The 144,179-nt window shown below is 46.0% G+C and overlaps 4 protein-coding genes across 8 annotated transcripts in view; 2 read left to right on the top strand and 2 right to left on the bottom strand.

The window, feature by feature from the left end:
* LOC126540727 (uncharacterized) overlaps positions 1-8,521 on the top strand; it is a 175,787-nt gene extending 167,266 nt beyond the window's left edge. For all 3 annotated transcript variants that reach the window (XM_072286545.1, XM_055076244.2, XM_050187573.3), the window contains 2 exons: positions 1-13; positions 2,838-8,521. The exon at positions 1-13 is cut by the window's left edge and continues 310 nt beyond it. In XM_072286545.1, the coding sequence (XP_072142646.1) occupies positions 1-13; positions 2,838-3,260 (436 nt within the window). In that variant the 3' untranslated portion in view covers positions 3,261-8,521. The remainder of the gene's footprint in view (positions 14-2,837) is intronic.
* Positions 8,522-30,156: 21,635 nt separating this feature from the next.
* On the top strand, positions 30,157-68,188 carry LOC126540734 (sugar transporter SWEET1-like). Of its 2 annotated transcripts, XM_072286543.1 has the most exons (7): positions 30,157-30,413; positions 30,612-30,689; positions 30,766-30,889; positions 35,522-35,683; positions 35,758-35,877; positions 51,905-52,012; positions 67,904-68,188. In XM_072286543.1, the coding sequence occupies exons 1-6, from the start codon at positions 30,334-30,336 to the stop codon at positions 51,983-51,985; spliced, it is 645 nt and encodes a 214-aa protein (XP_072142644.1). In that variant the 5' UTR covers positions 30,157-30,333; the 3' UTR covers positions 51,986-52,012; positions 67,904-68,188. The 2 variants fall into 2 exon arrangements, with proteins under 2 accessions (XP_072142644.1, XP_050043538.1); XM_050187581.3 differs by lacking the exon at positions 67,904-68,188 and having other exon boundaries at positions 51,905-52,040.
* On the bottom strand, positions 52,010-121,181 carry LOC126540717 (uncharacterized). 2 transcript variants are annotated; one of them, XM_050187562.3, is made up of 13 exons: positions 121,133-121,166; positions 120,768-121,011; positions 117,259-117,312; positions 117,113-117,187; positions 114,059-114,147; positions 112,460-112,569; positions 102,836-102,878; positions 95,688-95,742; positions 89,095-92,753; positions 78,913-78,960; positions 78,734-78,816; positions 72,771-72,921; positions 52,010-52,575 (listed from the first exon to the last, which is right to left on the bottom strand). In XM_050187562.3, the coding sequence occupies exons 2-13, from the start codon at positions 120,836-120,838 to the stop codon at positions 52,448-52,450; spliced, it is 4,566 nt and encodes a 1,521-aa protein (XP_050043519.2). In that variant the 5' UTR covers positions 120,839-121,011; positions 121,133-121,166; the 3' UTR covers positions 52,010-52,447. The 2 variants fall into 2 exon arrangements, with proteins under 2 accessions (XP_050043519.2, XP_054932220.2); XM_055076245.2 differs by lacking the exon at positions 120,768-121,011 and having other exon boundaries at positions 121,133-121,181.
* Positions 121,182-123,361: 2,180 nt separating this feature from the next.
* On the bottom strand, positions 123,362-126,610 carry LOC140215846 (uncharacterized). The gene is made up of 3 exons (XM_072286164.1): positions 125,986-126,610; positions 124,780-124,902; positions 123,362-123,780 (listed from the first exon to the last, which is right to left on the bottom strand). Exons 1-3 carry the CDS (start codon positions 126,608-126,610, stop codon positions 123,362-123,364), a joined length of 1,167 nt encoding a protein of 388 aa, XP_072142265.1.
* Between the last annotated feature and the right edge of the window lie 17,569 nt (positions 126,611-144,179).

The following is a 144,179-nucleotide window of genomic DNA, read 5'->3' as shown; positions in this document are numbered from 1 at the left end:
CCTTTTGCCCCAGGTGCGCATCGTAAGCGACACTATAGAGCCCCGCAGCTGCTGAACATGTCCTTGTTTTTGTCCATTCCTCCAGCACGAAAACATCATTGTATTATGCGGAAGCTGCCTTTCATTCATTGTGTGGGCGAACAGAGAGATGCTCTCATTTCCATCACGTCCTTCGATATATTTTGCTACGATGTTGTTGCCTGTCTGATCGTACGAGTGCGTATTGAAGGCGCAGAGAAATGGAACGCAGATATCTATGTTTAACACGAAGCATTCTTTGTCCCATTCTTGACACTTTGCGGCAGGTAGGTGAGTTCTTGTCTAGCCTCGCTTTAATAAAAAGAAAGTGTGACGATGTAGGAATCGAACCTCCGCTGTCAAGCACAGTAGCCGGGTGCTCTAACGATTAGACCACAATCACATATTTTTCTTCTGTTTCTGTATGTAACGAAACATACATTTACAAATATAACGTAAACAATTCATCCACCAGCCTGTGTAAGGCTAGTTGCGTTTATTTATGAACTTTCAACTGTGTAAGGACATCGAATATATGAAACTCTTCCTCTTCAGCGCCTTGGTGTTTAGCACATGTGTGAGTTTTGTGACATTCTCAACAAAAAGAGCATTAACTGATCGTGCATGGGGTCAGCGTTTTGGATATCCATAAGTGACCTAGAAGAACTTTCTGCGGGCCTAGTTGGTACATACTTGACAAAATTTTCAAGGGACCTCACTATGCTATAATAGTTCGGAAGCATAAACACGTCATGAGGGGCACTATACCTTGAACACGTACAAATCTTATGCCATGCGCACCTGCTGGAAGGTCTTTCTGCAGTGTCCGTTGAAGGACATCCCAATAGAAGACAGCGTGCCAACAGTGAATGAAAACATGTTATATTGTTTCTTGTTTCCTGCATAAAAGGCAATTTACTATATACGCCACAAACATATCTCGTCATTCAAGCCGCCTTTTTACTTGGAGTGTGTCTGCGCGAAGTTTAAAGAAAAACGTTTTGACCCCTGCAGGCACAAACATGTTTTTGGGCACGTTTCAGAACGCCGTTTCCTAATTTTGTCTGATAAATCGATCTATATAGAGGGACTGGAAAGACTTTTTCTGCCAGACCCCTTAAGGAGCGCTTCCTGGGCATTTTACTTGAGTACTCAATAGAAAACCTGCGGTTGAGAAACTTATACGAGGCTACAACCTCGCATAGGTAATGGGATATCCTACATGGGTGGTTTTCTATTGTGAAAACTACAAATTCTGGTATGGCTTCGGTCAGCGATACTTGAATGTATGTACGGATAAAAAGCATCTTGCTGGTTTCTTAAGAACAAGGACCTACTTCCTCGTAGCAGCTTACGCTACGTACGAACTGCGTGACGTTGTACAAACTTCATGATCGCCCAATTTAATCGTTTTAACATTTCTTCGCCTAAGTACAAATGTCATCGTCGTTTTAACCTACACCACAGAAAATAGCCATATATACGCACGATTGTACAACAGCTAGTCGCTCATGGCGTCGCAATCTGTGCTTCTCCCGCTTATACGCTTGCCCACCACCTACGTAGAACCCAGAAATCAACATGTCGTAGGCTCACGTCAAATAATCGGCGTAGAAATCATGTCATTGCCGTCATACGATTGGGTAATACTTGGTTGCTGTCGTGCTGCTTTCGTCGCACACACCTATTCTCGTGACCCACAAACACAACTATTCAAATTACTGGAACATGTTCGTACATTTGGTGTCGTTTTGCGGAACCCCAAACAATCCTTGATAGCCATCTGCAAAACGCTTCGGATAGCATAGATTTCCACAGTGCTTAGGATCTGCACACTTTTGTTCTTTTGTTTTCTGTGCTTTGTTCACTACGATATCTGCCACCTCGTACATACGCTTGTTGGAAGCCAATCATTGGTCAGGCATGTGAATAAATAGTTGCGCTTTAGCAGATGCTAAGATGTGGAATTTGGACAAAGGGCTTCCGTTCGGCTTGATAAAATAGACTTCCAATAATTGAAATTTTCTTGGACCCCATGTGTATTCGCATCATACGAAAATTCGAATTCCAGAGAACACTCATGTGGGTTCCAGTCGGAAAAACCAATATGGTAAAAGATTATTCCCGAGCCCTCCACAACGTGGCGTCATTCACAGCATACTTGTTTCCTCAGTGCGTTAAAGCACACAAGTGAATCAAATCGAAGACAGAATGCCGAAGAAAAAAGAAGCGTGTGAACTTTCCTTATTTGCTTCTTAAGCATAAATTAGCCCTTGACCCCAGAACATATTTATCCCCTCCGTACTCTGGACACACATGAAATCGTCGAGCCCATTTTCTAAATCAATATTTTGCTAAAACTAACGCTTTTCAGTTTTCATTTCTTTCCACGCACAATATATTAGTGGAACCGTCAAGCTCAGCCTTGTAGATTAGAGTCCTCTTGACTGTGTCATGTACATTGCATTAACGTAGTGCTTACAATCGCGTTTTGTACTCATTATCTTTACTTTTTATTGCGCGTGCCTTGACCAGCTTGGATGGCAATGCGGTACGCAGTATGTATTAAATAAATAAATGAAATAAAATCTAATAAATAATCAATGCGAAGAATTGTTTATCACGCATCAACGCATTCTGAGACTTCTAAACACGGTGGAATCGAAGGCCGGATTGAAGGATCCTACCTTCAGTCGCGTAATTATTCCAGTTGATCAAGTAATTAGACTTCCGTCTAATTGCCGGTAGTCTACTGTACCCATGTAACTCGGCGTGCACTGGCCTGCCGTATGTACGGGCGTCTTCTTCCGCCGTCGCAGGTGATCGCCTACGACGCCCTGGTGCACTGCTACAACCGCGAGAAGGCGGTCACCTACACCGTGTACGACACGGACGGCTTCGCTCGCGCCGTGGTCCGGCGGCGGCCCGACGGCAGCGAGGTCGTGTGCGGCTTCGGCAAGATCGGCACCAACATCCTGGGCGGCGCCATGATGGGGCCCATGTACGCCGAGGACCGCCAGGCGGCCGACGTGCTGCTGCGCGCGCTGGTGGACGGGAACCCGCTGACGCGCGTCAGCCTCACCATGATGGTGGTCGACTGCAACCCGGACGGCGTCGCCTTGGCCGAGGAGCTCGGCCTCAAGTCGGGCATGCGCGTGCCCCGGTGCTACCGCAAGGCCATCGTGCCGGCCCGCTTCGAGCATATATTCGCGCAGCACGACCTCAACTTCTCGGCCTTCTAAGAGGAAGCCGCGCGTCCCGAATGCACCTCGTTCGGCTAGGGCGGCGAGTGACGCAACGACGTTGAGCCCGGTGTATACAACTTCGCCGGGAGCACATTGCCTCTCGGCGTCCTCGCCGCTCTGTCAGCGCGCGGGAGGTCTGAACATGACTTGGGCTCCGTAAAACATGTCTGTCGCACCCTCGCGGCGCTGGCGGAGAATGGGCAAGCGAACAAGCATTCGACGTATTCGACAGGAGGCGATCGAGAGCCAATTCGTGTCGGCCCCTGTTCTAAAATTTCGTAGGCGCATAGCTCGGGTTTTGTGCGAATGGGAGTCCACAGCAGTTTTGTGTTGGACGAGTGCGCGCATGAAACATGTGCAAATAAATCCAGTCGCTTCGCTTGAAGAGATAACTGCCCCAGCCACGTAAATTATGACAGAGAATGGTATTACATCACCGCGTTTCCCTTTGTCTCGCCGACATTTTTTTTCTTAAATTCCCACTGTAGGAGTTGTCTGTTGCCTACACAGAATAGAGCGATGCATTGACGTAGGGGAGTACGAAAATCCTCCATTATTATAATTCACAGATGCGACATTGCCGGGAGCTTTTAATACAGTTGTAGCTGTGTCAATTCAGAATGTGGGCTTGCCGCTACCTGGCACGAGAATGCGAGCCATTGCACTCCGTACCCATTACGTGAAAGTGGCTCCTTTTTCGGCAATAAGTGTCAGACAAGGCACAGAAAAGTTGGAATTCACCAGCTCATTGTTGATTTCCTCCCGTAATAGACAGCACTATTTTCGGGTACTGCTTACAAGCAAGAAGATGCCGTGCTAAGGGACCTGTGCAAGATCTAGTCAGTCGTTCATACGCGGTGTCGTCTAATAGGCGCCAAAATGAAAAGAAACAAAAGTAATTCCTACTTACTATGTCCTCCCCCTGCTTCCCCCCTAAAAAAGTTAGATGTTATTCGAGCAGGTTTAATTATGCAAACTGCATGTATTATATGTAAGCGTAAAGCTCTAGGAGGATTCACCGCTTAGTGATAACTGCATGCCACTATTGTTAGCTGACGACATATAACATTTGCTGTATATAAGGCAGAAAGCCGGATTAGATTGTTTGAATTCGCTGTATATAAGGCAGAAAGCCGGGTTAATTTGTTTGAATAATATGACATACGTTTTAACAGCGTTAAAGAACAGGACACACAGCAATATGAAGACAGAACGTCTTCAGCGCACTTCTAGCTATGTGTCTGTTTTTCTAATATGTCAGAAGACGTTTGTGGCACCTTGGAGCAGAGTTATGCATTTCTAGAGTCAAGACAGTGATCACGTGGCATGGTGCCCGAGTGGCAAGTCTATAGATCCTCTAGATATAGAGCCGGATCCTTCACTTTTATTTTACCGACATCTTCGCGTCTTTTTAACTCAACGCTGCTCGCTTGTACGCGCTGTTGTCGTTGTCGCCTCAAGACATGACTCGTACCAACGAGGGGGATTGGCCACACTGTATTTGAAAAGTAAACACGAAGAAATACCGAAAGGGGTAAAGACAAACAATCCATACGAAGCATTAGGCAAGTAAATGATCACAAAAATTTTGCGAGGGCCTATACACAAACTTAGGAGGAAAACTTAAAATATAGTAAAGCGTCCCACGCTCGTTACCCTAGCAGCGTAACCTTCCGGACACTTGAATGAGCTTGCGCAGAGCAGTAATCATCGACCCATGGCGTGTTCCTAATTGACAGGCACCAAAGGACAAAATGTATGGTGCTGTGATTGCTCTGGTTTCGTTCCGATAACGTCACTTCTTTCTCCACACTCGGCTGCTTTTGACGCTGACTTTTTCACAACTCTCTAGCCGACATCTTCAATTTTTTTCGTTGCCTACTCCTTCATTTCTTGCCTCGAAATCTGATTGCCTATTCTGGATAATTGGTCAAGAATGGTTATGTACCCAGGGTTACATGCCCAGTTGAAGATAACCCAAGTTGTCTATTTGGGCACGTACCCAAGGACATAGCCCAGTTCCACGTATCCAGTGGCCCAAGTTGTCTATTCGCACACAAACCCAGCGGCATGGTTACTCGATACCTCAAGCTGGAATGAAAGAGTTTAGATACGCATGGACAAAAGGAGAAGTGCATGAAGCTCCGAAAATGAAAAAGGCAAACAGTCCAAGAAGTATGATGACGTTTTGATGACGCGTTTCTTATGTTCCTTGTCAACATGGCCTTAAGCACGGTTCATATGACAGTTGAAAGTGCTTAACACGTCACAATCTATACGCGAGTCCCGACAGTCAAGCATTCTGCAAAGGCATTTTTCGCAAGAACTTGAAACATTGCACGTTTACATTAGCAGCAGTAGGCGCGTCAAGGATGACGATATAACTGCGTCCAAATGCTGGTTCACGCACGATTCATGCATGTTGCATTATGTTGATTAAGGTGCTATAGCAGTAGTTATTAGAGTTTACAACACGTCTGCGAACAACCCTCTGTAAGAATGTAAGAAGAGACAGTCTTGAACTAAGCGCTGTTAGACGATTTTCCTATATGGAAGAACGTGAATTATTGTTTGTTAGTTTGTTTGCTTGTTTGTTTACATAATTAGTACAAGTCACCCCCAGTGAATGCGGGGGAAATAATGTTACTTAATCTGTTTACATAGAGGTAACGGCCATTCATTGTCTTTTTCGGTGCCAAGGACTCCTGTGGGACATGCATCTCTCGTTGCAAATACACGCAACCTCTGATTAAAATATTAGAGCCTTCCGCTAACGAAAGAGACTTGAAAACATCTAGGTCATCTTCGCCTAAATATATTGAAGCGACGACGTCAGTGTGTCCTTGCCTTTAAGAGAAAGTGAGTCAGTAGAACGGCGACGCGTAAGAAACGAGGGTGCGTTGCGAAGCACAGATTGCACGGACGTGTTTTGTCTCGTCATCCTGGCGTTGTTAACGTAGTCCACAATGCTATTAACGTAGTACACAAACTCGCCCAGCTTTCAGTAAGAGAAAACATCTAATCAGCATCAGATGCTGTGTTGATCTTTGCTGGCCGTTAGGCAAGCAACATGGGAACAATTATCAAAGACTATATTGGGAAAACCTTTTCTTTATCAAGTGCGTTAATGGTAAATGCTGTTGAATTAATTCGCAATTTTTTTTTGTTCTTGCGTTCTCGTCCCCAATTTTGCTCTTGCCTTCTCCTGTGAGGGCACTATAGCGAGCCACGTGATCGTGTTTCATAAACACGCACACCACCTGTTCCATGAGCCGCCAAGGCTTTATGCCGAAGTACGACGAATCCATCTGGCGCGGTCTAAAATGTAGGCGCTCTTCCTGCCGCAGACACGCGTTTCAGGCGGCAAATTCGATGACGTGTAAGCTTCTCTAGCAGTGTTTCGCGGTTCCGTTGTACCAGAATAAAAACGTTGGCGAAACCCACAAAATTCTTCGCTGGCTGTTCGCTGTTCACTGATCAATGACCGTTAGAACTATCTGCGGTATAGTACATCGCGTTTTCTCCCAGAGAAAAAAACAAGGGTGCTGGTCCAGACACTTGTAGCTTAGTAAACAAGTACAGCATTTGATCGACGCCTCTGACTTGGAAGTGAATTCAACACGAAAGCTTGTCCCACGGAGACACACTTATATTGCCAATGTAAAGCTGAGAATGAAAGCTTAATTTAGCACGTTCGAAAACATCGCAGGAAACGGGACCGGGTGTCCGCCTCTGCATAATTTTTTTAAAAATCATGCAGCATCTGACTGCGGCATTCTGCTTCTTTTTTAAAATCTCCACCACTTACTTTATTGTGTGGTAATTCAGTCTATGAGTCGTGGTATGCACAATTACTATCCGAATCGGGGACCGAATTCACATACCTTTTCCTTCTTAAACGCTTTTTTTTTTGCTATTGGCTGGCAGCCTTCGCTAATGATATGTCCGGCGTCCTGATTGGCCGTAATTTTCTCTTACGAACAATTCTAGCGTAAGAGCTTCTTGCGAATGCGCACCCCGATTCGCGCCGAATAGCACAAAGTTGTCGAGGCTTCGCGTACCTCGACGCTCACATATCCAGTGCTCACTGCACCGCAAACAGCCCCAAGATTACTGTGATCCTTGCAAATGTTGGCGCTATAAGTACACGGGTAGACCATAGCATTTATGTGCACTATTATACTCGCGTATTATAGTACACCCCCTGTGCCAAACCGGCGAGGCTTGCAATGGACAGCGTTCGCGCCAGGAATGTGAGCGAGAATTTGCTGCTTCTCGCAGGTTAAGCTAAAGTTACTGGAGATTTGTACAGCATTGCTTGATTGAAGACATGTTTTGTTTTCGAAGGGACAATATGGCTATTTGGGTCTATAACAAGAGATAGGGGAAATGTGAGAAAGTGTGTTGGAAGTAGAATTGGAGCACGCTGCGGGGAGCGGGATCTACAGCCGGCGTACCGTAGCTCGGATTTCCTGGCAGAAGCCAGGAGAGACTCCGCGATGGTCATCTAGGCGCCCACCCACCGGTCGGATCCTCGTAGTTCGGCACTTCTTTCGGATATTTTTTTTTTTTCGGCACCGCATCTTCAGCCGGGCAGTCCCAGTTCAAGTGTTCGGCTAAAAGGTTGTGTACGTGTATGCGCTCAAGACTTGCATGTGTGTGTATTCACCAGAAAAAAAAAGAACAATATTAAAGAGCGTTTGTGACCCTGTATAACCGCCGTATACCGTGCAGTTTAAAACAGGTGCTGTCGTTGATAAAGTGACCAAAATCGTTGTTCCGTGCACAGTGTGTATAGATATCTACATGTTCCTGCTGTTACGAAAGTGTTACTTGTGAATGTACGGAAATATTTATTTTTGGGTTGACGAGTATTTAAGAAAAAGTTCGTGGAATGGTTGAAGTGTTTGCGCATTGTATTTTGCTCGTGCCTAAAACGTACTGCTCGCTTTGTCAGATTTTATTGCTCGCAAGCTTGGCGGTTACATTGTTTTTTTTTTTTCAATGATGTCCTGAAGGAGGCGGACGGCCGGTTGCGAGATGCAGATATTTAGGTTTTTATAAGGTAACCCTACTAAACTCTCGTGGTTCGTCTTGGCACAGTTTCACGGAACTATGTCGACTGCAAGTGGTGTGTTCACGTCAAGCGGGAACTCCTTCGAGCGTACGTGGTCCTATCCAATATGATGGTAACAGCCTGTGTACACGTCAAATATGGGGTTACGAAATAACTGAAAATAAATTATTACAACAATTTATGTGCTATTCTTTTTGTTTGCACACATTTTGCTGCGTTGTTTATCATGGCTTGCGGTAAGTGGCTGTCAGATTTGCCAATCCAAGGACGTTAAGCTGGACGTGCTACGCGCTGCTCTTTAGGGAGCTTTCTTTTTTTCTATTTCTACTAGCACGTTTCACTCATGAGCTCTTTTACAAGTAATGTTATTATTCTGCGCATTGTGATCTTTTCGGCATCTGTCGCCGTTCAAAAGGTTTCTTCAAGAAAGCTTCGCTACTTCATCTGAAAGGCACACCGTTTAACAGTGCATGCTTTGCTGTCCGAGAGTACTTAGCTGGCTGACAGAGAGGAAACCCCGGCTGGAGCAAAAGCGAACAGGTATAGGAGAGGAATTGTGCCCGTGACTAAGAAGCATGTGCAAAAGTAGAGGATTTTCCCGCGTACTGTGTGAACGAGTGCAGAGAACTGGGAAAGGGAAGTCTCCGCCGAGTATATGGCGGGACTGACACAACGACAAGTAATATACAAAAAAAAGTCTGCGCTTAGGCTGGGGTTTAAAAACAGCGACGCCTCTGATACTTCGGGATACGCGAAGGCATGGAGAACTATATACTTGCATGTAGGCTTCCTGCGCGAAGAAATTGACACAGCGCTCCTATTGACCCCTACGATATTATAGACAGGGCGAGGGTGTACGGTCAGCCCAAACGGCGGAACGGGCACTGATCTCGGCGCCAGGGTCGACACCGAACTTGACGCGGCTAATGGTGTAGGCGAGGTAAAACAGGTCACCCTGGCTGCCGGCTGTCCCTGCAACGCTGTTCTTGCTTGCCTGCGGGGTGTCAGGGTGTGTGTAACGTTCCGCGGTGGCGCACGTTAACACCGTTTATTGCACCAGCAAGAGCCACTGGAGGGTTTTGTAGTTTGTTGTGTCCATGTCTTGGCGTATACGTAAGCGTAATCCCCAAAACTGAATATGCAGAAGAGGATATAGGCATTGTAGCCGAGCAGCCGGAGAAGTGTGCATCGATTAAAAGCTATCAAGAACCAAACATTCCCGGCCAATACGCCGAGTCTCAGAGGTGATGGGCCGATACTGCGAGGGAAACAGCTAAGGGAATGGATTCACAGAGAGTTCGCATGCCAAGGCTGCCAAGCCAACTGGTAGCAGCGGTGGTGAAATCGTAAAGCGTCTGGCTGGTATGAGAGGGGTACTGGGTCCGAATCCCAGTGTGGCCAGAATCCCATCCGTATTTATTTTTCCTCTAATGGGTAGAGGTACCACGATCTGGCGTTCGGTTGTATATATGCGCGGATTTTTCATCTCAAAAGGGGGCTATATAGAGACTTGCGAAGGTCTCTGGACGCCCCTCCTCCCGCAACAGCTTCGGTGAAATAGGCGAGCATGCGCCGCTGCTGTGAGGGACCGACGAGTGCGACTGCCGGTCACCTACTGGTCAAGTAGGTACAAACGCACTCCCGGCCTGGTTCTCGAAGCTACGGGGGCTCCATAGACTTGAAATGACGCCCACCTACCTGTAGTTGGCGGCATAGGACGACCAGACTCCTTTTACTGGGCTCGGTCGTTTGGTCGTAGCCACAGGGGTCGACGTGATTTGCAGGGCGCAGGCTCCTTTTCCTGGATGATTCACCTCTAAAGAAAGCCCAGTGTCGGGCAGGGGGTCGCCTGAGACCATTTGAATGACCAATGAGTCACCGTTGACCCCGTGATTTTGAGCCCACGACGTCCCGCAGCCGAGGCGTACACTCAACAACGAGGCGCCACGGCTGACTGCGTGGCCTCACGCTCCCCCCCCCCCCCCCCCATTTCCTGCCTTCATGGTGAGTTCTAACCAGGGTCCCCCCAGCATATGCACGCGCGCCACGTAATATTTATAAGCCACGTGTACAGTCGCAGGAGTGGTACGCGAATGGCTGTCAACCTCACCACTGTTCTTCCCGTGCTGCACGTTGCATAGCAACAAGTTGTTTATGAGAGAGCACCGGGTTCCCCTATATTGTATCACCTTCAGGATCGACCCAGATCAAGACGGAGCACATAGTAATAATGTCTTTTTGCCGGAGTACAATAAATCAGTCGTCATGCCATCGACGTCATATATACTATCACACACACACGCGCGCACTGTTGCTTACCTTCAATACAAACATGTTGGTTTACCTCGTAATGCTTTGTAGAATTCCAGATCAACGTGTTCCAGGCAATGCTGCATAGCTAGGTACCTCAAAATGTTTCGCACAATATCGATTCCCACAGTGCTTGGGATCTGCGTTCCTTTAGCGAAGCTTTTTCTGCTTCTTCCTTCGACTTTTCCACGGCTGCTGCTGCTGCTACTGTCTTGCACGCCGCGTCGGGTGATGGTTCACAACATTCGCAACAAGGCATGAGCAAGCAGAGAGAAAAGGCGACGCGAGAAATTCGTTTGGACTTTTACATCGCGTCGCCACAATGCCCACTGGAGCTCCCTAGGCGTTGCCACAATACCCTCTCGTCTGCGGCAATCGACTGTGACCCCCTGCAAAAGCATTGGGGAAACTTCAGCGCTTATCTTCGTACTAACGTGCGCCAGTCCAGAGGGGAGGTAGACTGCATGGTAGAGAGGAGGCAGATAATGAGTAGAACCGAAGCAGTCACGAAACGAGTGAATATCACTCTGTACCAGTCTGCGCTAGCAGGTGCAATGTATGGGGGCGGGGGGTGGGTGTTAGGTGAGAGGGCAAAGGCGACGTAAGAAGGCAAGGAAACGCATGGAAGGTGACAAACGGGATAAATAAACCTACGGCACGGTACGTTTCTGCTATTTTTAAAAAATAAACACCATGCAAATTTATCAAGTGGACAACTGACGCAGGACGTGCAGATGCAAAGCCGCACTCAAGCACCGTAGCGTCTAGTCAACTCTACGGAAGCAACCGCCCGTCAAATCAACACTTCTGTACATATCGCGGTAGCGTTGCGGCTATGGCGTTACTCGAAGTCGCGGGTTCGATCCCGACCGCAGCAGTCGAATTTCGATGGAATGGAATGGAAACCTTTATTGAGGCCTATCGGAACGTGCACTAGCACGTAGCGGGCCGCTCCCACGTCGGGACAGAAAGGTCTAGCCTCTCGGCTACGTCGTGGGCCCGTAGTTGAAGCCCATAGTTGGGCTTCAAAATCGGGACTGCGTAGGGCAGCCTCCCACTTGGACGACGTAACGTCTTTATCGCCCAGTAACGCGGGGCACCGCCAGAGCATGTGTTCTAAGTTGGCAAAGTCTGAGCAAAGCGCGCAAGTGTTTCACGTTTGAATTTAGGGATAGATCCGGTGTAAGAGTGCGGGGATGGGTATGCTATGACTTGCAAGTCTGCGTGTCAATGCCTGAGGTCTGGTCACATTACTGTGCGGCGGCGGATACTTCCGCCTCCCCAGATAAAAGTACTTTGTGAGTTCGTTGTATGAGACAGGGAGATCCCTATTGTCCGGAACCTCAGTGCCGTGCCACCCTGTAGCTGCGCGGTCGACGACTTCTCGCGCAGCTCTGTGGGCCGATTCGTTGAGGTTGAACGGGGTGCCCTTGATCTGTCCCATGTGAGCGGGGAACCAGATGATCGTGTGCTGCTTGATTTCCTTGTCCCGTAGGATCCGCAAGACCGGCTTCGTGACGGTGCCCTTGGCGAATGCTCGGACGAAATACAAAAACGCTCGTGCACTTAGATTTAAGTGCCTGTTAAAGAACCGCAGGGATTGAAAACCGCTACGGCATGCCTCATAATTGTGGGTTTGGTCCGTATCTCCTCGTAAATCAATTGAAGTTTCACGCTTCTGCCACGGTGCGTTTTGCCGTATGAGGCAATGACAACGCTAACCTTCTCGGAGGTTACGATCAATGGCGCACGACAACGCCTCAAGCAAACACGTCTCGCTGTGTGTTCTGTGTACTATACATACAAATCGCAGCGGTGCATGCGAGGTATCCGTTTAACATCGGCTCACCACTCTCGTGTTGTACTAAACGCTGAAGAAATTACACATTAGCCGTCAACGTCACCGCTAATTATCGTCAATCAAAGGAAACAATGCAAGAAGCTTCGCTTACATCGATTCCCATAGTGCTTGGGATCCACATATTCTTTTTATTCTTTCTTTTTTTAATGTGAAGCATTCTTTACCTCATGCCAACCTCCTTGCCTCATACCAGGCACACTAAAGTTGGTGGACGGCAGGCTCCAGTCTCGGACGGAGGCTCCAGGTGGCCAACACGGGCGTCTTAACGTTGTCGTTCGGCGATGTACGTGCCCCGAAACTCTTTTGCACGAGAGCGCGCGTTCTATGCATTGGCGCCTTCGTGTGGGCGGTGAAAGTCCAACAACCACGAACCTCCGACCTTCGACCACCACGAAAACAGGCGAAAGCTCCAGAGAAACCTATCCGAAAAAATAGAATGTTTGATCAACTGGTTGATCCGGCGGAAATCCGTTAGCGCTTAATAGGAAGCGTTAGCTCGGGCACGGCCGGGCCCAACTCTGATGCCGCCTATTAGTATACATGCAAAAAGCAGAAGCGGTTTTCGAAGTTGACCGCTTGGCCGATTTTAATTAAATTTGTTGCATTCGAAAGAGAAAGTTAAATTCTAGTGACTGTTGGAAGCGGATTATTATTTTAACGCCTGAATTATTTAAACCCAATTTTCGTAAATTGATAAGTTTGAAGGGAAAAAATAGATGCACAAAGTTTACAAATCCGTAGCTATGCACCAACAATAGATATCGCACTTCTGTCAACTGCATCAGATATAAATAGAAAGTGGAGAAAATTGATATACCAATTTATATCTTACGTGAGTTTGTTACATTGTTTACAAAGGTTTTGCAAAAGCACTATTCACATAATAGCGGTGTATTTGAGAACCATGTATAATACGTACATCATTTTTGTCCACATTGGATGTGCTATTAGATGCAATTTACATAATTATGTTATCTTTTTTCATTACTGAGTTACAGAGTTGTAAACTTGATGTGCGTCGCGTCGTTTTATGAAAACTTGTATTTCTAACAATTCTTAGTAAAAAATACCCCCTAAATTAAAGATTCGCTGCCAACAGTCACTAGATATGTAACGTTTTCATTTAAGTGCAACAAACCTCATCAAATTTGGTGCAGTGGTTACCGAGAAAACTATTTTTCCTTTTTCATGTATTTGGATATAGCAGCCACCTAGGTAAAGCTTCCTCTTAACCCCTCGCAAGCCCGCTTCGCTTAAGCTTACTCTGCTAACCGATGTTGCCGTTCCTCCTCCGACTCTGCAGCAAGTTTTCGGTGCTTTGCTTCGACTGCTGCAGCCAAGTGAGCCTTGCGAGCTTCCTCTATTTCGTTCTGTCGTCGCCGTCGCATCGCTTCGGCCTTCTTTCAGAGACATTCCTCAACATGAATTTCCATACTTCTCGTTGACGGCACTACGCCCATATTTAACTGCACTCAAGGGCACGCGCCTTCACAAGACATGTCTGAACCTGTCAAAGCCCACAGGCAATTTGCCAAGTTTGACCCAGCGCACCACAGTGCGATTCCCTCCTCGCCCATGGTGATTTGGTGGCCTGCCAGCCTCCTAGATAGCAGGCACGTGCCCACTCGGAAGCATCCACATTAGCTTTTATGGCAGTCAGGCAAGGTAGCATGACGTCATGGATCGAAGTGCACCGACCTTGTGCTATCTAGAAGGCGTTGGCTGTGAGCGCCGAAGAGCTACGTCGCGCACCACCTGTAGCCCCATTGGCTCCTAACGTGGGACGTTACACCATCTTCTCCTACCTCCGCACATCTTCATTCCTCCTCTCTACTTGTGACGTCGCGCACTTCCTTCCTCCTCTTCACTCTTTCCTCGTCTCCCACGCCACGATGTAACCCTACGGACTCCACCGGGTTTTCGTTCTCATGAGCGTTCTAAAGCTGATGCATCAAAAAAGAAAGAATTACGATCCAGACGGCAAGATCGAACGCGGGTTGCTTTTCCCGATGCCACAGTTTTCTTTCTTCAGTAACTCACTTCAACCAAATAAGTGTCCAACTGAAGGATGTAAAGGATCAAACTGAATTTAGTAGAGAGTGGTATTTTACATTGGTCAAGTATCCCTACAACCATTTTAGTGTTACCTGGAAAGCTTGAGGCTTGCATGACACCATGTCCCAAACATGTGCAGCAACTTTTATGGGGCTCCTTGCACAGCAGTGTTCACACTCTCCCTCTTTCCCTCTTTCTATTCTCCATTTCCTTTACCCCCCAATGTATGCGGTAGCAAGCTGAGCGCTCGTTTGCTCTCTCCTTGTTTGCTCTCTCGCTTTTTATGGGGCCCTTTGTAAGTGTCTGTGGCAACGTGCAAGTGGAGCCCACTTATTAGCTCGTTTATCTCTTTATGGTATACTCTAAAGTGCCATTTGTGCCGTGCACTGAATACCACGAAGTACAATAAAATTAGTCCACAGACGCATGCATGCTGCTCACTTGGAATTCTGTTTGGCTGTTTCGTTCTGACATTTATACATATATGCTGCCGACACGCAGCGAAACCAATCTAGGTGTCTCGCTTCTGCGGCCGTTAGATGCGCGCGCGACGGTATTTCAAATATATTTTCTCATACAATCGTGTTGCGAAATTTGGACGAAAACAAAGCACCAGCACGTTCAAAATTTTCTTTTTACAGAGCAAAAACAGCGGCGACTGTATATATTCACATTCAGTGGATGTACAGTCAAGTCCGCCTATGAAACCGCTCTGTGCGTTAAAAAGAGCTCGATACATCAAGATATTTTATATATCCGAACCAGAGTACAACAAATATTTACTATGAATATCTACCATAAAAAAAAGCACGCGCAATACTTACTTATGACGCAAGAAATTTATTTATAGCGGGGCAAATCCAAGCGGCAGTAATTTTGGCTATATAGCTTCCCAATGTCTTTGTGAAAAGCATTGTCGATGGGACAATGATGGATGCGTTGAAGGCCATTTCCTTCATTATTCTGTGAGGACACGCTGTCAAGCATGCTCAGATACATGGCTGGTGAACAAAACACAAAGCATGCTCTGAAAAGCATGTCTGAAAAGAAAATAACTGAAAACAGAAAAGCAGCAATGCCACGGGAGGTTTTACAGTGCAGGTTGTAGGCGCTCAGAGTCTGTTATATGCCGATATCGAGTTCATTGCAAGATATTTATTTTGCGAGAATATCGCAAGGAAAAGAGCAAGGAAGTTTTGCGTTTTCATTATGCAGTATAGCTGCACTGTACTTGGGTTCATTAAAAATTTGGTCTGACTGTATACCTACTGAAGGAGGAGATGAACAGGAACTGTTTCCTGAGAAACGTGGTTGAGGCACATCCGCTACAATGTACAGAGCTGCGCTGTTTGCGAGGACGTGGGCGAGAGAGAGAGAGAAGTTTAATGATACGAAATGCTGAGAGGTCGGCCTGAGGTATATTCCTCTAGCCAGCTACTCGGCATTGGCGGAAGGGGAAGAGGGAAAGAAAAAGGGAAGAGGTGCATGATGGGTGACGATGACGATAGAAGGAAGATGTAGAACATATCGCAAGTAATTTGGCATGCTCAAAGTCTGCAATCCAGGCCCGTAGTTTTTAAAAAGTTCAGTAATGCCTGAATGGCCTTGAAACTCGATTGAGCATCTGGCCAAGGGCCTAAAATAACGTCCTCCGACAACGGTGCGCTGTCGAGACGCGTAAGGTCGTTGTCGAACCTTTCACGCTCTTCCACGTACTTAGGGCAGTCACAAAGCACATGACCTATAGTCTCAGTCACATTGCACACCTCACAGTGTGGAGACTCGGTGCGTCGCATGAGGTGCACGTATCCGCGCGTAAACGCTACCCCCAGCCTTAGTCTGTGCAGAAGACTGGCACAGCTTTGTTGAATTTTCGGTGGTAGCCTAAAATTCATGGCAGGGTCCAATCTCTGGAGTCGTCTGTGGCGATTATCCGGATTGTCCCAGTGCTTTGCTGTCAATTTTCGGATGACACTGGAGAGGAGACAGTTGGCGTCCGCTCTTGAAAAAGGAATTGAAAGCAGTGACTCTCGTTCTTCGAGTGCTTTCTTCGCTTCGGCGTCGGCCAGTTCCCTGTATACCACAGTGACTGGGAATCCACTGAAATGTGATGTGGTGGCCGTTTTCTTGCGCTAAAGTGTAGAGCTCGGCCGTTTGAAGAGCCAACACTCTGTAAGCGCTTTCTTTCAACACCACCCTAAGTAGTTGAAGAGCCGATTTTGCGTCGCTGAAGACTGTCCATATTTGAGGAGGCTGTCGCGAAATATATTGAACGGCCTCTCTGATTGCCACTAGTTCCGTAGATGTTGAAGTCGTCTTGTTATGCAGACGAAACCGTCGAATGACTTGATGCGCAGGCACGACGAAAGCCAGGACGTGGGAGGTTGTCCAGAGACTATATGTGAGCGAGCCAAGACGCTTGTGTCGAATGGTTGCCTGTGAAAGCCCAACATACGAGAATGTGCCATCCCTTATTCGTTTTCTCTGTTCTTATTCCGATATATATATATATATATATATATATAAACCTTCTTGGCTGATAGAACAATTCCGCCTATTCATGCGTTTCACGCACGAACTACATGCGCGAAAAATCACCATGCGAAGTAAGTATAGGTAACGTGCTGAATTCCACTAGCTAAACTGTAATTACTTAATCCAGGGTAGAAATGTGGGCCTCGAAGTGCTGAATCATGTCCTTTTAGCAGAAATCTCAAGACCAAACTGTCCGAGGTGCAAGAAACCAAGGTTGTCGCAACTACGGAATACGAGCCGACGTCTTTCACCTGGTGTGGAAGAGCACAGTTTTGAGCCAGCACGGACGCGCGATTAGAAACCTGCAGGCTACCCTCAGTTCTACGGTCCAGCGAGTTTGCTACAGCGGATGAGGTCAAGACTGAGGGAAGGCACAGCACAGAAAGAGAAACCTGAACTCTCTCGGCCTCGTGTAAAGGGCACCAGGCTGTACTCGCAAACGTGGCCTTCCTTCACCTTCTAGGAAGTTCAGCTTCGAACCTCAAATCGAAACGGCAACAGCCCCGCGAGAGCTCAGCGTTAGACTGTCCCATTACGAGGAAGCTTTAGCTCGGAGGCTCCTATCTAAATACATGAAAAAGGAGAAACCGTTTTTCTCGGCAACCACTGCACCAAATTTGGTGAGGTTTGTTGCATTAAACAAGAAAAAGTTAAAATCCAGCGACTGCTGGTAGCGAAGTTTTGATTCAGGTCATAAATGATTTTTAATAAAGCTTGTTGAAAACCGCAAATCTTCCGAAAACGAAACCATGATGTTTACAACTCTGTAACTAAGCAATGAAAAGCGATATCACAATTTTGTAAATTGCATCTACAGTTGAAACTCGATATAACGAAATGATGGCCACGCTTGAATTATTTTCTTAAGGGATTTTTCGGTCCTTCGAAATCTAAAATTGTAATGTAGCGACTCCCGAGAAGTACCGCGGCATTGTATTTGCCGCTAACCCACGCCTGCGAGTGTAATCCACGCCTAACCCACCTAACGTCACCTAACCTAACCCATGCCTGCGAGTGTAAAAAGTCTGCGAGGGCGACGCAACAACCGCCGCCCCTATAGCGCCGTCTGGTACAAAAGAATGCTAGCGACTGCCGAGTTCGTTGTTCCGTGCATAGGCGCGGCGTGCAGTCTCGTCAAAATAAAGCTAGGGCCGTGACTAGGCTGTGACAACGTTAGAGCGTACGCTCGAAGAAAAGCCCGTCTGCGTCGAAATTAGAAAGAAATCACAGCTTTTCTTACTCATTTATTTCCGGGAAAAGCTTCGTTAAACCAAGTGTAATGCAAGCTAGTTTCGTTAATTAGGGTTGATGACAACATTGTACCTTATGGGTAACTGCCTGGGAATGGAAATTTCTTCGTTAAATCGGTAACTTCGTAAAATTGGGTTTCGTTAGCTCGAGTTTTAACTGTATATAATAGTATATCTAAAACGAGAAAAATTGCTACTTTATACATGGCTCTCAAATAGACCACTAATCTGTGAATAGGACTTTTTCAAAACATTTTTGTACAATGTAACAAATTCATGCAAGATAAAAATTGACGTATCAAATTTGCTGGCTTTGGGTAATCTAACTGATTCAGTTTACAGAACTGCGGTATCTCTTGTTAGCGCAGAGCTACACATTTGTAAACTTCGTGCTTCTATTTTCTTCATACTTACCAATTTTTCAAAGTTTCTTTTAAGAAATTCGGGTCGTAAATCAATATTTCGCTTCCAACAACCACTATGACTTAACTTTCTCTCTCAGATGCAACATATTTCGTTAAAATCGGCTGAGAAAAGCGTTTCTGCGTTTTACATGTATTTGAAGAGGCGACATCGGAGTTGGACACGAGCTGAAGCATCGTCTTTAGACGATGCTAAGCCAAATTATTAGCGCCTTGCATCAGCTACTTTCTGCTTTGAACAGCCTGTGACACAGAACTGCATAGCACGCGCAAGAAAATCTCGGTTGCGAAGACACCGCTGTCGGCTCTCCATCAGCCCTAAAAACATTTGTGATATCATGAAATTGTTTCGTAATATTCACCCCTTGGCATCATCCGCTTTTTCTGTCCTCATCGTTCACCTTTCCCTTTGCCTTCTTGTGGAGCAGCAAGTCAAAATCGGCTTCTTCAGACTGACCTCTCCACCCTTCCAACATTAAAGTGGCTTTCTCCGCGGAATCTCTTGGAATACATTCGGGAAACGGCTCAGTCTGCTCCGTTTTACCTAGCCTCCCACAAGTTTCCCATCCTTCCGCCCTTTCTCAACAGATGGTATAGCCACCAAGTGGGGACGTCGCACCCGCTTGTGCTAAAGAAAATGTAATAATCGTCATCATTATCAGACTGCGACACAAGAGTGAGTCACGAAATGCATTGGCACTTCTGCTGTTGCTATTGCACCTTTCTAAAGAGACTCTCTCGGACACCATGGGACAAAGCTACGTGGAAAATATATTTTGCATTTCTCATTTTGGGGCATTGATAGCGTCGGAAAAGTGTCCGTAATGGGTATTCCAACATTGTTTAAATTTATTATTGCGATAGCAACTATATGAACATTACAGGCGCATTTTTGCCGTCGGCGTCGCCGCGATGTTCCGTGTAACGTCCAAGGGCGATAACACCGTCGCCGCGCGTCGTATGCTTTATGTGCGAGTGGAAGCACGCGAGGGAAGACGACGATCGCGGCTTCCCTCGCGTGCTTCCACTCGCACGTACAGCATGAACACACGGCAGAATACGACGTGAAAGAAAATGGTAGACACGGAACAAGCGCTTGTTGTGTGTATGCCACTTTCCATCGTGTCGTATTTGTGTGTGTGTGCGCGCGCTTTTTTTTTGCTATTTTTTCGTTCTTAAATCATGCATACATGTAGCCCCGCCGTTACACATGACTGAGTCAGGAAGAAACTTGCGGAAACAAGAAAGAAGAACAAGAAACCTTCGTTATCGCTTTTCATGTCTTCATATCGTTTCATATCATTTTCATATCTCGTACTTCACAAAGCGCTTGCGCTGTTCGACAGCCAGAACTGTTGTCGCTCCTGAATTCTAGCGACCCACAGTTGATCAAACTGCTATTGGAGGTTTGCAAAACGCGCATCATGCGATATAGTATTGGGAATGTGTTACAAGGGTGTCACACGGCGCACTTTTGATCACGATTAAGCCCGATCCGGATCGAATTACTCGGTCGCGATTGCTTCCTTGGCGCAAGCTGCTCGAAGGAGCCAATCGCGGTCGAGAATTTCGATCCGGATCGGGCATGATCGTGATCTAAAGTGGTCGTGTGACACCGGTATGAGACTGCAGCAACTCTTTCCATTGTTACGGCTCAACAGGGCCAAGGGCAATAATTATACGTTTGCCAGGAAGCAACCCCAGCCGTCCATCAGCGCTTACCTATAGAAGTCGACGCAGAGTTGACACCGAAAGCTGATGGGTCCACAAAAGGCACCTGACAGCCTGAACTAATTATGAAAAGAACCAACATCAAATGCTACCGAAGAACGGCACCGACCTTGGATTCCCAGGTTGCTATCGTGTCAATATTACATACCCTCGGAGGTAAGGGTGCTGCTAAGGTAGGAGTGCTGCTAGGCAAGAGTGCATCGGAGGGGGGAGTGCTGCGGAACGATGTAATATCATGAGCGGGGTACTACAAGTGATTCGACGACTGTGAGTGGCCGCGATACAGTCTTCAGATTCCCTAGTCGAGTCGCCTAGGGAAGACGACGGTATTAAAAGCGGAGACCTTTCATGCAGTGGGGCCAACGTGTCCTGATGTGAACACGAACGTTCAACATGCTCATGTATGGACTGGGCTTCCGTAACTGGAACCGTGTAACTAATGCCAAATAAACCCTCTTCCCTTCATTTCTACTACTGGACGTATTCGTCGATGGGCTTGGTGGATGTATTCCTTGCCCCAACGCCCCCTCCCCGCCCCTCGAAACGCAGCACAAAGCCCCTTCCTCATAACTTTTTTCTTCTTTTATCCGTTGTTAGATACGGGACCTTTTCCTGAGCCTACTTAGAGTTCACCAGACCACATCGAATCGCGTCACAGCTAAGTAAGGAGCGCAGAAGCACATCTACCGCGTTCTCGAGGCTCCGCACGTCCAAACAAGTTGGCGTCCCCCACCTCGTGCGCCGCAGGTGGAGCTATTCACTGCTTGACTCTTCCCGAAAGTGTAGCGGGAGCCTGGCACGGTTCCAGGTAACGTGGGTTCCAAGGCAAGACGGATGTAATGCACCGTGAAGCCCTGGCAGCAATCGCCCCATCCGCCTTTGTGAAGGCAGTTGCAAGCCAGGAAGGCAATACCGCAGAGAGAAGTAAGCCCTCGGACAAATGGGGCCCAAGGAGCGACCCTCTGCGCCGGCTGTGACACAATCGCACGGGCGCCTACCATTGGCCGAAAATGACGCCACCTGAGCGGGCTCGCCGACTGGCCAAAAATGACGCCACCTGAGCGGGCTCGCCGATTGGCCGAACGTGACGTGACTTCGCGACACCGAAAGGGTTAAAAGCCAGAGACCGGGAGCAGCAAGGCAGCATTCCTTCATTCATCTCTTTCGAGCTTCTTGCCACGGGCCGCAGCGTCCGAGTTGCTGCCAGCCCGTAATGACTTTATGTCTGTTACTTTCTTTGTACTCTCTCAAGCAGTCATGTTAGACTGACGTACTTTCTCTCGCAGTCATGCTAGACTGATGAACTGCATGTAAATACTGTAAATAAACCTCCAGTTTTCATCTCAAAGTCCTCCTCAACCCCCAAATCGTCGCACACCAAGTCTAACCTCCTCAACCTCGGCCAACTCCCGCACCCAACGGCAAGGTCCAAATATCTGGGGGACAGCAATTGGGATTGTCCTCCAGATCCAACACCGTGAAGACAAAGCAACAGAACCAATGTGCGCCTCGTGAGTACTACTACTACTACTACTACTACTACTACTACTACTACTACTACTACTACTACTAATAATAATAATAATAATAATAATAATAATACAAGGAAATAAGATTGAGACGGTCTGCTTAGTCCACCATTTTAATGAACTTTCTCTTATTCTGTTCTCGCACCCCAAGTCTCGGTCGTCGTCTTTATCTTCACGGAGGTTCAGCTTTAGACACTTCACACTCTTCGCAGCTTTGATTGTCTCCCCTCCTGGGGTAATATGGAGTCACGTTGCCAATGGCGCTGGATTCAGTCTTCTCCCCTGGTGCTTTGTAATGAATGGCCTTGAGAACGCCTAGTTGCTTCACTGTTTTGATCACCATGTAGGGGCCGGTGAATGGAGACTTCGAGCCGTTCAGTCCTTTGCGTACAAGGACTAAGTGCCATGGTTCGATGTCTGGAATTTTATACCAATGTTTGGAGTCGTAACATTTCTTAATTGATAGCTTGTACTGATTCTTTTGTTCTTTTGTCTTGGCACATTCTTGTAGAATTACCTTGCCCGCTACTCCCAGGAGATGATCCGCCGGTAACCATGGGCTGGTTCCACAGATAGCAAAATGAGGTGTGTACCCAAGGCCAGCCGTATAGGAGCGGTTGTGATGCTGGACAGCAGCTTCTAGAGAAGCATTTCCAACCTCCAGGGAAGTTTGGATATAATGTTATGTATGCCTTCAAATCGCGCATCAATCGTTCGGCCAGAACGTTACCCTCAGGATGGTATGGTGTAGTGAATCGCAGGGTGATCCTCTTCGGCCCAAGCTCTTAGCCTTTCGCTTCTGAAATGCTGGGCCGTTGTCGGTGACAATGACTTTAGTATTCTTAAACATTTCCCGTTGCATGAGTGAAATGACAGCGTTGGTGTCTTCGTTTCCTAGTTTCGCAGCTGCCAACCGTGTACACTGGTAAATAGTTACCAGAAAAGCTTCGCACGCGAAGGTTGTGGGTTCGGTTCCCACCTGCGGCAAGTTATTTTTTCATCCACTTTAATTTCCATTAATTTATCATTCCTTTATTTCATTTATTAAGCACAAGTAATTTCCCCTATGTTGTCCTTGGTGTCAGTGTTTGTTGGCTCCTTATGATATGACTAATAATAATCGGGCCCCTCGGTTAACCCCCTTTCTTCTCGTTTGTTTCCAGTTGGGAGTTTTGCACGAAAATAGCTCTGCAATGAGGGATAAACCAGACGAGTTAACGGGTGACAGTCAGACCGCCTATGAGTTTAAGGGTTATTGCATGGTCTTATGATGGAAGCTGTCTAGCATTATTTTATTTTCCGCCTTATCTAACCCATATCCGGGTCATGTGGTTCCGAGGATCTGTCAGCACCGTGGCGAACCGTTACTCGAGGAAATAATGAAGCAAAGGGAAAAGTTAAACGAAATTGGCGTTTTTCTGGCCGCAACTTGTTCCACGTGCATGCAGACTAGCTGACCACGAACCAAATCCCTTTCCTTGTCCCTGGATTAGTCTGAACAAAGAAGGTCGAACTAACGAAGCAACAGCGATGCGCGTGACCATCGAAAAGACGGTGACAACTGAATGCATCTCGAGTTACTCCCGTGGGCACCGAATCGATGAGTAAACTGGCAGGAAGATGCCGATTACTACCGCGGTCCAAAAGGAGTGAAAAATGCAACAAAATGCTGACCGCCGAGTAGCTGTCAAGTTTCAACATTGATGTGGCGGCGCTGTAGGAATGTGTGTGAGAAGTGGTGGCGTGGGCGGGGAGGCGACAGCGGTATGCGTCTTAAATTAGGAGCCCCCCCCCCCCCCCCCCCTGGGTACGTGCCTGGTTTATGGATACATGTAAAAGACTCAGCATCAAGCGCAAGTGAATGGTCCTAGAGGCCCACAGTCGATCATGCAAATAGATTCGCTGCACACATTTGTGGCCAGACAAGATATGTAACATGAAATGGCATGCAAGGAAGTTTTGAAAATATTGCACAGTTAATAAAACGCCTACGCTATTAATATGTTGGTTCATGCACTTGATTTCGTCCGTATTAGGCACTCACCTGTTAATTGCCTCCTGGCACAGAAATACTCGGCACAACATCAGGCTTCAATGTCTTTCTGCTGTGGCCTTTGCAGAAGCATGATTGTTCAAAGTGCAATAATTAAACAGATTCTATGACTTGCTTGTAGATTCGCCAGTGCAATTCCGGTTGCGCTGATCCAACTATCCAGCAGTTCCTTATTACTGAAGGGAAACCTGCAAAAAATGAAAACACTGCTCCGCATGTTCACTGTCTTCTTTCTTATAGATTTGCAGACAGAGCGATAGGTAAAAAAAGAATGCTCTACTGTGACGCTTCTCAAACGATTGTGATGCATCACGAGAGCTGTCTACTCGAGTGATGTTTTGAACAAGAAGATATATTCGGTCACTCGCATGTAAAGGTAAATGTCAGAGCGCTTCGGGGCTTGAGGGTGGCACAAAAGGCAAGAAGGTGCCATAGCGTCCGATGTCGTCGCACGATCGCATGCGTACTGTACGAAACTAGTACGCATCCACGAACACAGATTCGAAACCGACATTCGCGCCATGCTTTACTGAATGAATGCGTACATCGTGATTTACATAAATAACGCACTTAGCAAGCGCTTTCTGTAAGCTTATTAGGCACACATCACCTTCATAAAACCATCAGGTATGCGTTTTTTTTAATGACGAAGCATAAGGTTATCTGTACTTGTTTTCAGCTCTATCAATAGTAATTGCGCTGGCCACATTCACAAGTAGCAACAGGGCGACGCGCTAGCAGTTCCCCCTTTTTCGGCCCAGCTTTTTCTCCAGAGTTGGTTATATTAACTCTATGATTCTGGCACCCCAAGTCTCGGTCGTCGTCTTTATCTTCATGGAGGTTCCGCGTCAGGCACTTCACAAATAATAATAATAATAATAATAATAATAATAATAATAATAATAATAATAATAATAATAATAATAATAATAATAATAAACACCGAATTGAAAACATAGCTCTCTTCATTTACGGTAAAATGTACTTTGAAAAAGGAAGAGTCAGTATACTTAATTTAAGAGGACAACCTCATGAAAGCATTTCACGCCTTGCTCATCAGCCACATAACCTACGCCGCCCCCTTCTTTAACTGGAAGAAGACGGAGCTGAACAAAATCGACACACTAATCATAACAGGATTAAAAAAGGTCCGAAGCCTCCCTAGAAACACTAGCACGGAACGACTCCTTCAACTGGGGCTACACAACATGGCAACCGAACTTTTTGAGCCACAGCGAAACGCCCAAATTAGTCGGCTCTCACTCACAAAGGCGGGCTCCGAGATCTTACTAGAAGCAGGCATACAGCCCCTCTTCATGCCACCAGAGAAGTAGCAACTATGCACAAACGCCAAGAGGGTAATAACAGTTGATCCAATCCCAAGAAACATACACCCGACCCACAACGAAGGGTGGAGAAAAGCGAAAGCCAAGGCAACCCTCGACAACATCAAACGTAACGAAACGCAAGACCTCTTCGTTGACGCGCCAGATATTGGAATCGAGGCGCCTACGCGGTCTCTGTGGTGGACGCCCATGGCTCACTCGTCAACGCAGCCACGGTAGTTACCAACTTCACTCATGAGGCAGAAGAAATGGCCATTGCGATGGCCCTTCGAAGCTTCAAAGGAGCCTCCGTCATTTACTCGCTTTCACGAACAGCCATTAGAACCTTCTCAGCGGCCCTCGTCTCTTGGAAAGCAGTTACGGTTGTCAACAAAATCCTCTTCCAAGAAACGGGAGATTACAACCACATGTCCCCACATATAACATGGTTCCCGGCCCACATTTCCGGACGTCCTGACTGTAATCCGAACGAGCGGGCACACCAACTGGCGCAGGAACTCGCGTTCCGCGTCTGCGGTCTGCCCCCTAGCTTCGACCCAGCCTGGAGGGACCTAGACAACAAAGACCCGCTCGTGTCATACCACGAAATCCCTTCAAATCATACGTTAGGACGAAAAATTTTTCCTCCTCCTCACCCAAAGCTCAAAAATGCACAGGCCGTCACTTACAGACAGTTACAGACTTAACTCTGCTAACGATTAGGCTGTTGACGAGTTTGAGGGTATCTTCTTCTTTCATCCCGTACCTTCTCTGGGAGACTCTACTGATCATTCTGCCAACCTGCTCCGCGGCTCTTCTCAGCAGGCTGATGGTATGGCTGCATTTTCGGCTGCTCTGCAGCCACATGCCTAGGATTCGTACCATGTTCTGCTCTGGGATCAAGTGCCCCTCTAGAACTACTTCCAGAGAGGCTTTGGTAGGATTTCTTCCGATCCTGATGATTTCCGACTTCTCCGTCGAACATCTGAGGCCTCTCTCCCTGACGTAGGTCTCTACGCAGGTCGCAGCTTCTTGTAGTCTGTCCTGCTTCTCCCCTAACGATCCTTGGGTGACCCACACCGTGATGTCGTCGGCGTACATCGCGTGTTGGATCCCCGGGATTTCCTTGAGGCGTCTTGCTAGCCCGATCATCGCCATATTGAACAGGACGGGCGATATCACGGAGCCTTGGGGTGTTCCTTTGCAAGGCGTGGTGAAGACGTCGCTTCTCAGCTCGCCTAGTCCCACGGTCGCTGTTCTGTCGCTCAGGAAGGCCCTGATGTAGTCGTGGGTTCTTCCCCCGCAGTTGGTGTTGTTGATGCCTTCCATGATGGCGGCGTGGCTCACGTTGTCGAAGGCTCCCTTTATGTCGAGGGCCATGACAACGTTTTCGCCACTTCTCGGCATTTGCTCGAGTACTTCCTCCTTGAGTTGGAGTAGTACGTCCTGCGTAGACAGGTGGGCTCTGAACCCGTACATGCTGTCTGGGTACAGTTGGTTCCTCTCTAGGTGCGACTGGATCCTTCTTGTGATTACTTTCTCGTACATCTTGCCCAGGCACGACGTGAGGGAGATCGGCCTGAGGTTCTCGACCTGGAGTTTCTTGCCTGGCTTCGGGATCATTACCACTACCGCGTGTTTCCACTCGGCCGGCACTTTTCCTTCGTGCCAGAGCTTGTTGAAGTAGGCTGTGAGCTGATCTATGGCGCCATCGCTGAGGTTTCTTATGAGCGAGTTCTTGATTCTGTCCGCCCCCGCTGCTGTGTTTTTTGTTGCCGACCTGATCGCCTCGACGACTTCCTCTCTCGTTATGGGCCGATCCATGGTGGGATTCTCTTCGCCCTGGTACTCTTCTTGGTAGCTTTCGACCTGGTCTCTGCCGTAGCATTTGACCCGGACTTCCTCGAGTAGCTGTTCGTCCGTGCCCGTGTACTGGTGCACCAGCCTCTGAATCGATTTGCCGCTTTCTGATTTGTTCTTGCTCGGGTCCATGAGGGACTTGAGGATCTGCCACGTCCTGGCCGTGCTGAGGGTGCCGTTCAGCGCGTTGCTGAATTGCTGCCATCCTTGCCTAGCCAGCTGCGTTGCATACTCCTCCGCTTGTTTAGTTATTTCGGCTATTTTAATCTTTAGCTTCCTATTGAACTTCTGTCTTTTCCAATGCTTGGTGAGGCCGCGTCTCGCCTCCCATAGCTTGAGGAGCCGCTTGTCCACCTCCGGAGTTTGTTCGGTTCTATCCACCTCTTTAGTATAGAGTTCTTGGATCTGTCTGAGTTGCTGGCTCCACTCCTCCGCAGATACAATGTCGCCCTTGATCTGCTTGCAGTGTGCTCTGAAGGCGTCCCAGTCCGTTAGGCGGACCTTGCCTATTTTCCGCTTGATATTGGTTGCGGTTGTGCTGATCCTTATTATGTGGTGGTCGCTTCCAAGGTTCTCGAGCAGGTTCTCCCATTCTGCTTGTCTGGCGCCCCTTACGAAGGTTAAGTCAGGGCACGTGTCTGAACTGACGCTGTTCCCCTGTCTAGTTGGGTGGTGTTCGTCGGTTAGCAATTCGCACTCTGCCTGTTCTGCTGCAGCGCAAATGCCACGTCCCTTCTTGTCGTCTTTATTGTAGCCCCACCTCGGGCTCTTGGCGTTGAAATCACCTGCTATTACTAGGGTGTTGTTCCCCGCGAACTTTTTCGCCTCCGTAAAGAGCCTAATAAAGTCCCAACAATAATAATAATAATAAATATATAATAAATAATAATAATAAATAAATATAATAAATAAATAATAACAATAATAAAGTCCAACAACAAAGGCGGAGCGAGAGCAAGCCGACTGTATTCTCAGGAAGGCATACAAGATTGCTCTACACCTGCCCAGAAACGCATCAAACGAGAAGCTACTCCAACTCGGAATCAGCAATACCTTCGATGAGCTTGCCGAGGCTCAATTGGGGGCACAACTCATCAGACTCAGAGGCTCCTCTACGGGAAGGGCGCTCCTGAGAAGGTTGGGTCGGAACACGTGCGGACTGGTCGACAGATACGCGGACGTACCGGACGACCTTAGAAAGACCTTTAATGTAGGACCCCTGCCTAAAAACATGGATCCTAACCTACACGAGGACAGACGAACAGCAAGGGCCGAGCAGCTAGAAAGGAGGCTAGGCCGGTCAGAGAACACAGTCTATACGGACGCCTCCATGTACGTACATGCAGGGAAGCGCTTAGCCGCTACGGTGGTAGTTAATAGCACAGGAGACATGGCCACATGCGCCTCAGTGGAGGTCGTGGGCATAACGGAGGCCGAGGAAATTGCCGTCGCGCTGGCGGTAGCAGAAGGCTATAGGAAAGGCCGATCCCTAAACATCTTAACAGACTCGAAAGACACGTGTAAAAACTATACGAAGGGCAGAATTAGCGGCATGGCCCTCAGGATAATCAGTGGGGCAGCAGCCTCTGCTGAGCAGACACCCATACAACACATAATCTGGGTCCCAGGCCACGCAGGAGTAGCGGGGAACGAAAGAGCAGACAGCCTAGCTCGAGGGCTTACATACCGAGCAGGCATGTCAGATGTTCTGGAGCTTCAGCTACTAGCATGCGAGGGGGGATACACAGAGACATTACAACTATACAGGGGGACTAGATTCAAGTACCCACCACCACACAAAGCCCTCACTAGGGAGGAAGCAGTCGGGTGGCGTAGGCTACAAACAAACTCCTTCCCCAACTTGTACATCTATAACAAGATGTCACCAACACAATACAGAGCAAACTGCCCCTGGTGCGGCAACACACCCACACTATACCACATCACTTGGGAGTGCGAACGAAATAAAGCATTCCACCAACACGAATTCCCGAGTGCGGAGCAATGGGAGAGCCGGCTCACCAGCAGCGAGCTCGCGGCCCAAAGGGCCTTAGTGCGGCACGCTGCTGATGCAGCGCGACTCAGTGGAGCCCTGGACTAGGGGCCCAACCTTGCTGAAGAGAAGCCTCAAGTCGCCGGCGCCAAGAAGACGACGGAGGCTTCGAATCCGCGAATCTCTTAAACGATCTCATTAAAAGTTTTCTACTACTACTACTACTACTACAGACTTAACATACATCACACCAACGAGTGAGCAGGATCAATCCAGACCTTTCTACTGAATGCCCACACTGCGGCCTCGAATAAAACAACTTCGAACACATGCTCTGGCTGTGCCCTGCCAACGCGGGCACGGACTTACCTGACCAGTCCTCTTGGGACTCGGCGCTCAAAAGCACAGAGCTCATCGCTCAGCTCAAGGCTGTCCAGAGGGCCCGGGCCGTCGCCGAAGGACTGTCTACCGGCCCCGACCTGGGTGGAGCCGTTGGATTGATTTAATTCTTTCTCCTCAGGACCTTAATAAATTTCGCACTCACTCACTCACTTGTTTAGCTTACATCTCTGAGTTTTGTTACATGTATGGGATTGCCACAAGCTCAGTTAATCGATTTCGTAAGCTTCAAATCTGGCGCTCTGCGTTAAGTCTCTTGAATTTCGCGCGCCTAGTCCACGCCTGAGAATAATGCACTATTTCAATTTTACCTCTTTTATATTGAAGTAAAAAAGATTAAATAAATCCACCTCTGTCATTCACTTTCACCAATGCATTGCTTTCACACAATGAAGCGTTTTGAACCCGTGCGGTGCTTGGGTGCTTCCCACTTGGCTGGCAACAGTGATCTACGTCACTCGCTTCCTTTTGATTGTTCGGTCGCACGGAGGAAGGTCGTTTTCGAATAGCCTCTTCGATGGCTGTTGGTTTCGCCGGAGGTGGAAGTGTCTGCTTTCTGCTGCTCCGTCTCCGAGATGTTGCTTGCGTGTTCGCCGAGAGGACATGACTTATGACTGTTTGCTCAGCACATCATCGAGAGACGTGAATCGTCATAGCATTTTGCTGCAGCATGTATTCGACGGAAACGGCCAAAACGATCGTAGGCGACCTGGCGCTCGTCTTTACCATTGTCAACTACGCAAGCGGAGTGTGAGTGACTCTATTTATTGGCTCATAAATTCCCGTTATCATGTCAACCGAAGAAACGTGCCTCATGCGGCGTTTTGCGACCGCGCAAGTGCGCAGCGTAAACACGTATGCAGAACGAGGGAAGTAATGCCTTGGAAGGCACTCACTAAATGATGTTGCGATCGCCGAAACTGTGAACATCTGCTGTTTTCATTGCAGACAAATATGCAGAAAAGTGAGGGAGAAAGGTGGAACACATGACTTGTCCCCGTTGCCGTTCTTGGCGGGAATGCTTGCGTAAGTGTTGTTAGACGTGGCAGTTCGAAGCGTAACCTTTCGACATTTAATACATTTTCTTTCGTACCTTCTCTAGTACATTCCTATGGTTCGAGTACGGTGTTATGAAAGAAGATGGAATATTGGTGTGGGTGAATTCTATTGGTTTCCTACTGCAGTTGAGTTTCCTGGGCTATTTCTATTCATACACGAAAGTAAAAGTGAGTATCAAGTTTACATAATTCCCTTTCGTTTCTTTTTTACCAGTCGGTAGTAATGTTGCACCTCTGGCTGACAACTATGAGGAGGATCGCGTTTTCTTTCTGTATTTCTAATTTCGTATCAGATATAGCATGCTGGTGAATACATTTGAATACATTAAACAAATTTCAACTCGTATAGTTTGTGTGAGAGACGTTACAGAAGATTCCAGTACGAAAACATCTGTTGTATTTAATTGTGCACCTGTTCTCTCGTGCATATGATCACGGGCTACACCAGAAGATAATTGACGCTGCTGTGTCCCTGTCTACACTTACTTCCTCACCAAAGAAATACTCGTCACTTGCTTCTACTGCATCAACACATATTAACATGGAACTGAGCCAAAATTTCGTGTGAACGTGCAAGGGTGGCATTGCGCTACTTTGCTCCCTAGAAGTATAGTATCCACACCAAAGTTATAAGTGGACAAGAAGAGAAGCTAGGGCATATATGGTGAGTAGAGTTGTGTTTTCAGTGGGAGTCGTAATGCTCTATTAAGCCTGGAGACAATTATGATGTATGGTTTGCAGTGCAGTTGCTGTATTACCTTCCTATGTTGCCGGAAATGCCACCAGTTGCATGTTCACAGTGATTTAGTAAAATCAAAACAAGCATCAACAACTGAGTTATCTACACACTGACTCTGAAATAGTCGGAGAAATAAGAAATGCTCCCCATACCGCTTTCTGTTTCCAAAAGTGTGAATGTTTACGTTCGAACTTTTAGGAAGTCTGAGCTGGAATAATCTGAAATCTAGCTATAGACGTCTTCCTCCTTTGCATATATTTAAAAAATGAGAGGTCACTAATCGTATGTTCAACTGGTTGCTTTCAAGCACTCTAGAGCACTCTTGCAGTGTAGTTTACATTTGGCTGGTCAAAACTCAGTACTCTGAACACATTCACCTGGTTCATTCAGAGGACTTGGAGCCATTCCCAGATTCAACATGGTAGCTCAACCGAGATCTGACAGGAGCTAAATTATGTGGTTACTTTGACTGTTCTGGTACCAGCTAGCACATTTGGCTGGGGTAGGCTTTTTTTCTCTCCAGTCTCGAGAGGGCTCCGCATTGCTGTAAACTGAGTTGGAACGTGGTAGGGAACAGTCAAATGTGCCATTATTAACTCCTAGTCTGTATTATAATTTAATCTACTGCACTAGAATAGAAAGCTGGGCGAGTTATATTACGTTGGAAGAAACAGTAGACGAGTCAATATAAGAGCAAAATGAAGAGGTAGAAAGAGACATTTATTTTGTTTGGGGCATGAATTTAATATTCGATCGTCCTGTTAAGTCCGGTCAATGTTGCTACCAGTTTTTGTATACCTATTTATTCGTGATGTTGAGACCCTTAAGGCAATGTTGTTGGTTCCCAGGAGTTGTTTACATGTACTATTTAACACCCTAAGTTGAAATAAAATTCCAAACTTCCAGACTGTATGGATGGGTATTCAAGGAATAGAGCTGTAGCAGCATTCATTAGCGTATCTTTGGATTGCTTGTGATAATAATAGGGGATATGCGAAATTCTTCGTTTGCTACCCAACACATCTCATTTTACTCACGAGATAGTGGATGTTGCCCTAGAAGGGCAAATAAAAGTAGGGGTGCATGACCTGGTGCCGTTATTCTTGCCACTGTTTTTTCCTTAATAAATCCTCGCACTTTTCTGGCTTGCTTTCGGCTCAATGGTGCTGTGTCCTGCAAGTCGGCCATTTTGTTTAGGGCAACCAAACCATGTGGAAAAGCCTACTTCTAGTATTTTGCAGTTCCTTTATTGTACAGGATGGCTTTGTTTAAGCTACAACTCTGTATGTGGTTGCATATGTGTACACATTTTCTGCTTCTTCTTTTTGGAGGGTTGAAAAAGCAGTAGGAGGAGTAGATTTTAATGAAGAGAAAGGAGGAGAGGTCAGCCTGGAGAGCGTGTCTTTAGCCTACTACTCCTCAATGGGGTAAGGGAAGCGGTAGATACAGGGAGAGGTAGGTGGCAGGTGATTATGTTATGGTACAATGAGCTACTATATACACATTGTCCAATACACGGATGCATGCTGTAGACACAATACATGCAGAAGTAATCCTGTCCACACAGAACATTATTGCGCAAACACACTTCACGCTGTCTGCACATCTTACAAGTTCTAGAGGCGGTCATCTAAGCCAGTCTCACGTAGAAAGTTCAAGAGTGGCTCTATGATGTGTTGGGCATGGTCAACTCTCCATGCGTTTAAAATATTTTTTTCCGAAAATGGGTGGGAGTCCAAGCAGTCAACACTAGACTTAAGTGTTCTTCGCTAGGCCATATATTAAGGGCACACACAAAGTACGTGAGCTATTGTCTCGGGAATGTGACAGACACTGCAGTCAGGGTCTGTCACATGTAGGGGTGGGTTAATGTGCAGAATTGCTGTAGTCTCCTGTTAAGACAAACTCAAAGTGAGAGTGAAAATCTCTTAGTTTTATCAGAGGTGACCCGTAAAAGTCAAAATGTTGCCATTCCTGGTTCGCACAAATATCCATGACTCAAAACCATAGGTGACAAGGAAAGACGTACACCAACCAAGTAAAAAAAAGAAAAACAAACAAGGCGCTTTGGCTTGTTTTAGCGAAACATCTTGCTTTTTAGAAAAATTTTTTCAAAAGTTTTAATTGGCTGGTGTACGTCTTTCTTTGTCCCGTTTCATTGGCCATACAGGCTTCTGTCGGCCTCTCAATTAAAACAATAGATGAATCAGTATTAAAACGAAACTGAATATGTAAAAAAAAGACATTTATTGTTTTTTCACATAGTGCTTTAGTGTGGAAACTCTCTCACATAGACAGAGCAAGGGACACACACAAGAGCTATGTATGTCCCTTCCTATATCCAAGTGAAAAAGTTTCTGTGCTAAAACACTATATCAAAGACGTCGCACCAACAAGGCCAGAAGTCAATCCTTGCTAACATTAATTGTGTTTGTGTGATGAAAAGGACCAGTGCATGCACTCTTACACCATTGAGTAATTGCTGCTTTCAGGTGCTTTAAAAATTGTGCCATCACAGAACCTGACATTTCACAGAGCTTTCTGGTAACTACCTCAGTGCCTTATGGTGTTAAAAAGATGCACTAAAGCATCTAGGTCATTATTAGCTGCATTATGTGTAAACTGTGCTGTTTCTTGTGGCTCCTGGACAATGTCCTCAACTCATTATCAATCTGCAGACACACCTCGATGACTTCCTTGGTTAATGTTTGTATGGTGTCAGCTTTGTAGGTTTCCACATCACCATAGATACTGGCCTAACTGTTTTTGCCCACAGAAACAAATTTTCATGTCATTGTTTAATAACTGCAACTGTATAGGACTTTTGACTGTTCCAAAATCGTAGAGAAAAACAAAAATGAAATAGTAGGTGAGAAAACAATATAGTATATACTATTTGTAAAAGATAGAATTGGAACTTTTCACAATCTCTTAGTGTAAAAGAAACTCGGTCTGCATAATAAGTCTTTGACGTGAAGTTGTAAATACTGTACATATTACAATGCGTAATGCAGGGTCCAAGCATGAGTAGTCTCTACTTATGCTGACGTAATTCAGTTCACCACAAAATGCATAAAAAGTAACTAATGCAGAAAAAATTTTAATTAAATTGAGATGACAGAAAATCGTACTAGCACACAAAACATCAATGATGTGGGAAAGCTGTGTAGCTAGCTGAGTTACATCCTCAGAGTCTGAGAGTATGCCGATCCAGCTCTCTTGGTGAGCCAAATAAGTGGGCGCAAAGGCTCAGTTAGGTGGATTACCAATTCGTGTTAGGTTCATAGGTTCACTTTTTTTTTTCCATTGGGCATATGGAAAACAAAACAAATCTGCATTCATTGTCTCTCACATTTCAATATTTGGCTTAAGCACGTGGATCTTTATGGGAGTCTGCTGTGTGGCAGACTCCTGTAAAGGTTGCTGACAGATTGCTAGACCAGGCAATCAAACACTGAGTGTGCTGATCGAAGACTCCTATAAATATTGCTGATAGATTGCTGGACTAGGCAGTCAGATACTGTTTGGTTTTCCTTGCGTAAGAAAAAAAGCTTTCTATTGCTGTGCTTGCTGTCTAGCAATGGCCAAGCTGTAGTTTTTAAATCTATTTGCAGCTTTCAGCTGGCTACTCAATCAGTTAGTGGCTGTCTGTTCTCATCTAAACATGTGCAATATTATACGAGCTTTTGTTAAACTAGGACAGTTTTCGTGAACTTATGCATTGGCCATTCTCAGGAACTATGCCTGCATTTCTTAGCAGAAAGCATAAGCAACTGATAAGCAACCAATGGCATTAACATATGGAACTTTTGTATTGCTGTGGCTCTTGGGTTAACATTGTAAGTTCTATTGTAGCTCTTTGAATGGGCCTGTGTGACCACCCTGCTTTCTTTCTACATAGCCATTTGTGACATATGATTGCAATTTTGATTGCTATCTTGATATGATTTGCGCTCTTCTTTGAGCCATAGTATGAATGTAGCATGAACGTAGTTTTCCTCACCAGTGTAGTTTATAATAGAGCTTTTCTTTTTGCTTCTTCTGTCACACACCCCTGACAGGGCACCTTGAACTGGAAGATTTTAGTCCTCATTGTTGTGCTGGCGGGAGTCTATTATGAGGTCACCTATTTCATCGACGACAAAGATATTGCACTGTCTGTTGTGGGGATGATGGGCTGTATTGCGGCATTCTTGTTCTTTGCATCACCTCTGTCCAGCTTGGTGAGTACATCTTGGCAAGTGTTCATTGCCTAGCATTTCAACTGCATTCCTGAAACATTCTTTTGACACTGCAGCTTCACGTTGTCCGGACACAAAGTGTTGAAACTCTTCCGTTTTCGCTCATCCTGTCTGCATTTGTTGTGTCAAGCCTGTGGACACTGTATGGCTTTATTTGTGAAGATGCATTCATTTATGTGAGTACCATTTATCCTTTTTCTTCTTGTAACTTTGTGCAGGCAACCAATCACTTCATTGTTGTCTAAAATTTTCATAGGCTGTGTGTTCTTTATTGTCAGCAACTTTATTGTGCTTTACATTCAGCAGGCTGTATATAGATTGCAGAGAGCTGTCTGCTTATTTTTGCGCTCTAGACATAAGTGTGACCACTTTATGTACGGGTATATTCGCCAAACTAAACTTATGGTCCAAGGCATTGATAACAGAAAAGCTTTGCAAGCATGTGCATATTGTTGAAATTGGTTTTCCTAGCTGGTGCTCTCCTCTTGTGTAGAATGCCAAATACCCAAGTTTACCACTTTCTGAAGACAGGTCATGTACCTTCTGTGGGATGCTGTCATTAAGTCTGTCAACTAGTACATGTTAAGAGTTTAGAAGTCGGTTCTGAAATAGTGACCTCATGTGCAAGTAGTGATCCCCAGTGGCAGATGTGGAGCTTTGCCTTGCTTTAGAATTTTTTCAAGATTACGAAAAACGGGGAAAAAAAAAATAACAGTGCTAATCCTGCATGAAGGCTACTGTAATTCTATCCTTGCTAAGTTTTTGACTCCCTCATCATCCCTAGAGGACCATCATAAACTGTATGAGGCAACATGCTTTAGTTGCAGCATGCATACTTCAATATGACTAGGCAGAATTCACTGGTGCTGCTACTGTGACTTTTTTTTTCCTTTCTGCAGTGAAACGTCAAATATACTGCTTATCTTTTATGAGTGACAGTCTTACCGTGTTTATAATACACGAATCCACCTGTCCTTTGACAAGCTCTTATTTGTGGATATTCTATGTCCTGTTATGGCAAGAGATGCGACAGTGCTGTTAGTGGAGGCTGCTTACTCGTCGCTCACATTCGTGCTCTCATGAGCTCAGCAGACATGTGCCTGCCCTTAGTTATGTAGCATTACTAATTTTGACATGACTTACTTGCAAGTAGCCAAGCCACATTTTTGTGAATATTTTAGTTCCCTTTCCACTGTGTGCTGTCACTGCACAGGTAAATTTATAGTGATGCATTGCTGCTGACAATTACCATACCCCTAGCCTTAGATATGCATTTGCCAAACCACAGCTAATCATCCAGACCCCTTTCCTGTGAGAATTGCAAAAAAAACATGTAAAAGAAAGAAACTGCATTGGACTGGATGCAATGCAGGCTTGATTGAATTTCATTGCCTTTACATTCTATAATTATATATACTAAACTTTCTTCTGCTACTTAAAACTACCACTGTGGTAGAAAAGATCACCTTGACAATGCCACGTTTTCTGTATTTGTCTGTCTGTGTACTTTCTGCAGTACTCTAGCAAATTTGGTTTAAAAAGGAAATTACGATTTTGCAGATAGGTGGAACTCCATGCACATAAATATGTGCAAAAACTGGTCATTCCTTGTGTCTCTAGACCTGCTCACCTTTATTGCGCATGCCCGATAAAGGGTCTACTCAAGATTTTTTCGTAAAATAACTACACACCTGCTCAAGGTGTAAAGAAATTGCAGAGATTGGGCAGTTCTTTGCAAATATAGTTTCAGGGAAGTGTTGTAGAGAGATTAGGACACTACACAGGAGTCACTATTACAGCAAATAACCTTTGCAGCATAGTACTTTGCCAAGAATGCATCTCTCTCAGCTTGGCCTCAATGCCACTTATCGTGACAGTTAAACCATCAAGGAAAAATCCCAAAATATGCACTGCACTTCAGACCACATGTAGATCAGTACTTTTCGGAGCAAGTTCACCTTATTGCTTTGCACATTGATGATTTGATGCACAATCCCTGCAATTATGTAAAAAAATATAATGCTGGTCCAGCAAACATATAAAAATCTATGCAAAGCTTTGCTTTGCATAGATTCTAACATGTGCGATTGCTAATACTAAATTAACCATTTCATTAAATGCTTGCAACTAAATGTGATGCCTACAATCGTCTTATTTTCATTGTATGCAGCATGTAATCTCGTGCAGTATTTGTTTATGCACTGCACAGGCAGGGTGTCTACCAACCGGGAAAACCGGGAATTCTCGGGGATTTTGAATAGTCTAGAAATACTCAGGGAAGACTCAGGGAATTTGTCAGGGAAAATTGGGTGTATTTTTTTTGAAAGAGAATGAAAGTCGCGGTATTGCTGGCTCGAGTAGCAGAGAGGAATCGTGAAGAATCTACTTTCACGCCGTGTCGTAGGTTGGAGGAGTTGCCTGTGTACAGCTAACGACCAGCTTTCCGGACGCCCGATAATTCGGACAGCTTCGTGGCACCATCACCTACCGTGTATACAAGAACATCTGAAATTCCGGACGCAAGAACCCTTCGCCGTCCGATTTTCCGGACTTTTTATTGTGACCGCAGGTCCGAAATCGCATTAATCAAAGTCACCACCACCGCCATTTTGATTAACTCGCCGCCTCGAACTGGCACTCTCGCACGCAGATCGGCTAGCGGCAGTAGCCACCACCGCGGCAACGCTAGGCCTAGCTGCGTCGACGTTCGCTACCAAGCTTCTTGCTGTTTGAAGCTGTGTTTTTCATTAAAACAATTCGCCGCTGTCAGCAATGTCATCGACTCCGCCTTTGTCATGCTCGTAATTGTCTTCGAAGCTCGTAAAGCACGACGCGTTGCATAATGCCGGTTCCCGAAAGTCAGCTTCACCTTAATACAGAAGTGCTACGCGGTGAAGCATAACAAGAGTGGAAAGGGAGCAATTGTCACGGGACACAGAGTATGTATTGCTTAATTATACGCGCGTGCAGCCGCCATCTCCTGTCACAGTACGAGCACCAATATGCCTAATAAATATACTGGCAGGCATTCAGAGCTTTTTCGGATATGCCTGTGGCGATTTGAGTCCAAAAGGACGCCTCATTAGGTCCGACCATTCTGAGCTGAGAAGCTTCACACCGCAGGAAGAGATATGCACTTCCGTTTCATCTGCTTGTTCCCACGTCGTGCAATCGCCCGCACAGACACCGAAAGCGCGGGATCATGCTCTGTGATCTGCTTGTGTCTGCGTCAGTATTCGTGTAGCACTGACTTACACAGTGCGCAAAATCGTGCACTCCGCGAAATGAGACAATCGCAACAGCTCGCGTGCGACACCGTAGGCACAAGTACGCAGCCCCCCCCCCCCCCCAAAAAAAAAAGAAGCGAGCAAAAAAAAAATTGAAGGCGGGGCCCTTGTCGTACGTGTTACGCGATCCTCGAGGTCCGGTGTGGGAGAACGCAGGAATTTCGCTTGCGGAGGTTAGATGGGGTGAGTGGAGAGAGTGTTGCTTGGCAGTGGAGCTCACCTTCTGAAATCATGGGTTGGCGGCGCTAAAATATTGACACGTGTACTTATCTTTATCGGGCGACCACGTTTCGCCACCTAACAAATCTAATCGCACAGCGCGGGACGCGCCTGCATGTATCCGAAGTTTTTGGAAAGTTATCGATGCTTCTACCCGGCTGTCTGTTGTCGCCGAACGTGGTGTTATCTGATTTCATCGTGTGACGCGAATGGTGTAGAACATTGTGGAAGGCGCGCGGGTCCGAACGATTAGTCTGGAACATTCGACAACCGCTGTATAAAAGCCGACGCGCTTGCCTCGCTGATCAGATTTCCGACGATCGCCGACTGTGTTCGCTGCTTTCGTTGTGCTATAAGTGTAGCCTGCTTTGTGGGCACAGGTTCGCCCAATAAAGTCTAGTTTTGCGTTTCACAGTATTGCTACTGTGTTCTTAACGTCACCACCACGTGACATCTGGTGGAGGTGCTAGTGCGTTCATGTACCGAACGCCCCCGCAAAGCCGCGATCCAAGCCCGAAGCCCGAGGACAAAACCAACATCGCCCAAGACCAGCGTGCTAGCCGCAGACTTCAAGGACTGCCCCCAGAGCACGGACTTCTACCTGAGTCGACAAAGAAGATCGTGGTCAAAACAACCCCAATGGCTGCCCCAGCGTCCCCCGTTATCCTACAACAACCTCGGGACCCACCAACCTTCCATGGAGCAGCGACTGAAGACCCGGAATCATGGCTGGAGACCTACGAACGCATCGCGACGTTCAACAACTGGGACTCCGACGACAAGCTGCGGCATGTCTACTTCGCTTTAGAAGACGCCGCCAGAACTTGGTTTGAGAACAGGGAATCGACCTTGACAACGTGGGACCTGTTCCGTAGCGGCTTCCTGCGCACCTTTACAAGCGTCGTGCGCAAGGAAAGGGCTGAAGCTATGCTGGACGCCCGAGTGCAGCTACCAAACGAGAACGTTACCATCTTCACGGAAGAAATGAGCCGCCTATTCCGCCACGCCGACCCGGAAATGTCCGAGGAAAAGAAAGTCCGGCTACTGATGCGTGGTGTAAAGGAGGAACTTTTCGCCGGTATGGTACGAAGCCCACCGAAGACCGTCGACGAGTTTCTTCGCGAGGCCACTAGCATCGAGAAGACACTCGAGATGCGAAACCGGCAATTCGACCGCCGCACTAACTGTACAAACTATGCCGGCGTTCAATCGCTGGCCTCCGACGACCTGCGCGAGGCTATCAGGGCAGTCGTACGAGAGGAGCTCCAGAAGATCTTCCCGTCGTCGCAGCCTCAAGTGGCCTCGATCGCTGACATCGTCAAAGATGAGGTTCAGCGGTCGCTTGGGGTTCCGGAGGTGCAACCTCAATTACCGCAACCCCAGCCAGAAGCGATGACCTACGCCGCCGTCGCACGCCGTCAAGGTCCTCCTCCGCGACCGCGACAGCGCCCTGTAACGCCCCAATTCCGTCGATCACCCCCGCCGCCGGCACGCCCACCCGTCGCCCAGCGCAGCTACCCGAGGAAGACAGACGTATGGCGCGCTCCTGACCACCGCCCGCTGTGCTACCACTGTGGAGAAGCGGGTCACGTCTACCGACGATGTCCATACCGGGAGATGGGACTGCGAGGTTTCGCCGTGAACGCTCCGCGCCCGCAGCAAGGTGAACGCCCCCGGGATATCGCCGACTACCTCGCCGCTACTCAGTGGAGCTCTCGACGACCGTCGCGTTCGCCATCACCAGGCCGCTACCTGTCGCCGCAGCGCCGACCTTACACTGGCCCAGCCCGGGGCCGGTCAGCGAGCCCATATCCGGAAAACTAAAGGCAGCAACCGATGGAGGTGCGGTTGCTGTTCGTCGAACTGACGAAGATCCTCCGCCGCCGACGAAGACGCCGAAGAAACCATCTCGACGACATACTAACGACACACCGCCGTCCCGAGGAAGTCAGGAAGCCAAGACTACACCGCCGAAAGACGGCTTAATGACGCGACGTAACAGCTTCAGTTCAACACGACGCAGCCGTGATCCGACGCCAAGACCCAACTGCAACGCAAGACAAAGAACCACCGACCTCGACGTGCTTCTAGACGGCCACGCAGTCACCGCCTTAGTCGACACAGGCGCCGATTACTCAGTCATGAGTGGACACATCGCCGTCCAGTTGAAGAAGGTTAAGACTGCATGGGAAGGCCCTCAAATTCGGACCGCTGGAGGACACCTGATTACGCCGACCGGAATGTGCACGGCAAGAATTACCATTCACGACCGGACTTACCCTGTCACCTTCGTTATCCTCCAACAGTGTTCACGAGACGTCATTCTCGGCAGGGACTTCCTGGACCAACACGGCGCAATCATCGACCTGAAGTCGAAGTCAATAACGCTGTCGGAAGATAAAGCGATGCCGCCGGAAAGCCCTCGTAGTCACCACGCCTTGAGTGTGCTCGAAGATCAAGTGAGCATCCCGCCGCGCTCCAGCATTATTATTTCCGTCGGCACTGAAACACCCGCTGACGTAGAAGGCGTCATCGAGGGCGACCAACATCTACTGCTAGACCGCGAAATTTGCGTCGCAAGAGGGATCGCTCGACTGCACGGAGGAAACACGAAAGTGTTGCTGACAAACTTCAGCAAGGAGTTCAAGCACATCAACAAGGGCACGACGATCGCATACATCGAGGAAATTCAGGAAACCAGCGATGCCTTTGTCCTCTCGGATTCTGTTGCATCTACCCCGACGACCGTAGTTCCCGAGCCAGACTTCGACATAAATCCAAGTCTCACTGTGATTAAGCAGCAACAGCTCAGAAGTCTGCTTCGACGATACAAAGACTGCTTTTCAACGTCATCGAGGATTCGACAAACACCAGTCGCAAAGCATCGCATAATAACCGAAGAGTGCGCTCGACCACTACGCCAGAGCCCTTACCGAGTTTCGACGCGAGAACGCGAAGCTATAAGACAACAAGTCGACGAAATGCTGCGCGACGACATCGTCCAGCCGTCGAAAAGCCCATGGGCCTCTCCTGTAGTCCTGGTAAAGAAAAAGGACGGAACCCTACGCTTCTGCGTCGATTATCGTCGACTGAACAAGATCACGAAGAAGGATGTGTACCCCCTTCCACGGATAGACGACGCATTGGATCGGCTCTGCAACGCTAAATACTTCTCGTCGATGGACCTAAAGTCTGGCTACTGGCAAATAGAAGTCGACGAGAGGGATCGCGAAAAGACTGCCTTCATCACGCCAGACGGCCTCTACGAGTTCAAAGTCATGCCATTCGGACTGTGCTCGGCGCCTGCAACGTTTCAGCGCGTCATGGACACGGTGTTAGCCGGACTGAAGTGGCAGACGTGCCTTGTTTACCTGGATGACGTCGTTGTCTTCGCCGGAAATTTCGACGATCACCTTAGGCGGCTCTCGACAGTGTTAGAAGCCATCAAGTTATCAGGGCTCACTCTGAAGCCGGAAAAGTGCCGTTTCGCTTACGATGAGCTTTTGTTCCTAGGCCACGTGATCAGCAAATCAGGAGTACGCCCCGACCCACAGAAGACAGCTGCCATCGCAAAGTTCCCGCAGCCAACCGACAAGAAGGCAGTGCGCAGATTCCTTGGCATGTGTGCCTACTATAGGCGCTTTGTCAAGGACTTCTCACGCATCGCTGAGCCGCTGACAAAGCTAACTAAATGTGACGTCGAGTTCAAGTGGGAAACGCCGCAGGCCGGCGCATTTGAAGAACTCAAACAACGCATGCAGTCGCCGCCCGTACTTGCGCACTTCGACGAGCACGCCGATACCGAAATACACACTGACGCCAGTAGCCTAGGCCTCGGTGCCGTCCTAGTCCAGAGAAAAGATGGACATGAACACGTGATAGCTTACGCTAGCCGGTCGTTGTCAAAAGCGGAAGGCAATTATTCTACAACCGAAAAGGAATGTCTCGCCATCGTTTGGGCTACAGCGAAATTTCGCCCTTACCTCTATGGCAGGCCATTCAAAGTGGTCAGCGACCATCACGCGTTGTGTTGGCTAGCTAACTTAAAGGACCCTTCAGGACGGCTGGCGCGGTGGAGCCTCAGACTACAAGAATACGACATCACTGTAACATACAAGTCCGGAAGAAAACACTCAGATGCCGATTGCCTATCCCGCGCCCCCATAGACCCACCGCCGCAAGATGACGAGGATGACGACGCCTTCCTTGGCATAATAAGCGCGGAAGACTTCGCCGAACAACAACGAGGGGACCCGGAGCTAAAAGCCCTAGTCGAGTATTTGGAAGGGCACACCGACGTTGTCCCTAGGGCATTTAAGCGCGGATTATCTTCGTTCACGCTTCAAAACAACCTACTCGTGAAGAAGAACTTCTCACCACTCCGCGCCAGCTACCTCCTTGTTGTACCGTCAGCGCTGCGTCCAGAGATACTGCACGCCCTACACGACGATCCAACCGCTGGGCACCTCGGATTCTCCCGTACGCTGTCGAGAATACAGGAAAGGTATTACTGGCCGCGTCTGACCGCCGACGTTGCCCGTTACGTCAAGACATGCCGAGATTGTCAACGACGCAAGACACCACCGACAAGGCCAGCTGGATTACTACAGCCGATCGAACCTCCTCGCCGACCATTCCAGCAGATTGGGATGGATTTGTTGGGGCCGTTTCCGATGTCAACATCCGGGAATAAGTGGATCGTCGTGGCGACGGACTATCTCACCCGCTTTGCTGAAACTAAAGCTCTACCAAAAGGCAGCGCAGCCGAAGTGGCGAAATTTTTCGTCGAAAACATCCTGCTGCGACATGGTGCCCCAGAAGTCCTCATCACCGACAGAGGAACGGCTTTTACAGCAGAGCTCACCCAAGCCATTCTGCAGTACAGCCAGACAAGCCACAGGAGGACAACTGCCTACCATCCGCAGACGAATGGTCTCACGGAGCGCCTGAACAAGACCCTCGCCGACATGCTAGCAATGTACGTCGACGTCGAACACAAGACGTGGGACGCGGTCCTGCCGTACGTAACCTTTGCGTACAACACGGCGGTGCAAGAAACAACACAGATCACGCCGTTCAAGCTGGTTTACGGCAGGAACCCGACGACGACGCTTGACGCCATGCTTCCGCACGTAACTGACGAAGAGAATGTTGACGTCGCTAGCTATCTCCAGCGCGCCGAAGAAGCCCGACAGCTCGCACGCCTGCGAATCAAGAGCCAGCAGAGGACCGACAGCCGACACTACAACCTCCGACGACGCTTCGTCGAGTACCAGCCTGGCGACCGTGTTTGGGTCTGGACTCCGATACGCCGACGAGGACTCAGTGAGAAGCTACTCCGACGCTATTTCGGACCCTACAAGGTCATCCGACGTATTGGCGCTCTGGATTATGAGGTCGTGCCAGACGGCATTTCGCATTCACAGCGGCGCCGCGCACGATCTGAAGTGGTCCACGTGGTGCGCCTTAAACCCTTTTACGGACGCTGACGAACTTCGTCATTTTTGTTCTTTTCTTTGCTACGAGTGCTTTTGTTTATTAACTTCGTTTGTTTGCAGCATCGGGTCGATGCTTTTTAAGAGGGGGGTATTGACACGTGTACTTATCTTTATCGGGCGACCACGTTTCGCCACCTAACAAATCTAATCGCACAGCGCGGGACGCGCCTGCATGTATCCGAAGTTTTTGGAAAGTTATCGATGCTTCTACCCGGCTGTCTGTTGTCGCCGAACGTGGTGTTATCTGATTTCATCGTGTGACGCGAATGGTGTAGAACATTGTGGAAGGCGCGCGGGTCCGAACGATTAGTCTGGAACATTCGACAACCGCTGTATAAAAGCCGACGCGCTTGCCTCGCTGATCAGATTTCCGACGATCGCCGACTGTGTTCGCTGCTTTCGTTGTGCTATAAGTGTAGCCTGCTTTGTGGGCACAGGTTCGCCCAATAAAGTCTAGTTTTGCGTTTCACAGTATTGCTACTGTGTTCTTAACGTCACCACCACGTGACAATATTTCTATCTCGGCTATTAATGGGCCGATTTGAAATTTTTTTTGCGGCAGAACGCTCCCTAGAGGACACGTGACAACTTCCAGCGTATCAAACAAAAATTTGTTATGGGGCCTGGTGAGGGGCCCTTTAAGTGCAGTAAAGTACATGCATTAATTTTTTCGAACTGCCCTATTTTTCGGACGTTTTCGCGGCCCCTAGGAAGACCGAGAAATCGGACGTTGACTGTAAACTGACCAAGAGGATGCTGCCTCAAATGGTCTGTGGGGCGAACACGCGGCAGAAGGAAGACGAGAACAGAGAAGACCTACGCATTGAAGAATGAACGGGAAAGGAATCATGCCACTGCTTCTTCGAAGGAGCTTGAGCTCACACAAAAAGATTTAAGTGTTGGCTGATACCGAAATGCAAGTGCCCCTCGTGCAAACAAAATGGGGTGGTAGGCCATTGTCCTCCTGTGCCTTGTCTGACCGTATTGCAGAATGGCTTGGGTGAGCTCTGCTGTAAAGGCCGTTCCTCTGTCGCTGATTAGGACTTCTGGGGCGCCATGTCGCAGCAGGATGTTTTCGACAAAGAATTTCGCCACTTCGGCTGCGCTACCTTTCGGCAGTGCTTTCGTTTCAGCGAAGTGGGTGAGGTAGTCCGTCGCCATGACGATCCACTTATTTCCGGTTGTTGACGTCGGAAAGTGTCCCAGCAAGTCCATCCCGATCTGCTGGAATGGTCGGCAAGGAGGGTCGATTGGCTGTAGTAATCCGGCTGGCCTTGTCGGCGGTGTCTTGCGTCGCTGACAGTCTCGGCATGTTCTGACATAACGGGCGACGTCACCAGTCAGGTGCGGCAAATAATACTTTTCTTGTATGCTCGATAGTGTCCAGGAAAATCCGAGGTGTCCAGCGGTCGGATCGTCATGTAGGGCATTCAATACTTCTGGACGAATTCCTGACGGGACAACAAGAAGGTAGTTGGCGCGCACTGGTGAGAAGTTCTTCACGAGTAGGTTGTTTTGAAGCGAGAACAAAGACAACCCTCTCTTAAATGCCCTAGGGACAACGTCGGTGTGCCCTTCCAAATAATCGACGAGGCCTTTTAGCTCCGGGTCCACTCGTTGCTGTTCAGCGAAGTCTTCCGCGCTTATTATTCCAAGGAAGGCGTCATCATCCTCGTCATCTTGCGGCGGCGGGTCAATGGGGGCGCGTGATAGGCAATCGGCATCTGAGTGTTCTTGTCCGGACTTGTAGGTTACAGTGATGTCGTATTCTTGTAGTCTGAGGCTCCATCGCACCAGCCGTCCTGAAGGATCCTTTAAATTCGCTAGCCAACACAAGGCGTGATGGTCGCTGACGACTTTGAATGGCCTGCCATATAGGTAAGGGCGAAATTTCGCTGTAGCCCAAACGATGGCGACGCATTCCTTTTCGGTTGTAGAATAATTGCCTTCAGCTTTTGACAACGACCGGCTAGCGTAAACTATCACCTGTTCGACTCCGTTTCTCCGCTGGACTAGAACGGCACCGACGCCTAGGCTACTGGCGTCAGTATGGATTTCTGTATCTGCGTACTCGTCGAAGTGCGCAAGTACAGGCGGCGACTGCATGCGTCGTTTGAGTTCTTCAAATGCGTCGGCCTGCGACGTTTCCCACTTGAACTCAACATCACATTTAGTTAGACATGTCAACGGCTCAGCGATGCGTGAAAAGTCCTTGACAAAGCGCCTGTAGTAGGCACACATGCCAAGGAATCTACGCACTGCCTTCTTGTCGATGGGTTGCGGGAACTGTGCAATGGCAGCTGTCTTTTGCGGGTCTGGACGGACACCAGATTTGCTGATTACGTGGCCTAGGAACAGAAGCTCATCGTAAGCGAAGCGGCATTTTTCCGGCTTCAGAGTAAGCACTGATGACTTGATGGCCTCTAGTACTGTCGCAAGCCGCCTGAGGTGATCGTCGAAATTTCCGGCGAAGATGTCATCCAAGTAAACGAGACAGGTCTGCCACTTCAATCCTGCTAAAACCGTGTCCATCACGTGCTGGAACGTTGTGGGCGCCGAGCACAGTCCGAATGGCATAACCTTGAACTCGTAGAGGCCGTCTGGGGTGATGAAGGCCATCTTTTCGCGATCTCTTTCGTCGACTTCTATTTGCCAATAGCCAGACTTGAGGTCCATCGACGAGAAGTACAGTATTTAGCGTTGCAGAGCCGATCCAATGCGTCGTCTATTCGTGGGAGGGGGTATATGTCCTTGTTCAGACGACGATAATCGACGCAGAAACGTAAGGTTCCGTCCTTTTTCTTCACCAAGACTACAGGAGATGCCCACGGGCTTTTGGACGGCTGGATGATGTCATCACGCAGCATTTCGTCTACTTGGTGCCTTATAGGCTCCCGTTCTCGCGTAGAAACTCGATAAGGGCTCTGGCAGAGTGGTCGAGCAAACTCTTCGGTTATTGTGCGATGCTTTGCGACTGGCGTTTGTCGAATCCTTGATGACGTCGAAAAGCACTCTTTGTATCGTCGAAGTAAGCTTCTCAGCTGTTGTTGCTTAATCATGGGGAGGCTTGGATTTATGTCAAAGTCTGGTTCGGGAACTACGGTCGTCGGGGTACATGCGGCAGAATCCGAGAGGACAAACGCATTGCTGGTTTCCAGAATTTCCTCGATGTATGCGATCGTCGTGCCCTTGTTGATGTGCTTGAACTCCTGGCTGAAGTTTGTCAGCAACACTTTCATGTTTCCTCCGTGCAGTCGAGCGATTCCTCTAGCGACGCGAATTTTACGGATGAGCAGTAGACGTTGGTTGCGTTCGATGACGCCTTCTATGTCAGCGGGTATTTCGGTGCCGACCGAAATAACAATGCTCGAGCGAGGCGGGATGCTCACTTGATCTTCGAGCGCACTCAAGGCGCGCTGCCTAGGAAGGCTATCCGGCGGTATTGCTTGATCTTCTGACAGCGTTATTGACTTCGACTTCAGGTCGATAATTGTGCCGTGTTGGTTCAGGAAGTCCATGCCGAGAATGATGTCTCGTGAACACTGTTGGAGGATGACGAAGGTGGCAGGGTAAGTTCGGTCGTGAGTGGTAATTCTTGCCGTTATGAGGTGTCCTCCGGCGGTCCGAATTTGAGGGCCTTCCCATGTAGTCTTATATTTCTTCAACTGGGCAGCGACGTGTCCACTCATGACTGAGTAATCAGCCCCTGTGTCCACTAAGGCGGTAACTGCGTGGCCGTCGAGGTCGGTGGTTCTTTGTCTGGCGTTGCAGTTAGGTCTTGGCGTCGGATCACAGCTGCGTCGTGTTGAACTGAAGTCGCGTCGTCAAGTCGTCTTTCGTCGGTGTAGTCTTGGCTGCCTGACTTCGTCGGGACGGCGGCGTGTCGTTATTATGTCATCGGGATGGTCTCTTCGTCAGCGGTGGAGGATCTTCGTCAGTTTGACAAACAGCAACCGCACCTCCATCGGTTGCTGCTTTTAGTTTTCCGGATATGGGCTCGTAGAGTGGCCCCGGGCTGGGCCGGTGTATGGCCGGCGCTGCGGCAAAAGGTAGCGGCCTGGTGACGGCGAACGAAACGGTCGTCGAGGGCTCCACTGAGTGGCGATATCGCGAGCTCGTTCGCCAATCTGAGGTCGCGGCGCGTTAACAGCGAACCCTCGAAGTCCCATCTCCCAGTATGGGCATCGGCGGTAGATGTGCCCGGCTTCTCCGCAGTGATAGCAAAGCGGACGGTGATCGGGGGCGCGCCAAACGTCAGTCTTCCTTGGAATGCGGCGTGGGGTGACGGGTTGGCGTGCTGGCGGCGGGGGTGGTGGTGGACGACGGAACTGTGTCGTCACTGGGCCCTGCTGTGGGCGTGGAGGGGGAACGTGACGGCAGGCTACAGCGGCGTATGTCATCGCTTGCGGCTGAGGCTGCGGCGATTCCGGGGCTACTCCGAGTTGTTGTTGGAGCTCCTCATGTATGACGTCGGCAATCGAAGCCACTTGAGGCTGTGATGACGGGAACAGCTTCTGTAGCTCCTCCTGCACGACCACTCGGATAGTCTCGCGCAGGTCGTCGGTGGTCAGTGACTGAACTCCGGCGTAGCTTGTCGAATTCATGCGGTGGTTGAATTGCCGGTTCCGCATTTCGTGTCTTCTCGATGCTAGTGGCCTCGCGAAGGAACTCTTCGACAGTCTTTGGTTGGCTTCGTACCCTACCGGCGAAAAGTTCCTCCTTTACACCACGCATCAGTAGCCGGACTTTCTTTTCCTCGGACATTTCTGGGTCAGCGTGGCGGAATAGGCGGTTCATTTCTTCTGTAAAAATCGTGGTGGTCGCATTAGGCAGGTCTCATTAGTAGTGCTTGGGCTCGTTCTCGGCGTACGACGCTTGTGAATGTCTGCAGGAAGCCGCTTCAGAAAAGGTCCCAGGTCGTTAAGGTGGCTTCTCTGTTTTCGAACCACGTCCTGGCAGTGTCTTCCAATGCGAAGACATGTCGCAGTTTGTCATCGCTGTTCCAGCTGTTAAGTGCAGCGACTCATGCGTCTCGAGCCGGGTTTCCGGGTCCTCGAATGTTGAACCGCGGAACGTTGGAGGCTCCCTGGGCTGCTGCAGCACGATGGAGGACGCTGGGGCTGCCATTGGGGTGGACTTGGTGGCAATCTTACTGCTCGTCTCAGGTAGAAGTACGTGCTCTGGGGGCAGTCCTTGCAGTCGGCGGCTAGCACGCTGGTCTTGGGCGATGTTGGTTTTGTCTTCGGGCTTGGATCGTGGTTTTGCGGGGGCATTCGGTACATGAACGCACCAGCACCTCCACCAGAAGTCACGTGGTGGTGGCGTTGAAGAACACAGTAGCAATACTGTGAAAGACAAAACAAAGTTTTATTGGGCGAACCTGTGCCCACAAAAACAGGCTACACTTATAGCACAACGATAGCGGCGTACACGGTCGGCGATCGTCGAAAATCTGATCAGCGGGTCAAGCGCGTCGGCTTTTATACAACAGTCGTCGAATGTTCCAGATTAACCGCTGGGACCCGCGTGTCTTCCACAAAGTTCTACACTATTCGCGTCGCGCATACATGCAATCAGATTACACAAGTTGCGGTGAAAGACAGTGGACGGAACCATCGATAACATTCCAGAAACTTCTTTTACATGCAGGCGCGTCCTGCGCTGTGCGATAACATTAGCTAGGCGGAGAAACGTGATCGCCCGATAAAGATAAGTACACATGTCAATATCAATTTTAGAAAGAGCTGAAGGTATGATTCAAAAATGAAAATAGAGCCTGTAGGCAGCTATTTACAGCAGGAATTGGCCTCTTGCGAGGAAAAGCAATTCTAGGGTACTAATAGCAAGCTTTCTAATGCGAAGCTTTCTTTGGCGTGCTGCCTTCTGCCTTGTACGATTGCTGTCCCAGGTATACGCAGACTAGCATCGGCTATAGTACAAAACGAGGTGGCAGGGAGTAGGAGATTATATATGCAGGCGCCAATGTGATCAACAAAAATACACTTCTTTCATCATCAAGGTATAGTGACCATATACTGGATATACTAGTACGTTGTCGTCACTCCATCGTCATCTTTGTCTTTTCGTTCACCACATGTCATAATGCCATTATCGTTCTGTGGTAGTCCTAAAGCCTTTGTGGTTACACATCACCATTCCTTCTTCACATGCCATCATTGGCATGCAGCATAGCAGTGGTCTCATCATCAATCTGTCGTCTTCATTCCATTGCCTCGTCACTCCTTCACACGCAGTTGTCATGCCAGTTTCAGGCCATCGTTATCACTCCATTGCTGTTGATACCCACTAAGACTAAAGAACTCGGCAAGAGAGAGGTACATGAGAACATGGCAACATAAGTCATCCCAGTACTGGGTGTGTGCATTTGTTGCACTTAAATAAAGGCCACATGCACCTGCATCTAAACATCTGCGTCATTACGTTACACTTGCTTTACCACTGTACATTGCATTGCCTTTGTCTACTATATTTGTGTAAAGTAATAAATCCTTTAAATCATTTTGTGCAAGCATTTCTGTTATTAGCGCTAAGTTTGCGTGACATTTACTTTTCCACTTGCGCAAACATCACCGAGAGTGTCTCTTAACACTGATTCCCGCACAAGCGTGGGATCCGCCGATACTTTTTTAAAGGACTATGTATACAGCATCTGTTATCCCGTGGGCCAACACAATATATTGCGTGCCTTTCTGTTGTAAAATTTCCAAATCTTCTTTTGCGTGTCATGCCTAGTACCACATCCAAGCCGATAACTAGCGCCAAAAGGTTAATGTGTGGAATGTTTATAAAATCTTCCCCTCGTATTACAAACCTTTGTAAAAACCAATAAGCTTACTTTACCAATTGCTTGATAAGTGCTGCCCACTTTCCTGCTGTATTGGCAGTATTGTGCACTTGATGTAGGGCCATCTCTTATCAATGTTGCTTCAGAAACATGTCCACTCTTGTAGAGTGCATTTCCCTTATGAACATAGTCATCATGAAAATAGTTTTATTTCAAGTGCACAAACAGAAAATTGCAGTCCAGTACGTCTGCTGCCCTTGGTACACTTCTTATCCTGTCTGAGATTTTGAAATGTGGCACCCCTGCAGATAGTTAATGTTGTCTGTCCACTCAGCACACTGCAAAAGACCTCACTAACACAGTGTCTATGATTGCACTTTTTCTTTTTTTGCAGACACCAAACATAATGGGCGCCCTGATTACAGCTTGTCAACTGGCCCTCTTTGTTATCTACCCTTCAGCAAAGAAGTCTTGAAGAGCAAGTCAAAAGACCACTAAAGAAGTGCACAAATATATTTTTTTATTTACAATATTACATGAGTGTGTGTTCTTTTTCTCATGTTTTTACAAAATGCAAGTCGTAGAATAACTGTAGCTTGAACTTGTTCGATGAGCTTATGAGGTGACAGTAGAAAACTGGCCATTAATCAAATAAGCACCTTAGTAGCAGCATGACATGTGAGGAATTCTGTGCAAACTGCAGCAAGTGACTTTATTCCCCGACACAGGTTTCTAGGTTTGGGGAAAGCTTTCATATAGGAAAATATCAAGCACCATTAGCTTTACTCAACATACTAAGGCACAAGTGTCCGAAAGCTAGAAATGTAACAAAAGGCTTGTGTAAATGTGTTATAATAATTTGTGACCTTGTGCATCAAGAGATCAAACTTCTGAAGATGTATTTTACTCTGTACAAAAGAAAACTGGACCATGTTGCTTATTTTGTGGTGCTGTAACAGGATTCATCATTGCTGGACCGTGACTTCCTCGGTGGTGTTGGGGGCACAAGTTCCATAGCTTCATCAGCCCCGTCGCTGTCGTCCCAGTCCCAATTGTCGTCTTTCCCTAGAGACAAAAAAATATTTTAACGTTTAAGGTCAGTAAAAGAATGAAAGAAGAAAGAACTTGAAGGAAATGTTCTTTCACAGTGAATGATTCAGTTCATCAGACTCGAAAATTTTGTGTCTGAAAAACAAAGTTTATACAACACTTTTTTTCAGTAACGAAGGTTAGACGGGACACAAGCGAGTTTCAGAGCATGTTTTAGCTTTGGTTATTTACAATTTTCAACACAACACACTGTATCCTAAAACTTTTTCTCGCTTGAAAAAGCTAAACTCTCCAAATCACCACGCTTTCTTTTCTTTTCTAACATATTTCAAAGCTTTTGCTTGTCCCACGAAGAATGCCATTTTGAGATGCTTAGATGGCTGGTGACATAACAAAAAAGAGTTACATTTGCAACTTCTCTTGAGCAGGCCTTTTTGTGCCATCTGCTTACAACAAGCACAGATTAATGGAGGAGCTCAATTTGGCTTGAGGGCTGCAGAAAAAGAACAATAGCGCTCGCTTTTGAGTATAAAAACAGTGCATAAAATGACGACTGAAGAAAAGAACACTACGAAGCTCTCAATAAGAACTTGGAGATTTGCTCAGCGCTTCAGAACATGTTCTCGTTTCTTCTGTCATAGTTTAATGCGTCGTTTTTACCCTCAAAAGCCATGTTAAACCAGCTAGCCAAGCGGTGCATGCTCTTACAACAGCGCTGGACGAGTTGAGCTTGTTATTAGTGCTTTTATGCGTTGCATATTGCAATCACTCAGTTCAGCCCTTGGGCGCGGCTGGGCAGCCACCATTGGGGGTATGAGCCATTATGCGTTGCATATTGCAATCACTCAGTTCAGCCCTTGGGCGCGGCCGGGCAGCCACCATTGACCTTTAGCGCAACCACGTGACGTGACGTCACGACAGCCGGAGGAAAAGCTGGGCCCCAACACAATATGCAACGCATTCTTGGCTTAACCAAGCTAAGCCTGGCCATTTTTTTGCAAGTGTGTGCTTGACAAGCTCAACAGGTTTTCCATATGGAAAGGGTTAATACTCGCTTTTACTGCTCTGCTCAAAGCCAAGTGATTTAAGCCTCCATAAACCGACAGTCGCAGCATTATGCAGTTGACCAAAACTGTAAAAAGTTTGCAATGTCTACCATGCTAGACCATCAATGCTACGAAGCTGGCAAGGATTCAAGTTGCAATACAATGCGACTGAAATACACACTGTCTCAATGCAGGTTGATGTGACGTTTTGTGAGTTACTGTGTCATTACAATGATGCATCTCTTTTCTGGCTGACTATGCACCAACATGATGACACTGCAGGATGTATACTTTGCAGGGTTTTCATCAAAGCTAGCTGCTAATGAGCATAAAGCATATTGTCAAGCAACATACATTAAAGAAGAGCTGTAATGACGATTATGAGTGCTGACAAAAGATGAACACCAGTGCTAGGCTTGATATTGTTGCTCTTGGTGTGCCATTCCTCATTGCTGCTTTAATCGTTGCGAACGGCCAGCAAATAAACCGTCTAAGAAAATAAATATAACACCATGGCAACCACAGGATTCATACCAAGAGCCCTGTGGTTTGGGAAAGAGACATCCTGATCACTGGACCAGGCCAGTGGTGTAACTTGTGCAATATATATTGGTTTTATGTACGGCTTAATAAAACTATCAGCGGTCCCTCAATGGTTAAAGCCCTTATGACAAAAAAAAAAAAAAAGAAAGTTTGAAAAGAAAAATTTATCATGCTGCAAAGAAAATGTGTTTTCACAAGGTCATGTGCAAAGATTATAGGCAACAATAAGGGAGAAAAGAGCATAGTAGCGATAAACCTCAAGGGAAACAAAAGAATGAATGCTGACATTAGCACCACTGTTTGAAGAGCACCCTTCGAAAGCGAGGAGACAACAGTGGAGAAAGAGCTAAAGAGTAGAGTTGGGCGAATATATTGAATGGTCAAACAAGAACGCATACATTTGCAGCAGGAATATTTCTGTATAATTAGGTACCATGGTGGTATTGACTAGTGCAAAAAAGACTACCAGGAACAAAGTATAAATTTTTCAGCACAAGATGATCAACTGTCATTAAAAATATTACACAAATTACCACTCAGCAACATGGAACCTGGTTCCATGCAAACAGGGTGCCTACCAACCGGGAAAACTTGGTATTCTCAGGGATTTTGAGTAGTCTGGAAAAACTCGGGGAGAACTCAGAACTTGTGCCTCTATCAGGGAAAATTAGCTGTAACTTTATTGAAAGGGTCGAAAGTCGCGGTAATGCTGGCTTGAGTAACAGACAGGAATCGTAATGAATTGTCTTTGATGCCCTATCGGCTGGAGGAGTTGCCAGTGTAGTCAATGACCGACTTTCCGGTTTCCCGATAACTTGGATGGCTTCGCGGCACCACCACGTACCTCATAGAGTCAATCAGAATGTCTGAAATTTCGGATGCAAGAACTCTTTGCCGTCAGACTTTCCGGGCGTTTTGCTGTTACCATAGGTCCAAAATGGCATTAATCAAAGCCACCACCGCTGCCATTTTGATTACCTTGCTGCCTCAAACTGGTGCTCTCGCACGCAGATCCGCTGGCAGTCGTAGCCACCACTGCGGCAACGCTAAGCCTAGCTGCTTCAACATTCGCCATGAAGCTTCTTGCCACTGGGTGCCGCGTTTTTTATTGAAAGAATTCGCTGCTGTTAGTAATGGCACGGACTCCACCTTTGTGGTCCTCGCGATTGGCTTAGAAGCTTGGAAAGCACAGTGCGTTTCATAATGCCAGTTCCCGAAAGTCAGCTTTGCCTCTACACAGAAATGTTCCTTGGTGAAGCATACGCAACAGTATTGCAGTGAAGCACAAGCATGGGACACGGTATGCCTTAATTACACACGCGTGCACCCGGTATTTCCTGTCACAGTACAAGCACCAATATGCCTAATACGTGTACCAACAGGCCTGCAGAACGTATTCAAATGTGCCTGTGACGGATTGAGCCCTTAAGGGCAGTAAACGACATGCATTTATTTTTTCCAACTGGCTGATTTTTCGGACGTTTTCGCGGCCCCTAGGGAGTTCGATAAATCGGACGTGGACTGTGCAACTGACCAAGAAATGCTTCAAATGGTCCGTGGGGCGAGCGAGTGGCTGAAGGAGGACAAGAACAGAGAGGACCCACGCATTTGGGAATGAATGGGAAAGGAAGCATGGTGCCGCCTTTTTGAGCACAAAAAACAAAGTATTGGCTGGTGCCGAGATGCAGGTGTCCCTCATCCAAACCAAAATACTCTTTAAAGCAGTGAAACACAACACCGAGGCGTCATGCGCGGGCTGAGAGTATGTCAGGACAGTTGAGGTTGACTTACGAGCTGTTGAGAGAATCTCAATTGTGACAAAGTTCGGGCCTCATAGCACTGAGCTTGCTACCAGTTGATAGAAATAGCTCATATTCAAAAATATTTGCTTCTGTATGCATCTCCTTTTTATTTGTATTTGAGAATGTCCGACTCGATTTGCAATTTTTTTCGAAGACATTTTATTTGCTGTGCATTTTACTAACCCCTCCCTTCTATTCTTTTTGTGAATAACATAAACACTACTCATTAGTATTCAAACTTGATTAAGTCGTTTTCTTTTAATTTTTTTCATATGCTTACTAGAGAGTGACAACGTTGGGCGATATCATTTCAGCCCGTCTTGACATAAAACATAGTTCTGCATCACTCAGGGAATTTTGCAAAGGCACTCAGGGAAAACCTGGAAAACTCAGGGAATTTGGAAATGTCAACTTGGTAGACACCCTGAAACAAGCTTTTCAAGAATAAATGGCTGCTGAATGACCATTTTTATAAAAATGCTAAGTGGTGGAAAATAGATCGGAAGTTATGGAGAAAGAAAAAAAAAAACAAGCTGTTAAAGGACTTGTGCTGTGCACATGTATAAAAGGGCCCACTGCAAGGAGAACATCATAGGTTGTAGCACAAAAGATAAAACTGATAGATGACTAGACTGTAAAAAGCAGTAAATGACAGAATACACACAAAAATCATTTGCATGTAGGCTTCTGCCGCAAAAGCAAAAACAATGCTTGCATTACGCATTTTGTTTCTGCAATGCTTTTGTTGTCTTGCTTCTGATAATTCGCGGTACTTTGATGAGCAGACGAGGTATAATATCCAGACTAACATTTGGCATTGTGAAATAATTCGTTAGTTTCGACTATTAAAAATTAACGAATAGTTCTTTTTTTTTAATATGAATAGTTAGTGTGTAATATTAAGTTTGTATTCGAAATTTAGGATATTCACTCACTACTAATTAAAAAAAGAGGGTGAAAACATGTATTATCACTGGCAAAACAGCTCCACTTTCTCCTCGATTTGATTACAATCCTGCCAATGCTTGTGCAACCACAATCATACCCAGCTCAACCTATTGCTGCATTGTGACAATCTACGTAGGGGCACAACTTTTACCGGCCGTAATGGTGAAATCTATGGGGTAGGAGCTTCTGCACACATTACCACAAATCTAAGCAAGTGTAGCACTAATTTTGTCTTTTTCTGACATCAAATTAGTCTTACCTTTTCATAAAAGTAACCACTACTAATTCAGTGTACTCGTCAAACTTCGTCTCTATAACTGTGGATGTTGAAGTCTGCCGCCAGTCTCCTAGGGGTGTGGTGGGCCATTGCATGAACAGTCAACAGAGGATGCAGTGGCCATTTTGCTTCTCGGCGTTATGTAAAATGTGGGACAATCTCAGTGCAAAATAAAGAATGGTCGAAAATGGTCCGTACTCACATGTGAACAACACTGAGCTTTTTTTTTTTTTTTTTTTGCTGCAAATGATGTGCTATGGTAAGTAGAACTCTGTTCTTTATTTCTCACATTAGGGAATGCAAATGAAATTACAGGACCATTTCCCAGAAGTGCCATACACATTCCTTGTATCAACAGCTTTGACTTTTAGCTTCCCTTGAGCATGTTCATCCCTCTTTTATTAGATCTCCCACCATGCTTGACAGTACAACCCCATTGATACATATTTCAAGGTACCACAAAAAAAGAAAACAAAGGGCATCAATCACCACAGGATGATTCCACGAGATCAACACGGGCTCAAAAATTCATATTTTAGATTCTATTGACTATTTTATATTTTATGCGCATATTGCTTGGTAGCACGAAAGTTAACTTGGCTTCCTTGCCAAAAAAGAAATACTGGAATTCTTCAATGTGGAGGCACCATTTTCATGCACCAGGCATTCTAGCAAATTCACGACAATGTGAAATACAAAATATTATGGCTACAAAGAATACATCTTTTTGTGTAAAATATATACACAAAGAAGAGTCAGATAGCATTGTTTGATGCTTCTGTGCAAATTGGAAGTGTTTTACAAAATTTTTTTTTAATTTGCTATACTTTTCAAAAGCTGATTTACCAATTTTTATCTCCTAAACCAATGCATGTAACTCTGAAATTTCATGGGCTGTAATATCTTAACCTGTTCAACAATTATGCTGAATACTGTTGCTGCATCACAAATTGCCATTTTTACAATTTGCCTAAAATGTGAAGTTTTGACAAAATCAATGCTATTTAAAAATGAAAATTTAAAAATGCAGCGTTAATTTTTCTCAAAATCTCGTAAACAGCTGTTCACAGACACTGGAGAAAGAACATCAAAAAGCATGTTGCATTATTTTGTTTGTAATTACAATATAGGTGGCAGAAATGAGAGCACATGATGATGACCAGATGTGCCAGAATTACTTCCGATAACTAAGAGAAATGTGTTTTTTCGATGCCTCCCCCCTGCTGAAACAGCTGGTGAATTCATAGGTCGAGAGCAGTGCATACACATGGAACTTTGCCGTACTTGCCCAGTGCAAAACCTTTGCCCAGTGCAAAAGTAAACTCAAATCAATGACACTGCGAGGGCCAAACCTCATTTTGTAGGTTGCAACCATCATCTAGACCCTTTAGGCACCAAATGAGACTTGTGCACGCAATGGTTCAGCAATTTAAAGAAACCTACGAGACGTGCTCTTCCTATCAAGAGCGAATGCACTTGTTGACTTTGCTGATAAGCTAACTGGAGAGCTGAAAAATCTAAGCTCTCATTCCAAATTTGTCGGCCTCTGTGATATACAAATCCCAAAACAACATTTAGCAAAGCAATGAATGGGGCTACTTGGTAAACGTTCATGGCAAACTAGTTTGTGCCACGTATGTCTGCGTCTTGATCCTTATGGTCGTCAGTGTAACACTAAGAACAATACAATCATGGACAAATCCCAACACTGGCACGAGAAACATGGAATATGGTCAGCACTAGATGACCATGGGAGAACACGGTTAAACCCAACCAACATCTAGACTGCTGTGGAATATTATAACAAAGACGAGCATGGTTGTTGTGGGCAGAGTCCCAACGAAAAAGATGTAGTGTCTGTTTCGATTGACAGGTACAAAGAGTATGCTGCCAGGAGATTTATCACCTGCTCAGTATGAGAGACCTATCGTCTCTTCAAAGAAGCCGATCTGGATACGTTTATTGGGCTCTCAAAGTTTTATTCACTCCTTCCAAAATGGTTTCTCGTTTCCCTACAACAAGTGTGCCTTTGCATATTTTGCACTAATGTCGCACAGTATGTTTCCACGTTGAAGAGCTCGCTGATGGTGCCTACACACTTGAACACCTCAAATAACTATGTATTTGCACCTCGCTTATGACCGATTGTTTCCTGGGAGATTGTGATTACTGTGCAAAAGATGGTGCTTTAACTCCTACAACTTTGGGAATCCCTGAAGAGACAGGTTAACCATACGGTATGGGAAAATTGTGACCTCGTCCAAAAGACAACACATGCTACTGCCTTTCTGCAGGAGCTCGGTGTTTGGCTTGTCAGGTGGATCACCTGTGATTACATAAGGGGCATTCAAGCATCAGCGATATGCGACGCCAAACAGAATTAACAGCATGGATCCTGCATCTTCCCATTTGACTTTGCAGAGAATTGGGCAGTTGTCGTACTGATCGAGGTACAGTCATACTATTGGTACAAAAAGAAACAGGTCTCTCTATATACGTGTCATCACGAGTAGACGATCTACTCAAAGTTTTGCTGTCATCAGTGATGACGTGTGCCATGATGTTGCACACACTTGCTTTGCACTGGAAAAAATCTTTAAGTGCATGAAAAAAGAACTTCAGCCTGACACGTATGTTACATACATGTCTGACAACACCAGCAACCATTTCCAGAACAAGTATTAGCTTTACGAGCTGTCAGAAAAGGAGTGTGTGTCAACGAAGTGGCTTTTTTCAGCCACAGGGCATAGCAAAAATGCTTGTGATGGCGTTGGAGGCTTAGTAAAGCATCACGCCTCACTCTACAATCAAAGAGCAGCCAACACTGCAGTCATTAAATCGCCCTCTGAAATGGTGGCGTAGATGACCGCAACGCTGAAACATGTAAAACTGCTCTATGCAGATGCGGACGATGTAAAGAACGTTCGCCACCTCAAAAGAACGAGTGGAAATCTTTGCCACGTCTTCCAGGCATAGTCTTGGCACATTTAGTTGAGCACGCCTGACACCACCAATGTTGATTGCGCTTTGTTAGTGTCTTGCACTGCTGCAGATCATTGGAAAAGGATGAAGCCCTTATGAGCGCATCCACTGGCTATGCTCAAAGTGCCTTGTCCCCTCTCCCTACCTTCATGGTGCAGCACTTCAATGCAGCATATCCGGATAATCTACAAGTGTTTACTGACGGGTCAGTAAGTCAAGAGGCAAGCAGCTGTGCCACTGCATACTCGATGAAATTCATTAGAACTCCATGATCTGGCCCTCTGGATCAGATGGTCTTATAGAAAAATGCAGAAAGTGTTGCCATTACTGCAGCGCTTTGTAAACTGAGGACGTGTTCTCCTCAGCACGCTATCATCCTTTCGGATTCGTCAGTGGTGCTCCAACTATCCCGTGCATTGTATGCCAGCGAGTTCGACTGGCAGTCATTGATGTTGCGTAAGGAGTTCAGCAATAGTCATTCCAGTCTGAAGTTTCAGCTGTTAGCAACACGTGTTGGACTTGCAGACAATGAAGCAGCAGATGAAATTAAGAGTGCCAATGAATCATCCCTTATGTAAAGACAAGGCACTTTTGAACACTTTGAATGTCACCTCATAATCTAGGAGTGGTTCAAGGAATCCATCACGCAGAAGGTATACACCATTTCATAGATTAAGAACTAGCTCTGAAAACACCCCAGCTTGGGCCTTCAAGATTGGCCAAGCTTCTCCACACTGCACAGACAGTGACAAAATTGGAGATACTTCAATAAAAAGAGAAATGCTCTACTTGAGGTTTCGCGCAGAAGGCAATTTCCTCACGAGAGCGTGGAGTAGGTAGCATTTCCCAAAACACGCAAGTTTCTAAGAGAGGAAGTGTCACACATCTTTCTAGCTTTGCTAAGAAACTGAACTTCCTGATAAGTTGTGATCATTGTCAAGGACTGTGAACTTTTCGTTAAGTAGTAATCGAACAACTCCTTTCTAATCTTTTTGAAGAGGCGTTAGATAAGAGCAATAATTCTCACTATCTGCCAGCTAGTCCTGCCCCAACCAACACTATTGCTACCCCCACCATCGGATTTTTGGTTACCTAACGACGTTCCTGATGGAGCCATGGCCAGTACGACATTTACCTGCCTTAAAGCCTGTTACTTGTGTACATGCACAGGGAGCTCACCGTTAAATCTGCAGCGAACAAGGAAATACAAATCTTCATTAACAGAAAGAATAAATTATTTACACTACAAACTACGCACACTTGCCGTTAAATAAAATTAGCCATGTAGAGGTTGTCCTGTCGACGTACCTTTATTTGCATTCAAGGGAATTAGCATTTTACTAAACACACTTTTATGCATAAGTGTGTTTAGTAAAACACACTTTTGGCCTGTCATAAGGCCAGAATTGCCTTTCTGTCACAACAATCATGATCAAGTTTAAGTAAGTCAGAGGCTTATGCACATTTTTTTTTACCCCGATGTCCTTTTTCCTAGGCATCTTGCTGTATCCTGGCAAAGCTCTCATTTCTACCAGCTAGCTATATTGTTATCACAAATAAAATAATGCAACATGTTTTTACAGTGAAGCTACATATGGCTAGGGTTCATTCAGTGTATTTTTCGTGTGCGTCAACAAAAACTATCATCATCATCATCAATGGCTCGTACCTTCGTAAGCACTCGTACCCCGGTAAGCAAGCAAAAAATTCAATGGCTCATTGCTTCAGAAGGCAGAGGCAACAAGCACTTGGCAAAGTAAAGCAAACAGTGCTTACATTATTTCTAATCATGCATACAATATTGGGGGCGAGCTCCACCACTGGAAAAGCTGGCGCCACCGTGGGCGTGACGTGGCATGAGAGATCACGTGGACACAGCGGCCGCGTCGGCTGCTTCGGAAGCGCCGAAGCGGACTGAAAACACAAGTTTAAAGTCCCACCTGCACTGCGGTTCTGACTAAGTGGCGAGGTTTTCTCGCCTTGGCTACCAGCTTGACAGCATTTGAAAGCACTATAATAGGTAGTAGCTGCTTTTGGAGGCGTGCAGCATGGCAGGTTACTGCTCGGTGCTGCAGTGCCAGACGTAGGCAGGAGTCTAGTGTCAGCCTTATTCACACGAAGCCACAAGACAAGAAGCTGCTTGAAGCTTGACTCGCTAAACTTAGAACCGGCAAACAGCCATCGGCTACAACTCGGGTATGCAGCAAGCACAGACGCGAGGAAGATTTATGATACGGCGTCGGGATTACGATGTTCGGCGAGTAGCAGAAAACGCGCACTGAGACGCTCGCCCACACCCGCTGCACGGCTAGTGACATGACGCTTTATTTCGTCTATGAACTTGTTGATGCTAGACACTGGCAAGTTCACTGGAATGGAAAGGGAGCAGTAGAAAGCACATAAAAAAAAAAAGCCATGGCACATGGTCATGTTTGTGTTATGAATGAATGCACTGGATTACGAAAAAGAAGCAGCGGGAAATCGCACGCCGAGAAGACCGATAAGCATACAGTGCAGCACAACATGATTAATAATGATACTGAAACATAAGAATTTAGAAAAGAAAAAAAGATTGAATCGTCGTGACGGCACATCACGAAATTATTTTTGAACAGCTCTGATATCATCCAAGCAACAACGGTTGCTTGTGTACTGTCAAACGCTCATATTATGCACCCTAAAGCTCAAGGCACGGTGCGAAAACGCGCTCGCAGCAAAACATTGTGCGTGGACATGCATGCAAATCTACGTGCAGTCGATTGCTGCGAACCCGTGCGATTGCTGCATTGAGGCTTTCATTCTGTTAAGCTCCATTCGATTATACAGACAGCCCACTATAAGAACATATTTCACATAGTTTGCTCTCGGCGTATGCCTACGTTTCACGCAAGAAGCCGGTTTGGGAGACTCCATCACGGCGACCACGCACAGTGGTGCTCACTGTACATATTCAGTAAAGCGATAACGTCTGTAAACGATTTTGTGCTTTCAGTTTGCCCAAGATTATTAGTTTGACAATAAAAACTTCCCTCGTTTTGAGAGTTCTTACAGAAATCTCCAGGAGAGCATTGCAGCGTGGTGTTTTTGTTTGGCGCCGTAAACCAAACCTATGAGGAGCGCGCCGCATTATCCCTCATACTACGCAAGGGAGGCGCTTCCGACAGATGGCGACTCCGTAAGTCCTCATCCCCAATAGAGAACAGCACGTCAAAAAGTGTCTTCATCAATGGCTTATAAGCAATGGCACATAGAATCGAACCCACCTATAACAATATTCAAGTGCCACGAAGATTCCATTGCTATAACTGATAATTGTTATAACCAGGTTGAATGAAAAAATCAAAATAGGGGGATGGCAGAGCTGATGTGAGAAAACTATAATGGCAGGGAAGCCAGTGCCCCTCCCCACCACCTTACCCCATCCGGCTGCTGCTTGTGTTCACTTGTTTAACTGCTTTCTGGGTGCTCCGATCGCGTGTAACAAGCCACGGCTGTAGGCATTAAAGAATGGCACTGCTATAACAACTGCAAAGGGAGGTCACAGGCAGCAAGCGATATGCGATCGCTTTGATGGCCCCAAAAAGGGCCTTTTAAATATTGCGAGAAAGCTGCCACAGCAGCCTGTCAGCTTCAGAAATACAGAAGAAACGCTGAGGCGAGATTTCCACAAGCATCTCGCCACATACTTCTCACTGCCTTGCACGAGAAAACCCCAAGTCTGTCAGCCTTGCATCCTTTACGCGAAGCTTGCCGACATCCTTCTCCAAGGCATCCAGGTGCTCCACGTACTGCAGCGGAAGGCTCCTTGCAAAAACGAAGCCCTGGAGGGATTGAATAATCGGCCGGGCCTCCTATGAGGACAACGATGAGGCAGCCTGCCCTACCACATCATTGCTGCTTTTCGTCGTCGTCGTCGCCGTCACTATCTAATGCAAGCATGTTCACGATGATCGCCTCATCGGTTAGAAGCCCTTAGTTTTCAAATCTATAGCCGTGCACTTTCTTTTCACCAGCAACATCATGCATTGGTGATGATCAGCGGGCGATCAGCCATCTTCTGCTTCGGCAGCAAGTCAAACGAGGCTGAGAAACCGCATGGCCAGGAGCGATTTTGACGCAGCCAACGAAGACGAATGCGAGCAATTAAGCTGTTTGCAGGACTGTGCTGAATGAGGGGCCAGCAAACAACATGCGAGCAATCTGTGAAGAGCGCAGTTGGCGTGGCCCATTCATGTTTCGGAGGGTGGGACAGTGTAGAGCTATGGGTGCAGCCCATTCATGTTCGGAGGGGTGGAAGGGCGATGGGAGAAAGGCACATGGAGATGGCTGGGAGATGGCTGGAAAATGAGCGCATGGCACCTGTTGGAGCAGCGGCCAATTGTGTAGCGGCTCAAATTTCTCTTTTTCTTTTTTCTTTTAGAGGATTCCGCGTTTCACTACCTTTTGACTTGGACATCCAGCAGCCAGGCTTCATCGTTATAATCGATAATGCAGCATCGGGGCATTGTAGTGAGCGGGTTATTTCACCATGGAAAACATACAAAAGTTGACGATGCAGCAGCTTCTCATTGTTATAACCAATATATTGTTAAAACTGGTATCGTTATAAGTGGGTTCGACTGTACTTCTGTAAGCAAGCAAAAAATTCAGTGGCTTATAGCCCCGTAAGGCTCATGGCTACAAAATTTATGTACATTTGTCCTCTTCACACGAAGAGGACAATGCCAGCGACTGTACAGATGGATGTCTGTTCCATACAAACAAAAGATGGAATTGTGATATCCACTGTGCATATATCTCCAGGCACACCCAAGTGCGATATTGAGAAGTTCCTGACCACTCACTTTGCACTGGTTAGCCGTGATGACACTATCCCTGTCATCATCGTTGGAGACATCAATGTGGACATTTCAAAACCAGACAAGAAATGGCTCGCTGAGCTTGCGCTAGAAAAGTTTGGTTTCAAGTGCCACACCAATCAAAGTCAGTCAACTATTGAACGACCACGCACTGATTTAACCAAGATTCTGCTAAGGTTGTAATCAAACTAATCGGTGCATATCGCAGTAATGCCAAAGCTATCACCACTGCCATTACCAAATGACGAAAATAAATATACGAGTACATTTACACTTGTCCAACTCTGTGTGATGTGCTAGAGCTTTGCTGGTCATCCACCTTCACAGAGTGGAACGGCTCCAAAATTTTTAATGTTCTTTTTCCAGTGTCTGTGAACAGCTGTTTACGAGATTTTAAGAAAAATTAATGATGTTTTTTAATTTTTATTTTTAAGTAGTTTTCATTTGTGTCAAAACTCATATTCAATCATATTCAGCATAAGTGTTGAACATGTTAAGGCCTCACAACCCACCAAATTTCTAAAGGCTACATGCATTGTTTTAGCAGATAAAAATTTATAAATACAGCCACTTTTGAAAAGTATAGCAAACTAAGAAATTTTTCTAAAACACTTCTGTTTTGCACAGAAGCCTCAAACAATGCTAGCTGGCTCTTCTTTATGTGTATGTTTTACACACAAACTGTATTCTTTGTAGCCATAACATTTTGTATTTCACATTTCTGTGAATTCGCGAGAATGCCCAGTGCATGAAAATGGAGCCTCCACACTGAAGAATTTTTGTATTTTTTCCTCCTGAAGTATCCATTTGGAAAAGAAGGCAAGTTCACTTTTCTGCTACAGAGTGATATGTGCATAAAATATAAATATTCAGTGGAACCTAAAATACGAATTTTTGGACCTGTGTTGATCTCTCGTGTAATCACCCCACAGCAAAGTTAGGAATAGCTCTGAATGGCTGCCAGTACAGTCAAACCCGGCTATATCGAACTCGCAAAAAAACGCCTATCAGTTCGATATAGAGCATAATTCGATATAAGCCTGCTAAATAATTGGATGTCATAAAAGCACATACCATTTATAAAATCACTTGATTGAAGAAACTAGCTTAGTTTGGCATAAATTAGTCCTGCATTCTCTTCTGCTTGGGCAATTTCGCTGCCTGCGACGCACACACTTCCCCACGTTGTCTAAGGAGTCGGAGCAGCTGAGGCCGCAACCTTCCGCATTCGCGCAGAAGCACCGGACTAATGCGAGTGCACCAATCACTTCGGAGGATGTGGGCAAAGGACCGTCGTTGCTTTCCTCAATGTGCCTACTTTCATTTGTGCTCGGTACGATGTCGGCGATGTAGTCTTCGTTTCCGGGCTCTCCCGTGGTCGCGACACCATCATCTGCACTCACAGACTCGTCCACCGTTGATTCGAATGTCCCGGAAATTTTGACAGCTCGCTCCAAACTTCAGCAACACCGCCAACGGCTTCGCCGCATTCATTAAAATTTACAGTCATCACCGAGCACGCGGAAACCGGAACGTATGAAGAACCCCTCGTACGCGTCGGGCGCCATGGGCACCGGGTTGCGAGTCTGGCCTCTTTAGCCCTAATCGAGCCGAGAGTGCTCCGCGGAATATTGCACGCTGCGGGAACATCCAACTTCTCATCGCGTTCGACGCAATTTATGATTTCGAGCTTCACGACGAAAGGCGAATTCTGCCGCTTCATCACGGCAACACTGCGGGAGACGGCCCACAAGGCGCAAACACGATAAACCAGAAAAGCAGCCAGACAACTCGCACTTTCGCCATCTTGCACGAAGACAGCACAAGAGCCTCTGATTGGCTGTCTGAGCGAGTGCTGAGGCGGGCCAGGATCATTTTTTGCTGGGGAGTGTCGATAGATAGCGATCTAAAGAAAGGAAGGACGCTTGATTCTGCAACCTGTGATGGAGCACAGCGAAGCGTCGTCAGGGGAGAGGGAATGGGAAGTGAAAGATGATAGAGAAAGAGGGAGGATGTGGCCTAATAGACTCCACTATGCGCGACAGGGGGAGTGTCGACGGCTCGCCCGAACAGCCCGAGGCAGCGCAGTCACGGTAGGGAGAGCGGTTGGATGGAGCCGCGCCGCCGGGTTTCCCCGCTACCGCGTGGGAAAGCCAACTTCTGGGGGCACTTTTCCGCCGCTTGACGTTCGATATATCGGGAGTCACTGCAATATTTGTTCGATGTAAGCGTAATTTTTGCTATATATACTCATTGTAACTATACCGTGACCAGAAATTGTTCGATATATAGAATAATTCGATGTAAACGGGTTCGATATAGTCGGGTTCGACTGTACAGCCAACTGCCTCAGCACTCATACACTTCGCACTCTTGATATGCTTCACCGCATAACACGTTTTTATTGCGGCAAAGCTGATGAAAGAGAATTGGCGATTGTGCAATGCAAAAACCCTAGGTCCCAAAATAAATGTAACCCTGCATCTGATGGATTTAGCGAGTGTGTGTGGTATTCGGTAGGTTTTGACCAATGCACACTTTTTCAGAAGCTTTGCCAACTGCTCTGTCAGTTTTCTCCCCATGTTTGTGCAGCACCTTGCTTTGCAACTTTGGTCACTTGTAGCAAGGAACCAGTTGTTCGTTGCAGCATGCGAGAGCATATTTCACTCTGCACCACTAAACTTGTGACTGCTGCATTCAAATGCAATGCAAGATGTGCGAACATTACAGAATGGCAATGTATCAAATGGGAACATAATATAGTACATTCGTACAATAGTCTGTAATAAAGGACTCAAGGTTAATTTTGACCACCTGGAATTCTTTAACGTGCACCCAATGCACGGTTCACGGGCGTTTTTTTATTTCACCCCCATTGATATGCAGATCTGGACTGCGAAAACGCTATGTAGCAGCCAGGAAAGGGCAACAGCGAGGAACATGTCAGAGGGGTTCCACTGTACCTGGAAAACTTGGAACTTGGACCAAAGCTCAACCAGACACACAAACAACGCTCTGGCTGCCTGACGTCCCACACTGTTTTACATTCAAGTGGCCAAGCAGTGTATCCTACCACCAGCATCTTCATGATCACTGGTTGTATGTGTAACAGTGATGCGGACCATGTGTCACAAGAAATAAATGTTCACTCTATTTCCCCAGCCAATAAAAGTTGTCTGTGGGTCTAGTACTAGTGCTAATTTTTGTCAAGGCATTCTTAGTCTCACACTAGGCACTTTGTGGTGGGTACTAGGTAGGCTCCTGGCATGCTTCGTTTCGGTTCTTTTCAATAAAAACAAGACTTGTGTCTAATGGAGGGATTGAACCAGCGTCCCCCAGGTCAAAAGCTTGACTAGACCACAGGCTTTTTTTCTTTCATGGTATTTATTACGAAAAGAAAAATACACATATGTGCAAATAGTAATATACAGCAGCCAGCTGATAGTAATGTCTGCAAGTGCAAAAGAAACACTGTGCAAGACAACTGATGTTGCACAGTTCTCTAAAAGGGAAGCCAGCAAATGCACTTCATCAACAGAGGATTCCAGTCCAGTGGAAAGCCAATTAGATCACAAAAGCCTGAACTGTGGTATAACTTCACCGCAATGTGATTTTGAAGAACTGATTCTGCATTCCGGTCCAACATGTCAGCATGCATCTGTAGCCTAATGTGTAGCTCATGGGGCCACACATGAGGCCACCCATGCATGCACACTTCTGTCAATGCCAATTAGTGCTTTGAGATGGAGACGACTGGCGTGTGCATCGTGCCACAAAGCAACAGTTTGCTTTAAACCCCTTCCATGCCACGGACGAGCAGAGCTCGCCGACAATACTTTTGATTTTCTAGCATTGCTGTGAATGAGCTGGTTTCATCTCAGCGGCTTGTCATGCTTTCGGTAGATGTCAGCACTCAATCAGCGGGGCAGTGCAAGCAGGAGCGAGTTTATTCTGCCAGAGGAAGTAAACCATGTCGGCAACTGGGGGTCTTGAAAAATAATTTGGCCATTTTTGGCCAGAATTTAGAACAATAACAAGGCAGAGAAGGGGTTAAAAGTGAGAACACAAGTGCACACACCAGTTTCTGTCAGGTTACATGTGCAGGAATGGAATTCGTGATTACTAACTGTCAACCCTACTGCTATTTTTCATGCGTCATATCACATGGAAAAGGGTTGATTATAAAAGTAAGAGTGCATTAGTTTCCCCCATGCTTCTCCTATAGCGGTGACTGCTTTTTATGTAGCACTGCACCGGCTTTGGCATTGGCCTTATTTTCCCCAGTCCTTCCCTCATAGCAGCTAGCGCTTTGATACTCAATATTACATTGCACTGATTGCCTTTGGGATTGGCCCAGGCCATAACAAAACAGGTAACGCTTCTTTGCCCGAGTACGAAAACTCAGATGTCATGCTATGGCTGTCTCTGCCATATTTGTGATGTCTACGTCATCACCTCAACTGCCTTGCTGCTGTTGTCACATGTTAACTTACGTCACATAAGCATTCGTTTGCCCTACTCAAACAGGTTGACCCATCTGGTAATGCTCTGCAGAACGTCAAGTGGTGTTGAATAGCCAGATAGTTGCTAATCGCTTCGCATAACACATTTCTACAATCAAAGGTAAACATTCGGCAGATATCTGCCTGGTCGGGGACAACTGAATTAAAGAGAAGGAAAACTCCAACCACTTTTGATCACAGTTTAGCTCCGATAGTGCCGTCATCTTGGAGAGAGAAAACGACCACTAGCGGCAGCTCTTTTGGGAATCCTGGCACATCCGGAAGGTAATGACTAATACCTGGACATTTGAATGTGATTAGATTCGTATGACATTTGATGCAACGAATGCGATTCGACCCACGGTAGTGCTACACAGGAAAAGATGTCATTCGGTCATGATATTAATGGCGATCATTGCCAAAACATTTGTGAGAAAAGTAGAACGAGGTATGTGTGGAACGTGTGAAAAGTCAATCTATTTATTTGAAATTCAGTCAATCTATTACTGAAATAACACACACATAAAATTTCTGATTCCTGAATGTCTGGCCACAATAAGCTAAGACAAGGCTTAGCAAGCGTAGTAGCAATAAGCAATAAATTGCAAGCAAACAGTATGACTGACATGGCAGCGCTGAGCAACGATGCTCAGTTGCAATAGCACGGTGTCTAACAAGTTGACATTTTCAAATTCCTTGAGTTTTCTGTTTTTCCTGAGTACCTTTGCGAAATTCCCTGAGGGACACAGAACTTTGTTTTATGTCAAGACGGGCTGACACCATGTTGCCCGATGCCGTCACTCTCTATAAGCATATTAAAAAATAAAAAATCACTTAATCCAGTTTGAACAGTAAGGAGCCGTGCTTATATTCTTGAAAAAGAAAACAGAAAGGAGGGGTTCGTGAAATGCACAGCAAAAAAATTATCTTAGAAGAATGGTAACACCAATTATCGAATATTTCCAAATGCAAATAAAAAGGAGATGCATACAGAAGCAAATATTTTTGAAGATGAGCTATTTCTATCAACTGACAGCAAGCTTACTGGTGTGAGACCCGAACTTTGCCACAAGTGAGATTTTCTCTCAATAGCTGGTAACCTCAACTATCCTGAATATTGTAAGCCTGCACACAACGCCTCAGTGTTGTGTTTCACTGCTTTAAAGAGTTTATTTAGGTTTGTATTAGGGACATTTGCCTCTCAGTGTGAGCCAACACTTTGTTTTATGAGCTCAAGCACCTTCAAAGAAGCGGCGACAGGCTTTCTTTCCCATTTATTCCTCAATGCATAGGTCCTCCCTGTTCTTGTCCTCCTTCCGCTGCGAGTTCGCCCCACGGACCAATTGAAGCACCCTCTTGGTCAGTTGTGCAGTTGTGCAGTCAGTCTAATTTTTCGGACTCCCTAGGGGCTGTGAAAACATCCGAAAAATTGGACAGTCCGAAAAAATGAATGCACATCTCTTACTGCCCTTAAGGGTTAAATTCGCCGCAGGCACATCCGAAAAAGCTCCGAAGGCATGCCAGTACACTTATTACGCATATTGGTGCTTGTACCGTGACAGGAGATTGCGGGTTCTTGCGTGTATATTGGAGGAATACATACCGTTTCCCATGATAATTGCCTCTTCACACGCTTGTTATGCTTCACCACAATACTTTCGCGTATGCTTCACCGCGTAACATTACTGTACTGAGGCGAAGCAGACTTTCGGGAACCGGCACTATGCAATGCACCGTGCTTTTCGAACTTCGAAGCCAATCGCGAGGACCACAAAGGTGGAGTCAGTGCCATTCCTGACAGTGGCGAATTCTTTTAATGAAAAGCATGGCACAAAACGTCAAGAAGCTTAACAGTGAACGTCGAAGCAGCTAGGCCTAGCGTTGCCACTGTGGTGGCTATGGGAGCCGGCGAATGGACTTCGAGTGAGAGCGCCGGTTCGAGGCAGCGAGATAATCAAAACGGCAGTATTGGCTTTGATCAATGCCGTTTCGGACCTGCGGTCGCGACAAAAGTGCGGAAATTCGAACGGCGAAGGGTTCTCGCGTCCGAAATTTCAGACTTTCTTATACATTGACTCCTCTATGGGGTACGTGCTGGTGCCGCGAAGCCGTCTGAATTATCGGGCGTCAAGAAAGCCGGCCATTGACTGCACACTGGCAACTCCTCCAACCGACGGCACGGCATCAAAAGACGATTCGTTACGATCCCTCTCTGTTACTCGACCCAGCATTACCGCGACTTCCGTTCCCTTTCAATAAAGTTACAGCTCATTTTCCCTGATAGAAGCACAAGTTCCCTGAGTTTCCCTGAGTATTTCCATACGATTCAACATCCCTGAGAATTCTTGGTTTTCCCAGTTGGTAGACACCTTGAGTAAGTGAAGCAGTTACATTATGCATGCTTTGCATTGCAAGCAATGCATACCAATCAGAGGAAGATGCTCGATAGTCAAATAGATGCAGATGCCCTTTAAGAAACCGGAAACAAGTGCATACAGGCACCTGATTGTTTACAATATAGCCGACTAGCAAAGCGATGGCCGCCAGAGGCCACTGAGGTGGAGAGTAAAAACATTTTGTAACAGCCTGACATACAGCTTATCTCTAGTTAAAATGACAGATTCCCTAAACCACGCAAAATTAATTACCTCTTTACATAAGTGCTTCTGAAATTACGAATGCTCAATGTCATATTTTGCCTTGTCTCTGGGGTGGAGAGTACACACTCATTTTGAGTGTAAAGCCGAATGAGTTTCTCAAACTCATTCTATTGCGGAAGTCATTCGATTTTAATGGCATTAAATTTCATTGTGTAGCAATCGAATAAAGTCATTTGATGCTAATGCCATTCGGTTTGAATGCCATTAAAATATCCAGTGTATCAGGGGTATAACATCAACCGTTCATCAGGAACACTTCCTGCCATTTATTCTCAAGGCTTACAAAAAGTATCAACGGCGTGCCTGTCAAAGCGCCAAAAATGCATATAAGCACTGCTACGCCTCACACCACCTCAACCCTGAAGAAGGAGCTAGTCGGGCTCCGAAGCGTTGCATATTAAAATAAATTTTGGTTGAAGTTTTCTCTTCTTTTTTTGAAGTTTTTTCTTCTTTTTAATTCTCACAATGCGCAGCATTTGCATAATTATTTTTCCTCCTTTGATCTGAGGCACACACATAGAAAAGCCATAGATTCAAGCTCTCTCCTACACTGCTTCGCCACCCAGCTACAAAATTTTTAGCTTGACTCACCATTCATGGCAGCCACGTTGTTGGCAGATGAATCTTTGTGAGAGTAGCTGTCAGTTATTCTCTTTCCAACAGTGGTTTTCTGCAGCTCATTCTCCAACATCATCATCTGCTTCTTCATCTCTTCAATGTCTTGTTCTAGCAGCTTCTCCTTCTGTATAGTAGGCAAAAGGTTTGAAGATGAAAAATTGATCACAGGCAACCAAAGTTCGTTCAGGCATGTTCCAATAAGTTCGGAGCAACGCATCTTTTGCGACTACATAGTATGTTTAACTTGATGAAAAAGAAAATGGGACTTTCTGACTGAATAGCCATGAGAAACAAAACGATTAATGTTTTCTGAGAAAAAGTGGTTAACACGAAAAAAAATCGGAAAGCACGATCTGTACCAGAAGCATCTTTTACAAGTTTTGCCAAATCTACATTTGTGTTAGGTCCCAAAGTGGCCTAACAATTATCTTTTGAAACATTACGGATGAATGGTACTGATCTTAACTCGTTATCATGGAACATCAATTCTCTGATTTGGAGTAAAGAAATTAAGTGCAAGTATGTAGTGTCATTGTGATTGCTGCGCATCCTCATCATGTGCCATCATTAGTCACGAGCGACGAAAAGAATGTGCTTTTGTTCTCGGCTGGGATGGATGCCACACCCACCGCTCCACTGGCTGCTCTGGTTTTCCCGAATACAAGTAGGAATGATGGCGCATCGTGTCGGCCACCGTCACATTGCTCCTTAGAAGCACACTTCCAAATTTGAAATGGTCGAGATTCTTATCTAGCATGCAATGCAGAAACTTGTTAAAATCTTTGCTAAATACATTTCCTAGCAAGAACTATCAAAAAGTGTTCTGTGGGTGTGTGATAAATGCATTACCTGAAAAAATAAATATGAGTGTGCAAATATTTGAAATTTCAAAAACAAAGTGGATAGCCTCTCCTATCCCATTCGTATTCTATTTGATAATTCACTATTCTAATTGCTAAATATGTGTTTCTTTCCAATACTAATTTGGAAAACAACACTAGTCATATTATAGCCTTGAGGGGGACAGAGCAATGTGGGAAGAAAAGACTAGCATTCTGAATTCTGCTGCAGGGGAACTGCAGTTGCTGCACAGAGGTACTGTTACCTAGTTGAACACACTGGACAGGTAACTTAACTCAATAATTTCCATTAATTCAATAAGAATGGCTTGCAGTCATGCAGCCTATACAGGGTGTCCTACCTAACTTTAGCCAGAGTTTAAAAATGTGCAAATGCCACATAGCTGGACAGAACAAGGGTAATGTTGTTTGCCGTCGCTTGGACATACTCAAACAATTTATTTTCATTCCGCCCATTCGATAATGAGTCTTAATTAATTAATCAACTTCTCAATTATTATGGTTAGATGAAAAGTGTCAATGAGAAAATTGTAAAGCGGCATGAGAAACTCCCAATAGAGCTTTCCGTCACTCAATACGTGCTACATAAATGTGTTTTTCCAAGCCTGAAAGGGGTCTGCAAGTGCACACAAATTGCAGCTCGACTGGCCACTCGAGGCACTTTGCGTGTATTCGCAGGCTTCTTTCACACTCAGGAAAACACTTATGTAGCACGTATTGAGGAACAGAAAGCTGTACTGGGAGTTTCTCATGTCACTCTACAATTTTCTAATTGACATTCTTCATCTAATATTTGAAAAGTTGATTAATTAGGACAATCTAATTAGGCGGAATTAGAAAAATTGTTTGAGTATCTCCAAGCAACGGCAAATAACATTACCTTTCTGTCCAGCTATGTGGCATTTTCATATTTTTAAGTGCTGGCTAAAGTTAGCTGGAACACCCTGTATACGAGCTTGCTGTCACCATTTGTTACTTGGCCAGTCTTGCCAAGTTTGCAACCCAATAAAACAATATGCGTTGCTGTAGTATCACACTTGTTCCCTTCAACGAATGCAACACTATGCATGCATCTGGTGACATGCTGTTCTCTTGTTGCATGACTGCTATTGTTGCGATGCTCCAGATAACTAAAGGTGGCTTTCTGATTTTCAAACTCTTTAGTTGGCCGGTAGTGCTAATGTATGTAAGCCTCATGTACCTAAGCATGTAAGGTTCTTTACCAAATGAACTCTGTGCAAACTTTATTTCACTTTTTTTTTAAGTAAGAAAATATTCCACATTCAGAGCTCATTTTTCTCCAATATTCATAATCACTTGTGGAATTTCACTATTCGAACACCTTAAAGAAAAATTAGAGGGAAGCCATTTTTTTACTTTTTTTAACTCCCCCCACAAGGTGGTAATCTCACAAATAATTGTGAGCAAAAACTGGAGGCAAGACCAGCAGCAAGAAATTTAATTTTCTTCTGGAACAGCCATTCAGCATGGAATAGGGATGTGCGCACCACTAGTCGAATATGCATTGTACAACATGTTATCAGGCTGGAAAATATTTCAGCAACAGTTATGATTTCCAAACTTTCATTCACGATTGCATGAGTACGATCTGCAGAATTATGCATTATACATTTAAGCTTGATAACATATTTTAAACAGTGCTCATCTTGTAACTTTTTTTTTCAAGAGGTATGTATAATTAGGGAAAAGACTGTTTGCAGGCTCTAAAGAGGCACTAATTTTTAAGAAGAAATGGAGATGGTCGAGAATGACATAACATACCTTGGCCCTTTATTTATCCGGTTAACCTGGGTGAAACCCTTAACCTGGGCAAAACCCTAAATTTTACAGGATGAAATGAGGAATTGCTGGTGCTATTCTGAAAGCATGAGAACTGTGGCATGTATAGTAGGCGTGAAAAAGGAAAAAAGAAGAAGAAAAAGAAGTAGTAAAGATGTGATATTTCCCTTTGCATCTTTTTTCTGAAGAGTGCATTTCTGATATTTCACAATTTCTATTAAGTGCTGACTAACGCTTGAAATCTCCTAATTCATTTAGAAGCACGGTCACACTACTACAGATTTACCTCGATATAACGAAGTCGGTAAAATGGTCGATTTGCTTCGTAATATAGAAATTTCATTCTATAGAAACTCAACCTTTTATGCAAATAAATATTGCCACAAACCGATTTTTCTTACATGGAAAGGGCTCGCAGAATTTTCCAAATTATTGAGTAATCAAAAAAAGCAAATTTGAGTGAGAAAACAAATCATTTTGATAAATTAGGGGTTGGCGATGAATCATACAGTTTCATGCCACGCACGGCATCATCTTGGTGGTAAGAATAAAGCAAAGCCAGCCATGCTTTCACGTGCACTCCGTCTCTGCGACTGATAGTACCGCCCGCACGGGGACGACGCTATCAGGAAAAGTGCCAGCAGTGGGGAGCGAATGCTTCGCCTGCCTCTTGCTCCAACGGGTCACCGAAGCTCGAGATTATGCAACCTCCAATACTAAACGTGCGGTAAGACAGCTTACATGGTGCCACGCCATCTAGGCATGCCCACTCTTTGCATATGCGGCAGATTATCTCTAAACCAGGCTGCTTACAGCTTACAGGGTGTTTACAGTGCTTACAGCCATGCGCAGCCACGGCCAAGACGTGTGCCAGCGCCAACTTTCCCCTCACTCCGTCCCTCACGCACGTGATCGCGTTACCACAAGCTCGCACCCCTCCCCCTCTTTCCCTTTGCCTGCGCGGGAAGGCGGCACTCCTGAAGCCACCATCTTTCTTCTCTCACCCTCGCACTCTTTCACTTGTACCTAAAGCACACAGTGCGGGGGGGGGGGCACGTTAGGATTTTATCGTACTGGGACTTTATACAGAACTAGATGCGGCTCCACTTCCGCGGTTGCTCTTTTTGCGCGGTGCGCAATTTGAGAGGTGCATTTGCAAACAGCTGCATGTAATTCAATTGTTTGACCATTTGCATCCGCGGAAAGGTTCCATTTATTGTATCGGCATTCTTTTGCGGCGGCAGTAAAATTTCGCCATACTGAAATGGCATACAAACGCACTGTTATACTGAGGCTCGAAATGCATAATGTTCTTTGGAAAAGAGGTTATGAAAAGTTAAATACTTTGTTATATTGAGAATTTCGTTAAAGTTCGTTACATTGAGGTTTAACATTTTTTTTTGTAGCTACCCAACATGTGTATTTAGTGAAACCCACAGAAAGAGCGTCAGTTGGTGAGGCAAAGCCAATTCTATAAATTTTTTTCACATGGGTAAAATTTTTGTTAAACTAAGCTAAGGTCTGCTGCCTGGGGCATCAGCCAGCAAGCTTGCAGCTTTCTCATCCAAATAAATGACGGTCACCAGACATCCCCAGACAAACTTGCCCAAACAGGTAAAAGTGTACAAATTTAGTACGTGCAGTTTACTACTCCTGTCTTAAATGTAAAGAAAACTAATGGCACATAGACACTACTGCGTGCAATGGGTGCCATTGGTTGTGTGCTTGAGCTACATGCTTAGCTTCCAACCTGTGAACTCTAAAGTTTGTGAAAATCCCATGAACACCACACAAAAGGAGGGAGAGCATTACACGTGATTTTTAAGCTTTGCCCTAAGTACAAATCTTATGATAGAAACATTTCATTAGCAATTATTTTCATTTAGACACAATGCAAAGCAGCAACAAACATGGAAGAGCAGAGACTAATAAGCAACACATTGTTTTTAGGCCACGGTGACTTTTTCAGTGACTTTGCTGTTACTACTCTGCCTGCTTCGGCAAGCTGTTTGAATAACCTTACTTGATGCGAGTACTTCTCTGGTGTCCTTTTACTATCAAGCTACTTCCTAGAGCTACTTCCTGGTCAGAGATTGACAAGCGAAACTCCATTTGGGCCTTCTTTGCAGTACTAAATATCCTGATGCATTCAGCATTATTGCTGTTATTACAGGACAGCATCACTGCTGTTCTGTAAGAGTTGAGCAATGCCTCTATACCTCAAGTGTTTCCTGCCTGTGCCCACTGTATGTTGGATCTTGTTTCCTTCAACACATCCCACAAACGTTTAGCAGAGTAAAGTTGTAGGCCAATTGGCGAGACAGTGAATAAAACCGCTACAGATACAGGACAGCGGGACAACACAACTGCCCTGTGTTGTCGTCTCCCCCCCCGTCCTGTGTCAGTAGCGGTTTTATTCACAATGCCCCACAAAAGTATCTTGCGTGTATTTCTTGCAATTTTGCATCGTCACATCTTTCACCACCTTTAAACCGTTTTCGCAAACAGAAGCGCTTTCTAGTAAAATGATTCAAATTCATAAAATTTAAAACACGCCTGAATTTGTAAACTTTACAGAAAATTCAGGAGAGTTAGTGGGTATGCGCACGGGCCATTACGTGACCAATGCTTCAACTTGGAATTCCATTTTCACATTAGCACACCCTAGAATGCTCCGAGTGAGGTTTGCTCACTCACAGTGTTCATGTCAAGCAGCATAGGCTCTGCACACACAGCTGCATTTCACATCAAGTGCTATGATCAGACGCTGCCACCTCAAGACCTTCCATATTTTAGTGATGGCCACGTGAAGCGATTGTTCCATCATTTTTCTTCCAGGATTGGTAGTGGCAGTGTGCAGCCAGAATCGACGAGTATCAGTTTTCTACTAGCAAGCACCTATTTGCTCTTGGAGCACCCAAGCACTAGTATCAGTGCAGAGTTAAGATCTCACCGTGTATGCACAACTTCTTGCCCTGACCACCGTTTATTGCCATAACACCATTCCTAACTATATTTATACACTCCCAAGGTCGCATTGGGCCTCGCTCACATTTGTAAACAAGCGAAACAAATGTTGACATTTTAAAATGAACAAGAAAGGGACTTGGGAATCATCAGAACTGCACCTTACCATAAGTGCACTACATCTTGGAAAAACTGAAGAAACCCCACAGTATTCCTCAACTTGACGAAGTTGATCCTAAAATGAGTCTACTGTACTTAACCTTGTTCCAAAAGAGAAAAACAGGGACAAAAAGGAGGCCTGTTTCTTACCAGTGTTCTGTCTAGGCCTTCTGAAAGTGTGCTTGACATAGGGGTCGCCATGCTGCGTCCACCAGTATTCTCGGAGCTGTCGCCTTTAGAGAATTGAGATAAGGTGATACATATACATAGCTGATTCCATCACTGTGCACAAGAATGTGGAACGTGCTGGCAGCACAATGGCCACTCACCATCGTTCATGGAGCTGTCATGCTTCTTCCAGAGGCTGTGGTATTTCCCTGAACACATGAGATGCAAATGTAAAGTTGCCATACATTTTCTACATTCACATACATGCAGAGCTCAGTGATTCAAATGTGATACTTGGGCCACGTGGCCGTTGGCACTTGTTGGAGGGGACACCAAGCTGAAGCATTCTGATATACGACGAGGGTAGAGTGACTGCATGTTCTCAGTGGTGGCACAATAAGCACCAACCACCATGTGGTTTGAGTACTATTGCATTTGAATCACTGAGTAGTGTACATTCATGCATACAGAGGGTGTACAAGGTGTTTCAGGATGCAGCTCCGGATCGCCACAGACATTAACATTCTAATTTTATCTGTCTAGGCACTTCATCTTCAGCAATGCCTCTGTCACCTATCTAGCACGTTATACCAGGCTAGCAGCTTCGAGTCTGACACAGGCAAGGAAACCAGATGCAGTCCTAGTCACCTTACATGCTGCTCATAGCAACATGCACTTGGCCACCTCCTCAAACGTGGCAAAATCCTTTGTTTTTGGGGTGAGACAAAAGCTCATGGCCAATTTTCATCTGCAGGAAAAACACGTGAACACTGCCAGTTGTTAGACATCATACAGGCAGTTCAGTTTCTACAGCAGGTGGAGACCATCGTGAGCGATGACCTTGAAAAGCCTACAATGGCCATTGCTGGGCAGCTTTAGGTTTCAAGCAGACAGACTTTCTGTGTGCAAGAAGATTAGAAATCAATCTTAAGGAATAGATTTTGTTCTTCCCACAGGAGCTGTGCAACCCAAGAACGGCCGGCTGTGAACTTCTGCCGCCACGTTGACCTCAAGTTGGTGTCCTAGTCCCCAATACTTATATACCCACTGCACTGCTCTGTATGGGGGGCATCACCGAGAGAGGAAAACTAACAAATAGCCACACAATGCTAAAAACTCAACAAAGGCTGCCATTGTGGAAGCATTAATCAACATCAACAAGTACTATCTGAACTGAGCAGAGAGCCATTACTGAAGCCGAGTTCAGTTAATCACTGAGGCTGAGTTCATTGAACAGTTTTAGGAAATTGCCTGAGAAACAATATAAAAGTTCTAAAAAATTGGTATAATATCTAATCTTGTCAGAAATATTGCTGCTATTCCTGAAGGGCGGTGTTATGTCCTCGAATACCCCATGCACCCAATACATGCATACATTTTCGCATGTTCATTTCATGTACATTCACATTTTATTGCAAGAGAAAACCAACTTTCAAGCAAATTTGACTGCCAAGATAGCATTATGCATATATGTGTTAACAGCATCATTGCATACTGCACTGTTCTTTAGTGAGCTATCAAGAGTAAATACTAGAGATGTAAGCTGTTGAAGAAAACATTGAAAATTTCGGAAACATTTTTGTTTTTGTTTTTTACACCAGGATAAATTGAAAAAAAAAAGAAAAAAAAAAAGCAGAGCTTCTCTGCAAAATTCTGTTGTCGTGCCACTTCTTTCTTTGTACCTAAAAGTTCCTTTTTTAAAAGGCTGTCGCCAGCACCATTATGCCAATTGAGCTAAACCTCTGGCTACACTAACTCGATTCAAATTGTTGGACCGTGTAGCAGTGACCATGCTTGATCGAAACTGGGAAATTTGATCCAAATCAGGCGCTATCTTGATTCAAAGTGACTGCGACGTTGCGATGCTCTAACCTGCTCCAACCGTGGCCGACATGAAGTGCAGTGCACGGAAAGCCGGCCAATCCACAGAGCCACCTTCCCAGTGCTGTCATGCCGCTGCGGCAGATGGCACCAGAGTATCCGCAAACTCGACTGTACGGAGCGTATGTGAGTGAACCAACTGGACGGGCACTTGAGTGAAGTTTTTTATTTCTTGTAATCATGTTTTCGTAATTAAATGTCTATAGTCCTCACATTAACACGCAATTATTTCAGTCATATTGCTACAAGCGTGTTGTATTTGATTGTTTGAATGAGGTGCGTGGGCACCATCACACGAGAAAAGAGGAGGAAGAATGAACTGGGCTCGTACTGTGAATCTAACCGGTCAGCGCTGCAACCGCTGTTGTAAATATAACCTGCAAATAGTTGCCCGTCTTACTGACTCATTCTTCGCATAACATTGTGGTGGAGGTGGAACGTTGCCCGTCCTAGCCATGGAGCTCCGAAGTGGCCACACCGTCGTCTTCTCAGCCATGGCTTCCAATGGAACCACCCCGTCGCCACCTACACCTGCGGCGCCAACCACGACGCCCCCCTTCATCCACGACCCCCTGATGGTACCTTTGACCAAGCGGCACCCACTATCTCCGTTATTCAAGCAGTCGTGCGGCAAGAAATTGCAAACCTTGGCATCCCTACTGCCTGCTCTGTCTCCATGATCCTGGGACATTCTCTGCCCAAAATGACGTTGACATCAATGACTGGCTAAGCATGTATGAGCGTGTTAGCCAAAGCCACCACTGGGACCCTACTATCATGCTTGCCAATGTGATCTTTTATTTGGACGGGACACCGCGTGTCTGGTTTCGCACCCAGGAGTTCGAGCTCTCCAGCAGCGACATTTTCAAAGAGCGGCTTCGCGACCTATTTGGCAACCCGTCAGGTCGCCAACAGGCCGCTCGAAAAGAGCTTTCCACCCGTGTCCAGTCGTCGACCGAAACGTATGTCTCCTGCATACAGGAAGTGCTCGCGCTTTGCCAGAAAGTCGACGAGCACACGACCTAGTTTGACAAGGTGGGCCATATCCTAAGAAGCATCATGGACGACGCCTTCAATTTGCTCGTCTATAACGACGTTTCTACCGTCGATGCCATCGTCAAAGAATGCTGCTGCTTCGAGGTAGCCAAAAGCTGCCGCGTCGTCCCACAGTTTTCCCGGCTCCCAAACACCCCTGCCACATCCTCTTGCTCCGCTCTTACTGCCACACGACCATTTCAAGAGAACGTCACACATATCGTTCGCCGTGACATTGAAGCGCCAAGTCCGGCCCCTCTTCATCCACGACCCCCTGACGGTACCTTTGACCAAGCGGCACCCACTATCTCCGTTATTCAAGCAGTTGTGCGGCAAGAAATTGCAAACCTTGGCATCCCTACTGCCTGCTCTGTCTCCCGACCTGATTCGGCACCCATTCCCATTGATATTTCGTTCCCAGACCACACAATCCTGCTGCTGAATGGCAAACCCCAGATGACAAACCGATCTGCTTCCGCGGCCACCGCGTTGGTCATGTATCCCGCCCCCGCCGCACCACCTGGATGCCGCCTCACTGGAGCTCATTCCCTGCTCCTCGCCCATACGCCGACGCTCGCCGTTATTCACCTCGCCGTCCATACTCTACTTCTGATGCTCCTAACAGCCGCTCCTCCGTGCAATCGCCATCGCCTCAACGCAGTCGGTCCCCGTCATCCCAGCCTTGCTGCTTTTCCTCGCCAAACCGACGGACGGAAAACTAGGCCATCCAGCTCTTGGAGGTAGTGCTGCATCACGTTCGTCCTGCCCAAATCCTCTGTTGATGCTCTTCACCAACACGAACCTAACTGAAGTAGCTGTGAATAGTGTTCCGTTGACGGCATTAATTGATACTGGAGCACAAGTGTCCGTAATGAGTGCTAACCTATGTCGTCGCCTCAAAAAAGTTCTTACGTCTGCCATCACTCGCGCCGTACGAGTCACCAATGGCGCCACTGTTGCTGTTCCCACTGCTCCCATAGGAATTGCTGGCCACCAAATTCCAGTTATGTTCACCGTGCGGACCAGTTGCCCTCATGACCTAATCTTTGGGCTCGACTTCCTGACGACGCATTCTACCCTCGTCGACTGTGCCACCGGTACGCTGTGCCTCGAGCTTCCTCTTCTTTCAGACATTCGCCCCGAACAACCGAACACCCTCTGCACTACAGCATTTGTTCCTTTACCACCAAAAGCCCCGACCTTCGTAGAATTGGCCTCAACGACAACCGTGCCTGATGGCCACTATGTCGTCTCACCTATTCGTGATGTCCTCCTGGCGCGCGACATCTCTGTGCTACACTCCGTCGTAACCCTTGCCACTAATCGGATGTGTCTCCCCGTTATCAATTTTGGCTTGACGAAGCAAGTGCTACCTGAAGGCATAGCGGTGGCCATGCTCCGGTCAGTGACAGACGACCACATCACTGCTTTTGCAGTCGACGCGTCTCCAGATCCTGATTACCCGCAGGATGCCTTGAACCTCGACAGCTTCTTATGTCCGATGGTTGCTCCGGACCTCGTACCTGACCAAGCAGTCATCATATATCGCCTTTTGCTCTCTTACCGCGACATATTTGACACTGACAATCGACCACTTGGTCAGATGTCCCTTGTTAAGCATCGGATAAACACTGGTGATGCTGTTCCCATCCACTGCTGACCGTATCGCATGTCCACGGCAGAGCGGCAAGTTATTCAGCAAGAAGTAAACAAGATGCTCACCAGAGGCATTGTTGAGCTCTCGTCGAGTCCTTGGGTGTTGCCGGTCGTGCTCGTCAAAAAGAAAGATGGCACGTGGCATTTTTGCATTGATTACCGCCACCTAAACCAAATTACTAATAAGGATGTTTACCCTTTACCACGAATCGACGACGCTCTTTTCTTCACGGTGCCAAATACTTTTTGTCAATCAACCTTCGATCTGGTTATTGGCAGATTTCCGTTGATGAGCAAGACCAAGAAAAGACCACTTCCGTCACTCCAGATGGCCTCTACCAATTCAAAGTTATGCCGTTCGGTTTATGCAATGCCCCCGCCACGTTCGAACGGATGATTGACTCTCTGCTTCAAGGTTTCAAATGGTCAACTTGCCTTTGTTACCTCGACGACGTCCTTGTGTTTTCTCCTACATTTTAGACGCACCTTGAGCGCGTCGCAGCTATCCTTGACGTCTTCCACAAGGCTGGGCTCCAATTAAACTCATCGAAGTGCCACTTCGGGCGCCGACAGATTACAATGCTAGGACATCTCGTTGATGCTTCCAGAGTACAACCCAACCCGGAGTGGGTTCGAGCAGTAACAGCTTTTCCTCAACCTCAGTCTGTCAAAGACATGTGGTGTTTTGTGGGGCTCTGTTCTTATTTCCAACGGTTCATGAAAGCTTTCGCAGCAATCGCTCGACCACTCACTGCACTTCTGAAGAAAGACGTGCCTTTTACGTGGGGTTCCCTTCAGGCTGCCGCATTTTCACGCCTTATTACGATTCTCACCAATCCACCAGTCTTGGCCCACTTTGAGCCGTCCGTACCTACAGAGGCCTGAACCGATGCCAGTGGTTATGGGATCGGCGCTGTCTTATCGCAACACCAACACGGACACGACCGCGGTATAGCCTACGCTAGCCGGCTCCTGACAACTGCAGAGCACAACTATTCGATTACTGAGTGCGAATGTCTTGCTCTCGTCTGGGCTGTTTCAATGTTCCGCCCATATTTATATGGCAAGCCCTTCTCAGTAATCACAGACCATCACGTGCTCTGTTGGTTTTCATCGCTCAAAGATCCTACTGGCCGACTCGGTCGTTGGGCCCTCCGACTACAAGAATACCCCTATACATTGACTTACAAGTCTGGATGCCAACACCAGGACGCAGATTGCCTCTCTTGCTACCCAGTTGAAGACGCGACCTCTACGTGTGATACTGACACCGACGCCTGCATTCTCTCTTTTTCCACTGCTCCATGTCACCGACGAGCAGCGCCGTGACCCGTCCTTGCGTATCATCATTGAACGCCTGGAATCATCACTTGCAGACAGTTCCCTTCGCTTATTCACACTTCAAAATGGCATACTCTACCGCCATAACGTTCTCCCCGACAGCCCTGCATTACTCCTTGTGATCCCTAAACACCTTCGCTCGGCTGTTCTCCACGAACTTCACGACCTCCCCACTGCCAGTTACCTGGGTGTGTCACGTACCTACGACCAGATCTGCAGACGTTTCTTTTGGCCAGGGCTTGCTCACTCCGTTCGAAGATACGTAGCTGCGTGTGAGAAATGCCAGCAACGCAAGACACCATCGACGCTCTCTGCTGGGTACCTTCAACCACTCGACATTCCCACAGAACCAATCTTTTGGGTTGGTTCGGACTTACTTGGCCTTTTTCCTCTTTCTACCTCTGGGAACAGGTGGATCGCTGTGGCCACGGATTACGCCACTCGCTATGCCATCACCAGAGCGCTTCCTACAAGCTGCGCCACAGATGTCGACAATTTTCTTCTACACGACGTGATTTTATTACATGGAGCTCCGCGACTTCTCACAGACCGTGGCCGGACATTCCCATCAAAAGTTATCGCAGACATCCTGCAGTCCTGTGCCACGAGGCACAAGCTATCCATGTCATACCATCTGCAAACAAATGGTTTCACAAAGCGTCTCAATCGCACACTCACAGACATGCTCACGAAATATGTCCCTTCAGACTACACTGACTGGGACCTCGCTCTACCATTTGTCACATTTGCTTATATTTCCTCACGCCACAACACAGCCGGTTATTCTCCATTTTTCCTTCTGTTCGGCCGAGAACCAGCACTGCCCCTTGACACAACCCTCCCTGTTCATGCGGCACCGACCAGTGAATATGCACTTGACGCCATCGCGCTGAGCCCACGCAAGGGAAATTGCCCGTGACTGCCTTCTGAAATCCCAAGAGAGTCAAAGGCGTTTGTACGACTGGCGACACCGAGACGTGCACTTCCTGCCTGGTTCTTTGGTGCTTCTATGGTCTCTGTCGCGTCCGGTCGGCCTGTCAGAAAAACTGCTGTCTCCTTACACAGGCCCGTACCAAGTGCTTCGTCCCGTGACTCCCGTCACCTACGAGATCGCCCCTGACGCCCCATCTGCTTCCCAGCCCAGTGATATCGTGCACGTTACACGATTGAAGCAGTATCACCCTCCCAGTGATGACCTTTAGCCGCTCCGGGACGTCGCTTCTGTCACCGGGGGATTATGCTACACGCGTGTGGCATTTGATTGTTTGAACGAGGCACGTGGGCGCCATCATGCAAGAAAAGAGAAGGAAGAATGAACTGGGCTCACACTGTGAATCTAACCGGTCAGTGTTGCAACCGCTGTTGTAAATATAACCTGTAAATAGTTGCCCGTCTTACTGACTCATCCTTCGCGTAACAATATTCACCAGTACTTCACCATAGCATATATAGCTAAGTTTCCGAAATGGTTTGTCTGCGGTCGCACGTTTGGAAACATTCTGATGTGTGTGACTTGCCTACAGGGGGAAAGAGCTGCAAGCATTCTGCAAGTACTGTGATGCATCGCCTGGTTTCCATAAAGCTACAAACCTTACGAAACATCTGTTGTCCTGCAAAAAGTGCCCATAAGAGGTGAAGGAGCTGCACGACATTCCATCCGAAAACAAACAATCTTGGAGCTCGGCGGCGGCTTCATCAAGTGAGTACCAAAGTTCCGGTATCTCAGTGGAAGCTATCTCATTTAAAAAATCCACATGTCTCTCTTCTTTTAACAAAATCACACCTGGAATGCAACAAAAAATTGATGAAGCTTTGGCTAGGGCTGTGTATGTGACGAACATGTTGTTCTCTTTAGCGGAAAACGAGCGCTGGCTTGCTGCTTTCAAGATGCTTCAACCTTCATACACTCCACCTAGCTGTTACGTTTCGAGTGGCCACCTGCTTGACGTTGAGTATGAACGTACAAAACTGATGTGCAGGAGACTGATGAATACGACGTGCCTTACCGTATTCACTGATGGATGGACCAACATCTGCAGAGATTCAATCATGAATTATGTTAACGCTACACCAAAGCCTGTGTTCTACAAATCGGTTGAAACAGGCACTAATCGGAACACTGCGGCCTACATCAGCAATGAGATCTCTAACATCACTGTCTCTCTGCAACCACACACGGTAGTTGCCCTAGTCACCGACAATGTGAGTAACATGCAGGCAGCATGCCAGAAAGTTGTTGACAAATTTCCACACATTGCAATCAATGCATGTGCAGCACATGGGCTGAACCTGCTCCTCAACGATCTTAGGCACCTGAAAGCTTTTGAAGAAATTTATGAGATGTCCATGAAAATAATCAAATATGTGAAATGCACTCGCATAGTTGCTGCTGCGCTCCAACAAAAACAGGAGTCAAGAAACGGTAAAGGAAATCTTACAACGCTCAAATTGGCTAGCAAGACAAGATTGGGCATTGTCACCCTCTCGTTGCAAAGTCTTCTCAACAACAAGGAAGCATTGCAGGCGACTGTAATCGTGGAAGATATCAGGTGCCCAAACTGATACGCCAGGTCATCTTGGATGAGGATGTGTTTTGGAAGGACTTTCGCAGCTGCTTGGACTTTGTGACACCAGTCTCCCCAGCAGTTACTAAGCTTGAGTCTGACCAGGCCTTGTTGTCAGACGTCTTCAAAGTCTCATTCCATCAGAGGGGAGATCCCAGTGAGGCTGGAAACTAGGTCCTTGACGCAAGGAGAACAGGCTCATATAATGCATGTAATCAGCGGCCATGAGCAGTTTTGTGTGCGACCCATTCCCATCGCTGCTGATCTATTAGACCCAAGGTATCGTGACAAGAACCTTGGTGATGTGCAGACCGTGCTCACGTTTGACTGGATTTCCCTACAGGCAGAGCACCTCTCACTGGACGTCGGGAAACTTCTGAGTAACGTCGCAGTATACAGAATCTGCAAGGTAATTTGGTCAAAAGATGGAGTTTGGGAGCCTGTGAAGCACCTGGATCCATCCACATGGTCGAAAGGACTTTGCTTCAACCAACCCTTAAGTATAGTTGCTTGCGGGGCTAGTTGATTGATTGCAACTTACACAACAGCCTGAAACATAAGGAAGGGACGACAATAGAGACATAGTGAAAAGACCGCCCTTGAGCGCTCTGGCCTGTCGCATACTGCAGATTCCCCCTTTCTCTGCAGCCTGTGAAAGAAACTGGTCAGAGTGTGGAAATGTGCACACCAAGCTACACAACAGACTCGCAACGGATCGCCTGCAAAAACTAGTGTACGTGCACTCAAACCTCAACGTCCAGAAGGCTTTGTCCACTACAGTGAAGTGTTGACATGTGGAGTGGAAATTAATCGAATGCAGATTGACACTAATGTCGGTCTTGACACTTTGATGTGAAATAAATGCATTCACGTGAAATCGTGCCTAGATTTTGAACCCGGAAGCTCTGCTGGGACTTTTACGGTGCAATAATTTAACAATTATATTCTTTTCAGTGTTAAAATGTGTTGGGTTTTTCATAGCTCTGTGCGCGATCGTATTCTTATTTTCAATTTTTCGTATTTTTCTGAAAGAAAGTTTCTTTCGCGCCCCTCAAAATTTCATGAAATTTCACATCTCCAGTAAATACAGTATGCACTTAGTGCCATTGGGAAAGAGAAAGTCAAGAGGGGGAACAACACCTACGTTGTGGCTCTTGATACATCATTGCATAACTATGACCTACAATATCTATGCACATATACCCATTTTCAGAACTGTCACAACAGAAATGATGGCTACACAAGATATAGCCAGAACAGTATGATGTAATTCATGTTCACAGTGGTTAAAAGGAACTGACAAACTAGTAACCTCTACCAAAGTACTGGAGAATGCCCACAGCACACAAGCCTAAAGCTGGTTTTGGTGTTGTTAACCAACAAACTTGTGATCAGTTCAAAGTAATAAAGAGTTTAAAGATTTAAGTTTGAAAATGGTGTTCTCCAAAAGTTAAAAAAAAAATGGGCTCAGCTATTGATTTAGCTGGGATCTGGCACAGTGCAAAAAACATGGCTCAGCACTTCTGTGGGCTGATACACCAGCCTTGCCAATAGGTTCACTATGAAACCATCCCCATTGAAATTTGGAACAAAGTCATATATAATAAGCACTCATAAATTAATGTTTACAGCGTGTATAATGGTGAATATCTGTCAGAATTAATTTCTGCAAGAAAAAAATATTCAGACAACACAATGACCAATTTACATCTTGATTGGCATATATAGTGTACATTCAGACGCCATTCCTAAATGCATGTTAAAGATATTTCATAAAATAGTAAAGTTGAGAATTTTTCAGCACCCCTTTTACGCTGTTTGATGAACAAGGGTACATTTTGAGTTTAACAGCTTTTTTTCACGCACCTTGCGAAGGTGTTCCCGATTGCTCAGTGGGTCGCCTGATGTTGTGGAGCTTTTCTGGAGACAAGGAAGGCCTCTTTAACATTTGCGGCACTGGTGCACGTGGCTTTTTACCGACTTCAAGAGGTGCAACAGCTCGCTTAGCAAAAATGACAGCAGCTTCTTCGCTGTTGTCTTCCTGCACTGCACGCCTCAGGAGCTCTTCGGCCTCCGATTCTGTCACAGGATCACTGTCGCTGTCACTTTCCACGGCCATACTAGGCACCTGCCTGGATGACTTACGCCCTGAATCAGCTTTGGAAGATGCCTCGATGATTTCGCAGGAGTCAGGAGTCTCTTCTCGAGAGGTCGTGTCACTGGACACCAAGGCCTTTCTTGCACTGTTCCTGACACTTCGCGGAGCTGCCCTTCTGATGAGAATTGGAGAAGACCATGGTGAAGACTCCTCCGAAGTGTGGCCGTCGTCTTGGTTTGGGGCAACTACTCCGAGACCACCACTGGCAACAACATTTTCAGGGGAACACGTACCATGTGCATGAAGCGAAGAGGCCTTCTGCACATCGGATTCATCGCAGGCTGTTGCAAATGAAGGCGTCACAGAACTGCTTAGGTCTTGGTCAAACTTTGCTTCCGCCACTGGTCCACTAGCGACACCAGACGAATGCATGGTAGGTGCAGGCTGGTGGCAGGTGTTTTCAGTAGGCAATGCCTCAGGGTCACGACGCTCCTCTTGCATGCTGTGTTGCCTACGCTTGTATGATGGAAAGCATTCTTCTCCACTACAAGAATTGATGTCGTTATTGCCTGTCTCCATTTCATCATGTTTGGAACTGCAGCCTATGCTCTGTTTATATTGAGGTAGCACTCTTTTTGGGTGGCATGAAGGGAGACCACTACCTGAACATTTGCGTCCAAGCTCTGGAAGTTTCGTGCCCTCTCGCCTCAAAAAGGCTTCATTTTGGCTCTTTAACAGGGACTTCTCAGCGGAACACTGAAGCTGACTCTGATTTTCCCTGTTTTCGTGCCAATCACATTTGGGGGGATTATCTTCGCTTAGCAAAGGTCTACTGCTGCTTGGGAGTTTGTCAATATTCTTTGATTCTATCGATGGGGTGGTGTCCATCTCTTCAGTGTCCTCGACAATTGTCTTCAGCCCAAACTGTGATGCTTGAAAGAGGTTAGATCGGCTTGTCAGGACTGCCTGATCTTCCGTATTTTCGCATAGTATTTCTGTGCCTTGAATCTGCTTATTAGCATGGTGGGAGTCCACACTTTCTTTCGAAGTTTTCAGCATTGCAACCTCAACTGCTGGTGTTGTATGTTGCACAAAACCAAGCATGACTGGCTCTTCCTCAAGGACACTACAGGCGGCGCTTGCAGAACTGTTGTTACAGTGGATTGAAGTGTTTGAAACAGAGCCATCCTTAGTGTTATGAAGCACTTTGCCAGTTGCACCATTTTCAATCACTGCAGTTTGTGCTTGCATGGCATCAGGTGCTATCGACGACAGGTGAGGTGATGGCAAACTTGAGGAACTATCACTGAAGCTTCCAGGATCAAGTTCCTTAATATCAGAGCTCTCAGTTTGAGTCACAGCCTCTCTACAAATGATGACCTTTGTAAAAGGCCTTTCGGTGCACATTCCTACTTCTACGAGGGCTGGCTTTTGTGGCTGCCCTTTGAGTATTACTTTGATGATGCCATCCACACATACTAAAGAGAGGTGCGCATTACATGCTGGACAAGCTGATTCAGTATTAGTCACGTGACATGAATCCTCACTACCATCCTTGGCACCTGGTTCAACAACAGGAGTAACTATTGAAGCAGGACAACTGGTGGAACTCAAAGATGAGTGTCTGTCATTTTTGCTCATGTGTGCGCTGTTACTAGAGCAAGAATACCGGTCTACTTTGTTGTTTTCATGAGGTAACATTGTATCTCTCACTTGTGGTATACTGACTTGCGGGTCTGCATCACGGTTGGTGTGTATGACTGTAGATTGTGGCTCATCATACACTGGGGCTATATCTGGTTCACTAGCCGGAACCTGCTTCAGGCTATTGCAGACTTCTGTCATCAGTTCAAGGGTGTCCACCGCTCCACTACCGAGCGGTTCCAAATCCTGTGTACTAGCATTGAGGTCAAATGTTTTCCTGCTTGACTTCTTGAACAATCCTTCAAAGTCCTTGAGAGACAGTGGACGACCACTACTTTGCTCCTCTGACTGATTGTCCTCCTGGCACTGTCCATCTGGAGCACTGTCACTTTGTTTGGTGCCTTTACCTCCCAAACTGCAAAGGACATCGGCAGAAGATCCACCAGAGGTGGCTGCATTTCTATGTGTGTCATTGTGAATGCAACTCTCATCAGGTCTCACCTCACCAGGTATGCCTTCTGGTGCTGAATCTTTGCATTTCTCAGAAGCTTCCACCCTGTTTCCTTCATCATCAGAACACAAATCAACAATATCCTTTTCCTTCGCTGGTTCAACACGCGTTTTCAAGTGCGGTATCGTGCTGGTCTTTCCTGCTTGGCAAGTAATTGGCTCATCAACCTCGGGAGGAGGTTGCTGAAGCAGGTTCTCTTCTTCACTTGGAGACAAACGCAATGACGATGCAGTGACATTTTGCACCTTATTTTCTACTTGCGCCTTCAGGTTGGAAACATCCTTCAGAGCATTAGCATTCCTGATCTTTTCAGTGTGCCTGCCCTCCACATTTCCAGGCAAAGCTTTCACAATCACAAGCTCATGGCTTTCAGCTTCTGAAATTTTTCTTTGAAGTTCCTCTGCTTGCTCTTCCAACGGCTTCAGCTGTAGGTTGCTCTTAATCTTCCTTGGCCGCTTTCTTGCTGTTGTGTGGGACCTTCTCTGATTGACAACCTTTTTCTCAACACAGGGCCTGACACCTGGCGTCACAAAAAGCTCTATCTCAAGCTCTTGGGCATCATCCTTTTCTTGGGCCTCCTCTTCTGCAAACAGGTCTCTCAAATTCTCAAACTCACACACAGACTTTTGATGGTCAGACTTTCTTCTTGATGAACGCTTTGCCGTTAGGCCTGCTGCACGGCCATTCCCACGGAGCCGTCTCCTCTTACCGCGCTGTGCTGCTTGCACAGACTTTTGACTTGGGACAAACTTGTATGGGTCAGTGTCTGAAACGTCTAGCACCGAATTTCTCTTTGCTGAAACACTAGATTCTTGATTGGCCATGGTGAAGAAGCGGTTTGAACCAAGCTGTTTTTCTGCGGGAACTTTGCAGCTTTCCTGGGCTTCAGACCTTTCCTGTCCTGAAGGTGGGTTCTTCTGAGGAATGCTATCGCACTTTTTAAGCCAATCTTGCACCTTTTCAGATCGATTTTCACCACTTTCTTCCGAGTTTCTGCCAGTGCCCAGGTTGCATAGCTGCATTTCTACGTCAATGGGAGCTTCCGAGAAGTTTGAATGGCATTCCCGTCTCACTGAGCATGATGATGCCAGGGACACATTGTCAGTGGTAATGCTAGCAGAGGCTACTGATGATGACTTGGTATGTGCAGCGTGAATTAGCTTTGTTCTAGCATGGCCATTATCTTTGCCATTTTGCAAGCTCTCATTTGGTTTCTTAGAGCTATTACTTCCGTGAGACTCGCTGTCCTTAGATGCTCCTGGCTTGTCATGCCTGTAATAAAGAAGAAATTTTTATTGAGCATGTCTCCAGCACATACCTGTGAAATGACAGTGGCCATAGCCCAATACAGAGGGCATATGTGCTGCGATATCTAGAGTTTAAAATTTTTAGCTTTTGTGTCCTATAATTTACGAGGAGAAATGAAAGCTAAGGCAGATGCAAGCCAAGGCATCAGTTATCCTATTTATTCTAATATAAGGCCAGTTTTGTTCCCCCAGAATCCTTAGCTTTGAAGGTACCCTCCGCCTTATATATCAGGCTGATAGATTGTTACTGTTTTAATATGGCGGCTGCAGTGCGTCATCTCTGGTGATCCAGACATTAAATGACAGCACGAATTGTAGCAACTAATTTGGCATGTAAGGCATTACCATATTTTTGCACATATAGCCCTCATTGAGAATTAAACAACTTAAAGGCCAACTCCAGCGACATACAGGTGTTCATGAACCTTGATAAAATTTTGAATTTATGTTCTATTTCGCACTCCAATTATCTGTGCCAAAGTATATAACTGCAAGTCATTTAGTTTTCATGAAAATGAATAGTGAAGATTGGTTGCGTATTCCCGACTTGTGCCCATGAACGTATGACTTTTTACTGGCCACCTTGTGTTTGTCACTGCCACCTCACCCAGAAACGATGACTGGCTCCTTTTTCTACAGGACGACCACCAACAATCGTTTTGACAGACATGGTAACTAGTGCTTCTCTTCGTCTTGCCACAGTACAATGTGTTAAGCTTGGGGCACGTCAGCTGCCTCACATGGTGGCGGCGGGTCAAAAGCAAACTGCGATCCTTCAGTGCACATATTGTTGTTGAAATTATCGGTCTAGTTCGAGAGAGCTGGAAAAGCTCCCCATGTTGTCAGGAGACACAGTCAGCTTCACTTTCTTGGCGTTAGCACCACATGTACTGCATATTTAGCACACATTCTGCATGTTTACATTATGGCAGTGTAGGATCTGACATTATCAACTTATTGTAGATGTCACACGGAGCAGCTACCCGTTTGAGCTTTGATACCTCTTTATTGGTTATTTAGCATTACCGATGAGATTATAAGCAAATTGAACCACCCTACCAGTGACAGAACTGTCTATGCCATTTGAAAATGACAATATCCTAACATGGTGAAAAAAAAATGCTGGAGTTGCCCTTTAACAGTAAAGGTAGAATGCGAGCTATATGCAAATTTTGCCTTGAGGTATGGCTTCACAGACACATGGCACAAGCTGCAGTCAAGCCACACCTCAAGGGGAAAGTTTTCACCAATCGAATTTTGTTATCTCCTAGAGAACCCCGCCCTCTCCAAGCCTCCACATGTTGAAGCTCCCTTGCCCTCTGTTTCATTTTGGCTGTGCTAGTAATTCAGTATATTGGGCAGTCCCAGCCAAGTCTGAATAAACCGGCAGCTACTTTATATCAGCTTATATTAGTGTGTATATTTTTTTCTTTCTTTGGCCCCTTTCTCGCCTTATGAATGAGGTTTTATTATTAATAGACAAGATATGAATCGTGACTGCATTATAATTGAATAAATGCAGCATATAGTAAAACCTTGACATAACAATGTCGAAGGAGGGAGCCAAAAAACTTTACTATAGCCATTACTTTGCTATTAGCACTGTTCACTTTCCCGGCTAACGTTGACTATGGGAGGTGGGGTGGGCACAGTTTCTATACCAGGTAAGCTGACACTGATGCAACAGCCTTCCATGAATAATTAAGAAAATAAATAAAGAGCAAATGTGTGTCAATTTATTCTCCCAGCATAGCCGTAAACCGTTCACCCCATTTTTCAGGGTTTCAAGGGTGCACGGGCAAAGCAATGCTATACACTGATTTCGTACAACACTCGTCACTAGACGCAAGTGGACACCTCTGAACGACAAAATCTTTTTCCTTATGCTGGGGTCCAGCAACAATATTTGTACAAATTCAGTGCCTTGTAACGTTTTGCCGGCATGTTCGAGAAAAGTTGTAAGCTGAACAATCGCTGAGAACACAAGAGCTGAACAAAACACCCCTAACATCACTATGCATGTGCATGAGTTTATTTCTGCTGTGGTTACAATATGCAGCATGCATCGTTCTCCACTGTTCACGCCTTATTCTAGAGTAATAGTAATGCTACAACACTCAAGTAAAGCACAGTGTGTTATGCACACAGAACGCAGGAATCAGTGGCATAGACTACACAAGCATAGACTACCCTGCATGACCTTTGAGACCTTCAGCGCATGACCAAGGCAGGTTTGATGTGCCGCCAGATCTCAGAGGCCATAGCCACAGACTTGGCAGTGCAGCCAGTTTGGTGCATAGCCTATGTGCCTAAAAGTGTGCAAGACTGAACTGCTGAATCAGGCGAGTTACTAGAAGCGTTGCATCTCACCAGATTTTGGCCTAATTGGCGCAGAATTATCAGTAAATCTTTATTCTGAACTAAGTTTGTTATGGTGGCTTCCAAGCAATATTTTTTTTTTGTTAAAATTAGTTTTGAATGCTTGCGTTCACAAAGAATTTAAGGAGCATTACAACTGCTTTGTTAAGTCCATTAGTTCACTATAACCCATTTCTCTATAACAAGACGTCAAAGCTTCACTCCCAGAAGGCTATTTCCAATCTCATTTCAGTCTATTTGTGTATAGGACTAAACATTAAGAGAGATGGAGTTTGACAGACAACATAGTTGAGTCGCACCAATTGTATGCGGCGTTAAGTCTGCTATCTGTTAACACATCATTCAAAGCATTTGCCTTGAATGTAGCATTCACAATGTTCTTTGCCATGGACATACAAAAGGGGAAGTCATATGAAAGGGGAACACAGCAACAAAGTTTTACAGCACAAGCAAACATTGCTTTTTGATTATTAAAATGGAGTAATGCATTTTGCTATAAAAAAAAGCCTGAAAAGCTTACACAGCAGTGGAAGTAGACCGTGGCTTTTTGCTAACAGCACCAACAATGTCTGCATCTGAAGTAAAAAGAGGACACCATGAAAGAGTGAGAATGAGTGGCAACAACAAAAGTACATGAACCAAAGTTACTGCACTAAGAAAAAAATTGCTTTTTTGCAAGTTCTTTTGTGATAACTCTCTTATCAGTCGTGATGCTTGCTATAAGACAGCGTAACGAGAAGCGTGCTGATAAGGAGAGAAAAGTGGACAAGTTGGTACAAATTCGTTTTACATCACACGTGATCAGGGCTCGGCAAAGATACTCCGCAACTGTACCATGATATGACACAAGATACTCGGGCAACAAGTAGTTGAGATACAAATACCAGATAGTACTACCACAATTATTATATCCGATAAGATACTTTCCATTTGTACCTCAAGATACTTCGATAAATTTGCAAAGCTCTTATTATAGATCTATATAATTAATATAGCAGCAAATTCAAATGCACAAACATTTTCGCTTGAAAATTTCTGAACTCCGACCAACCTTCTTTCATTTTGAATGAAATGTCTGTTAGTATCTCAAAACGTCTGCTTTTCTCGCTCAACATACATTTTCATTCCGAAACAATTTATTGGGGCTGCTATAGCTGCTTATCGTGACAGTTTTTCATATGCTGCGCTGTCAGCGGTTTTGCTTGTCACTTTTGTGATGGGAGTTGCTGCTCTGCTTGCCGACCAGCTAGCATGCCATGAACCTCAATAAGAAGCCTCTGCACGATGGTGTAAATATCACCACAGAGTTTTATGTTGTCCATAAATGTATTGCCGTTTACGCAATACCGGATCACTAGACAGGTGCAGAGCAACAACAACACTGGTAGTGATATTTTTTATGACGTATTGTGTATGCAGAAAACACGAAGTTGAAATGACCTTTCATATTCTACTTGTCTGCTGGTGTAAAGCATTCGTTAGCGATATATTCATTTATTCAGGTGGCTTAGCGGCAGCAGTATCAGCTTGAGAAACGGAGTTAAGCCAACGTCTATAGTTTCGCACGGTGATGTTGTGATAGCAGTATCTTGTATCTTAAGATACAAGATACATTTTTTCAATACATCGGAAATACAGATGCTGATGCACGTCTTGCGGACATATCATGATAAAGATACGAGATACCCAAAGAGTATCCAAGATAGTATCTAAGATACATGTATCTTTGGTACTACCCAGCACTGCATGTGATGATGATGACATGATCTCTAATTTATTTGTTATCTGTGTCCGTTTTGCCAGCAATGCAACAAAAAAGAATAATGGGAAGTGGGGGGTATGCAGAGTCGTGGGAGCTTCTAGTTCGCTGCAATCTTTGCGCTGCTGTAATTATGGTGGATGAACAAGTTCACCGATACTACCACAATTTTCTATATCCGTAGTCATTTCTTTCATAGTTATTCGATAAAGCTATTACCTGCATAATGTTTCAAATAAAGTCTCATTCTATTTGTGTTTGGATATCAAATGCACCTCACTGTGAAATCCTGCATAGTCACATGGTCATATAGCGCTGTGCCCTTGCTAGACTGCTCCTCGGAAACTTTGTTATTTTATGTATTGGTTACACAGCTACAACTACAGTGTTGAAGAGCAGAAGCTGTAGTCACATAGCATGTTCTACTGTCTGCAAAATTAGTCAAACAAATGTTCACAGGGGGACGGGGGGGCAGTGAGCTTGACATGAAAAATTAAGCATGAAAAAAAAAAAAGCACTGCCATTTGTTGGGCGTGTTAGTAAACAGACTTGGAAAGCATAAATAAGCTTTCTAAGTCAGTTTACCAACACGCCCAACAAATGGCAATGCTGAAATAGTGCACTGTGGTGTCGCCTCCCTTCTGTCCTCGATCGCTGGCGCTAAATATGCTTTCCAAGAAAAAAAAGATTAATTTTCTGTTGGAAATAATAAAAAAAAATTCACCAACAGTTACGATACTCCCTAATGCTAAATTTGAGAACAGCTCTGGGCCCGTATCCTGAAACGTTCGCCTTCCGCGAAACTATCGCCTTGGCCACGCCTCTGCCAACGGCGCACCTTGATTGGCTGTTTTAGCAAAACTGGAAAATAAACAGCGCCATCTAGTAGTTCCGGCGTACATCATTTCAACATTATGGTGTCAATGGGTGCTCTTGCCATAAATTGAACAAACAAGCACGTCCTTTGGCGTCTTTTGGCATTCGGTTGGTGGTGGAATGTACTAGAGATAAGATAAGTGGTAGTTTATAGTAGTCTTCTTGGTGGCGTCTTACGCGCGTTGTTTTGCAGTGATAATTGTTGATTCATTTAAAATAAAACATTTCACACTTCTTTATTCAACTTATTTTACCTAAAGTGGCCGTAACCAACCGTAGTCAGTGTGCAGTACCCGTACTGCGGCCACTACACTCGAAAACAACACACCCGAGCCACTCTGCACTCGCACGGTGCGCTCTCTCATGCAATGTGAAGCGTTCAACAGTGCATGTTGGTAGTGCACGCTGACGTCACGGGTAAGCAGTTGCTTGATTTATTGAATGTGAATATTGCGGCAGCGAAACTTTCGCAGAAGGTGAACATTTCAGAATATGGCCCCTGTATGTGTTTTCATTTTGCGAGATATTGGCTGGAACGGACAATCTGTCTCTTGCAGCACATTGCAAATGGAGCAAAGTGTGGCACAACTGCCTTGCTAATATGGAGATCGTGAGAGGCAGCGCGTGGGTGACACGTGGGCATGATTTACAGCAGCCGCCACAGACCGACCTTCCAGATGACGCGCGCTACTCTGACGCCATCTCGTAGCCATTGTCGCCGCACTATGCTTTTCTTCTCATGCTTTCGAGATACCCTCCGCTTTCCACCTCATGGTTCTGCTGCACTCTCTTTCTCCACCTTCCTCCTTGCGTCTTTCATCCCCAATGCACTCCGCATTCGCTTGCCACATGAACGGGCGCCTATGAGCTGTGCTCTAAAGGTATGCTGAATTCTGCGAATCAAGAATGCTGAACCCTAGTTATCACATATGCTTTTGTTGCCTTGCGTACTTGCCAAACTACAATGGATGTATATCGTTACAGAGCAGCGAAGCGTAAGGACTAAGAATGTGCTCAAGCGTGCAATAACAATGAGACAAATTTGCAAGCGACCATAATAACTGGAATATAGGTTGAGTAAGTTTAGTGAAATGTACCCCCTCACTTTATATAGAGGTTCTTGGCACAACTTCAAATGCTGTCTTACCAGAATGAGAAAAAGAAGGACGGCACTCTTCAGCGATTCCTACAGTCCTGAATTCATTTACTAGCAGTAAATGAGTGCTTACTACTGACAGTGCTTTACTACTGTCTCAGAGTGCAAAACTGCAAGTTCTGGCTTGACTTTAAAGCTGTACAATAGAAAACAGTACGAGATAATAATACATATAAGTAAACGGGAGCATGCTGACACTGCATCGCTTTAGTGCTCTCGGGAACAAAAAGAAAATTATGGGGTTTTATGTGCCAAAACCACGATCTGATTATGAGACACGCCGTAGTGGGGGACTCGGAAATTTAGACCACCTGGAGTTCCTTAACGTGTACCTAAACCTAAGTACACAGGTGTTTTCGCATGTTGCCCCCATCGGAATGCTGCCACCGTGGCCGGGATTCGATCCCACGACCTCGTGCTTAGCAGCCCAACACCATGGCCACTAAGCAACAGCGGCAGATTCTCGGGAACAGAAAATGAAACGACGTTAACTGTTGATTGTGACTGAAAAAGTAATTCTGCAGCAGCTACACTGTTCATAATGAACTTGAAAACACCATGGCGGAATTTCTTCAGAAGCATCATGCACAAGTTGTGCCGGTAAAATTAGTTCCAATTCATTGCAAAAACGGTCAAATTCGCTTGTGTATGAGAAGCCAGGAATGCTCCTCTTTTCATTGGAAGTTGCAACTGCAAAAGCAGATGAGCATTAAGCATTTTTGTAATAAAATAGTGGCAGAATAACAGCTACCTGTAGGGACGAATCAGCAGTGTCGAAGAGAGGTCTCGCTGGTCATCGCAGTATGTGATCGGGGCACAAAAATCCTGAAGCTGCTCTTGACAGGAGGCCATCACTTTTAAGTACTCAGCTCATAAGCAATTAACGCCTTCCTGCCCGCGGGAGAAGCAGCAGCTCTTGTGTGGTCTAGTAAAAGCTTTCTTTCAATTACAGAGCAGGCTTGATACTAAAGTGTATAGTATCAAATCTAAGAGAAAGAAATATTCTTTCCAAAAGTGCTAGTTCCAAACAACATGTTTATTAAAAAGAATTTGAACAAATGTACCTTTTAGAAAAGAAGGAAGATATAATAACGTCATTGTTGCTTTCACACTGAAAAACCTTTAAAAAGAATTCAGAATATACATTTTCAATGCAAAGGACCCGTGCAATATTCCAGAATATACCTTTCTAGGGGAAAATAGTTCTTGCAATACAAAGGAAAATAATTAACCCTAGTGACTAGCTCTAAGCACAATGCCGAAGTCGACTCCCAGCCTTCTTTTCCTGTGAAACTTGACTCCCTGTATGGCCGCTGGCAAATAATCTAGAGTGAAGGGTGTTAACACCCAGCAGGTAAGAACTGTGACCTTTAGAATATGCAGCATATGTTTACATCAATGCATGGCAGCGTTGAAGAAGTTCAGTGTAAAAAGCGAAACTGCGTTATGAAATCTGACAAGCCAAAGCTGTCTTCAGCATCAGCGCTGCTTCCGAAGTACAAAACCTTGCATGCAGATGCATTACAATTGGTAGAAATGCAATGTTTCCATGCATGAGCGGCGCACGATGCATCTTGGAAACTGCGAGTGCTTATCGGCCCCACCACGTCCCTTCTCCGGAGGCGCCTTCAAAATTCGCACGCAGTGGAAAAAAGAAAACCAAAACTCACTAAATAGTTCCTAAATAACGCAATAAATGCTGCTAGCTGTCCGAGAGCACTCTAAAAATGGCAACCAACCAACTACCTCCAGGGCTAGTTCACCGTGCGGCTAAATACGCGCTCCATGCGGAGGAGCCATGTACATCTGCACGTAATCACGGTTTCACCGGTAGTGGGTGCACAATTTACACGGCAATGTGTTTGAACCCGCTACCTCCCATATTCGAAGGACGAAGCGTTAATCGCATCTCGTCACGAAGCTGGTTCTAAAAATGGCACAAAAAATGTTCGATTTGCAACCATCGATAGCAGGTTATCAATGGGAATAGGCGCGGACAGGAAAGTGATAACGTGTGAATGACCAGCAGTAACTCGAGACTGTCCAGCTACATAGAGTGATCACCACACCTACAGTGCCCAGTGCACGTCGCTTACTGCTCAATGACAGTGTTGCATGTGCCTTCAAGAGTCCAAAATAACAAATGCCTTGGACATCATTGATGTATGACGACAATGGGACGTCTCTTAAGTGATAACAATGGTACAACGATAGCGTAATAATGTGAACGACACTATTACAATGGTATGATGACGATTGTTTGATGACTGCATGACAAAAGTCAGACTGCGAAGTTAAATTGTCGAAGATGGAAGGACCACGACAGCATCACGACGAGCCTATGACAATGAGCGCATGATGGCGACTGTGTCATGAGAAGGCAATGACAATGATGGCATGACAATTGTATGAAAACAATGGGATGACAACAAGCGTAAGAGGAAGACGGCATCACGATGACTGTATGATAACAATTGTGCAACAACGACATGATGAAAGTTGGATGAAGCTGGAGTGACGACGATGGAAAAGCCCTGACGGAATCATGATGATGGTATGACTAGGAATGCATGACAACTGTCTGATGACGATAGCAGGGCAAGAATGATACGATAGCGATAGAAGTCGCATGACAAAGCTGGAATGACGACAATGCAACAATTACGAGCACATACACAGTGGACCAAGCCATTTAGAAATTGGGCCACTGGGTCGGTATAGAAGGCATGATGAAGTCACGACGAGAGTCAGACGACAAAGCTTGAGTGATGATGGAACCACCACGAGCACACATGCAGTGGCCCAAGCTGGCAGACAACTTGGTACACTGCGTTGGCATAAGAGGATACATTAGATAGAAGACGGACTTAAAACGTCTGGGGCCATTAAAGGCTGCCAATCGCCACACAGTTACCCTTTTCTTGCCGGTTGATAGGTTCCCAGAAAACAATCTTTTGGCACTAATGTTCAGTACACTGACAAATTGCGATCGCATGATGTGGTGTAGCTGCCACCACAGCTACCCCACAGTGCTTGCCCACCCGTGTCATGCGAAAATGCTGGTGTGCACTCAGTTTCCTATTCCTATAGCAGTAAACTGCCTCGCTGATCATTACACGTCGCATTCACAGCTATTGCCGCCAACCCTACTGTGATAAGCATCTTCGCCTCTTTGTGTCACAGTGCACGAGGTTTAGAGCTGTTGGAAGTGTACTGCATGCTTTCAATAGGCGATAACTCAAATATGCCGCCTTTTCCTGCTTACCCAAATGCACTATCACTCACCACCATTCCCTGCTGCAGGTGGCACATAGTGAGCATCATGCCTCACTCTGGCTGCATTGTATTCCGGCAAAGCCCACCAGCTTGATTTCATTTCGGACCGTCACACCATAGAAAAACAACAATGCTCGCGTCAAGCTGCTCCGGCCTCACTAGCTCGACATGCATCGGCATCTCGTGCTGCAACGATTCACACCGAATGAGCACGTCCAAGCTTACCACAAAAATTCCTTGGCCAAAAAGGCTGCTGATGCAGGCCAAATTTGAGGAGCACAAACGTAAGCTTGCCGAAGCTGCAAAAACGACAATGAATCTCGGATCGCTTGGGCCCCACCAGCACAGCGTGCATCAATGTCTCGTGTCGCAATGATTCAGGGAATACTTCGCCTTAGGTAAATGTCAACTACAATCAAGTCTGCCAAATTTTTTAGTGACTTCAGATTGTACGTTCTTGCGGTTACTATGTTTTTCCTCACACTTTCTTCTGAAATGTATGAATGAGGTTCTACTGTATTTACTTCATTGATATCTTATAATTCATTATAGTAAAATTCGGCTGTACATACAATAAAAATGTGGGGAAAAATGGGCTTACCAGTATGCACGACAAATGCCCTTTTGGTCGTTGGACGTGAGCCCTGATGGAAGAAAACAAGTGATTGTAGTATTTTGAAATTGACAGAGAATGGTGTCTTATTTTACAAAAGCACTGACACATATTTTTGAAGTTGTAGAAACTGCACAACTCATTTTCACTCGTGAGATTGCCATCAGCGAATACGAATATTAGGAAACAGTTACAAGGTATTTAAAATCAATACTAAAATTGCTCTCGAAGTACCACACCTGAGACGGCTTGCACGAACATTTAATAACGAAAATAATAACGAATTTAAGAATGCATTATTAAATGACCCCTGGAAAACTCCTAGTCTGCATTAGAACACATTCTTAACTTCGTTATTATTTTCCGAATTAAATGTTCGTGCAAGCCACCTCTGGTGTCTCCGGCATTATCACGATGTCATGACAAACAGCAAAATTTACTGACATTGCGAAGCAATAAGGCTAGGTATGATGACATTGCTTATAAAAGAATAAGGAGCAGTACGCTGCACATTCTTCTGGCTGTGCTCATGCTTGTCAACCACAGCAATCGCAGGAACAGAGAATCAATTTATTGCGACATCATGACTCATCCAACTCTCAGGTACCAAGACCTAAACTGGATTGTAGAAACAAGTATTATATTATTCATGTTGCTCCCAAGCTTGCCAGCATATTTACTAGGGTTTAGAGGGATTGCACCATCATTTATTATTTAAAAAAAAAGGCCAAGTCAAAAATATGTTAGCACTCCTTTAACAACAAAGACTGACGCTTCATTCTCACAGCAACAAGCAGAAAATGAAAAGGTACCGGCCACACAGTACGCGAATACAGAAGATCTTAAACAGTGAAACAGCATGCATTTGCCTGCCCCGAACAATTTCCCCGACACACAATACTGCCACTGATAGCCACATAATACATCAGAAGTCCATGCGTTGAATGATTGTTCAGCTGAAAGATCCCAAGCCACTTGACAGCCATTGATGTTATGTAGAAGAAATTGTTAGCATCTTCGAAGGATGCTGAAAATGCCAAAGCAAAAACATTCAACAGCCTCCACAGTTGCAGTTTCCAAACAGTCTGGCCGTCATAATCTGCTTTTAGCCGGGATTCCTTAAAGGAATTGCAAAACAGTGTTGACAGTTATAAGGTGTTACAGCAGTGCAAGCAAGTACATGAACACAAGACACAGGTACGCACACAGTGCACAATTGTAACCATAGTTTCTTCTCCGGAACCAGCCACTCTTACATATCATTGTATGTCTACAAACACACTGATTCCTTAAGGATTTCGGCTTCTCATTTTTATTAGATCCCTGTTGACCCAGAGTCATGGTATGAAGCATCAATTCCACCCATACTCAGCAAAGTATTGTATTCATTCAAATATAAGTCACACTCCGCCTCAAGGGCAAGGTGCAGTAAAGGCAGAGTGTGGGCTATATGTAAATTCTGCCTCTAGATGTGGTTTCACGGCAGCAAGGAGCACGCTGCTGTAATGCTACATTATCATGTGAAATTCGCACTGCCATGAAGCCACAGATAAAAGCAAAATTCGTATATAACCGGCCCTGCGGGTTTTGAAGCTCCCTTTGCTCCTATTTTACGGCCACTATTTTGCTATTTTGTGTTTTAGCTGTGCTAGTAATGCAGTATTTTGGACAATCTGCACTGAGTCCTAATAATCCCTCGGCTGCTCTATATCGCCTTATGGGTGTGCACACATTAAGTTTAATTTCTTGGCTTCCCCAACTGCACCCTTGCATTGTAATATATTAAATACGGTAATCTGACCGACCAACCGACTCGACTAAATGCAATCAACTCAAAACATGCCAAGTGCGGAATGGTTTTCTGGGTTGATGCAACATTACAACAATTGGAGCAGCTGATCATATAAAGGGCCCCTCATAAGGTCTGGCAATCTTGAGCCAACAAGCACCATGCATACAATGCATGCTAATGATCGTGTCTGCTAAGTATTACATCGCTTCACACCGTGGAAAGAACCGAAATTTCAAACCGAGCATCGTTTGTCGTTCTTCTCACGGGCGCCGCGCTCACAGCCGGAGAATCGACGGATATTGCACAAGTGCACTTATGTACATCACACTGCTGTGACGTCACTCGTAGTGACACGTGACTTCGAGAGTTATTCAAGGCAAGATTTGTTATTTGTGTAATCTGTTCCTTCAATAGACGAATTAATGTTTACAGAAATAATAAAACAAACAAACCGAATGCCTGCACATTCTGGTGTTACTTCATAATGCAGCAAGAGACATGTACTTCCGTTTTGTCTACTTCTTCCCACATCGTGCAGTGACGTGCACAGACAACAAACGTACATAATTTTCTACCATGTTCCTGCGTGCTTGAACCGCTTGTGTCTGCATCAGTATTCATGTAGCACTGACTTATACTGCTTGTCGGCTGTTCTCGTGCACAGCATGCAAATTTGCATGCTGTGCGAAATGAGACCAATGCAACACCTTGCATGTAGCACTGTCAGCAGACGTGTGCCACACAGAAAAAAGCGAGGAAAAAAAAACGAAGGTAGGGCCCGTGACGTACCGTATTTACACGATTTTAAGTCAAATTCTTTCTTAAAATTTGAATATCTGAAGTGGGGGGGTCGACTTACATTCGAAACCAAAACCTGGCATCACAAGAAAAAGCGAGACCAACGTTATATCAGCGGGGCTACAACATAGTTCTAATTTTATGTTTGCTCTGCGGCCCCACCCGTAGCTTTCCGCTATCCCGCGGGTTTGTTCGCTTTTCGGAAGGGTTTTTCAACATTTTTGACAGTTTTACAGCACACACAAGCACTCATGTGGAGTTGTCGATAGTTCATGGAAATGCCGCTGTTCCATTTGCGGCGGCTCCCCCAGAACGGCGGCGCTTGCGGGGAGTATCGATAGTTCATGGAAGAGCAGACACTGCTCGCGGCTCGCGTTTCTCTTTCCCTGTAGCTCTTTAGTTTCATGCGTTTGATTTGACTGTCGGCCACTTGCTACTTCCGTGCTTCCACAGTTGTCATGAGTGCTCCGAGTCCATTAAACATTCGGCACTTGTTCACAGTGGCGTTGGCGAGGGCTGCCATCCTTTAAGCTGAAAAAACAAACTGGGCAGCGGGCCGCAAGTTTGATGTTTTTTAATGGGTGGTGCGAGAGTGGAGACGGCAGCGAAGCAAAATTTTCACCTGTGACGGCAAGTGAAGATTTTTCCACGGGCCGAAGTCAGGATGCTTTCCGGAGCTGAAGGCCAAGCTTGCGGCATACTTCATCGAAATGTGTGATCGGTCCCTGCCAGTGATGTGCGACATGGTTATGGGACAAGCCTGGATCTTCGCCTTTTAAGGACCTGCTCCGCCGTGAGTATGAGTGGCTGGCGGCAGAAGACCGCGAACTTACGCCAACCGGAGATGTCAAAAGAGCCTCCCTGATGGCTGTGTGTGGTTGGGTGCTTTCAGCGTGGACTTGTATATGTATGAAAATCCGGAATTTCGCTGGACAGCGACGTGCTTCGGGACCGTAGCAGCAATGACGATGGCAGCACCAGTGAGGAGTAGCAGTCCAGTGACCATGCCAGCTACTAATAAGTTTTCATTATGGAATGCGCCCACGGGTATGCTCTTTTTTTTCCTGTCACACGCTATATGGGGGGGGGTCAACTTACATTCAAGTCGACTTACAATCGTGTAAATACGGTATGTATCGCGTGATCCTCTACTCTGGTATGAGAGAATACTCTCATACCAGAGCTCGTGGGCACGGCGGCAACGCCAAGATGAAGTGCTCAAACCCGTTTCTCTTGTTCATTCAGGGAATGCTCGGCTTGCTGCCCATGACGACAGCCCTTGCTCCGGGATGCCATGCGCATCAACCCTCCGCCCTGGCCTCCTGCGCGCGGATACTGGTGTCGGCGGCGCATCTGCCCCGACTCACCCTCACAGATAACGACGTTCCTCGCCGTGTGACCATGTCTTTCACGGATCCGGCAAGCCAAACGTCACTGAGACCCATTCATTTAAAAGGAGCTTCTTGGCGATTGGCTGGCAGTGGGCACGGCGGCAACGCCAACATGAAGTTTCTTGTTCATTCAGGTGAGAAAATACTGCAGAAAGTCATACCGCAGTGACAACGTTTGCTTGCTGTTGCTGCCGTGCCCACGGTCCATTCACGAATTGAGTGAAATGTTTAGTAGCATAAGTGCCTATGTGCGGTCATTGCTCCTGCTTAGTGGCGACATCGGGATAAACCCCGGTCCCTCTGTGGCAGAGCAGCTAAAACTGATATACGGGGACATAAAGGAAATAAAAATGGGCAAGGCTGAAACCATGGCAAAGTTGGAAGCCATTGATAAAAAGTTAGAAAAAATCACAAGGATTGAAAAGCAGGTTTCTGACTCTCTGAAAAGGATAAGTGATCTTGAAAGCGACCTTGCCTTCACGTGTAAAAAATCGACGAAGTAGAAAATAGAAGTCGGCGATCGAACCTGATCATTTATGGTGTAAAAGAGGAACAGGATGAAACCCCAGAAAGTCTGCGTGAAACACTTTTGAGGAAAGTTTTCGGGGAAGTGCTGGACTTTAGTACCCCAGGCATCGAAAGAATCCATCGCCTCGGAAGCCGAAAGGCAAATAACGATGATGATAAACGCAGGCCCGTAATTCTGAAGTTACTTGATCACCGTGACAAAGTGACTATTCTAAAACGATGCTCTAGGCTAAAAGGATCCGGTTACTCAATCAGCGAGGATTTTTCACGACCTATCCGGGAAGTTAGAAAGAAGTTGTGGGAAAAAACTAAAGCAAACCGTTATCGCAAGGAAAAGGTATTTCTAGTCCACGACAAAGTCCGCATTGATGGCTGCCTTTTCACTTGGGACAACGATTCAAACGATATTGTAGACTAAAAAAACGAAGAACACAGTGGCATGCGGACATGCAGCGCTCAAAGCTGCAATCAGCAACAATCATAAATATAAACGCGCTCAGCCTGGTCAACAAATCCCACGAACTAGAAGCTGTACTTGCTTACCAGCCTGATACCGCCATCATTACAGAGATATGGCTTCACCCGAATATTTTAAACCAAGAAATTGTGCCATCGGAATATGCAATCGTACGCAAAGATAGAAAGACAACAGGTGGGGATGCTGCACTGCTGTTTAGGCAAGGGATATCTTACAGTGTCATGCCCGAGGCTACAGGCATCGAGGCTGTTTGGTGCACCGTCCGTCTAAAAGGCGATGTCTTCCATATAGATGCAGTTTATTGGCCGCCTGATGCTGAGCCACTATTCTTGGAATCTCTTTCAGAATACATGCAACAACACATAACCTATGGCAGCAAAATAATAATGGCAGGAGACCAACTTGCCTGACATAAGGTGGAATTCAATGGCCCCGAGAAATGTTACGCTTGACACCATATCAGATATCCAGTTAGTATATAACCTGACGCAAATTGTCAATTTCCCAACCAGGGTTGTCGGAACCTCAAGTTCACTCATAGATGTGTTCATTAGTAACCATTTCCTTGAGAATACTGTTCAAGTTGAACCTCTTGAAGGATTATCTGACCACATGATAATATTTTGTTCTTTACAATTCCCAAGTCCTGTACGAACGCTCGGTCCTATAAAGCGAGTGCTCTCGTTCAAAGATGCAGTCGATGCAGCCATCATGACCTGCCTTGCCTACGAGTATCACAATTTTTTTTTACCTATCTTCCAACCAACAGTCGTCTATTGACATGGTGTGGACCGAGTTTAATACCATTGTGACGCACTGCATAAACCCCTTTGTTCCACGAGTTAAAAGAAAAACTAGAAAACGCAGTCCTTGGATATGTCGAGATATAATGCACTTGAAGCGCAAAATAAAGAAACTTAGGAAAAGAAGAAAATCGCATATGTGTAGAAAAACTGACTCAGAAATAACACTGCTAACGATGTCATTAAAAAGTAAAATACACTGTGCCGAAAACTGTTTCCTCAAAAATTCATTGCACAGTTTTATCAGTAACTCGCCTCAAAAATTCTGGCGCTATCTAAGTGCCAAACGCTCTAACGTACCCTCTCTGAATGCTCAGGAAAGTAAGCAAAAAGCTAATGGCAATGCATTTAACAAGTGCTTTCAATCCATTTTCACCATCGTCATTGGTTCCTTGAACAATTTCGTCCCTAGCCTCTGCCAAGAAAGCATTTTGGCCACCCCAAATATATCACCAGCTGGCATATTACCTCTCTTGGTGAATTTAGATGAAAAGAAAAGCAATGGTCAAGATCAAATTCCGAATAGTTTCTTGAAAAGATATGCAGAACCAGTAAGCAAGTTTCTTCATTTAAAATTTTCTTAAAGTCACTCCGTGAGAGCCACCTTCCTGCAGAGTGGAAGGTTGCAAAAATAATTCCCATACCAAAATCAGGTGACACATCTTGCCTGTTTAACCACCTGCCAATTTCTTTAACATGCACATGCTGCAAAATACTAGAGCACATAATCTTGAAACACTTGACAGAATTCACGGAATCTAACCATTTAATCCATTCAAACCAGCACAGTTTTCAAAACGGTTTATCAACAGTCGCCCAACTCGTGGAAACCCTTCACGACTTAAGACATTAATGAGCAACTACAGGTGGACATAATCTTTATGGATTTCTCTAAAGCATTCTAACATGTTTCCCATGTTAAATTGCATCACAAACTTAACCGCCTGCTTGGTAACGGCCCTCTTGTTGGTTGGATCAATGACTTTCTGTCAAAATGCTCCCAATACGTAGAAAATAATGATCACCTTTCTGACGCTGCCCCTGTTTTGTCCGGCGTTACCCAGGGCTCTGTTCTGGCGCCACTTCTGTTCTTATTGTACATAGATGATATAACAAACCAAGTCGACGTCACCATTCGCCTCTTTGCAGACGATTGCATTCTTTATCCTAATGTGAATAACCGCGAAGATCAAGCAAAACTGAACAATTCCCTAAATAAGGTAGTGCAGTGGTGTGCAGACTGGCAAATGGTGATAAATTCCGACAAAACTGCCTGCATGTCAGTCACAAACAAAAAAACAAGTCTGCAGTTCCCATACGGTTTCAACGGCACTGTCCTCCAAAGCATCACCCAGTAAAAATACTTAGGTGTAATCATCTCATCCGACCTCAGCTGGAATGTGCACACACAGTACGTAGCTAAAAAAGCCCTAAAAAAACTGTTCTACCTCAAACGCACCTTATCGCATTCCACCAGCCAGACAAAGCAGCTTGCTTATATCAGCCTTATCAGACCGGCACTCGTATATGCCAATATAGAATGGTTTCCACATACCAAAAACCACATTCATACGCTTGAACGCATGCAAAGAAAAGCTGCCCGATTTATCTATAATCGTTTTAAACACACAGATTCACTAACTGAACTTCTTTCTTGCGCAGGCATCACTACCTTCGAAATTCGAGCCAAGGTTCAACGATTGAAGTTCCTATACTTAGTATTACACAGTGCGCTGAAGTTGGATCCCGCCATTTTTGTAAAGTAGTACAAACACACCAGACAGACTTGACATAAGCATGATCTCACGCTAGAAGAATTTCTTTGTAACAACACTTTCTTCTTTTCATTCTTTCTGCGAGCTGTGCAAGAGCAGAACTGCTTAAACTCTGCTATTACTCGCCAGCCAACATTAGAAACATTTACAAATAATTCAGAAGAAACTCTCGCAATCACAACCTAGATTTTTTTTTTTTTTTTTGCAAGAGCAATTATTTGAAGACTAATGTGTAAATCAATGAATGTAAGCATCCATGTTTTTCTGTACTTGCTTCTTGTTTGTTCAGCATTATTTTGCTCGTATTGTACTTTTTTGATGATCATGTGCCCACTTCTTTAATAATCCATATAGGGATTGACAGTATTGTGAAATAAATAAATATGGGGAAGGAATTTTGCTTGCAGAGGCTAGATGGGGCAAGTGAAGAGAGTCTCTCTAGGCTGTATCCCTCGCCTTTTGAAATCATGGGTTCACGGCACTGAAATATTTCTATCTTGGCTACTCATGAACCAACTTGAAAAATTCTTGCTGCACCCCGCTCCCTAGAGCGCACATAAACTTCCAACTAATGCACTTTCGGCACATAGAAGCCCAATTATGGGCTTTTATGTGCCAAAACCACAATCTGATTATGAGGCACGCCGTAGTGGGGAACTCCGGAATAATTTGGACCACTTGGGTTTTCCACTTGGGGTTCTTTAACATGCACCTAAATCTAAGTACATGGGTGTTTTCACATTTCACTCCCATCAAAATATGGCCGCCGTGGTCGGGATTTGATCCCACGACCTCATCCTTTGCAGCCCAACACCAAGCAGCTGATCAGGTTATGATATCACAAAGCACAGACGTGTCAAAACTCGAGTGCGCAGTGTTTCATGGCAACCCCTACACAGCCAAGCATGTACTTCCCTACTGGGAATGTATTCTCGAGTGATCTCTTTTGCGAGATTTCGCATGACTCGGCACTGGACATATTTAAGTATACATCTAACAGCGTTTCCGGCAGTGTGTGGAGATCACGAGCTTGATGCAGTGCAGGAACGCTGTCAGCTGTATACGCTGATGCATCCAGTTTTTAGACGCGCAAAATCTTGCAAAAGTATGTGTATCCCTGAATGTGATTACTCGACAATACTGCGCTGTTTTTCAACATACAGCATGGGTTGTTTGCTTCAAAGAGTGCAACCTCTGTGCTCACGGTGAAACTGTAAAACACTCACTTTTTGTAGCAGGCAATTTATGCTGCACAAGGATAGTGCGGCTCTTTTAGTGTCAATTTTCCCTGCAACTAACTCAGCACTTGCTATAAAACAAACAATGCAAGGTTTCTAAAGGTGTAATTCAACATTCTCAAGATTCAATGTTTGCCTTTGATGTCTGCCTAAACTAAATAATCTCATTAGGAACAGCAGTTGCTTTGAGTGGATGCAGTGGAGGATGACATGGTTATTTGTGTAATGTAGCAAAGCAGGTTTCATATGACAGTTACTGGGTAAGCATCTGCCTATAATGCAGTGGGGGGGAGGAAGCAAGGCAAACTTTTCTAATCAAATCAAATCATGGGCCTCTGACATCTAAAACCAACCCATGGGTTTGTGAGAGATGCCACAGTTGGGGGTTTCAAATCGATTTTAACCACATAGGGTTATAAATTTATGCACATCTAGGTCTTAAAGCTAAGCACACAAGTGTTTTTGCATCCCCCCCCCCCGCCCCGTTGAAATACAGCTGCCAAGGCTGAGAATTGAAACTCTCACCTGATGCTCAACTACATGTCACACCGTGGCAGGTAAGAGAGCTTCTAGCAAATTCAAATTTTGAAGAGTGAACATTCAAGTTTCCTTCCCAAGAACGATATTGAGAAGTGAATAATGAACTACAGGGTGTAGCCAATGAGTGCCAGCAAAAACTGTCATTAACTGTAAATATTCTTACACTTACATTACAATTACGTCTCATGAGGAGTCCACTCTATTTACAAAACATAAGCTTCGCACATGCCATATAAACGGCGGGGGATCTGAACCAAAGGGAAACTCACAAATGTCAGGGAACTCTTGCACGATGTCACCGCTTTCTGGACAGATGAAAGGACTGACGGTTGCTCCAGCGATGTGTCTGCCGATTCTAGGTGGCCCTTTGGTGATGTGACTGAAGATGCAAAGAAGGATAGCATAGTGGATTTACGACCCCATATATTTTTTTAAAGTATTATTTAACACTCTAGTGCAAATTCCATGAAAGGAATTACAATCATTGAACAACTCGGGATGGTAAGCAATATTTAATAGACACTAGCACCAAAGACTGCTGATAGCTGTGCTCCCCTTTGACACTGAGGCCTTAGGACATGTGGCGCCCCACCACTGTTACCCCATGAGATGACACCTCATATTTGAGTCACCGCTCCTTTTTCTAAGTGACACAGGAATGGTCGACAATGTTTTAACTGGCCTTCTTCCCTTTCGCTTCACCAAAAATGACTGACATGTTTCCTGGAATAGGACAGTGAACATGGAAGACGTAAGAAGAAATTAAGGTTAACTCCGCAGGTACAGAGAGCCAACTAAACTTTCAGATTTGTTAGCAATAACCTAAATTTTTAATAACCTGAGTTCAAGTTATCGCAAGTTGACCCAACTTACAGGCACACACACACCCTATAAATTATGGTTCTGAAACATGCGTCAGGCACTGGTGTGCATAGATACTATATTTTACAGCACTCTGCGGGACTCACCATAGCATGTTAAACTGCCCAAGTTGTTAAGTTGAAACTTACTTCTAAGAAAAATTTAAGGACCGACAGTAACAAACTTTCACTTTGGCTAAATTGGTTATAAATTAGAGCTTTGCTCTTTGGCCACAACAGCACAGTTGGCAGCGAAACCACTCTAACGCAGCATCACGGTGGTCAGGGCTGCTTGGTGTTCTGACCTAATGCAGACACTGCACCACCGCAGCTCTGCCTGAAGGGTCACAAGTAGTAGGGCAGCTTAAAGGTGCACTAAAGCTCTTTAATGCTGCAATGTGAGCATGTGAGCCAAATATTATTTTGCCACTGCATAGAGCAGGAAGCCTACAATTTTGCATAAAAGCAGATTTCTTGCTCTCTCCTATGACTTTCCAAAACCTCCGCTCTTTATCTGCCATGTTACATCAGCCATACATCACTACCAGTGTGAGTGCCCGTAGAGGGCAGCCACTGGGTGATTGTTCATAGCCATGCATTAGTATCGCAATTGCATATCTAGAAAACAGGGAAGTGGTGGTTGTCAATGTATCCTGTATGCCCTGTCATTGCTCCTTTGTCGCTCTCAGGTACCTTTGTCAGACACAACTTCGAAAGTGTACCATAAGCACACCATGGAAAGAAGACAAAGGAGCTATAGGCAGGGCACTGCCATCAGCGTTGCCCCGTTGGAGCAGAACCAATGAGTTGAGGAGAGGAAGGGGGGGGGGGTGTAATGTGAAATATAAGCACTGCACTAATTACTTTGCCGTTCATATCAGGTACTTTCAAAAATTTCTTCAGAAACATAGTTGCTTAAATATGTTAGCATCCCAGTGTGTTTTTCAGGTTTCAAGAAAAGTGTTTCAATACCCCTTTAACTATAAGTAGCAGCTGCCCAACTCTTACCTTCCACACCTGCATCATTCTTCACAGCACACACCAGTTGCTTCACTTTATCTACGAGCTTGACTATGAGGTCACTCTGTGTGAGACTCCTGCAACAAGGTTGAAGCATAGCTGCATGTGAAACTCACAATTATTCATGCACGAAATAACAAAGGAGAAAAGAAAAGCAGGCAAACACCAGCGCTTATTTCTTTATGTGTACAAAAAGGAAGGCAAGTTTCCAGTGCAAAGTTGGGATAAAAAAAAATAGCCATTTTGCCTGAAAGGCAAAATGTTAAAAGTGATAGCAAGGTTTAGTGTTGGTACAAGCACAGCACCCTGGTAGATACCAGCAATCTCGCAACAACTGACATGATAAGGAATGCCAGCAGCAACATTGCAGGCACCTCAACTCGATGGTGCATGAGATGAGATAGACAAAAAAAAAAAAAAACTAAGGGTTTGCCAGTCCCCAATGGTAGGATTAGATAACTTAAGCTTGATGTTTACTGTCCATTACACTCAAACCAGTCTAGGTGCACTGCATTGTGATAAGCAGTATAGACAGCAAGGCACCATGCGTTCATAAACAACGGCAGTGCTCTTATGCTGATTTAATTTGGGACACACGTCCTCTTAATTTTACTAGGTTATGCAGCAAAGCACTTTCAAAACTGCCATATGTCTCAATTCCCTTTGGTGCACAAATAACAGTGCACATGAAGCAAATGACAGCATTGATAAGTCTTCTCCTGCACCCTGCGGCTGACTCTTTACTCAAATGTTATTGAAAAATTCTATCCACTGGCACACCTAAATGTTCAAGAGAGTATAAATGCATCCTGTTCATAGGATAGAATTGCATTTGTTGTGAATAGCATTCTCTTCACTTGCATGCATCAAACAGAACCCTCATCACTTGCACAATGCATTACTTGCATCACTTCCGCCTCCATACATATCCTGACGACTTGATCGCACAAATAAAGTAGGCATTGTAATACGTAAAACCAAAACCCTCCCTTATTCATTCAATGCTAGCACATGCTATGACTGGAATGGCCTTCCCTCTACCATTGCCACAATTTCGTACAGACTCATGTAAGGGTCGCATTTCTTTTTTCACAATTTTGATGAGGTATGGCCCTTACACGGGACCAAACCTCTAGGTGAAAATGGTGCCAGCGCCACCATCGACTTGCGCACACCCTAGAGCAAGGTCATCAAGGTCAACACACAGCCTTCGTCATCTAGTAGCGGCACGTGGAAGTACGCAGTGCACGAAAATTCACCAATGTGTGCGGGGGGGCATCGGGGCACCAAACGCAATTGCTTCTTTGTCAGAAATGTTTTCCTTCAAATTTTGGGGTGCTGAGTTGGGGCTGTGGCCCATAGATGGGTGCGGCCCTTACACGAATCAATATGGTAGTCATGTTTCATTGTTTAACTCTACCATTTGTCATTTATAGCACTAATGACTTAGTGTTATTTTGTGTTCTCTGTTCTTTCACGCTTTAAATGCTGTTATAAGCTGGCTGTTATTGCTGCTGTTGTAAATTTGAACACTAGCTGAATCGTCAAACCGCTCCCCTCAGTAATGTCTGTCTGTACTTTGAGGGAACTAATGAATAAGTAAATAAATAAATTAAAAATGTATTAAATAAATTAAATTAATCAAACTATCTTATGTGCCAGCACACCGATCTCGTTATGAGGCACACCATGGGGGACTCTAGATTAATTTTGACCATGTGGAATTCTTTACCATGCACCCAGCACATGGAACACAAGCAGTTTTGCATTCCAGCTCCATCCAACTGTGACCTCCTGCCCAGCAGTGCAATGCCACAGCCATTGAGCTACCACAGTTGCCAACTGTGATGATGTGAAGTGATCAGAATTGTGCATTAACAATGCCTGAGACAACCTTGCTGCCTTGGCCACACATTCAGAAATCCACAGTAATACTAAAGCAGTTATGCCATTTAAGAATGCTGGCTAAGTGTTCTAGAGCATTTGTCAAGTATTTATATCAGCCACAGTGAATAGTGCCAAGAACATTTCACAATTTGACACTTTTATGTATTTTGGTAACTTTCTCAGTGTACAGCTAAACGAAAGCATCAGCTAGACCACAGATGTTTTTGTCACTGCTGTTAAACAATGTCATGACGACGCTAGAGATTTATTAGAACTTTGCTGAAATGTACACTTGAAATGAGGTAACTGGCATGTGTGGAACGTTTTCTACAAAAAGCCAAGGTAATTTAGGCATGAAAATATTATACTGTAGAAATTCTAGAAAAGCCTGCACAAGATGTCTTGGGTCACCACAGGCCTTCCTTTTAGAGAAGTGACCATTTATTTAGGCTAACTTGTGCAAAGTAAAAGAAAACGAGGCAAGGAAATGTTAAAAACATACAGCTGATGCAGCCACTTATAATACACAAAAGTAAAGCATATTATGGCCTTCGAAACACCAGAACTCATTATTGGGGTTATTGACACTTCTTAGCAAGACAGCCCAGAAAATTTAAGTTTACCCACAGTTCATAGAAAAGAAATAATAAATTTCTCACTGATTTTCATGCCTAAATTTTACGTACAATTTGAGCTGTATAGATGCAATAACTATATAGCTATCAAGCTCATTTCCTTTGCAAATAGAACTGTTTGGACCTGCCCGCTCTTCCTTACACTGCTAATAAATAACGAACAAACTTTTCTTCCTAAAAGAATTACAATTCTGTGTCCTAGTTATCCAAAGGCGACATGCCTGATTATTTGAGCTGCAGAAAAATGTTTTTAAAGGGCCTCACAATGTTCCGGTTTCTGTTCTCTAAAATTATCCACTTTGATGTTTAGTTTTACGACATTATGTGGTCTTGCCTTTTTTCCATTCCCATGATCTGTTTAAGGCTGCGTAGCTTCCTTGGTTTGACAAAGCCGTATTGTTTTTCATGAACATTTTTAGGTCCTCTGCAAGTTTCTCACGATCGGATCTAGGTGTGTGCATAACTGTTACAACACTGTCCAGTGAATACACAGTAAACACAAAGAATGCCTTACACATACCTTTTTGTGACCACAGTTTTGCAAAGGGGACATGGAATCTTGTACTTGTCCTGGAGGGCTTTCTCCAGACATAATCTAAAAACAGTAAAGCAGCCATGTTACAACATTGTTACTACACTCTAGAAACACTCTTTTGCAACACACACCTGCAGAATCGATGATGACAGCTTGTCGACAATGGATCCCGCAGGATTTCCAGGCTGCAAAAAAAGAAAGGAAGGAATCGGCTAATTACTTTTGGAAGCAAACAAAGCACTAGGGCTGCTTTGTAAGGTGGTTTCTTCAATGATATTCTGCATAAACAATAAATTTTGTGGTGAAAAGCTTAATACTAAATATCCAAGATTTTACTCTTTGGTATGACCAGCCAAAAATGTGGACATGAGTCTGCATTTACAGAGGAAGAAATTTATGTCTTGTTAGATATATGAAAACAAAGACATAGGTGACACGCATAGTATTTATATATAAAACCATGTCAACTTCCAAACCATTTGAAAAAGAAAAGACAGTTGCATAAAAAAGTATGACTACCCTCTAGCTACTGGACAGTAATAATGAGCTTTACTGAAGAAGTTTGCCTCCATACCTACCAGCTACGGCTATAGGTGAAACATCAATATAGTAATGAGGCATCAACTTTAATGACCAAAATGCACCTTTAAAGTTTCCAAGGCATGTTATCCATTCTTGTGACTAATATATTAGCAAGAAGGCACTAAACTGCAGCTTCAAGTGGGATAAACAAGTCCGTTTAAACAATCTGTGTCATTGATACATTCACATCACTGATGTTCAAAAAGTGCTGCTTGCACTGAAGATAACCTCCCTACTGCCACAGACGGCTTGCCCTATTACTATGTTAAAGGAAAAATTAAGAATTAGTATTTTATATAATGAAGGATTTGACCACCACCTGCCTCACAGGTAGTACGTTAAATGTTGCCGGGAGCACTAACTGAGTCAAAGCTTTGTAAACTACTCAGACCCATTTGACCCTCTACTTTGCATGGAAGAGGACTTTCATTGAAACATTTCAAGAGGCAACATGATATAACAGTACAATGCAGAGCTTGTAATTATAAAAATTCAAGCAATACTCTTGCAGTCTAACTTCCTCCACAGCAAATAGGAACATTAGCCCAACACATGATGCAGCTGTGACAGAAGACGCTTTCTGTATATTTGAAACATGGTAACATCCTTGACGTCATTACTCTTTCCTCCTTCACCAGTTTCACTAATGTAATTGCCACAGCATTTTCTATATTGCAGTGCTACACTTTACAAGATGAGAAGTATATTGAGAAGCACAGTAGAACCTCGTTGATATGTTCTTGTTAGTCATATTTTCCCGGCTCTAACACTACGAAGCCCTGGTCCCATTTAGGTCATGTGTACAAGTTTTCATTTATTATGTTACCACCGCCATGGCATTGTCTATCAGAGGTGCCATGTTGACATTGACCACCGCTTGTCGCACCTGAAAACGGTCACTTTACAGAAGCTGACATAGAGCACACAATCACCGTGTTCATATCATTGCTGATCTCAGCGCGTCCCACGAAATTTAAAGCCATATAGAAATGTATGAAGGCACAAGGGGTTGCCCCATGACTACATTCACAGGCTGTGTCTCTTGGTTTTCGATAATACAGAAGGCTGTACAAAAACTGAAAAATAAACTGCAAGTGCTCGAAAAGAAGCTGCTATTATCAAAGATTCGACCCAAGCATTAGATTAAAATTACAGGCTTCATTAAGTGTGATTTATGGCTATGGCTGTTTCAAGTAATTCAATCCAATCCCCGGGCAGCAATAACAAGCTTACCTAAGTGCGTTTAAAATAGTTTGTTGGCTTTCTATTCAACATCAAACAACGTTTTGTGACACTCTTATCTTTAGTGCCTGCCACAAGCGTTTTCAGACTATACATTCCTTCCTCGTGCTCCCCTAAAATACACTAATGGATTTCTAGTGTAGTACCACCAGTGGCACATACAACAGTCGACAGTTGATATGCACAAAAAAAAATTGTTACATTCAAGGCTTTTGCATGCCAAAACCATGATCTTATGAGGCATGTCGTAGTGGGGGATGCCAGAATAACTTTGACTGCTTGGGATTCTTTAACCTGCCCCCAGTGCAAAGCACACAGATATTTTAGCGTATCTCCCCCACTGAAATGCGGCTGCTGTGACCGAGATGAGATGCAAGAAGCAGTGATGCATTGTGGCGTGGATGTGAATTTACTGTTTGGAAGCAATGTTCGGAGCTTCAAATACTGTAAACACTGCTGCATGGGCAACCACCTGCATGGTTACGTGAAAGAGTGCTAAAGAGACAGCAGATGTACATTGAACAAAAAATGCATACTGCACACAAAGCAACTATATATATATATGTTGGGCTAGACACTCTTACTAGCTGCAAATACAGAATTTTGTTTTCCTGTACTTAGTTTTGCAATATGTTCTTATACAAGTCTTCGTGTGTGTTGTACCACTATAAGAAAAACAGGGTGCTATAAACACACATGACGTAGAAAAAGTTCCTTTCAGAAAAAATTCCTTTTCTATGTCCCGTGTGTTTATAGCGCTCTAAGTTTTTCTAATAATGGATTATCAACTAGCCCACCTGTCCATCCTGTTGTACCACTATGGCCTATCAAGTGGTACAGAAATTGCAACATCAACTGCCTTCAACATGGCAAACAGCCCAGACTGAGAGAAGTAAACAAGACAGATGTGCCAACTATCAACTGAATCTCGCTCAGGGTCGTACAACTCCTGAATTTTATTAAGTATCGTGTGCAGTCCTAGAATGTCTTTTTTTTTTTATTTCTCCAGTTGACCACAATATCTATCATTCACTTTAGGAAATATTGCGTTTTGTTCATCTTGATCATGTAAGCAAGCAGGAGAACACGTAATAAAATGAATTGCACACGCCTTATCATTATGTTAGTGCCACACAGTTCTCGAGAGCACAGACATGAAATCGGGCTCTCCTGCGAGGCATTGTACTGCCCATTATGTTACGCAACAGCGAAAGAAGCTAGTTGAGCTTTTTTAAGATCTGCTGAAGAGCGCAGAACAGATCTGCTAATTTGACAAATACATTTCCGTAAGCTTGAATGGTACACGAGCTCATTCGGCCATTACGTGAATAACTTATATACCTGCTATAGCTAATATTAGCCTGCTCTGTCAAGCTGGCCAAACTAGAACTTACAACAAATAAAAAATTCTAAGTTCCACATGACCGCAAGGCATTAGTCTAAACAAAGCTAGGTAAAACAGTAAGTTGGAGTAAATGACAGAGCAACACGAAACACTTTTTAAGGAAGTGTGCACACTCGGCCTTTAGGCAATTCTCAGCAGCAAATTTCATTATTTGAGATCGACTTGCCGTTAGTTGTACGGTTCAGATAAGCGTCCGTGCTCCATACAAAAACTGGTGGAGTAGCTCAGTTGAGCATTATCAAATGGCACCCAATTAATTCCGTCACATGACCACAACTGCAAATGGACGAACTACCACAGGAACCTTGAGTGCAGAATTTCCATCACAGAAGCGTACGTTACGTTTGAAGTGCTATGCGAACGCAAATGCTAAACGAAGGTTGTCTCAACATGAATATTCAAGTTGCTTACCAAATAGGGCACTCGAGAGATTTCACGAGCTGGAGTACAGTATCCTTGACGTCTTCCCGGAATTTATGCATAGTTGTAACAATGAATGCGGCAGCAACTTTCACGACAATATATTTTGAGGAGGAATTGCCATTATCTATGGCGTCATGAAGAAGCAGTGGCTCCGGCGTCTTCCTGGCGTCTTCGTTGTGGTGGTGTTTAGCCGGCAGACAACCTTCACTCACAGCAGCAAGCTGTTCAGAGCCTACGCAGCACAACACAAGCGCTATACTCGCACGGTAAAGCGAGTATTTTCATTCAAATAACACGGTTTAACACAAAAGCGAACACCAAACAGTCACAGGCTCCGCGCCGCGCTTGCTTACCGCCAAATGAGCTTCCCGCATTTTCCCATTTTTTTCCGCGCGAAACAGAAAGACCATAGTTGCTAGTTTATAGAGGGGCGTGCGTTCTTTCTCTAAAAATGGTTGAAAAAAGATTTTGCCCTTGCCGCTGCCCTGTTCTCGCGCAAATTTTGCAGCAGTATTACATTTTATGTACAGAATTGTGTAATATAACCCTTGCTACTAGCTTGCCTTTTCCTGCGCCTCTTGGATGCAAACCTGAGACGCTAAGCCTGAGAAAATAATAAAAGCGGATCTCGAAGGACATGCTTTTCTGAATAGCAAAGGCCGAAGATGACATAGCCAGGCCCCGGCCGGTACCTTTGATATAGATATATGTTTATAATGGTGCAAACATTTAGCACAAGCATATAGAATTGGTAAGCGCAAATTCATTTTTCTACTATTTTAATATAAAAAGTACGTCTTGGTTGGTGGTGTTCCCAACATGGTGACTATGACGCGTTGTGGCACCTCGATGGTGGGATGATAGCGGTGGTTTGGCGTTAGTCAACGTCCAATCATAGAGAAAGAATAGTCCAATGAAATATTTTATAACGTTAGCTTGACGCTTTGACCGTTTACATCAGGCCAGCACCGCCTGCGAGATTTACTTAGCGGTACTTTGTTCCTACTGACAACATCATTAAATTTTATGATCTAGAGCACTGTTACTTGCCTGATTTGTCAAGAAAAAATTCGAAGCTGGTCTTGACCGCGTCCCTCTTAATTGCTATCCTGTCAAAATATGACAGGCGGGTACACTCTACACTTTTAGGCAAAGTTACACCCTTTGGTGTGCCCCTTCTGCCACACAACAATAATCGTTATCTGCCTTGATGCGTTTCCTTTCTTGAAAACGCCGCGCCCGCTACTTTCCTGTCGGGAATGCTATCATGCTGATAACGCGCATGCCGTTCGTTACTGGAAAGTACCGGGCTCGCAGCGTTAAAGAAAGGAAACGCATCAAGGCAGATGACGATTATGGTTGTGTGGCAGAAGGGGCACTCCAAAAGGTGTAACTTTGCCTACGAGTGTAAAACAAAATTACACCCTTTGGGTTGTATCTTGCCACACAACAATAAACGTCATCTATCTTGTCCACATTTCCTTTCTGTCCGCATTTCCTTTCGGGAAGTACCGGGCTACGAGCCCGGTACTTCCCAGTAACGAACGGCATGCGCGTTATCAGCATGATAGCATTCTCGACAGTGTTACGAACGGCCTGCAAGAGTATCGACCTACAATATTTTCCCAGCAAGCCGCAGCTGCGGGGGTGGCGATATTCGGAGAACCAGACCTTGAAACGCGCCCGGCCCACTGCCATGACTCGCTCTGTGAAAACAACAATACGCCGCGTCTCCAAGCGAGCGCCCCCTCTGACTAAACGCGGTTGGCGGACCAAGTATTGTTAGTGGATTCGCCGTGGCCGTCACGGCTTGTTTGAAGCGGTGGAGCTCCTGGGAGATGTCTTGTGGCCGTCTCACGGGGCTTAGAAATCATGGACAGGCCGTTGTCTGCGGAGTCAACACTGGGATGAAGAGGCGCCTGCTCGGGGCAATACCCATGTCTAGGAAAACCCTCTCACCTTGGTGTGGTCAGTGAAATCCGTGCGGGAGTGTGTAAACTCTCCCCCTCAAAAGCGGGTCGGCTACGATGACTTTGAACGCTCCGAATTGGTAGCAGGTTGAATGGCCGTTTTTCCCTCACGTAGGGATCTAGGGAGGACAGAGTGTTTATAAGCAGCTGTTGTGCGGCTGCTGAGGGTACATTCCTCTTTCAGTCATGTTAGACTGATGAAATGTAACGTCCTGATGTAGATACTGTAAATAAATCTCATATTCCTCGTTCTCGATGAGAACAAGTCTCTCCCTTCAACAACGTCCTCAGCGTGGAAAAGTTGGACGACGGCATGGGCTAGCTACCATCTATATCATGGCCGACCCCTCCCTCGCAACAGGATAGCGGACGCGGCGCTTTTGTTACATAGTTACGACACACGTGCCGTGTCTTACTGTATACGACAGCACGCCATTCGAAGGTTGGAACATGAATCTTTATTGCTTCCGTCTCGGAGCGTATATATACGAAACAGAGAAGGGGAAAGGGGAAAGGGAGAACAAGGGAAGGATATCAAACGATAAACGCACGTGCCGTCAGCGCTTGCAAGGCAGTCTGCGGCTGACGTCACTTTACAACATCTCTTCTCCCTTAATACTGAAGTCGCTGTACTGGTTTTCTTTGACGTGTAGAGCGCCGCAAGGCTTGGGGTGATCTGACGGGTTCAGCGTTGCTCCCTGCGAGTTCCGGCTGAAGTTCATGCTCAGGTTCTGTTATGCCCCCTTGTTCGGCTGGCGTTCTCGGCGACAATGGGTAGTCGCGAGGAGTACCTGTTGATTCTCGATTTGCCGCTTCTTGGTCTTTACCAAGCGGTGGCGTCGCATCTTCCCGGTTCCGCACCTGGTCAACATGTCGTCTTACTGATCCGGCTGGTGTTCGAATGCTCACCATCCGAGAGCCTGTTGTAGACTCTACAATTCCTGGAGTCCATTTCTCACCCGTTCCGAAGTTGCGGGCGTCGGTAGCTTCAGGCAATGGCAGTGGCCACTCGTCTGCTTCGTTGGCTGGCCCTCCGTGTACAGGAGGGAAACATGTATCTAAACGGGATCGAATTTTGTATCCGAAGAGCAGCTCTGACGGTGATTTTCCAGAGCGGTTAGGTGTCCTTCTGTAATTGAAAAGCAGCCTGTTTATGTTATCTTCCAACCGCCCCTCACCAATCTTCTTGAGGCCGTCCTTGATTGTCCTGACAGCCCTTTCTGCTAGTCCGTTCGATTGAGGGTCATATACAGCTGTGCGCAGATGCGTTATGTTGTTCCTCTTGACAAAAGTAGCGAACTCGTCAGCGGTAAACTGCGTTCCGTTATCGGATACGATGGTTCGTGGCACGCCAAATCTGCAGAAGATACCGCGCAGGCAGTTGATCGTGCATGAAGCATTTGCTTGTCGGAGTGGCACAGCTTCAATCCACTTGCTGTATGCGTCCACGACCACGAGTATCATGTTCCCTGCTATAGGTCCCGCAAAATCGATATGTACCCTTGCCCATTTTTCAACAGTAGCGGGCCACCTTTTTGGCGTTGCTGTAGCTGGCATGGGCAGGTTTTGAACAAAACTCTGTCATGACGCTGTCACTGCCTCAATTTCGCGATCTAACCCTGGCCACCGGAATGACGATCTAGCCACCGACTTCATAGCGGACGATCCTTGGTGCGTCTCATGCAAAAGGTATAATATGCGACGTCGCGCCTCCATCGGAACGACTACTCGCCGGCCCCAGTATAACAACCCGTGGGCCAAAGAAAGCTCCAATTTCTTGTCAAAAAAAGGTGCGACACTCGTGCGCAAGCCTTTCGCGCAGGGCGGCCAACCCTTCTTAGTGAATCGCATAACTTGACTGAGAGCAGGGTCACCAGCAGTCAACTGCCTTAGCTCCTCAACTGACACAGTTCCCTCATCGAACACAGTCAAGGCCAGCAGATAGTCTGGTGGGTCCGCTTCTGGTGGCTTCGGCTCAGACGTCCGTTGTGGCAGCCTACTAAGGGCGTCAGCGTTGAGCAGTTGTTTACCAGGAGAGTATTGAAGCTGATAGCGGAATCCGCGAAAGTACAGCGCCCAGCGCTGTATTCTGGCGGCTGCCAATGCTGGAGTTGGTCGATCCGCCTTCAGCAGGCCCACGAGCGGCTGGTGGTCGGTGACCAATACGAATTCTCGGCCTACGAGATAATCACGGAATTTGGACACTCCAAACACAAGAGCAAGGGCTTCCCTCTCAAGCTGGGAATAATTTTTCTCAGCCCTTGTTAGCGTTCTAGAACGGAACCCGACAGGTTTGTTTATCTTTCCGAATGTATGGAAAAGCACGGCCCCTATTTCGTCCTGTGAAGCGTCACATTCTAGCTTGAGGGGTCTCTCGGGATCATAGTGAGCCAGCACAGCCGCTTCCCGAAGGCATTTTTTTGCTTCACGAAAAGCTGCTTCTTGTGCATGTCTCCAGAACCAACGTGTGCTGTTCTCCAATAACTTGTACAGCGGTGCAAGTACGGAAAACATGTTGGGCACGAACTTCGAATAAAATGTAATCATGCCCAGAAATGACCTCAACTGCTGAACATTTTCTGGGTTGGGGGCCCGCGCGATTGCTTCAACATGCTTCTCTATTGGATGCAGACCTTCACGATCAATTTTATGACCCAGATACGTCACTGCCTCTTGGCGAAAGCTGCATTTCTCAAGTCTGAGCTTCACTCCATGTTCACGAAAACGCTGCAGTACTTGTAACGTGTCGGTGCTACCAAGTTTTTCTGATACCAAAACGTCGTCAAGGTAAGCCTGAACACCTGTCAGGCCCTGCAGAACTGTTTCTATTTTCCGCTGGAAGATGGCAGGCGCGGAAGCTATGCCGAACGGCAGTCGGTTGTAGCAAAACAACCCACGGTGTGTATTGATTACGCACATCTTCCTTGAGTCCTCATCGAGGGGAACTTGGTTATACGCGTCTCTTAAATCCAGCGTGCTGAAGCAGTCCCCACCGTTCAGGCATGCGAAAATGTCATCAATAGCTGGCAACGGGTACTGCTCCAGTTCACAGACGGGATTCAAGGTCACCTTAAAATCAACGCAGATTCTAACCGCGCCGTTCTTCTTCATTACGGGCACAATGGGAGTAGCGCACTCGGCGTGCGTTACAGGTGACAGTACTCCAAGCGTTACGAGCCTATCAATCTCTTTCGAAACTTTGTCGCGTAAAGCAAATGGAAGGGAACGGGCCTTACAAAATTTCGGCATGGTGCCTTCCTTGAGCTTCAGATGGACAGGGTGTCCGTCAGTTAGACCCAGCTCGGGGCTGAAGACGTCATTGAACTCTGACAGGACGGCATGAATGGCGGGGGTACGGCTGCTTCCTGGACCAGAGCTTTGTTGCACTGATACGTTCAACACCGAGGATCCTGCGTCATTGAACTTGGAAATCAACTCTCGTCCACAGAGGCTCGGACTTGAACAGTTCAGGACCATCAAGGAACTCTTGACCTCCTGGTCGTTGTAGGACACTGACATACTCAGTTTCCCTAATACTGGAAGTTCTCCAAGATAACAGGACAGTTTAATGAATGCGGTTTCTAATTGCGGCCAATGTTCACGGTTTTTCTCAAAAATCTCTTTGGACACAACACAGACCGGTGAACCGGTGTCCACAATCATAGGTACGTCAATGCCACACCATGTGAAACTACGAAGAATAGGTGGTGGTAGCCGACCATTGGAGGGTGCGGTTAGTGTCCAAATGTGCGCACCGTCTGCATTTTCCTCAGTGACATCCGCTGTTACTGCAAACGCTTCTCCTTGCCTGCATTGTGAACGAGCTTTTGGGCGTCCTTTCCGCACGTCGCTTTGGCACATCTTCGCCAGATGGCGAAGATGCTCATAACGCGCATCCCGTTCGTTGCTGGGAAGTACCGGCCTCACCGCATTAGAGAAAGGAAATGCAGACAAGGCAGATGATTATTGTTGTGCGGCAGAAGGGTGTAATTTTGCTTAAGAGTGTGCTTCCCAGTAACGATAGGCATGCGCGTTATCAGCGTGGCATAACATTCCCGACAGGAAAGTAGCGGGCGCGGCGTTTTAAAGAAAGGAAACGCAAGCAAGCAGATGACGATTATTGTTGTGTAGCAGATATACACCCCAAATGGTGTACCTTTATCTACACATTTAGAAAAATTTACACCCTTTGAGGCTTATCTTGTCCCACAACGATAATCGTCATCTGTCTAGCCCGCGTTTCCTTTCTTTAAGGCTGCGAGCCCGGTACTTCCCAGTAACGAACGGCACGCGCATTATCAGTGTGACGCAGCATTCTCGACAGGGAAGTAGTGAGCGCCGAGTTTTCAGGAAAGGAAACGCAAGCAAAGCAGATGACGATTATTGTTGTGGGACAAATATACACCCCAAAGGGTGCAACCGTTTTAAGAGTGTGAGAGTGTTTAATGTGAACGTTTCGATCTTCACGAAATTCCCAAAGCGTGCAAAATTATTTAAGAATATACGCTCCTTAAAAAGCTTTTATTGTTTATTGTTTGTGGCAAGATACGACTCAAAGGGTGTAAACTTTTCTGACACTCTTAGGCAAAGTTATACCCTTTGGGGTGTATCTCTGCCACACAACGATAATCGTCATCTGCCTTGCTTGCGTTTCCTTTCTTGAAAATGCCGCTCCCGCTACTTTCCTGTCGGCAATGCTATGCCATGCTGATAACGCGCATGTCGTTCGTTACTGGGCTCGCCGCGTTAAAAGAAGGAAAAGCGGACAAGACAGATGACGATTATCGTTGTGTGGGAAAAGGGTGTAATTGTGCTTAAGAGTGTAGAGTGTATATAGGCACCCGCACTTTCTTTAACGCTGCGAGCCGTGTACGTCCATATCACGAACGGCATGCGCGTTATCAGCGGGACATAGAATTTTATGGAGTGAGCGCAGTGTCTTCAAGAAAGGAAGCTCAAGAAAGGCAGATGACGATTATCGTCGTGCACTCTTAAAACGGTTGCACCGTTTGGAGTGTATTGAGCAACAGCGCCAAATGACATACTGAATAATCCAGACAGTAAAAAGCGATGTTTCTGCGAAATTTGAGCAGTAGAAAAGTCACGCACGGCAAACGTGTTTTTTTTTTATCAGTGGAAAAAAGATAGCAGACATATTGTGCGAGCTTGCAAAATCAGAACCCAATTAACAGCGAAACTGTTTATTTCGAGCAACTGCAATAACAATTTCAGTTGCCTGTAAGTAAACATGGCCGGAAGCGCGCCCTCTCCTGTCGCGCGCAAGGCACGGGAGTAGGGCGAGGGAGGGGGGGGGGGGGGCATTCTCCGGTGGCTGCTGTGGCCGTGCCGTGCGGACGCCGTATCTTGAAAGCGATCTACGACGTGGCCAAAGTGCGCTCCCACGCGGGTCTCATGTTTGAAGCGATCTGCATGCGATGTTTGCAGAGCGCATGTAGTGCCGGTAGATTCGTATGCACTGTGCTTTTGACGTTTCGTTCGCGTTGAAGCGAGAGATGCACGAAGGTCAATTCGATCGCTGCTGCTGCCGCTATTCCTCACTCTAGCATTTTGAAAGCGAGTTTCCGCCCTCATCGAGTGAGATGTATTCATGTTTACCTGTGCATATGCGCGTGACACAGTGTTTGTTAATTTGGTTAAAACACGTTGGCGGGCTAACTAGTTGGTTTGAATCCATATCAGAATGTGTAAGCGCGACTGAACGAGGACGTAGAAAGAAACAGACACACGGAGATGAGCAATCAAATAATATCCCAGGAAACAGCAGCTCGTTATTTGGCTTTAATCAATTTGATAGTTGCGCTTCCTCTATTTAAAATAATCTTTTCCTATATTTTTTTTCATTTGTTATTCCCTTGGTTTCTTCCTTCTTCTTTTTTCCCTTTCTCTCCTTGTTCTTTCTCTTTGTTTTTGCTGTTCAAGTCCTTATAACTCTTTTCGAGATGGTGCTGCTAGGTAGAACAGCGATGCAGTTTCTGGTGGCTACATTGTCTGAGTCACGAATGTGGCATGCGCTCCAGCACTTATCTGGTCATCCATCTCAGTGCACAGAAATCGAAGAGTCAAATGGCGCGCAGTTCCATCACAACAGTTCTCTCAAAGATGTCCAGAAAGAAGAAAGGCACAGTTACGTCTGAAAGACGAAGCATTGATAGCGACAGCAAAGCGTTACACAACTATTCGAAAAGTCATAGTTTTAACGACGGCCACATAAATTGCATTAAATGTTCGCTTTCTAATGAAATTAAAAATCACGGTGTCGTGCGCGCACGGGCGGACATGAACAGGTCTAACTCGATGACCGCGGACAACCGCTGTCACAGCGTTGGTGCGATGAAGAGCTGCAGCATCAGCGAGCGACCGCGTCGTCCTGCCTCTCGCTTGAGATTACGCGATATCCAACACTAAACTTGTGAGAACACAGCGCACACGAAGCCACAAGCTATTTGGGCTCAACCCGTTTTACAACCCCCCCTGCAGATTTCCTCCAAGGTAGGGTGCGCGCGACAGCGCTCACCTCTTCTTGCGCACACAAAATTCGGCGAGCGGGTAGACGGCGCCCGTATCAAGCCACGTACATCGGCTCACCCTCACACGCGTTCTTTCGCACCTGCAGCATGCGGCACGAACACCACCTAGCCTAGTTAACAGCACCACCACCTGGTTAAGGCTGCAGCACTGCCTCAAGCGTGCGACCCTACGTCATCGACTTGATCCGATCGAAGGAACGCATTTTACCTGGCCCTCACGCTTGTCGATGGGCGCGGCGGCACGCTAGCGGTGTGTTTGCGTGCAATCGCGATCGTGGCTCTATAGAAGTGGCTCGTCAAATACTGTGCACAGTAGCTTTTGCTGAATGCAGTGTGCGTTGTAATGTGCCTGCAGTCGCTTACCGCGTTAGCTGAGTCAAGTCGCTCCTTGGACCAAATTGCCTGCCATTTCTCGTGCTTCCCAAAATCGCATGACTTCCGTTCTCGCAAGAGGATTTGAAAAGTTTCGAAATTTCAATAATGGTGCGACATTAACAACGCCAAGCCTAATAATTGTTTTGTTCCCAAGTGTCGGGATGATTATGACCCATGATGCAAGGCGCACGTGTTTAGATTTACTCAGGAGAATAATCTGTGCAGAATCTGAATACTCTCTATACCACGAGATTTCACTCCTTTTCAGCGCTTCAGGGTGAGTAATGTCAAATCCTTTTTAATCAGAATTGGTCCGCGAGCTTTTTAATATCAGGTTGTTCGCAAAGCATATTTTCAAACCATCAGAGATAATCATAACACCGAACTTGGACAACTTCTCAGGCATGCACACGCTCTATCGCGGAAGTGACTTTTTCTCTCGAAAACTGAAAAACAAAATGTGAAGCTTGCCTTCTAAATATATAATAACACTGTACCCCCGTGGCCTTAGAGCCACTGGCACGAAGCAAAAGCTGTACCATTTAGAAGGAACGCGACGATTATTGAGGTTATCGTGAAATAATTGAACGTTGTGAACGCGAGAACTAGCGCAAAGGAGACCGCCTGAGAGATCAGCACCAAGAACCGGTGTTTTAATTAGACAATCCAAAAATAAGCTTCCTGTACAAGCTCCTTTATTGGCTAGTACTGTGGAAGGAAAGAACGATGAGCTACGACAGCGGTAAGATAACGAAAGAAACCCCTGCCGCTCTTCATCAAGCAACACAGCCCTTGCACCAGGAACCGTACATGTACCAGGTACCGTTTCGATGAGCTCAAGTTGTACTACGTTCTGCTGGACAAAATTCAAACCGACTCATAAGAAGACCGCTCTGGTAAGTAAAGGCAGTTAGCTGGCGCACAATACCACATGTCTGTAAGACAGGCATGGGAATGTGAAAACAAACTGCGGTTGCAGAGCACGCTGCCGACGGCCGCCACAGCTGGCAGTTGTAGCGTTGATGAACGATGGTAGGACCTTGACATAGGGAAATTAGCAAGGCGGTGCAAGCTGAACGTAGTGTTGCTGCAACGTAGTGTTGTCTCAGGAGGCGCTTTCGACGATCAGGCATCATACCGGTCTTGGTCTACGCGGCGCCGGGATACGCCGTCTATACGTTGCATTGAAAAAAAAAAAAAAAGGAACTCACACGCGAAAGATGCACGGAGGCACTGACAGTGAAAAAAGAAGTGGGCGTCTCCATTGCTGAAGTGCACTATGATCTCATCAAAACACTAGACCGAGGTGGGCTGGTACACTCAACGACGCTTATCACCATTGCTGTAGCTCATAACTAAACCGTTGCTGACGAGCTATATAAAAAAGAGCGCTTTATATGCCTGCCCAGCCTACGTCAGGTAGTGACGGACCTTACCTTAGGGCTGCTAACCAGTGACAACTCGTCTGATTTTGGCGCCCGTGTTGAGGGGCGTACAAGTGAAGTGGTCCTCAAAGATGTGCTGCGGTGCAGTAGGAATGGACTGCTAAAAAAAAGAAGAAACATTTCTTCCCGAATGAACCAAAAAACTTCGAATGCCGCTGTTAAATTACCAAAACGGTGATTTCGTCCAAATTCTTCCACTGTTTCTTGCGTGTTTTTCTAGACAAAGTCTTTACCGAAAGCTTGTTCACATCGAGACATGCAAATAGTGTGAGTATGCTTCATTAAGCAAAGATACTGCTACCGTAAATCCATGTAGTGCTTTCAGCACGTCGCCAAACCTCCGGCACGCGTTCGCCGCCACCCCGTAACGTCGCAGCGGCAGTGCTACGGCCTTAACTTGGTGTTCGGCGCACGTGGGCGGGCGGGGTGCGATAGGAACTTATCGCACTTGGACTTTATGAGGAACCTTACGTTGACGGCGACGACGACGACGGAAACTTGCCTAAAGTGTCCCTATAGATGCTGTCACAATAACACTCTACATCACACGTTACAGGGCCGAAGAAGAGGTAGCTATGCAACGAAAAGGGTTTTTAAATGCATTAAACAGCTAGGTTGTACAAGCAAGTGCTGAGGTAGTTTCGATTGTGAATACGGCGTTTCAAGAGGGTGCCTTTAGACCTCGCTTCTCCACAATAAGAGCGGTTGTGAGAAGAAGCCAGCTTTTGCAAAACTTCCTTTCCAATTAAAGCGGTAGTTGTTAAGCGCATTATGTTATCCCCATCATGTTCATCATAATCCCCATTATGTTCATCAGTGTGTTATTTTAACAGTACAATTACACAGGGCGCCATCCTGAGCCTACCCAGGATTTCATCCCGCTTCTGTGATGGGAGCTATCGCCGTCGCGCTGTTATCATCGTTCTGTTGTCGCTGCGTCGCTGCCATCCTAGTCGTCGAAAGAATTCCTGCTTTTTATGCGGCAATTAATATTTTCTTTTTTTCTTTTAGCAGCCGTCCAGGCTAACAATATAGAGTTGATAAGAAAGAACTACGTTGCAGCTGGAGCTCCGTGGTTGCGGTACACTCACTGTCGTGAAGCTTTCCCTCGAGCCCAAGCCCTGGGTGACTTACCTTGGTGCGAGTATTGCGCCTCCTGATTTGCGCTTCGCTTACTTACGAGGCCTCCAATATGTTTAAAAAGGTTGTTCAAAAGGGGACACGTGGACGCCGAAAATACGCCACGAGTGCGTTCCAAGTTGTTGCACCTTCAAGGACAACCTTTGTCGTATCGAAAGAAACCAGAACATTGTAGAAGACAAACTAAATGCGGTCGAACTTGAGTAGATTGTTAACGGCACGATGCGCCGATAACAAAATGGAGTCCGAGGGAGTAATTATGTTGACGGAATGCTGTGGAAGGACGCACGCAGTTTCTGAAGAAGTCAACATTTTATACCATAGCAGTGGGAAAAAAAGCCACAATTGCCTTGTCGTTGTATTATGGGAACACGTTTCTTACAATTCATCGATTTTTTTTTCATTTCATAATAACAATAAAAAAAAAACCCATAGGATTCGGCCGGTTGTATAGTGGCGAATATCACAAGCAATTTCGTAAACATGAAAATTAAAAGATAAGGGAAAGATGATAATACTATAAAGGACTTTCATGATTAACTGCGACTGCGGGAATCAGCGCAGTTGAGTCCAGGATGTGCAGTGCCAATCTAATTGTATCCGCAGGGCACCAAAACACCGGAAACTGAGCGGGATTTACCTTCTCACCGTCAGCAGCCGCGAAAACGCTGGAGAAGCATGGAGAGTCTTACAAAAGCACCATCCCAAAGCTCTGACGGCATTGCCGTGGCCTAGAAACTGATGAAAAATATTGCATATAACAGCAGATTGAATTTTTTCCGCAACCGAGACCAAGACAAAAATTCGAATAATGCGTGATTTTTAATTCGATTTGACTTCACTTCTGTTCATTTACTCATCAATACACTGGACAAACAGCGGTCACATTAGCTTGAGGAAGGTTCATGGCCCCATTAAATGCCAATAGAAACATTCATATTCCAGCAGTATGCAGCGGGGTCTCGAAAACCCTAGGAACAAAGAACACAGCACATAGAGAAGCGCAAACACAAAATGACAATTATTGCGCCTTCCCACACGGATGCCAGCTAGTCGAACCACACACAAGAAATTGAAGATGCTGAGGAAAAGAGAGTGCTCAACTTAACACACAGAAATATGGAACGAGTAACGATCACCCCTGCTAGACGCCGACGCCTATAAGTCGTTCTCAGGTAAAGTCTCTTGAATGGACACGCGTTCTAGCGATCGCGAAGCCCTTCAAGTGTTGGTCCTCCGGAGAGGACCGACGAGCGCATGGTCGGCCCGCGCACCACGCCGCCCTCCAGCGGCAGAGGAGGCAAGCTCCACTTGCGCCCAGGTATCCACACCGTCAGGCTGCGCTAGCATATCGGAACCCTAGCATTATCAAGCACTTGGGCCATCACTCGTCGTACTACGTGGCTACGACACCAACTCAATGGGCTCCGAGATTGCGCACTCTGGCAGATGCTGCTCCGGCCGTTCCCCAGAAAAAAAGAAAAAGAAAATGCACTGCGGTGCGCATGCCCGACTGCCTCGAGACTGCGCTGCTGGTGTTGGGATTTAGCGGCCGCGGAGGCGGCCTTAGAAGGCAGATCGCGAGAAATCTCAACGTGCGCATTGCCTCTCCTTACAAGTTTTGCGGAAGATTTTGACTGCATATATCCCAGCCAGCCTTTCAGCTCTGACTCGTGCTCTGCCTCGAAAACTTTTGTCATCTCAACCGTCTAGTCCCGTTGTGCCTTTATTTTATAATATACCTTTCTATATCTTGGTCAATCAATTTTGTAGCATTTATGGTTCTTGCTTATAGCATGTTTATTATCCTATTCTTCTAAACAAATCATGTCTAGGCTTAAAAAAATTATGGGGCTTTACGTGCCAAAACCATTTTCTGATTATGAGGCACGCCGTAGTGGGGGACTCCGGAAATTTCGACCATCTGGGGTTCTTTAACGTGCACCTAAATCTAAGTACACAGGTGTTTTCGCATTTCGCCCTCATCTAAATGCGGCCGCCGTGGCCGGGATTCGATCCCGCGACCTCGTGCTCAACAGCCCAACACCATAGCCACTGAGCAACCGCGGCGATGTCTAGGCTTACGCACCATTCAATGCCTGTGAATTTAATTGTAGCTTATCGTAGGTTGGCAGAGTCTAATTGCTGTCTGTACATCTATTTTTTGACGCGAAAGCATCAAGTGGCTCATCGAGCGAAAAAGCCGGCGTCTGTAACAGCGAAACGGCACCTAAATTCCCATTGGCTGCAACACCACCTCACGTGCGCGCCTCGGCGGAGCAGAGCGGGTGAAAGGGGACGCGCCTGGTGTTGCGTCAGGGAAGAGGACAACGCCGTGAAGCCACGTCACCCTCGCTCTCGGAAGCCTGTGTTATCCGCGCGTTCCTTGGCAGCGGAAGCTCTCGCCTGCCTTCTGACTTCGCTTCGGTAATTGCTATAAAAAAATTAATGTGAAAAAAAAACAGAATATATTCGAAAGGAAAAACGTTGGCGGTAATGAGTTTCGAACCTACTACTCACGCTCAGTCGCCGAGGGCTGTGCACTCTGCTTTATGACGTGATGCTAATTGGACCGAAATTTCCATTGCCAAGCCAGGCGTGACGAAAGCGGTGACGTCAAAATCACAGCGGCTTACTCGGGCTTACGCGCGCGCGCATGCGCACACGCGCACACACACATGGTATGATTATGAGGTGCACTGCACCTAAGTCGTGGACTCCAGATTAACTTTAACGACATGGGGTTGCCTAACGGGCACGTGAATCTAAGTAGACGAGCAACTGCGGCAGGTTTCTGTGGGCCGATCATGCTACGTCTTGCCTAATTCACGACCTGTCACGTGTGGTGTTCTCCTCCATGCTCTTGGGACAAAGGAACGACAACACAGTAGTGCAAACAATCACCCGGGCATTTATTGCACCTTTCATAGATCAATACCAGCTAGCCGAGTTGCTATCCACAAAACATGCCAATGGGCGCGCGACAAATCTAGAAGTCCGACTAACCGCGACTGGATAGCGAGCGAATATGTTTGCCCCATGCTGGATCCCAACGCCTGGTCGTTCGCGCGTACGGTCACGCGAACGGTGGCGCGTTCGATGGCAGCCACGCGAGACAGCCTCGCAGAAGCATGGATCGGCGCCCGCGCGGGACGTCCGCGCCCCTCCACGATCTCGAACCAAAGAGCAAGCGCCTTGTCTTTCGGCGCCCAAATAACCCCGCCTGTCGGCGGCGTTAGCAGCGCAACACTCGCGCCATCTCTCGTACTGCGCCTCAACCACTCCGACCGCCGCGGGCGCCAGGCCACGCGAGCCGTGCGGGAAAACAACATACCAGGGGACGCGTGAGAGTCGCGCATCCCCACACACGACAGCGAAATTCACAGGTGAAAGCAAGCGCCGACACAAGCAGGCAATTCGTTAGAACATTTGAAACCAGCTCAACAAATTAGAAACGTACATATAACCCGTAGATTTAGACCATGCCAACTCTCTCCGCTGCACATGGCACATTCACATTCAACAAAACATGCTTACACTGGGACATACATTAATACACATTGCAGATAAGCTAATACACAATAATAAAGAGAATAAAGACATTTGTTTAGCACTTTACCAGCAACACCTAAGCAAATTTCACTGACTCATAAATCATAATCATGAGCCATCGTTGAGAAGGCATGACTTAAAAATTTCTGCGAGGAAATTACAACCTTCATTGCTTTCACGTGAAAAATTAAAATGGCATTCAATAAATAGGCACACAGTAAGATGGGAGTTATAGCGTCAAAAGAGTGGTCGCACGACCTTCCTTCTTAAGATCCATTTTTATTTGATATTTCTTATATAATGTTACCTCTATATTCGGACGCAGTATGGTACACAGCTCAGTGAGGACGGCTTTTATTCGCTTGCACAATGTTGCTTGGCTTGCGCTTGTTCAATATACGGGGGAGCGTCTTCGACTTGTCATTCCCGATTGCCCAGGACTTCACTAGGCACTGCTTTCAGCCAATTAGCGTCTGTGCTGCTTTATAGAATTTAATTACCACAACTCACCGTGTATTTGATGCTGTTATCCGCCCTTTATTCATGATTTTCGGACAGACTGGATTTTTTTTATTCAATTTCTTTCTCCGCACTTATAACGCAGCAAGTTAATTACTAGATAATTACCGCGTTTTTCAGTGCCAAGAAGACATCGCTGTTGTAAAATGGAAGACGAAGGAAACAAGTAAGGTTCTAGAAAAACTCCACTGTGGGTATTCGCCAGAATTATTCGCACAACAACAACAAGAACAAACCACCCCTATCGCTTGAGGCGTCGCGCGCTCCCACCACCGGCCAAGCAACTCGACAAAACGCAAGCGGTCGCGCTTCGGCGACTTCAGACAAATACACACCCACACCCAAAATACATTAACAAAATCACAGGGGGCAGGGAAAGCGACAAATGTAGGCTCTGTTCAGAAACAGGAACACTCACACACATAATGTGGGAATGCACCTCGCTCCCGTTCTCTCATCCCCCCGTCAGCAGCGAGACTGACTGGACAGCCTGGCTCAGTTCCGGGGACGTCGACCGACAACTTGAACTGGTGGACTGGGCGGAAAAGGCCAAGCAGGCCCAGGGCCTTACTTGAGCCCTAACCCTCAGCCACGTCCCTCTTTACCCTTCCCCCTTTCAATAAAGTTTATCACCACCACCACCACCACCACCCCTACGGGCAGAATTTTCGTACTATCACTTGGAGCATCACGTTAATGATGGCATGAAAGAATGATTAAGGAAAACACTAACTTGTCAGTGTTTTCAGATTAGAATGACAACCGTTGTGGGCTCACTTCCCTGGTCTTTTTGATGTCCGTTGATGTCCGTCGCTAAATTCCTGAAATTATTTGCGACAAAATCTACAAAGAAAGTAAAAAGAAAATTCTCTTTGAGGCGCGATTATTCGAACTTACGATCAACACATTGGCAGTCCAGGATTCTACCTCTCAGCCGTTGTACGCCGACGCTGCAGCAGTGGAGAATAATGATGCTGGCGAAGACGATCGCGCTGGCAGTTGTCATGGTTGAACCTAACGCCCGCTCAACATATGTGCACGTCGCCTTCTCAGTTGTTTCTGTTGTCCGTCGAACGTGTGGCTCGTACACGCCACGGGGGCTTGGCCAAGAAATGAGTTGACTATTCTCAAGTTATGGTCAGAAATAAGTTTTCAGGACTGCTATAAAGTAAATGCTGCTGAAAGGTGAAATTATGTGTTAAAACGAAAGCAATAATAACAGGAAGTATCAATAATCAGTGATTGAAAATTGCATGCACATAAAAAAAAAAAAAAGAGTGAAATAGACACAAATTTAACGCGGCGTTCAGCCGGACAAAATAGGAAATTCTTGGGCAGGTTAGCAAACATTCCGGTGGCTGAATCTCAGAGGCCCAAAATGAAAGAATAACATGCTCTGTTAAGCCCACGCCGTCATTAAACACGTAGTTCCAATATTCTTTTTTTCTTGCAGCCGCAAAGCGACGACAAGATAGAAAGAAGTGATGAATTGCTTCTTCCTCATTAAAAACAGTTGCTTCTTCTATATGTTGTTATTCCTCTGCAAAAGTCGCGCCTAACCACCGTGGGAGATACGGCAAGAATTGGATGGATTGCACAAAATGGATGAAAGAGGTTTAGGGAAAAAAAAATGCCGGGGAAAGACGTATTTTGCTCGGTGTTCATGTAGTGACAATGACTAAGTGCCTCTACTTCGCCTTCATTAGTCTTCTTCTAGAACTCGGCTTCCTTTTTATGTTTGCTGGGTGGCGCTGACGTCGTGTTACTTTTCTCAGGGATAGCGTGATGACTATTAATGGGGTATTCCAAACATGAATCTGAGAAAAGCAGAATGAATCCAGCAGAAAGAAACTAAAGGGTTGTTTTGGTAGAGACCATTGGCTAAATTCTGGATAGGTAAGAGGAGGAAGAAAAGTGGTTAATTACCGGGAGGCGCAACATTCACAAACGAATACGACCCAAACTTCTTTAACTTCTCAAATGAGGATTGCTGGCTCGCACCTGCGAATGCCCAAGCAAACAAACACCGCACGAAACAGTCTATTATGTACTATGCATTATATTTCACTAGCTTCTCCGCCATTAGTTCGCGTTACGGATGAAATCTTAACTGTTTTATTTATTCACTACCATAATATTTCCACGATTTATTTTCTTACCATAGATAATACCAATGTCAATACCCCCCCCCCCCCCCTAATGTGAAGTATGTGAGATACCTTTTACCACATTCCTTTTCTTTCCCGTAAATATAGTTCTCGTTTTTCACTTCTTGCTGCAAGGCTGACTACTGTGTTCCGCATTACTTTGTTCAAATTATTGTCAGTTTTCTGACACTTGGCCTACCCAATTACAGCTTGATTGAGTCACAATTAAAGAAAATCGTCGACGTCACCATCATCATCATTTCCCGTTTCACGCATAAAAGCGACGACGAAGCAGAAGAACAAATTTCTGGAACGATTCAGCCGATATTAGATAGAAAGCAAGCAAGCAAATATCATCTGTTTGACTTCGTTGCCTAGGAACCAGGAGTCAGCTCAACTTATCGGTGAGGAGGAGGACATTGCGGTTACTCTCGAGCGGCGTTACGCAGCTGCTGCGACGCTAGTTGGGCCTTTCCACATCGTCGGAGTGCTCCAATACAGCCACTTGAACGTTGCGCGCACACCGCTCGCCTGAAGACCATGTTCAAGCCTTGCCGCAGTAGGAGCGCATGTGTCGAATCTGCCGAGCGGAGTGGAACCTCAGGTACTGCAATCGGAGAACTATTTTCAGAGGAGGATGACGGTGCCGCTGGTTACGCCGAGAGCTCGATGGGCGCACCACCCATCATCGAAGATCCCGCTGTGATAGAGATATTCGGCGAGGATAGCCGAGACGACCGGAAAGACTGTGGTATTATGGAGCGCAGGCTAAAGGGCAAAAAGTCGACTTCCCCAAAGCTCCCGACGGCATGGCGCTCAAATCGGGAGGAGAACACCTTGGCAGGCGCAGCTGATACACCGCAGAACTCGTACATGATTCGGATCTCCGGAAGTGGGAGCAACCTGTCACTGGCAAGATGCGAATGGGCGAGCCGCTGTCCTCCCTCTGCAGATATCGAAAACAACGGATCGCAAATTAGGCAGCGACGGAGTCGGGCCAGGTCTCCGGCCTCACGGAGCAAGGGTCGAAGCGTCGGCAGGGCCATTCGTTCCGGCAAAGGCAAGACATCTGGGAAAGGGGACGGGTCAAAGCACCGTCGTGGTGAGAAGGAGAGGCGTCGTCGCAAGGTCAATGCGGTCGCAGCGACGTTGCCGCCGCAAGTGCTTTCACCGCCGTCGCTGTCACCACCTGCTCATACCCACCATTGGTACCCATCGATGAGCGCTTGCGAACGGCACCAACAGGCGGCTGTCGCAAATGTTGCGCCCTTCGCAAGGACAGATCAAGGGGACATAGGGACGACGCCGACGTACAAGCGAGTCTGTAACGTGATTACGACGACTGCGACACCTGGAGAGGAGCGGGCCGGCGATATGGTGGTGCCGATGGCAATAGGGGATGGGGAGTATTCTCCTTCGAAGTCGCGGCCACGGCGGTTACGGTCGGCCAAAAAGGTGACCGAGGGTAGCTGGGGCAGAAAAGTTGACAAGAGCGGTGACAAGCGGCGTGTGTCCACGACCGTCAAGATTACCGCATCGGAAGCGGCAGTGATGTCAGAAATGGAGGCGTGCTCTCCCTTACGCGAGCCAGCTCCATCCACGGTTACCGGTTTCGTCTTTGTAGATCCTTCGACACCGGTGAAACAGTTCCTATACACTGAGACGGTGCAGTCAGGCTACGGCGGTGCGGGGCAGCAATGGCGTCCGCACCCACTATGTCCCGTTCACTCACCGCAGAGTGGCGGCGGGCAGATACCGCTTTCCGCGTGAGTACCGCGGCAGTTGCAGAAATGTATCTGAGGCCAAGGGTGCGAATTCTATTAAACGGACCCTGCGATAAGTGTTAGTAAACCTTTATTACGATTTGTACGTAAAGTGGTGTCGCCTGACGCTTTTATTCCTTGCGAAATAAAGCTTCGAATGAGTTCGATAGGTTTGCAGCTAGAGAGAAAGAAAAGAGTGCCCTTCCGATTTCTTGTTTTTTTTTTTTTTTAGCCCGGTGAAGGCTGTGACGCGCCTGTGGAGAATGCAATGGTCCACCAACCGCCATCTAACCGTGCTAAACTTCTCATTTTGGCATCTCCGAGCAGTGCGCATCACAACGCGCACTGCTCGAGGAGCCAAAATGTTGCTCTGCTTTGGGAGAAATAACGAAGTAGCGCGACAGGACGAGCGCCAGAAAACATGCGCGCTACAGGACTATGGATGCTTCGTTCGCTTTGTGTTTTGCCGTGACCGTCTCACCGAAAGTGTGCACCTTGTGGAAGCTATAAAGCAATTGTAACTTCGAAACGTGAGACGGAGCTGCAACTATTGAGCCAGGGCACGCGCACGTTCAAATTCGTGATTATGTCTGCTGTCTAGTATAAAATACGCAGTGATTTTCTTCACGTTCACAGCAATTGGTAAATTATGAAGAGTAAGGATAAAAAAAAGCATACATTGTTTGTGGTCAACCTAACATTATTTTAAATCACTTTACTGATACGTTGGTCTTAAACTGTCTCGCCATCACAAGTCACCTGTCGCACAGAAGGTACAGCCCGCCTCAGCCGGGACCGACTCTACCGGCACCGATGTACTACTCCACCAACAGCTACGCGGCTCCTTGGACATGGGAGCAACGACAACCACAGCACTTTGAAGAGCTCCTTTACCCTCCTTCAGGAGGTTCCACTGTTACCGAATACCAATTTTACGGTGCGTTAAATTTAACTCTACCATACAGAAAGTGCAGTAACGATCGCGTAGACATTAATCAACGCAATTTCAGCAGTAACGTCGTACCGCGACCGTTCTACTACGAGTATAAAGCTCTCGTTGGCGCATGTGTGGAGATTGCATACAGCAGCAGATGCCCACAGGGAGCAGCACTAACGCACGGCTGCTGCTGCTAAGAGATCCGAATAACCACAGGCTCCGAGATCTTGGAGGTTATGTGGTAGTGCAATCGTCGTTGGGCTGGGTAAAGTTTAGTATATAAACCTCCTTGGCAGGGTTCCCTTGTTTACCGTGGTGGTGTCAAGCAGCATGTTTTGGCAGCATCTGCCTGGGACTACATAGTTAACGTGTATACAGCTGTATCTGTTCATAGCATATGGAGCAACGTTTTATGGATTGGTTATGGTTTATCAACTCAGATGGATTACATAGCATTGCATATGAATCAGAGATTGAACCGAGCAAATGTTGAGTACTATTTTGAGCAAGACGTGGCATAGATACAAGAAAATACATTGAAATAGATGAATATAACGTCACACTGACCAACACTGGCGGTGCGGTTTATGCGTGAAATTGTGAAAAGGGGAAATTCGATGTTTATTTTCTCCACTAGTAATATACTTTTTCCTTCCAAATAAACGCAGATGGAGATTTGTAAGAACTGCCTACGCCAATCATAACTGATTTACTCTCCTTCTTTAGTGTCCCTTCGAAATCACTTTTCTTTAACAATCCGCGATCAGTCAGCATGGATAAAGTAATGTTGTCGTTACTTTTGATCACATTGACTGCTTGCAAGACATCTTTTTTTTTTTTTTACCAAGTGCCAATTTTATGTAATTTAATCCCTGACCTGTCCCTGTTCTGTATGTGGGCATGCAAAGCATTGTTTTGCTCTAGTTTCTTACCTACACTTTGTTACCTTTTACATCCCTTGATGTTTTTATAGCTTCTTTTGTAGCTCTAAGGTTGTTCATGGTGCATCTGTTAGGATTCTTTTCAGTGCTCGTGGTGGAGATAACCTTACGTACTCGATCTGGGCCAAGTGCATTTCAACAAATAATTTTGCCTGTTGCATATACTTACAGGTACATGCCGAGCCAAGTACATAGCGACACCACGCAAATCACAACAGAATGGGGCATATGTTGGAGATGTTCTCCCACAATCACTAATGGGAACAATAATTTTTACCTACACATGAGATTTTGTCTTGATGTCGGCCTAAGTCAGAGATTATCTGCTTAAAGCCTTGCTCTTCGAGGCCATGTTGTTTCTAATGCAATGCAGGAATAAGGAAACTAACCTTCCTCGTGCTGCTTGAGTCCTTACACTCCGTTACCTGCACAGTAGGCAACTCTACGAAGGATATAGAGAAACTTCTCTCGCTGTTTGCATTCGCGGCCAGAAAATAGCGCGTCACATATGAAGCGAAATATATAGGTATACGTCCTGTAAATCGATGTAACCGTAAGCCTCATAGTTTAGATCCGAAAATATATCGTAATTATTGCATTGGAGGTGTCGCACATCTGAACCCATCTACCGTCGAACGAGTGACACGTTTCTGGGACAAGCGGCAACAGCGCACCGCTTGCGCTCAGGGCGAAAACATATAGTACTGAACGTGTACAGATGCACGAACAATGCGCGATTTGACATAATGTTGGGTCCCCGAGTTTTACAGTTGTAGTATCCGATGAATAGGTATTCAGAAAAAAAGCGTCGCAGATATCAAGAGAGTGCAATGCGAAACGCGCGGAGTGAGACATCTATGACCGCACGACTTGCGTACATATCTTCTTCGGCGTTGCATGCCTACTACACCATGAAACAAGTGTTAAACGGAGTAGAATGCGATCGCAGGAGGACCGCTTGCGGAAGGCACGTGGTACCCCGCACAGCAGCCTCCAACGGTGGGCTGGGACGGCGCCACCAACGCGGGATACAGCTGGAGTGGCGGGATGGTGTCCAATGCACTCCCGACGTTTGCAGCTAGGCAGGGCGCTCCGCCTGCATCCCAGTGGAGTGCGCCATTCGAGCAGCTGCTCCCGGAATCCCACGGCCAGCAGGGTGACGGGAACCTTTGGCATGCACAGTTCCCGCAGAGTGGCCTCCAACGGGTTAGTGATAGAGAATACTTGCTTCGCCTTCGTGGCTTTTAGATTCATGCATTTTATTTAACATGGATGTCCTATAGCGTGCTTGGAAACGTTTTTCAATACGCGCAAGGACGAAGAAGTGTCTATATTTAGGTGCTCAGCGACAAAGAAGCAGAGTCACCTTATACAACATCTTGTCGCTCTAGGATGCTTTCAGAGGCTGGAACACGCATATATATATATATATATATCCTGCGTTCCTCGTGCACTTAAGTTGTGGCAAAATTGTACTGGCAACAGCTGAGGATGTGGCGACCGCAGCAAAAAGTTGTCTGCGCCAGAGGAACCATCTGAGAAAGACTGAGAACCATCTGAAATCGACACGCGCCTAGCGTCTCAAGGCACTGGCGTGCCGGCGATAAATTCGCAAGGGCGTTATATGTCACTTGTCGATGCATGCGACCGTGGCGTAATGGTTTCAATATCGGGCGTCTGTGCCTTGAAGTCCTGTGTTCGAGTCCTGCGGTCGCACAATTTTAATCATGTTTATTTAATCATTTACTGCGCAGTAGATTGTTGAAAATGACGAGTTTACAAAGCCACGAAGCCATGTGAAGCCGGAAGAACTAATTTTAGGCAGATCCGTGCACTTCCCATAATTCTCTTTCTGGCTCAACCACTCTTATTGCAGCTGCCGTAGACACTATGGCCAGAGCTTCCTCTAATGATTATTGTATAAAACTCTATGGGCTTTGGCCTTTCACTTTAGAGAAGTAAAGGAGGGAACCCACAAGAACTGTGATTGTTCCGCAAATATATCTATCACTATAATTCCCCCAGAGCTCATTAAAAACACCACTAGAAATCTTCATTTTACG

This window comes from Dermacentor andersoni, chromosome 2 (assembly GCF_023375885.2).
Source record: "Dermacentor andersoni chromosome 2, qqDerAnde1_hic_scaffold, whole genome shotgun sequence".
NCBI classification, from domain to species: Eukaryota; Metazoa; Arthropoda; class Arachnida; order Ixodida; family Ixodidae; genus Dermacentor; species Dermacentor andersoni.
The sequence above is the reverse complement of the archived record's forward strand: the minus strand, read 5'-3'. Positions and strand labels throughout refer to the sequence as shown.

What these genes read in the sequence shown, in the direction of transcription:
- LOC126540734 (XM_072286543.1), top strand. Translation starts at nt 30,334, where the DNA reads ATGTATTCGACGGAAACGGCCAAAACGATCGTAGGCGACCTGGCGCTC. An exon ending in GTCAACTACGCAAGCGGAGT is followed by an intron (nt 30,414 to 30,611) that starts GTGAGTGACTCT and finishes TTTTCATTGCAG; the next exon opens with ACAAATATGCAGAAAAGTGA. An exon ending in GTGAAGATGCATTCATTTAT is followed by an intron (nt 35,878 to 51,904) that starts GTGAGTACCATT and finishes CTTTTTTTGCAG; the next exon opens with ACACCAAACATAATGGGCGC.
- LOC126540717 (XM_050187562.3), bottom strand. Translation starts at nt 120,838, where the DNA reads ATGCATAAATTCCGGGAAGACGTCAAGGATACTGTACTCCAGCTCGTG. An exon ending in GAATGATGCAGGTGTGGAAG is followed by an intron (nt 112,570 to 114,058) that starts GTAAGAGTTGGG and finishes TTGCATCTTCAG; the next exon opens with TCACATCACCAAAGGGCCAC. An exon ending in GCAAGAGTTCCCTGACATTT is followed by an intron (nt 102,879 to 112,459) that starts GTGAGTTTCCCT and finishes TTCTTCCATCAG; the next exon opens with GGCTCACGTCCAACGACCAA.
- LOC140215846 (XM_072286164.1), bottom strand. Translation starts at nt 126,610, where the DNA reads ATGTGCCAAAGCGACGTGCGGAAAGGACGCCCAAAAGCTCGTTCACAA. An exon ending in AGGCACCATGCCGAAATTTT is followed by an intron (nt 124,903 to 125,985) that starts GTAAGGCCCGTT and finishes TATTGGTCACCG; the next exon opens with ACCACCAGCCGCTCGTGGGC. An exon ending in TCAGCTTCAATACTCTCCTG is followed by an intron (nt 123,781 to 124,779) that starts GTAAACAACTGC and finishes CTGTACACGGAG; the next exon opens with GGCCAGCCAACGAAGCAGAC.